Source organism: Poecilia reticulata, linkage group LG20, assembly GCF_000633615.1.
Source record: "Poecilia reticulata strain Guanapo linkage group LG20, Guppy_female_1.0+MT, whole genome shotgun sequence".
Taxonomy (NCBI): Eukaryota; Metazoa; Chordata; class Actinopteri; order Cyprinodontiformes; family Poeciliidae; genus Poecilia; species Poecilia reticulata.
Window position 1 is genome coordinate 7,536,234 of NC_024350.1, and position 117,063 is coordinate 7,653,296.

At 41.0% G+C, this 117,063-nt stretch overlaps 1 protein-coding gene and 2 non-coding genes across 5 annotated transcripts; 2 read left to right on the forward strand and 1 right to left on the reverse strand.

The window, feature by feature from the left end:
• The first annotated feature begins 57,777 nt into the window (after positions 1 to 57,777).
• Positions 57,778 to 57,859, forward strand: trnas-aga (transfer RNA serine (anticodon AGA)). The gene has a single exon. It is a non-coding gene; the product is annotated as a tRNA-Ser (tRNA).
• Positions 57,860 to 62,294: 4,435 nt separating this feature from the next.
• Positions 62,295 to 62,366, forward strand: trnag-ucc (transfer RNA glycine (anticodon UCC)). Its single transcript has one exon. It is a non-coding gene; the product is annotated as a tRNA-Gly (tRNA).
• A 9,621-nt stretch (positions 62,367 to 71,987) lies between these two features.
• Positions 71,988 to 102,096, reverse strand: jcada (junctional cadherin 5 associated a). Of its 3 annotated transcripts, none has more exons than XM_008438516.2 (5): positions 101,982 to 102,096; positions 84,997 to 85,503; positions 78,902 to 79,831; positions 74,221 to 77,708; positions 71,988 to 72,587 (listed from the first exon to the last, which is right to left on the reverse strand). In XM_008438516.2, the coding sequence occupies exons 2-5, from the start codon at positions 85,359 to 85,361 to the stop codon at positions 72,553 to 72,555; spliced, it is 4,818 nt and encodes a 1,605-aa protein (XP_008436738.1). In that variant the 5' UTR covers positions 85,362 to 85,503; positions 101,982 to 102,096; the 3' UTR covers positions 71,988 to 72,552. The 3 variants fall into 3 exon arrangements, with proteins under 3 accessions (XP_008436738.1, XP_017157448.1, XP_008436739.1); XM_017301959.1 differs by lacking the exon at positions 101,982 to 102,096 and adding an exon at positions 100,995 to 101,489; XM_008438517.2 differs by lacking the exon at positions 101,982 to 102,096 and adding an exon at positions 93,075 to 93,184.
• Between the last annotated feature and the right edge of the window lie 14,967 nt (positions 102,097 to 117,063).

Sequence of the window (117,063 nt, forward strand, 5' to 3'; positions counted from 1 at the left end):
TATATATATATATACATCTTTTTAACTTAACACCTTTAAATTGAGCCAGCCTCTGACTCTTTAAAAATTCCTGCTCCTTCTGGAACTCTCCCTTCAAGAAGTCGTCACAGCAGCACTTTTACCACCGTTTCACTAAGAAGTAGCTCCTATAATGCTCCTATAATGAGCTCAGCAGATACACAGATACAACGTTCTGTTAGAACCAACCCATCACTGGCTTGGTTCCAACTACTCAGTGGTAGGTGTTTGCCAATTGCTGCTGGCTAGTTTGAAGGAGCTGAGGGGGGAAGTGACAGAGGAGGGCTGCTCTGTGAGCCAGAAGCCTGAAAACTGCATCTCAGAGGAGGAGCTTTGTGGAAACAGGTGGGGCTTGGTCCAATCAGGCATTCTGGAACAGCTGAAAGGTTGCCCCGGGAGATTAAAAGATCTCTCAAACATGCATAAAAGAATCAAAGCAACACTCCAGGTATGTTTTTGAAAAGGGCATAACATGAGATACATAATGTAGAGTTTAAAAAAAAGTCTGTTACATAACACTGACTCTTTAAGAACTCTCCCCATCACTGGCTTGGTTCTATTGCCTTTGCTTGGACTGTAAGCACGGTATTCTTTTAGCCCCAGAATTATTTTTTAGATTTTTAAGTTAAGTTGTGTGTGATTGAAAGTCTTGACAGATTTAATCAACTGATGCCATAGAAGTTGAGCTGACGAGCTGTAATTGTCAGTTCCTCCACCATCTTCTCCAGCTCATATGTTAGACATTATCTTCACCCTTATAAACAGAGCGGCCCAGACTGACAAGACAGGCAATTTACTCATTTTACAAATTGGCAGGGACCGCTGTGATCTTGCAGCTACTGTGTCCAATTAATGTTCTGAAGCAGACGAGGACTCGACTAATGGCCCTGAGGTACACCTCGCCTTTACGTCTTCTGCCCCCCTTCCCATCACACACACACGCACACACACACCCACACACACAGGCGCGCAGACACATGGTCTCTCACCAACGGGGCCAGGCAGTTTGGCACCGGTGTCCACTGGGGGAGTGAGGGAGCTCAGCATAAGTGCAGTTGTTGTAACACAGTATCCCCCCGCCCACTCTCTCTCTGTCTCTCTTTGACGTTCTTGATCTCTTTTCTCATTAAAGGGGAAGCGCAGCAGTTGCTGAGTGCTACTTATAGACTCAGTCCATCGGTGATGGGGGGGGGTGAGTTTGCGGTGGTAAACATCGGTCATTACGCATCTTGCTGCAGCCTAAGCGACGTCAGTGTGGCCTGGAAAGCCTCTCTGAAATGCCGGGCTCTTCCTGTCACCCGCTGTACTGGATGGAGGACTCGGCGTTGTCCCTGTTGAACTTTTTTTTTCTTAAACCGGTTTTGTATGCATTGGTTGGGTTGATTTAACCGACTTAATTTCATGTGAACTCGTCTAACGGGGAATGCGTTTCTTCACCGCTGCGTGCATTGCTTTTCCCATATGTGTTTACTGTTTGTGGTCAAGCAAGCACTTAGACAAAATATGAGTGTGTGTGTTTAAGTCCGTGTGAGTTTTGGTTCAGGAGCCGTACTAAAGAGCTTCTGTTTTATGTTTGAGTTTCCATTCGCTATTTCCCGATCTCGTAAAAGAGGTTTATTCATGCAAAAAAAAGGGCATCATTAAGGCACATCCTATTTTCCCTCGCAAACTTTTAAAGAGGCAAATCCACCCCCAACAACATAGACAGCTTCTGTTATGGTGATAGATGTTCATCCGACCAGAAACAAGGAGCTGGCTGACATCTGTGATTCTTTTAACGGGGGCCCCATTGAGCGGGAGAACGGCAGATTTACCAATTGATTGTAGCATTTAATGACACGGCTCGCCATCTGTGTGTACATTGTTCTAGAGCTTTTAAACTTTTGTGCCTGCAGGAATAGAAGCCAAAGCAAACACTGGAGTTTGACAACGTCTATTGTAGTTGTTCATCACCAAGGTTCAAAACCGACGACTTCCTCGACCGCTAATTAAACACGGTCAAGAACATTCCTGAATCTGTGGGTAAAACTGGGGAATAAGAAGAGGATGCAACGTGCATTGCATTTTTGGGAAAGCCAACAGGATGTGAGGTCACAGCCTAAATAAAGGTTATCAGTTTTTGTGGGAGGAGGGGGGTTATTGAGGTTTTATTTTATTTCATTGTGACTTTTTCTTGGTCTAATTGAGGTGGTTTAAGAGCGTGTTTACTTTAATCAGTTATTATTAGTAAAATATTGATTAGATTTAGTTTATATTTTACTAGTTATAATAGTAGTTTTATATTTTTTCATATGTTGTTTTTAAGGTGCTGAATTACAAAAAGCCAAAGTATTGTGATTATGTGTTCATTGATTACTCAACAGAAGGCAACATTTTCAAAAAAAATATTCAATTATTGTTGAAAAGCCGTTGTTTTTTTCCTAAATATTGCCGTCACCATTTTGCGGACTAGCATAAGCGGAGAAATATGGAGCACAGTAATTTGTTAACAACTGATGTAAACTGCTTGTGTGGAACAAAAAAGTCTATTTCACATCAGTTCAAGATTCATAAGCACAAATAGGTATTTCAACTCTAATTTCAGTAAGCTTTACTTAGTTTTATAGACGCACAATACAGATTTAGTTAGTTACAGTTTTTCCTCATTAATTACTGTTTTCATTCATTTCAGTTAATGATTGTATTGTTGTATTGTATCAGTGAAGCGATACAAGCCTAAAATAACATGTCAATGCAAAACATGTAGCAGCAGCAGACGTCCCTAATACTAATGTCAGTGTCTGCAGTCCCACATTTCTGCAGAAGATCCATGAATGATCAGGAGTTCCCAAAACACCTGACACATGAATGGGTATAACAGTACTTTGCACCAATATTATGACTGAAGAACACAGATTAAATAAAATAAATATATTTGGAGTTGAGCCCATGGGTCAATTTATTCAATAATTTAGCAGCAAAGAGAGTTTTTAAATTGAAAGTGTTCTTTATTTTGTTGATACATTGTGTTTGATTAAAATGCAATGAATTAATTACAGACCCTGCAGTTAGCCTGCTTTACTTGAGCTCCAGCCCCTTGGGTCAGCTGTACAACAGCTACTGGAAAAGACAAATGTTTTGTTGTTGACTTAACATCCAGAAACCACTTGCTGCATTCTTGCTGGTTGTGCAGGAGGCTCCACTTTTGCTTTTCAAAGATGGATGGGTGTATAATTGCACATGTGTTGGAAGACATCTTCATATGTGAGTGTAAACATTGAGCTGGGGGAGGGGAGCATGGCCAGCAGCAGCTTATTTGAATTTAAAGTGACAAGATGCCCTAAAACAGCTGAAATGTTATTGAAGAATGATTTTGTGCAAAAAAAAAAGTAATAAACGTGTTTTGAATCCTAACATGTTCAAGGAAGGATGTCCTCATAAAGACCTCCTTCTTCACCTCTTCTCTCCTCCTGGCTTGTTCATTTGTCAGTGCATTACTTTCTCATAGTGTGACCATGTACTTTTCCCAGTTTTGACTGTTTGCCTTTCAAAACAACAGCTCAAGCCCTCATTAATGATGTTTGACGCTCTGGTTGCAATCTCACCGGCACAGGATGGCGGGGATTATCTGGAAGGACAGAGCGGAGCGATAAGGCCATGTCCTCAATGCCAAAACAAAAGGCTTTGGCCAAACGCAATATTTCACTTCCTAAGAGCGGCCTTGTGGTCACGATAACCGACCGTCTCTTTTAGGTGACGCCTTGCTCTGTTAAAAGGGTTGTCCTGTTGCCAGGATGTGAACGCCTTTCCTCAAACTGGAGGGACAGACAGACAGACAGAGGCTTGTGTTGGAAGTGTAAAACATCAGCAATATCCTGAGTCAACAGTCAGCCTTGCTCTGTTTGTTTGGATATCACTTTTCCCCGGCAACTGGATATATTGTGGAGGGTACACATCATCCAGACGGAAGGCGAAAGGAGCACGCTTCATCGCAAATTGGTCAATGCAAAAGAGGCAAGCGGCAGAGCCTTAAAAGTTAATTTGACACATAGATAAACAGAAGGACAGGGGGGAGGTGAAGACGGGCCACGCTTTTATTGTTTGCACAGTGGGCTTGGAGACAGCGTCACGAGGGAGAAAAGCACCCATCAGGCAAACGTAAATTGCTACCACCGAACTCTAAAAAACCCATTTTATCATCGCAAATTGCTCAGACAAAAGAGCTAGATGACTAATTTAAAGCAATGTTTTACCAGGGATGGAACGGGAGCCAAGAACTTCACTGGGCAGGAATGCAGCATACGATGTTGTCACCGAGTTTCCATGGAGCGAAGAGGGCAGCGACGGATCGGGATGTTTTCATTAGTGTCGAGGCTTTAGGGATGGAGGGAAAACCAGAGTGGCTCTTGGCTTACAAGCTCCATTGATTTATCCAACCGTTTTTTTTTCTCATGCCATCATTCATGTGCTTGGGAAGTTCTTACATTTTGTGTGAAGAATTTGGAAAGCGTATCCCAAACGTATTGACGGTAATCAGAAGCTCTTACTCAAGACGCGCTGGCCTGATCCAAGAAAATCAACATGAGCCATTTACTTTTGGATTAAACGCTGTGTAGCTCCACATTTGAAATCAAGGCCAAGCATGCTCAGCCCCTCTGCACTAATAGAAGGTAAACATTCGAGTTCCACTCCGCTGAACACATACCGTGGTCTGGAACACACACTGAACTGCTGCTGCTGCTGGTTCACACTTTAATTCATGCTGAGTGTTGTAGTAGCGGGCTACACGGTCAGCGGAGCTGGCTCACAGCAAGGAGGTTCCTGAGTTCAAAACCCAGCTGAGACCTTTCCTTCAATTTTCTCTTACACGAGCCTGATTATGTAAAGAGGCTTAGAGATAAACCACCCGTCCAGGTTCGACACGTACAAAGTCCTGCTCAGGGTCGCAAAGGCGCTCCAGAGGTGAAGTAAAGTTCATCACTGCCTCACCCCGCAGTTCATCTAGCAACTAGCAAACACCTGGTGGAAGCTTTCATCTGCTGAGCTCAGCATAGGAACTATGCTGAGCTAGGGGCCAGTTTTGTTCCAACTTTATTTCTGTTAAAGATGTTTTGTAACTTCATAGCTGGTCTGTTCCTGGGCAAAACCTTCGAAATGCAGAAACACCTGGTCACACTTTATATGGGAATAAATGTTGGCATTTCTTAAGTTTTATATATTTATTGAAACTACTCCCCTGTCATCTCCCAGTGCTAACTACAAATAACCAATCAGAGTCAGAAGGCGGGTTTTAGAGCTGTCAATAATGCCAATTTGCTAGTTAGCATGGCCACCAATATGGCGGATAAACAGTTTTCTTGAAATGCTCAGTTGTTTCTCCACCATTAGCACATTTAGCAGCATGTTGACAAGGTTGATTGACAGTGCTAAGGCCCTCTTCCTGGATCTGTTTGGTTGTTTTTGATTGGGAGTGTTGACTTTCTTCTGACAGCAATAATTCAGGGAAGAGATCAATCTTTTCACATATTACCTCGGGCCAAACTGTCACAATATGGTGACAGTTTTAACAAATATGTAAAAAAAAAAATATATTTTTAATTGCTGCAGCTTATAGACAAATATAGCACTTGTATTTATTTGTTGTTATTTTAGGTAAACCTAATAGTCTTTTATGTCCCAAAAACATTTATGTGCATCAGATTTCTATTTACTTTCATTTTAATCACACATGTATATTATCACGCATTTATTAGATTTAACAAATGGCTCCTTTCTTTTGTAAATTCTTGTTTGATTTTTTTTATGTTCCCGTCGTTATTAAAGCAGTACCATCAGAACGAAAGGTCAGCTATGAAGGAGAATTGTAGCGATGGAATAAAGACTGCAGACAACGACGACGATTATGGAGCACGTCAAGCTGTGCTGAGTGCCTTAATGCTGTCTCAGTTCCTTCAGATTGCATCCATAAATGCAGTCTTTGCCGCCATGAATGCGCTGCGTGACTGCCTCCACTCAGCGCTGACACAGCATCCGAGTGATGGAAGAGACAAGAGGACGGGCGCCATAAACAACGGAAAGCAGAGGCCTCAATCAGAAGCCACTCAGTTTCCACCACTGACTGACTTGCATTTATTTCATTTCCTGTCTTACTTTGTCTTCGCGGAGGGAATAATGGGCTGGGTAATAGGAAGGGACTGGGATAATTGGACATTCTGGCCCCCTGCCTCTGGAATGATAGTGTGGGAGCGACGCTGCAGGGGGAACTACACAAGTTCTGGGAAAAGAATAACAAAGAGATGGCGTGACGTTTGCCTTCTTGTTTTTACACTAATGAGGTTCTAAAGGTGCTTATGTATGGAGCTAAATTGGGGCCATAAAGTTTGATCAAAAGGGGGAAAAAAAGAAATTGAGAAAAACTATTTGAAACTTATTTTAAAACTGAAAAATGTAAAACTAAAACATTGTTTCTGAAACTGAAAAAAATGCAACTTAAAAAAGATTTGAAACTGGGAAAAAAGTCATGTGACTGAAGATAAATATGTGAAACTGAAAAAAATTTTCAAAACTACATTTTAGATTCAACATTTTTTTTTCAGTTTCAAACTTTTCTTTCTGTTATAATTTTTTTCTTTTAACCAAACTTTATGGCCCCAATTTAGCTCCATCCTCATATATTCACCTACCTAAAATAACAACTTAAATATTTTTTTGCAAAAAGTGACTTTTGAAAAAGAAAAAAGAAAAGAAATCACCACCTCTTATTTCGGCTAAATATTATTTAGGCAAGAAAACACATTTGGTAAAAAATGATAGGCCATTATTTTAAGGAAGGTGACAATATTGTGGAAAATTTATGAACTTTGTGACATTATAAATACCAACTTCATATTTGACAGATGGTGTGTGGAGCAGGAGAATCAGAACAGAGAGAAAAAAAGTTGCTTATCTGAACCAAACCCGTACATTTGACCTCTTGATCAATTGCTTGTCATAGCAAAAGAGCGCCTCCCTTAATAAAGCGAAACACACACACAGGCAGGAACATTTTATCTTCAAGAAAAATAACTAACTAGAAGAATGGATGATAACCATTTGACAGCTAATAATTTAATTGAACATTTAACGGTTTCAAATCTCTAACTGTGGAGGAAAAAGGAGCTATTGGCGTCTTATTCCCACAGAAAAAAGAAACTGAAGAGAAGCAGACTCTCCTCCTACCTTAAGCCATCCCACCCTTGTAGTAAAGCTCCCAGTACGCCCCAATGATTTGACTCCAACATGTTAAATTAACCGTTCGCCGAGAGAGGACTGGCAGTCTGGCAGTAATGTATCTGATTTCACTGCTTGTTATTGTACAGACGACCATTTTTTTAAGCATGAAAGCATTTATTCAGACCAAACCACATACATGGAGCTCAGGAGGTTCAAATACATTATAAATATGACTGTTAGCACTTCCTGTGCAACTTCAGTTGTATGATCTTACTGGGATCTATAGTTTTTGGGGAACTGTCCTTCGTTAGGTTTGTATTTGTGAATGTAGATGAGCTATTGCAATGTCCCTTCAGCTTTAACTGATGCCAGCAACAGAGTAAGAGCAAAGACCCAATGTCCTGTAGGAAGTGCTCCAGAGTTGGTCTCTGTCTGGACAGCAAAGGTGTCAATTTGCTAGCAACTTACAAGATGGCCCCTTAGCCAGGATGGAGATAGTTAGCGACTGAATTTTTTTCCTTCTTGACATTTGTTCTGACTCAGTGACATAACAAAAACCTTAGCTGCTAAGACCTACTAAATTTTAATCTTAAAATTAAAGTTTTCAGTTAAAAGCGGAGAGATTCTAGAAAGTCCAGGTCATATGGAAGCCAAAGTTAAAGCCATTATGTTTTGTGTCAATCAAGTTTATTTGTATAGACCATTTCAGCAACAAGGTAGTTCAAAATGCTTTGCATAAAAACATCAAAAACACATCATCCAGTCAACATTTGTGAAAACCAGTGACAAGAACATTTTGTCAAGCGTCATCGATAATATCGTCAACACACGTCAAACATGTCGGTCAAGGAATAAAAAGTTTCAAATCAAGCTTTCAGGATTTGGTCATGAAGAACAAGACGTCAGACAGAAGCAGATGAATTTAGCTTCTGCAGGGTGGCAGGCCTCACCCTTAAGGCTCTAACAAACTCGGCATGCATTATGTATTCAGTGAGTGGCATGGACTCCACGCACATTGTCCACAGATAGTTGAGATTTCACAGTAAAATGTGCCAATTTTCTACACTTCTTGTCAACTCTGTGTCACATGCAAAACAGTTCAATATGAACAACGTTTCCCACCAAGCAGTTTACTGTGCAACACCAAATACACATAAGCAGCCGTACAAATGTGCCTTTGCATGGACTTGTTTGATGAACGTCCACTTTGAGTCCACAAGACTGAAATATGCCTCGTGCCTTTAGAAACGAGGCTCCTGTAATCAGGATGCCTCCTTGGTGTTTCCCTTTGGAAGGAGACTTTGGAGCAGACCAGGAACCTGGTTGAGGAACGCTATCTTGGCTTTGGAATGCCTTGGGATTGTCCAAAATGAGTGTTACAGGGGAAAGGGATTATTTGGTTCCCTTTCCAGAACAGATGGGGAATTGGTGTTGACCTAAATTTCAAACTTGACATTTGAACTATTTACCTTGACCTTCTCCTACTATTATCACAGTACACTATTCGGCTGTCTATCATTATTTATTATTTTTTTATGAACAAAATAAGACATTTTGCATACAAAGGGTAATTTGCAGGGTACTCCAAATTACTAAAATCTCAGCATATGATAATCTTCTGGCTGACTAATTCTTTGGAACAAGCCCAGGAGAAGCATGTAACCTTTACTTCAGACATGAAGATATGCTCATATCTTTGTCTTCCTTTTCTCTGTTCCTTTTTTCTTCTTGAACATGCAACCGTTTTCAAAGCAAAGGTCAGAAACATTTTGTTCTTTATATTTTATCTCAACTCATAGATATCAAGCAAAGGGATCTGACAGATAAAAAAAAGTTTCTGTCTGTCACAGCATGTTCCATGTTGGCTACCTTGTAATTCAGTAAAGGGAAGTGTAAGTAGAGACCCAGAAGTGGAAGGGGGCAGGAAAGTGACGTGAAGAAGAAGAAGATAGAAAAAGAGGGAAAAAAGAATGTGCAAAAGGCAGAATGTTTTGACAAATATTGCGTGCTGGTGTGTGTTGCAGCAGATACAATCAGGGGAGCTGACTGTCTGCCAAGTCGCTGTATCTCAGAGATAGTTAATCAGTGCCGTATGAGACTCGCAAGATTAGAAGAGGAAAGACGTGCAAAAAAAGAAGAAAAATTTCATAAATTCCACTACAAGACAACACAATGAGGAGAACGTAGGTTATGGATGGTCCGTCATATTTTATTCTTTATTCCTACAGCTTTCTTGTATTTGTAATCCAGAAACCGGAAGTTAGCAAGAATTGGAAAATCAACAAGCAAGAACTGCGGTGAGAAACGAAAATGGCACAGGAGGAGGAATTTAAAAGTGGGGGGGGGTGGGAGACCCTCCAACTTACAACGTTGTGTGAGTGGTGGCTAGAGGTGGTTTCCAGGGAAATGAGGCCATATCTGATTCTCTCTGCTGACACACACGCTGCCAGGTCGAGGCCTGTTCTTAGGCGAGAGCCGCAGGAGCCACATCTCTCTCCCTCTCTTTCCCGTTGTTATTTGAGGGTTTTCTTGGCAGTGTTCAGACACAGGATGGAGGCCATTTGCAGCAGGAAAGTATAACCGCATTGTCTGAGCTCGGACGGTCTAATTGCCCCACAACAAACAAAGTGTAAACTGAGGCTGATTATAATTTAAGCCCTCAGCCTCAAGTCTACTGATTGTTGAGGTGAGGGAGAGGGGGGCTTCTCCAGCATCTATTTCATTAAGTCCCTGGGGCCAGCAGACTATAGGGTGGAAGTTCTTATCGACATATACTTACCCACATTTCTTGTGGTGTGTGGTCATGTGAGGTTAGCTCCAAAATGAAGGTCTCTTTTATTTCTTGCAGACCAGCCGTAAATAAGTATATAACGTAAGCATGGGCTCACACACTGTAATAAAGCAGCCGCAGTGAGCTAAGCATCGCTCTGCAAAGGTAAGAAGTGGCACAGAGGAAAAGTGAGGTCAGATTTAAGCTCGTGTTACAGATTACAGTGTGGGGACTGGCCGGGTACCGCATTCAAGGTACAACATAGTTTGGAACGGCTACATTTTCAAAATCGGTCAAAGTCGGTTGCCAGAGAGACAGTCCTTACAATGTGTGTGTAGCAAAGAGGAAAGACGTACTTCTCCCTGGAGGTTCGCATATACTTGAAACGGATTCAATAGATGTGTTTCCATTGAACATAAAATTGCGCAAATTGAAATTGCGAAAATAAATTCGCCGAATGGAAACGCACCAATTTTGAAAGGAAAAAAAAAGTTTTTTTGTTAAAACAGTTTTGCCTCTAAGATGAGGTGGTTTTCACAAAACTGCAATGAAAACACTTTGAATCACACAAGTCACATGATCAACAGTTTGATGTTACTACTGGCAAAAACGACAAAGAAGACGACAGGAAGTAGTATGAGGATAATGGTTTCTTTGATGTTTTTTTGAGACAATGTTTTGCTGGCTCCACCAGCGCTCTCACAGCCTCACATAGCTTTTAAAAAGTTGTGTATCATTCAAATGTGTTGAATCCACAACTCTTCTGTAAAAATCACAAACTACAATTTCCCAAAAACGTTGCATACATAGCCGCTACCATGTAGGAGGGGCTTGTCACTCCAATGCCTGAATAAGACACCCGACGTCTCCTCTGATTGGCTGATAGATGATGAGCTGCAGAGGAAGTTTGTTCCAGATTTGTGGTGAATTGAGAATGCTGCTTCTCTGTGTTTGGTTCTGGATCTGGGAATGCAGAGTAGACCAGAACCAGAAGACCTGAGAGGCCTGAAAGTTTACTACAACAACAACATGTCTTTACTGTATTTTGGTGCTAAGCCAATCAGTGAATTATACACTAACAGAAGCAGCAGAAGTCTGTCTGATTGATTTTTTTAGACAGACGGCCTCAAACAACTCATCACAGTTAACGTGGTTTAAACCTGAGAACCTGAGAACCACGGCTCTGGTGTGAATGAACAACATCCAAAACACAGGAATCAGCATATTTTCTAACTTCCAAATGTAATGTTCTTTTAAAATGTTTGCACGGTGTTCTGAAAAAGGTGGGCATGTTTTCATTTCCTAGCGCCTGACGGATATCCATGTTTGAGCCTCAAACTGCAGCACTGGCTGTGAAAATAAACACAAAGGTCAAGAAACATAACAGGCTTTCTGTGAATGAATGAGTCAGTGTGGATTCAACCAAGCTAACAGTTAACTCCTAAAAAGGGCATGCTTGAATTTCTTTTCCTTTCTTAGAATAAACTCGATTTTTATCAGTTGTATTCTAATGTATATAAACTGAAAAACTACTTGCATGGTGATGTAAATTGTGTTTTCAGTGCACTTTTAAGTCTTGCCATTTTGTGTATGGGGTAACATTGTAGAATGCTAAATGTACTGATTGACATCATTATTTAAACAAATCCAGCTGATATAAACATTGCAACTCTACTACGAGAATTTTTTAAATTAGTAGTTTTGATTAGCTATAGTAGTAGTTTTAGTTCTTTTGTACTTTGGTTAACTTTAAGGTTCAGAATTCAAAAGGTATTGCATTGTGGTTATGTATACATGATTGGGTAAACTTCTTCAGCAGAAGATATATTATTTATAAAAAATTGATTCAGTTATTGCTGAACAACCAAGTGACTCTTATGTTTTACTCCAACGTTAAAAAGTTTGCCATTTTGCAGGTTAGCGTTAGTGCCGCCAGGAGGAGTATGGAGTGCCGTAATTTGGCAACAGCTGACGTAAACTGCTTGTGTGGGAGGGGAAAGCTTTTTTTTTCTTTTTACATCAGCTCGAAAGTACACAGATACACAGTACAGAAATACACAGATACATAAACATGAAAACGAAGAATATATTTATCATTTCTGTTTTAGTTTTATAAACGCACAATATAATTCCAGTTAGTCATAGTTTCCCCCCGTTAATGACCAATTTTTTATTTCATTTGTTTCCTCAATTTTCTGTTTTCGTTATGTTGTTTGTTTTACTTAACTATAATAACCCTGACTCACAGACATGATGACAGATCGCTGCGTAGTAACACGGCCTGCACTCTTGACCTGTGACAGAGCTGTACCAGTTGGCGAGTTCCTCTTCAGTCTGGGAGGGAAGATGTTTGCGCAGCATGTCACACAAACTGTCACATCAAGATGAAATGGAGGGGTAAGCGGGGGGAATGTTAAGTGTGTTGTTGGGAGAAGAAAAAAAAAAAAAGAAAAACAGAGAACTTCCAGAATGGAAAGCACAGTAGCAAAAAGTTGGAAGGTTTCTCCCGCTCTCCTGGGGGGTTATTATTGTTAATCATCTCATTACCGGAGCCGGAATGAATCCCAGGTTCGGGGCCAGATGAAAGGTCGACCGCTGAAATCCACAGACACCAAGCCATCAACAGATCAAAGCCGAAGCTGTCTGATGATCCCACGCCATGTCGCTTTGATACTGTAGCGCACAAAGAAGCGCAGGTCTTGGCCGGATGACAAAAGTTTGATCGTACTTTTCAACCGATACCTCTACCCCCCCCGTTTTTCCTTTCAAAGCCACGCAGCGCACCGCTTCCATAATGCGCACCTTTATGAGGGGATGTTTTGTGGTACGTGGGCAGGTCGATGCACCTCACTCACCTTGTTGTCATGACACAGATCCTGGAATACACAATTCTGAAAGAGCCGGATTGTAAAGCTCCCTGTGTATGAAGCTTTTGAAGTCAGTGCGGTTATTATAGGTGGATTAGGCCAATTCTTTCTGAAACAAGATGTTTTGTAGTTGGGTACACAGAAGGCATCTACTGTACATCCATTCATCTTGATGTTACTGTCCAAACTGGGAGAGAATAAATCGATAAGATTCCTTATTTAGTGTGAAATAAACATGTCTATTTTCTAGATAAATTGCAAGTTACGGTATGTAAATTTCAAACAGAAGTACATAAATCCTGGGCAACGTTTGAAAAATCTAGACTTTCAGGCTGCTGAAATCTGTTATGTTCATAAAAAACTGAGGGTTAAAACTACAAATATGCAAAGCTTCCTACTGGAAGAATGGAAATGTATACAAAATGTATTTGTTAAAAATAATAAGTCCCACTTTGAACATTTATCCGTATTCCCACTAAATTTTCCTTTAGATAATCAGTTTTCTAGTAACAAATTAACTTTAAATCAAGATCCAATTTTTTTTAACCAACTTCAACTGGACTTTTAGGTTGTAACTGCTCAAAAAATAACTGTACAACCAAACAAGCTTATTTAAAAAATGTATATTTTGATTCTCACTTATCTTTAACATTGCTGCTTTAATAATTTATGCATGAATGAAATATTAGTGCATAAAAGCAGAAATTCATGAAACACTGTTCAAATACGTACAATCATGTCAAAATATTAAAACATCCAATTAAGCATTAAATTTTTTATATATATAATTATCTCATATTGGTGTCTTCTGGCTGTAATTTATTTTGATTTCTGAAAAAAGAAAAGATTTATTTGATCATTAAAAAAATGTCTTACATTTTTGAACAACTATAGCAGTCTCCTAAACTTTTGCAAATCATGACATTTCACAGAATTTATTTCTCTGATTAAATGTAAATGCTGATAGTTGCCTCGTACCTCTTGAGAGAAAAAAAAGATGAGCTGTGTTTTTGTTAATCACAGAATGGCACAAATTGAAATTACAAAAATAAATCTGCTTAATGGAGACACGGCAATTTAGAAAAAAATTCAAAGTTTTTCGATTCAAAGTTTTTGCACCAGGATGAATGAGGTGGCTTTTAAACCGTGTTGAAATGGATTTATTTTGCAGAACTGAAATGCAAACACTTTTGCCGCATCGTACAAGTCACATGATCAACAGCCGGATGTTCTCAGACGAAAAAGACGACAGGAAGTCTGTGTGCTTCTTACAGCATCGCACAGTGTGCAAAAGGAAATACATCAGAGTAATATTTTACAAAAAACTCGATAAAATATTTGTTACTTTTAAAGAAAATTATTCTCTAAGCTCCAGTGCTTAAGCCCTTTCAACAACAGTCAAGAGCTCGATCTATGTTGATAACACATCAACATAGATCGAGTTCTCCACATACTTCAGCGTCTAGACTCCTGACAAACTCGATATCTGCAGTGACGCGGCTGCTGGTCGGACTCTGGTTCCTCATACGGTGGCTGAGTGAGTGTAGCCCAACAGAGGCAGTAGCTGTCTTCCTCCACCCCCCCCACCACGCTTCCTTTGAGGTGTGAATGAGTTTCTGTTGCGACCCCTGACCCCTTCTTGTCTCGGGACTGCAGTCAGCGCAAGGTCAGAGGGCATCTCTTCCCTGATAAATCCCCCCCTCTTCCCTCCCTGTTCCACGCCGGCGCAGGATGGACACGCAGGGAGGATTAGCAAGCCTTTGATCGATTAGGCAGGAAGAGGGGAATGTGGACCTGCTGCTGATTGGATGAATCGTGCTGCGACTCGCTTTTTCACTGCTGTTTACATTCCCAGCATCGACACACAGATAAAAAGCCATTACTGGTTTCAGTTTGTGCTGATTTTAAACCGTGATGGAAGACAGTTTAACCGGGGAAATGTTGAGCCCCCTCCCCAAACCCATCGCCGCCCTCAGCCTCAGTTTCCTCAAAGATCAAACCGCCGCAGATTCCACCCGACGTCGGTCCTGTCAAATCAAATGCTCATGCTGCCGCCGCTCTGTTTTCTGCTCATTCTGTAAAAGTGATACTGAAGCTGAGAGGAGCTGAGGAAAGATCCACTGCTTTCCTCCAGCCTGGGCAAAATGCTATCTACTGATGAGTGACACCTACAGGACACAGAGGGGAACTGCAGGTTTGATCAAGAGAACTCCTTTGGCGAGTGCGTGGAAACCATGAGTCTGGTTGTAATTATGCTTCACTGGTATGAAACCTTAATACGCTTATGATGTTTGGGTGAGCAGGTTTATTTGGTCACAGTCAGATGGTGGCAACAGTAATCGCTCCTTCAGTAGAAGTAGAACATGACATGGTTAGCTTTACAAAATATCTGTTGGGAACATGAGTCCTTCAGTTTGAAGATATTAGCAAATAGTTTTTTTATCCTCTGGCTGTCTGCATCATCTGAATCTTAAAGCTGGAAAAAGTCTCACATGCTACAACAAACACTATTCAGATTTGGGCTTCTGCAACACACTCTGAATTATTGCTTTACACAGATTTATTTTACTTACTTGATTTATTATTATTTTAGTTTTTTTTTTTACCACTACCTAGAGATGGTTTTGAGCATACAAAATCATATATTCATCAGATTTTTTTTTAGGGATAGTTCACAATTTCTGTGGTGAGGTTTTGTTAAAAGATTCTGAGAAGATAAACTATAGTCTCACCAGCTGTTACTAACTCTAACATCTTCATTATGAAAAAAGCAATAAAGTTGTTCCTGAGGTTGAAGCTAGTCTGATGTGGGCAAGAATTATATGGTCCAATATTAGGGCCAAAATTAAGACTATTACACACCTAGCGGTGGCTAGCAGGAGGCTATATCCTTTCTGAAGACAGTTACAGTCAGCATCGGTAACTGATGCCGCCAAGGCTAGTGAACAAGAAGGAGTCTAGTAAATTGTGTTACTAGCTACTAGCATGTGCTACTCTCTCACTGGATTGCCTACTTTCTCTGCTGACCATTAGCACACAGAAGCTAGCATTAGCTTTGGAGAGGCTAATAATTAGCATGCTCATTTTGGTCACCCACTTGATTAGAAATGTACTTTTCATTAAAAACTAACTTTGTCAAGAAAAATGATTGACATACTATATATGTGAGCAGTAGATATGCATGTGAGTAGTCTGCTTCTCATTCGACAGAGCCGGTCTTTCATTAAATCAGTCGCTACCTGTGGAATGGATGCATCCTCCTAGGAGAAAGACGCAGCCATCGCTAGGTGCACATTAGCTTTAATTTTGGCCATAAATTTGTCGTTTTAGACCAAAAATTGAGTATTACCGTCTTAAAACAACTTCAGTCTTTAAAATATCAGAATCACATAACAGCCCTCATGTTTACATTACATTTCTCTACCTCTCTTCTCCGAGGTTCATTACAAATAGCAAAACGTGAAAACACACTGCTGTGATTAATACTCACAAGTGGGAAGGCCTGGTTCCATTGGTTAACTTTTATTTACAAGGCACTACTTGGACTCCTGCCAATTCCATATTTGTTCTGAAATCGCACTGAGAAATGTTGACTCTTGGAGTTTTTGCTCATACAGTTTGCTGTTTCTTTCTGTCCCGGTTGCTCAGACTGAATGGGGGTAAGAGTGCTTTCGTTCACTCCGCTCCCTCTTCTTGGAATTGGCTACAAGAAACTTTGAGACCAACTGAAACTCATCTCATTTGGTGCTTTTACATCCAAATTCAAAGTTCTTGAGGCCAATTCAATGACATGTACCTTTGTGTATCTCTGTGATAGAAAAATGACATGAAGGAAAAACAAGACAAAACTTGTTAACTTGTTAGGAAGTTCACGAAAATTAGACAAAAGTAGAGATACTTCGTCTAAGAAATGCACACTAAAATAGCTAAACTAAAATTCCTCCTGTTGATTAGACTTGAGTTTTTATTCAGTTGGACTTAACCTCTTGCTATCTGTGCAATAACAAAAAAAAACTCACATAGGGAGTAGAATGCAAACAACGGAGATAAAATACTATCTGGTCTCATGACGGACAATAGGAAATTTCTTAGTGAATTTCCACAACGCTTAAGCAACGTTACAGAGGAAAAACCATTGGCTTTGAGGGACCTCAAGTTAAAAAAAAAAAAAATCCTTCACATGCGCTCAAGAGCTAAGTATTGAAATCTCAGAGATTTTCTTCATTGGGATTGTTTCTGTGTGGTGAGATCAGGTTTGATTAAGAGTGACATCTATCTGGGAACAAAAGCAAACAGCCCACAAGCTAGGAGATTCATGGTTTCCTTTTTTTTTCCTGTATGTGAGAAAAGCCCAGAGAAGAGCTAAACGTGCTTTATATAAAGATGTCAGCAGAAAACTTGAGTGTAGATTATACTGGGGAAAATCCAAAAACCTCTTCCTGAAAAAAATTTTGGCAAAAGCAGCCTTCCTGTCTTTACTGTTCGACAAAATGACTCAAATAGTTCCTAATCTGTTTTAATTTTTGATTCAGTTTTACTGTGATTATCGCATTTTACGATGTCATTAAATATTATTCCAACTGAAAGTATAAAGGAAGCCAATAGTTCGGCCAAAAATGAGAAAATTGCCTTTGTATTGGCTTTTCTCCCAGATTAGTCTCCCCGCACTTCTGTTCGGGAAGAAAAGAAAACCACTTTTCCACTCGTATATCTTGCAAGCAGGAAATATGGGAGGTCGAAACAAGTCTAATATAACATAGATTTTTATTAAATCTTCACAGGGTTCCTACAAATTTTTATGTCATAAGTGCATACTTTCCCAGGCTCCAATTTTTTTAGAGGTTTCAATCACGTAAAATAAAACAAAATTCACCGCTTATATACTGTAGATATTTCTCCAGAGGTCAGGCTCTTAATATGGAATCTGCAAAAATATGTACCAGGGAGGAGAGATGGATGGATGGATGGATGGATGGATGGATGGATGGATGGATGGATGGATGGATGGATGGATGGATGGATGGATGGATGGATGGTTAGATGGATGGATGGATGGATGGATGGATGGATGGATGGATGGATGGATGGATGGATGGATGGATGGATGGATGGATGGATGGATGGATGGATGGATGGATGGATGGATGGATGGAATGAAATATTGGATTGGTAAATGGCTGGATGGATGGATGGATGATGGAGAGTACCTCAGTCAAAGCCCATACTTTTTGTTTGTCTGATTTAAAACTCAGAATTCTATTTTTCAGAATTCTATTTTTCTAGCTGAAGAAAAGAATATCCTACTTTATGCAGTAGGTAAATGAAAGGGGAAGGATAAGCTTTTCATATGATCCCACCCTGGAAGCCCAGGAGTAGCCCGGCCTCCATATCAGCAGTTAAACTCCCTGGATCTCTCCGTCCTCTCACAGCCGGACCCGTGCCCGACCACCCTTGGACTCCCCTCCAGCTCCATCCTTCCAGGAAAAGACAAGAGAGGCTTTTAGCAGATAGATACAAGGCATTTATCTGCGACCTCGTGGCTAACACAGAGCCTTCAGTCTCATCAAAGACCGCTAATGTCCCCACTAGACGTAATGGTCAAACCTCGTGCCTGTGGACATGTAAACACTCCTTTCAAGCACACTTTGGCTATTTACTGTCCTGTCATGTTAAATGTCTCTGTCTGACCACAGACTCCAGAAGGGTTTTGAAGAGTCTCAGCTTTAACTGCTCCTCACATTTTTGCCTTGCTCTGATTAATGCATTGTTCCCTTACCACCCTTTCTTTTTCATCTTTCTTCATCCTTCTCAGCAACACAGCAGCTGCAGACATGACGGTATCCCATGCCATATCACCATGACGCCTGACCTTCTGCCTCTCCTCTCCACCTGCTGGCCCTAGGACATGACGTTACTATAGCAGCAGCAACAGCACATCTTATCTCCTAATGGTCAAGGATGACACATTCCGCCCTGTCTTTGTCTAAGTCACATTTGGGGCCCATGTGTAGCATTTCTAAAAAACTCTAGCATTAAATGGATGTTCAGAGTCCTAGTTTAGAAATTCTTATATGTTCTTGTTATGTTGGTGCCTTAAAAGTGAAATATCAAAGGTGCATTTCCCTTATATTACTCTACGTTTATTATGAAAAACAGCAAGATCCAAAAACATAAATTTTTTGGATATATCCGCAAACTGACTTTCCCGGTAACTGATGTCAAGTACTGACAGTCAATGGTAAGAATATCAGTAAACAATAAGGAATGACAGTGAGGATAGAGTTTCAAGGTTGCTTTGGTAGATGGACGATTCTGAAGCAACTCCCTTCAGTCTGACTGATGTTTTGGAGTAAGATACTACAAGTTTGATTTGCCTTTGGGATTTACAAGCTACTTATAAATCAAATTGAATGAAATTCAAAAATCTAACTATGATTAGACTTGATAGCACGTTTCAGTAATATTTTTGGGACAGAATGCCTCCAGTGGCCCAAAAACCAGGATGCATGCTGATGAAGATACCAGAACTGAAGCGAAACAGAACTTCAACTCTTATTGTTAATCTGTTTGTGTGAAGAGTTTTGTTTTAATAACTAGGTAGTTACACTGGGGAGCGGGATGTGACGTCAGGTTGCAACGTGTCTATAGAGAACGATAGCAGTGGAGGACTCCATGTGTATCAGAAAAGAGCCATACAAGACGCCGTGTGTGGCGAAGCTGAAAAACAGGCATGGATAGAAAATAGGAAAACTCAGGTGGCCACAGAGCAATTTATTTACACTGACAGGCGCAACTGCACCATCATCCAAGCATTAAACACACAGGAGACTCAATGGTGTTGGGTGCACAGGTTGAGGCGCCTCAGCTGCTAAGGCCCCCGCTGGGGTGAGGAGGTCAGGAACATTACCCACCATTTGTGAAAGAGAGAGTAGGCATGTCCAACAAGTTCCACCTGCCACTATATTTATGAAATTAGTCATTGCGGTGTTTGGATTCCATCAGGCTTGACAGTAGAAACCCCCAACCGCCTGTTAGTTTGGGGCCTCGTCTACAATGAGGCATTGTGGCTGCTAAGAGACTGCAGAAGTCTAACCCCTCATCACCTATCAGCACTAGAACAGACATGCTGTGGTATCAACAAGAAAATCACACCTACAGAGGGAGGGTTACCAAAACCTTCCACCCATAAACCGCCTGCTTCCTATAGCAGTTGAGAAAATTTGAGGAAATGCGTAAAAATTTCTTGTGAAAGCTTGAATCATTGAGGTTGTTTGTCTGTACGAGCTTTTCTTTCACAATGTAAGTAAAGACTCAAAGCTATTTAAAAAAAAAAAGCATAAATCTCAGATTGGATTTGTACTTGTGTGTTCAGGAAGAGTGCATAAAAAAATGGCACCAAAACCTAGGTTGACGTTTTTATGCTAACTGGGTGGTTTTTATCAGATAACCCAGTAGTAACAAAATAACGATATCCCTGGATCGGGGCAGCAGCCTTAAGACACCAACAATTTTGAAACTCGATTACCTCTTAGTGCAGGTAGGACACTCTGCTGTGACGTACTTGTCTGGTCATGTAGGAACAGAAACAGGAGGAAGTGAGAAGGAAAGAAGTCTTCCACAGATTATTAGCACTCACCATGATGGGTAAAAAATACCCCTCTAAAAATAAAGCCCTCTTTTATCACACAAAAAACTACTGCAGTTTCATCTCCTTGAGATTTGAAATGATCTTTCATTCTCTCTTATTGCAACATAATGATACATCCAGGTCAAGAAAATTAGTGCACAGGAACAAAATGAGTTTTGAGCTGATATTACATTAGACCAGGGGTGGGCAATCCTGGTCCTGCAACTCTTTAGATGTCTTCTTCTTCTTCTTTTCTATTATGGCGGATTGCAAGCAACTTTAAGGTGCATACCGCCACCTACTGTGCATGAGTGTGTAGCAGCATTTCTCTACATCTTTTAAATTCTATTTATTAATCTTGTGTTTCTCTTTAGATGTCTCCCTGGTCCAACATACTTGAATCCAACAGCTGAATCACCTCATGAGTGCAGTCAGGTTCTCCAGAGTCCTGCTAACGACCTCATTATTTGACTCAGGTGTGTTGAAGTAGAGACACATCTAAAAGTTGCAGGAGACGGGCCCTCGAGGCCTGGAATTGCCCACCCCTGCATTAGGCCAATAAAAACATCTATATTAGTTCAAAACCTGCTTAAATGTTATTTTTGAAAGATAATTTTAAACTGACTATTTTTTGCGTTCTCTCTTAGTAGCCTTTCAGCCCATGTTGGTACAGAACTTAAGTGTAAATAATGAATATTTAAATGCAATTATTGTCTTTGTTATGTAATAACTGAATATTTTGATCCACAAGGGACCTGGACAAAACCTGAGAATAATACTTCCAGTTAGAAGCTAGCTTGTTGTTCATTCTTTCAGAAGACACCATTAGTTAATCCTTGCCTTTTCCACCACAACTACAAATCACATTTACTGAAAGTGATTTCACATCAATCCTGATCATTTTCTTCCAGCATCCTGCCAATAACTTTGGTCCACATTGTCCAAACAGCCCGGGCTCGCTTTAATAAAGTAGAACATGTACTCTCAAGACAAAAATGCAAACAAGACATTCGTTAGCTGTCGGAGGAAATGTTTTCGCTCTACACTTTCTGGACCTGTGTACGCACCGATGAAGCCGATTATAATCCACTCATCTCCCCGTCGGTGAGAAAACAAACAAAGCCCAAGACCTTTTGAAATATTACCTTCCTCCAGACAGATTTGTAAAGTGTATTCTTAGCCGTCAGAAAACAATGGGATCGGCTAAAGTCAGCGGCACCCAGTGCGAGGTTGGCCTCTGAAAACATGCTGATCTTGTTTGACTGGGGTTAATTTAACAGAATCACTAAACGCCTCTCACCGGCGTTCAGAGACACACAGCGTCATACACACTCCAGCAGCAAGTGGCTCGTCCCACGCCGTATATTTGGATATGTAATCCTTGGGGAAAGCTCATGGTGAGCGGCTGGGCTCAAAGACCCCTGTCTGTGTGTACAATAAGGAAGACTTATCGAAACAAGGCTGGCACTGAGAAACCAGCAGTGGGGGAGATGGAGGGGTATGTGAAAAACAGCGGGGCTCTAGCAGAACTTTGATCATTGCTCGTGCTCCGGCCTTTGTCTCTTTCTCCCAACCATAGACTGGTTACTGAACGGTGTCGCCCACAGGAGGGGGACTTTGGTAACCTGGTAACAGGGACAAGCCTGACTCCATCACAGAGCTGCATGCTGGCAGAAAGGGGCCCTTTCTCTCATAACTCTTGCATTGTGTTATCCACCATGAAATACCTGCACAGGAACACTTTCTATAGCCCTGTGAGGGGCAAACTGAAGCAAAACACCTATGACTATTATTATTATTATTATTATTATTATTATTATTATTGTAAGTTGAAGACTAGTTTGCTTTGTAACTCTCTGGGTGGACATAAATTCTTAGCTTCAACTTCATTTAAGACTTTGATTATACTAGTCTTAAATGAAGACTAGTAGCTACACCTAGTAGCTACTAGTAGACCACACAGCTACACCTAATAGCTGTGTGTCCTATTAGGTGTAGGACACACAGCTAATAGGACACCCAGCTTCCTACTGTGTTTCCTAGTAGGAAGCTTAGGACCTGTCTCATAGTTCAATATCTTTAAAAGGGAAGGTGTCATGTAAAATTAAGCTTTACATCATATTATAATGTTATTCCCTAATCAAAAATGTACCCAGAGTGTTGCTTTGTGCTCTTCATCTGTCAGTCATCAGAGGAGACAACGGCGTCTTATTCAAGCGTTGGAGCGACAAACTCATAATACTTGGTAGCAGCTATGTATGCTGCATTTTTACAGAAGAGTTATGGATTCAACACGTTGGAATGACGCACAACTTTTCACGAACTGTGTGATGCTGTTAGAGCTCCGGTAGAGCCAGTAATCCAAAATAAACAAGAGCATCTTCCTGCTACTTCCTGTCTTTTTCCTTTTTTCCGCCAGTAGTAACATCCAGCTGTTGATCCTGTGACTCAGGTGATGCAAAAAGTGTTTCAATTCCAGTTTTGTGAAATACTTTAGTTCCAATACGACTGAAAAAGCCACCTCATCCTCATTCTACTTCAAAAACTTTCTACTAAAAAATGTGAGTTTTTTTTTTTTTAATTGGTATGTTTCCATTAAGCATTTTCTTTTTTCATAATTTCAATTTGCATAAGTTTATGGTTAATGGAAACGCAGCAAGTGCTACCAACTCCACCACTGTGGACCCCTACAACCTTCCTTTGTGGCTGAACTAAAACAGTTGAACATAGAAAAGTAATTCCTCCACAGGAATGCAAAAGACTCTTTCCAAGTTATTGCAAAGTCTTGATTAGAGATGTTGCCAGAATGAGTGTTATGAATTATTAGGTCAGGGTTATCTGGATAGCTTTCTGAACATTTATGCAATGTTTGTATTTGAAACATCTAGGCATGACAAAAAACAAAAAACAGATAAATCCTAAAAGGGCAAACACTTTTCCACAGCACTAAGTTGACCTGGACATGGTGTAATCACCAACAATAATATTCCTCAGTCAGACACATATCCAGCTCATGAGAAGCTCCTCTTAACCTAGCTGAATTGGCCCATTGTGCAAACTTGACCTTGTTGGTTCTTACTGAGGTAATGACACCTCATCTCTTTGGCTGGAAGGTAAAAACCCAGACAGACGAACTTTAGCCCAAAAGATACTTACGAGTCACATCTCCTCCCAACGTCTTCCTTCTAAAGAAAGGAACCAATAGAGGCAAAGGTCAGGGGGTCAGAACACTCAGCAAAATCCTACAACCCTAGCAACGGAGATGAAAGTTAGCCCAAATAATCCGGTAAAGTGCCCAAATGGAGCAGAAATTCCCCTGAGGGAGAGAAGGAGGGGGGTCTCCAGTCTGACCTCAACCCTTTTTTTTGTCATCTCTCTCTTTTTGGCCACTCCAAACCCAAACCACTACAAGCACTTGAGTTCACATCCATTAGGCAAATAAGCAAATTAGGAGACGAGTAAATGTAACCAGCCAGTGTAGGGCTGGATCGGGTGGAGGTGGGTGAGGGTGTTTGAGCCTGAAGGCCTCTGTTGATATTTCCAAGCTGGATGTCCCACATGAGGGTGTTGAGTGACTAGTTCTGGCATGCAGCTTTTCATTTGCCCCCCCTCCGCCGCTTGCTCTTCCCACCGTCCCAGTCAACAGTTAGATAAACACTCTCAGACATAAAAAGGGGGCAACTTAAAAGACTAATGGAGCTAAAAGCCCCAAATGAAAAGAAACACCAGGCTAATAAATGTCATGTTTTTAACAAGCTGAACAAACAAAGGTTTTGAGAGCGACTTGGTTATGTTTACTTACTTGTACTTACAGGACATCGGAATCCGTCGTGCAACATGGAGCCCCTTGAAAGTCCCATAAAATTTCCTTAGACATTCAATCAGAAAGTTTTTTTTTTCTTTTTGAATGTTGGTTTTCCCATGTAGGATATTCTGTCCCATGTGTTCTGTTCAGCTAAAGTCGATTCCCAGGAGAGAAGATTTAAAATGATTCATCAGTTCTTCTATTCTACTGTATGTCAAGGCCGATACATTTATATATAATGTTGGAAACAATATATGTCACGAAACAAGGCTCAAATATATCTTCTTATTCATCAGATGCTGGTCCTGGTCACAAACCTTCATCATTTGTAAAAAGCAGCATCCACAGAAAAAGATTCTTCAGTTTAAAGTAAACTGTTGATACAATCAACATGTTGCAGTCAGATCAGTCTGCTACGCTCTGAATATTTGCACTGCCACTTGAAACCGCTTTCTTTCTTTTTATAAAATAAACTACAAATACATATACATGTTCTCGTATAAGCCAAATTTATTTTCATTAATTTAAAAATATATATTTTACTTTAAAAAAAATGTTACTTTTTTGCTTCTTTGTTGTTCAAAGTTCTGTTCAAAGTCAATACAAATTCATTCAATAATTGACTTTACCTATTAGTATATTTATTTATATTTATATGTACATTGTGGGTGTTTGAAAAATACAAAGTCAGATTTCTTGGTTGTACACAACAATCTTGGCCAATAATTTTGATTCTCACCATGACATTTTAGGTGACAAAAATGTCACCTAAAACGAGTTTGTCATGTTTTTTATTTCTGCGGAATTTAAAAAGATGCCCCGTTTTCTGAAATTTCCTTTTATAAAATTTTTTTGCGTGTAGTATGATGGATTTTAAATAAACAGATACTTTTATTTTGACACTGCTAAGTGAAATCTAGGTGTGTAATTTTTTCTCAGTACACATAAAACTTTTTTTGTGAAGGCCAGACCAAAACCCTCAGTTTTAACCAATTTAACAATTTTGTGATTTTTTTTATCTTTAGCAATAAAAAAAATCATTGTTTTGTGCAGCTAATTTAGAAATTTTGTGATATTTGCACTTACATATGATATTTTGTTACTCCGCATATTGAATCATGGACTATAACTTGACATCAAGTAAGGCTGAGTCAGAAGTGTAGGAGAAGTAAGGCAGGGGTCACCAACTCCAGTCCTCGAGGGCTACCGTCCAGCAACTTTTAGATGTGTCTCTGCTCAAACACACCTGGATCAAATAAACTGCTCATTTCCAGCCTATTGCAGAGAGGAATGAATGCTGGTGAGGAAATTCAGACATTTTGGAGCAGAGGTGAATCTAAAAGTTGCAGGACGGTAGCCCTTGAGGACTGGAGTTGGTGACCCCTGAAGTAAAAAATACTTCTACCTGCAGGTGGGAGTTAGCATCACTGAAACCCAATGTCATTTTTGTGGAAAAATGGAGAATAAACTCAGTTATGCATCAGCATAAGAAAGGGTGGGGATCTTGTTGATTTGCGCAAATTTCAATGGAATTGCAAAAAACTGGATCAATTGATGTAATTTGTGGGAAAACATTCAATAAACTCCCAAATGCATTAGCACAAAAAATGACAGGGAAGCGTTTGCTTGCCTTTTACTAAGCACGTCTGCAATTTTGTTCAAATTCAATTAATTTTGTTAATAAAACCAAGAAGAAAAAAAGGATTAAGACATCTCCGCTGTGGAGGATAAGCTTAAATCAATCATCAGCCTCCTCTTCACTTCTCACAAACTTGCCTCCCATTCATTAGGAGAATCTACTTTCCCACAAAAGAAGGTTGAAACCTGACATGCCCTTTGACCTCTGCAGCACATCTGCGGCCCAAACAGCTCACCTCTGCTGCAGTCTGCCTGGTTTTGATTACAGACTCACAGACACTTCAGGTCTGATGTGAATGGGTACAGAGGGAGAGAGAGAGAGACAAGGCCCCAGATGGACGGCGCTGGAACCGGGTAGCCCGTGTGTTTGATGTCTGTCGGACGGCCAGGCGGGTGGGCAAGAGGCCGGGTTCTGTCACTCAGGCCGAGCTGGGCCTCCGTTCAGACGCGCTGAACTTCAAAGAGAGGAACTCATCTCTCTGCCCGCAGCAGTCCGATCCCAACTAAGACCACCGGGGAGAAAATCCAGAGTGAGGAAAGGCGAGAAGATGGCAACCCAGATTGGATGACGTGGGACAAGAAATGGACTGTACTCCAAAATGATCAAGAGAGAGAAAAAAAATGCAGGAGTAAAACTGGGGTAGTGTTGCGTAAATCTGGCAACATCTGGCAAAAATGGGACCTGATAGGAACTGATCTGTTCTGTTTTAGTGTGAAGTCTTAGGGTTTTGAAGAAAAATGTGAAAACACACACCACACTGGCTATTATCATGACTTTCCATTTACAATCTGCAGTGTGGAAGGTCTCTGTATTCCAGTCTCCTGTGGATCTCTTCCATTTCAGGATGAAGAGCGTCTTTGTTTGTCTTGCAGCTGATTTTCCACAGGAAAAAGGAAAAGCAGAAAATGAAAACGACTCTTGCGGTGATGAACTGACTCTTGAATGGAGCTGGCTTTGGATGCACTTTTCCGAAGAGTAGGTCAAATTCATCGTTGTGTTCAGTTCATAACTAACTTTAATTGTAATTATTAATATGTATTGCTGCTTTACTGCTGCGTCTCCTTTGGCATCTTCCTGACCTCATCCACCACCATATAAATAACTAACACTACGTTAGTATTTTGGACTCTTTTGGCAGGAGCGATAAGACAAGTGTTGAATTTTTGTTCTGAATAAAATCAGTTAGCAAAGGAAAAAGAAAAGATCTAAAAAGTTAGCAAAGGCCCTGAAATTCCTGCGGACACCTCAGGCATTGCGGTATATCTAAGGAAGCAATGGTGAACAATCAATGCAGTAAAATAGTGGATTAGGAAACTGTAATTCAAAACTCAAGAATATTGACGGTCGCCTAATCATATTGAGAAGCCATGACGGCTGTCAGAAGTGTTGGACGGTACTGCAGCTCGATTGTTTTCTGGAGTTGCCTTTGTCACCATAGCCATGGGTTTCACTTGGTCTAATTTGACTGTGGAAGTATCACACCCAGTATTTACAAAATGTAGCTAGATTAGAAACAGAACACATCTTCTCCCTCCTGACATGTTTGTTGGTTTGATAATTGCGGACTTTATCTGAATGTGACAAGAGTTATGCCACTGTGCCATAAGCAGCGTTTCAGTCCTTACGATTGACAGCTGCCATCATTCGCCATGATTTTTCGTCTTCAAAAGGTTTGCACTATACTGACAAGGCTAGTTTGCATCCTTGTGCCTACGACCATTTTTTATAGTGAAATCAACTAAATAAAAGTTGATTAATTCCACCATAATGCCACCAAATGTCTTGTTTCTTTAGACAAGATATACAGGACTTTAGGTTATTTGATGTCCATCATGGCAGAGTGGGCTGCTTTCTGAGGAGCGTGATGTGCAAAGAGTCAGTTCTGGAGGCCTCTGCTGATGCAGATTGAGGAAACCGGAGCAGCATACTAACAACTTAATCCTCATTATAGTTGGTCATGGTTGTTGTTTTTCTTCCCGCTTGCGCGTATCAGGATGCAGAATAGTGAGATTTGTCCAGTATCAGTGACATTCAGGTCGGATGAACACGACTTGGACGTTAGGTCACATTTGAATCGGATACATATCGGATACCCAAGTGGCCTGGAACACATTCAAAAAGAATCCTGTGCTGTTCAGACTGTCATGAAAAGATCAGATACAGGTCTCACCACATCAAAAACATCCAGAATTGGGTCACTTTAGGCTGCAGTGTGAATGCAGCCCAATTCACAGAGCGGGTACGGATAAGTGAGAAACCTAGGAGGAGAACCAGAGGAGATCTACCGGAATGCATGGCTGAACACGAACTAAAACACACAAGCTCAGAAACAGGAGCGATGGAGAATAGGACGCAAAGACTATAGAGAACAACAAAGACCAGGCTAAACTAAATAAAACAAAACTAACAGTCGAAATACATCAGGAGTCTGAGTGAATAACAGAATAACCACGAAAATCAACACATCCAGTATTCCCCTAGTGAATAATTAAATAATCTATTCTGTCTCCATGGTGACCAGGTCTTTCTCTGTCACCAGTTTGAATTGAGCATCTGGGATATGTGGTGGAGATTCAAGCTTATTGTGTACCAAAACTAAACCACAGAAATAATAAACCACAAACAAAATGGATTAAATGCTACTAAAAAATGACAATGATGAGTTCATAAAACTAGTTACGAAAAACATGTTTCGTGTTGAAAGTAGAAGAATTTGTAACACATGTTTAAATTGAAAGTAGATGTGTTTTCACTGACTATAATTGTGCAAATTGGAATTACAAAAGTAAATTTGCTTCCCAGAAACACGGCAATTTAAAAATCAGACAAACAAAAAAAAACAGGTTTTTCAATAAAAAGATTTTGCACTACGATGAGATGTTTTGTTGGCTAAATCAAAATTGGTTTATTTCGCAAAACTACAATGGAAACACTTTTCTTTTACATCACAGGAGTCACATGATCTACTGGACGAAGAAGACGACAGGAAGACGATGGCGCAGAAGGTTTTTTAACAACTTAGTCACATGTGGCTTTAGTTGCATTTATTTAATGGAAAAATCACAATTCCAAAATTGTGCTTTGGAATAATGACAAAGAAAACACAGCTACTGATAGTTGGCTTCATCCTTGAGGTTGGTTCTGAAGTGGCTGAAGTCACAACAAGGTAGTGATTCCTGCTCCTTTGAGACGGAAACTCGGCACCCTCCGGCCCGGGCACAGCGACACCCCACTGCCATAACAAGCAGGATGCACAATGGGCCGCTTTCTTCCAACCTGTCAGGACCGGCGGGGTTGGGCGCGGGTTTTAAGGGTTACGGCTGAGAGTGGGACAAGGGGATGACAGTGCTGCTCTCAGTGTCTGTCGCTGTTTGGAGTGGAGCAGAAGGGCAGCGCTGTGGGACAGAGCAGGCCTCTGTATGTTCCATACTTTGAATCCAGATTATGTTGCACTGTACATGGCTCCCCGGGAGCGTCTTGTTTATTTAGGAGGAAATTATGAATGATGTGTTTGTGTTTGGGGGTCGTACAGAAGCGGATGTTTTTGCTCATATCTCCTAAAGCGGCAGAGGGAGAGGGACGGAACATTATTTTCGCTTGTGTGGAGAACACAGGATCAATCGGACCACAGAGCGGGTGATTAGACGTTTTGTGTGAAAAACTGATTGACCTTCTTGAAGTACAGTGCTGAGAAAAAAAAATGTGTTACTCAATTAAAAGTTTCAGATTATCAAAGAAATGTTAATATCAGTCAATGATAAGTTGAGTGAAAACAAGAAGCTTTCAACTTATGTAAGTTTTTAAAAGAGAAAGGCCTGGCATTATGTGAAAAGGCCTCTGCCCAGCTTGTTAAATCATGATTTTTAATTTCACTTCACCCAAATACTACTTATTAATGTCTGACATATAAAATCAAAAAAGGTGAAAAAATGGAGCTCCTGTACCTTCTCCCAGTGCTAAATGGGAACAACCAATCAGAGCCAAGAGGAGGGACTTAGCGCCGTCAATCAACCGATGACGGTGGATAAACAGTTTTTCTGGAACTGTAAGTTGTTTCTCTGTCATTAGTACATTTAGTAACTCATACACAAGGGTGACTGACAGCACTAAGACCCTCCTCCTGGCTCTTATGTACTAAAAAACAAACTAACAACAAACAAAAGAACAAGTTATATATTGCAGCTTTAGGACGTTCTTGGCAACATTCTAGTAGTAACTGTCATACTGTATATGCCAGAGGTATTATAAAGCTTTGCATCAAAGCATATTTTAAAAGACAGCTTTGAAGTAAGCTTCCTGTAAAATTTTTAAAAATAGTAATAGTAAACTAATACTATGAATTTTTTTTTTTTTTTAACACCAACTACTGAAAAAGTCACAATGTGCTTATCTCAAGTGAGATGTGGTGCATGTAATTACCAGAATAGAAATTCAAATGAATACCTTAAATACACAACTTTTTACATTACAAATGGTACCGGGGTTCCCACCATTCTGTGCTCCCAACTCTATCACTGTGAGTGATATCTTCTCAGCCATGACAGTCCTGATCATCAGAATCTAAATCTGAAATGTTATCCCTCAATTCTGGACATTCTGCTGTTTGTTCAGATTCATACTGGTTGGTTTGGATATCATTCACTCCCTCCCATAAAGAATTCCGGCATTTCTTCACACACAAAAACTTCTTCTGGATGAAGACAAGCCGTAGCGTCGCTTCAGTGGCTGGCCGAGGCGTACTGCACATCATGAACCAAGGACTGTAGCGGACCGGGACTCCGCCCCCCAAAATCACCACACTTTGACATTTTTTGTCAAAACTGCTAAAAACAAATTATTTACGTTATAAGTTAGAGAAATTGGTTCATGGAATGTTCTGTAGAAGTGTTTCACGAAATTATACTTGTGCAATGTCACTATTTTGAGATTAGATTCCAGTTCTCCTTTAAACCCAAGCGGACTAGGATTATGTAGCAGCACAATGATCCAAATAATACCAGTAAGTAAATCTTTGAATGCCTCAAACAAAAAATGTTTTGTAGTGGCCTAGCTAAAGTCTAGACTTAAACTTGCCCAAGATATTGTGGTTTGACCTTGAATTTTCCAGTTCAGCTGGATTATAACAATTTTGCATATCAGAGTGAGTCAGTTTCTCTTGTAGACTGTAATGTTACACACTCATCACCAGTTAACCCAAACTGGGACTAGGCGGCAAAATCAGTTACAATTTTTAGATTCTCTTTTTTTTTCCCCTTTAGTAAATAAATCATTTGAAAATTGAGTTTTGGATTCACTCAGGTCACATTTGCCAGATTATTGAATTAGCTTAACTTGCAACATGAGGACAAAAAGAAGAAATGTTTCTCATAGCAAAGTTAAACCCAGCATCAACTAGTCTTTGTGCACAGTCACATCATGATGGAAATTACTGAAGGGTTAAATGCTTTTTATCTCTGCTGGCAAAGAGGAGCAGCAGGTCAGCAGTAATAACCCAAAGCAGACTTTCCCCGATGAGAGAAGATAAAGCCTCACATGGAAAAAGTAAGACCTGGACCAGCACAACGGCAACATTATTGGCCCCTTTCTTCCTCCGTGCACCCCCCAAACCAGCTTAACAATGTCTGTATTCATTTTCGTTTTTTTTTTTTTTTAAGCAATATCAGTCACATATGAGCGAAGCAAACACTGAGAGAAGGGGAACTTTCTGCTCAAAAGGCATCACCAGAAAAAAAAAAAAAAATCAAAAGTGGGGATTTATCATGCAGATATGGTCACATTCCACATGTCTGAGTGTGTTGTTTTAAAGCGCCGCCAGTGAGAGAGGCGGAGAGGCAACTTGTTGCTTTTTGTGCCTTTGCTGTATATTGAATATTTTTAGAGTGGCTGAAAGAATTTAAGAGGGGCCCCTGACCGCGTTTTAGCGCTGCGGCTATTTTAGCAGGGCGAGAAAAACGTGGCCTTCTTGTGGAAATGCTGAAGCTATGAAAACGGTTAATGGGGCACCAATATTATGTCCTTTCCAGGCACAAAATGCCATTTTATAGCACAATCAAGTAACTGTGTCAACTTCAGTTGTTAAAAGATGCTGTGTATCAAATTTTACCTTGTATTTTAACACCTTGAAATCGGGCCTCTGTCTCTTTAAGAAACTCTGCCTTCAGGAAGTCATCACAACATGGTTCCTTGTCGCAGCGTTTTTACCAAGGGGGTGCTAGATCCACCCACAGCATGGGAATGGGAAATTAAAGGATTTCTCAAACATGTATAAAAGAATCAAGGCAACACTCCAAGTATGTTTCTGATGAGGGAATAATATTAAAACATGATGCGAAGCTCAAGATTTTAAATAACACTGCCTCTTTAATAAAAGCAAGCCGTTTGGGTGTGAATGTTTCTGTGAGAAAGTCATATCTATAAAAAAGGCACACTTTGTGTTTAGCCCTAATTCATAACATTTGCTTATGCTGCCATTTTTTTTGCACTTTTTATAATTATAATCCTATTTTCCAGCTCAGCGTGACTTCCTCTCTCTTCTTAATTAAACCGCTCTGAGTCGGAGGAATTAGAAACATATCATTTTTAAAAGCCATCGGCAGAACGAATGGCCGCGGTTAACCTCTTCTCTGCGCCTCAACACGTTCCCTCTTGCTCCTCGGGTCGCCATTTTCGCTTTTCAGCATGCTAATAACTCCCGGCGGCTCGCGGCCCTGACGACTGTTTCTGCTGTTTAATCACAGGTAGGAATTTGAAAAGGTCACCGCTTCCCCCGTGAACGTGATGGATGTGTTACGACTAATAAAACAGCGCGGGTTCAGAAAGCGCCCCCGGAGGTCCCGTATGGGTCGGAGGGAGCCGCCTCTGGGTTTGCATGTAAAGACAAGCAGCGGCGCAGTGGAGGTTGTGTTTTAGTTTCAGGTCACTTCCAGCTCGTATGATTCATCACAGGTGGACTTCATGAGCTTAAGAGCTGAACTGTCCAAATACTCTTAGCACTTTGTATTGTTTTTGATCCTCGTCTCCACTAAGGGGCCCCTGCTGCCCCGTCTCTTTTTGACACTTAGAGACAGAAGTTATTAAAGAACCGGGAGGGCTGACAGAGAAGAAGGGGAACCCACCTCCACCTCCCCATACCACGCCACCCCAGCAGTCAGCCTGGGAAGGTGTTTTTTCCTCGTGAAACCAGACCAGCTGACCGCATCACTCAGAAGCATGACTTATGAAGGAGCTGTACGTGTTTGCGTGTGTGAGGGGGGAAAGCGACAGAGATGGAGTGTAAGCTGTCCACAATGAGACTCAGAGCACTTTTGCAGAGACTAGATGGTTAGGAATCATCAGGACCTCCAAGCTGTGGCTACCAAAAAAATGTAATATTCGTTTGATTAGACTCCAGAAATAATTATATTACTACCCTCAACTAAATCAGTAATTAATAGTGCTGTCGATTGATTAAACGTTTTTTTATCAAATCAATCACACTCTGCCACTGTGATTAATCATGAATAATCAATAATCACGAATAATCACAATGCCTAACATTGCAAGTTTGATAAATAAATAAATAAATAAATAAATAAATAAATAAATAAATAAATAAATATGCATGCAGTTGTGGTTGTTGCCCTGTAAAAGCCCCTTCTTCTGCCGCATTTCAACCAATCAAAATGAAAGCAATGGTGAATTTGTTCAGCGAGCCACTGAAAATATGTTATTTTCTAGTTCTTGAATGCCCCACCACTTTCTGATGATGCTCTGGGCTTCTGCCCATATCAACAACTATATGCACATTTTAAAAATGTATTTTATTGTCTCAAACCAGACATATCGAAATATTCGCAGGTTTTTACATTCAGAACTTAAATGACATTTGCATAAATCACTTAAAGGAAGCCATTTCGTTTTAAGTGTTAATTTAGAAACATCCCTCTCCATTTATGTCTTATGGAAGTCGTCTGATGAGGCAACAGTCGCTCCTCCTCATCCAGCCAAGTTCGTCACTGAAGCCACAAAAAATAATAAATAAAACGAATAAAAGTACAGTAGTTAAAATGCCGCCATACACTCAAATGATCAGAATAAAAAGAAATCAATTTTCACAATCCTGCACCTTTCTTTTCAATCATTAGCATTTGTTTAAAATAATGAGTGCGTAATCTAACTGCGCCCATAGGATTTGATATTGTAAGAACAGGTTTTGAGTGTCTGCAGACTGTGCAGCAGCTGAGGACAGAGTGTAAGTCCCTGAGCAGACCCACATGACCCTCCTCAACAAGCGGAAAATCGGCTCTGATCTGCGTTCACCGGTGAGACACTGATTCTCATTGTGCTTCTCTCCGTAACTGAGAGGTTTCACTGGCGCAGCCCGCATAAATCTTCCCTTTGCCCGTGTCTTATGTGCAAACAGGTCAATCAATTATGGGAGCAGAGATTTATCAGCTGTCACTCGACAACAACTGGAGGTGTCAAAACTCCAGGACTGTTGATGTGTCTTATTCATCAAAGGGAAGCTTACCTGTGTTAAAGCGGCACTTATGCAGATTCGACAGCTTTACCCAACTAACAGCTCAAAGAGAACAACTCAAAACCACTCGTATTCTTTTTTTTTATTTTTTGCTCTGTGTTGGCAACTCATTGCCATAGCAACTGACTGACAACAGCTCCTCTATTGTATTAGGATCCACCGAAAACACGCAAAACATGCAAACATTTCCCAAAGAAGAGGACAGTTCTATGTTTTTCAGGCTTGATGTTTATTTTGCAATTATTAAGTGATCGTCTGAACACAGAGGAGGTTGATTAGCTAACTTAAAACCCTGTTCTACTGATGATCTGACAGAGTTGGCATGTGGGTTGACTTTTTTTAACGAACCGACACCAAATTGTGCACCACGCCTACATGTTAATTTTGTCAAAGTCAAGCTAGCATAACTGACCTAACTTCTCTCTCCTTTGCCATTTTGTTTGATTAAAACGTTTTTCCTAACCTTGTTATTTAGATGTCATAGTGTTGGCAATTAAAAGCAAAGCACTAAGTCCGTTTTTCTATTGTATTTCACACAAATATTTAAGATTTAGCACGCTACGTTGACAACTTGACAGCTAAAACCAATGGTAGTCATCATTGCTAAGCTGTTTTTTTGTCCTTCAGCAGAAAGCTTGGTGGTGGGATTTTTGCAAGTGTTATGTCACGTGGAAATATGTAACCAAATCATCTGAATTAAATGGAGGCAAAATATGGTAGTGTTGGATTAAATTTAATTATGCTAACCAAAAAAAAAGTTGGTTAGCATCAGTAACCAATTCCGTGATGCTAACCAAATGTTGGTCTTAATTTGATGACAACATTTACTGCTGTTTTATAACCTTCACCAACTCAGTTATTGTGCAACAGCCTCACTTCGGGACTTTAAGCGTCTTTGCTTCCACATTACTAAATAAGCAGTGTTTATGATGGCTTCCAGAAAAAGAGATTTTATCTTGGAATACTGATGCAGCCCACTCTTTTGGATTTAAGCAAGTTTCCCCAGAGCCCTAAGTCGTTTCCTTCCTAGCGTTAATAAAGTCCGATACTTTGCCAAAGTTCCTCCACAAATCACAAACCCACGCCCAAATCACACACAGACCTGGGCTTCAATGCTCTTTGGTTGAGACAAAACAGGAAGGAAGGAGATGCAGGGAAGGGATGGGACTTCTCCCTTGTCTCTTGACCATGTTTTGATTGGATCCGTGTTAAGACCTGGCCTCTCTAAAATGGAGTTACTCTCACTTTCCTAAACAGATTAACTGAAGCCCTATTCTTCAAATGATTACCAGAATGAAGAAATTACAAAAACACAATGCAGTGATTCAGCCGTTGGGATAGGAGTGAGTGAGTCAGTGTGGAGCCTGGCTGCTGTCCGGTTGTAATCTTCCTCCGTCTTTTACGACGCACGATAAAAGGCTCGACCTGATTGTATGCATCCCCAAGGCTTTTTGAACTGGGCTTGTCAAAAATAATAATTAATTTATAACGCACTTTGCATTTATATAATTCTTAAAGTTCTACAGCCAAACAGCAACAACCAAATCTACAATCTTCACAGCAGCTGGCTGAAATATTTGATGTTAAGAACAAGGCCTTATTGTACTGCAGATATCTATGAATTTTCTCCATAAGGCAGCCATATTGGACTTTGAGGACAGGCTTGGTGAGAATGCTCCAAGACTTTCAGGAATTTTCATTTCAGCTCGACTGTTATTCTAAGTTCTCAAACTCTGAATTTCTGTATAAAACTGAAACACCTGATGAAGCTGCAACATACTGATGCTTGGAAAACCTGTCTGCACTGTAAACAACCATCCTCCACTGCGTAGAGAGAACATCTACGCAGGTGGCTGTTAATGTTAATCCATGATTTGGAATCGTGGCTAATGCGGACTGAACGGCTTCGTTCACTTCCTCTGCTCTGCCATTGATAAAACTACAGGCAGATTGCTATTCTAAAGAAACGCAGAAAATTGACAACATCATTCACGACTTCTTCTTCTGTTCGCTGACTGGCCCAGTTGAAAATCGACCGAAGAGAAACCAAGTGAGACAGAGTTGGAAGTGAGATATGAATCGAGCGGAATTGCGTAGGATGGCAGCAGCCAGGTTAACATTTTACATAACAACATAAAAACAAGTGATGCTTCTGTTTTTTGTTGGGGAAACACACACTATAAATTCCATGTGATAAAGAAGGATGAGCCTCCCCACAGAGACCCCAGTTGTTTGCAGGTTAAAAGGAGACAAACGGCTCTGTGTGTGTTTTGACGTGCGTGTGTGCACGTTGTGTCTCCGAAGAGCCTGAATGGAAGACAGCCGTCCCTGTCAGAGCGTCATCGCCCTCCTCGCGCCCAAAGAAAAGGCAGAGCATCGCATTGTTGGGAAAGGTCAGGACCCCGGTGAGGAGAAAAAGCAGAGAACTGAATGCGCCTCACTGTTAGCTAAAGCCTGAGTGTGTAAAGACCCTGAAAGAAAGGGAGGGGGGCAGAGGGGATGCTGACGAAGTGAGGGAGAATGGAGGAAACGGAGGACCAGGGAATATCTGTGGTCTCATTGAGCCGCATGCCAAGCCTTACTCCGGATACCAACCCGCTCTGGGATGCTGAGTTTTGCCTGCTATTTTTTTTCTCCCCCCCCCAGAGTAAATAGACCTATGGAAAACAACATGAATTAATTAAAAACGTCTACAAGCAGGTGGGCGAGAGGTCAGCCAAAGTTTCCCCCGATTCCAAAAGAGCTGGATTAGAAGCCAGTTACTTAATGAACTCTGGCTTTCATGTTGTGTGGTTTGGGGGCTGCAGCAGAAGAAAAACAAAGATGGATTAAAAAGAAACAGAGGAGAGTTAGAAGAATAACTGTCCTTAATATTTCGCTTTCAGTCCTTTCAGTCAAACTGAAAATGACAGCTCCGGTCCGCAGACGTGAACTTAAATAGCAGCGAGTCTGATTTACGCTGGATTTGTCATGTGTTGCATGTGTTTGTCATTTCCTTTTGAAATGTCATTATTCAGCAGCGATGACAAAGGTTGGAAAAGTCACCAGTTTCTTCCTCCGTCTGCTGAAGTTATTGTTTCTGTTTCCAGGAGCCGCCTGGCCGTTTTCTGTGGCGGGTAAACAGCCTCGCCCATCCCCGAGCGAGACGCAGGCGAAGCTTTGTGAAGGTTCAGTTTACCAAAGAGAATGGTTCTGTGTCAGGTCTAAGGTTTTATAAGTGAGGCAACTTTTACTGGGGGATAATTTACAACTTCTCCTTCAACCTTAAAAGATAAATTACTTTATAAAAATAGGACAGTTTAATGAAAGAGCACCCACAATGCATCCCAGGAGGCCATTTGTGACCCCTGAACTGATTTTCTGTGATAGACTAGAACAATTTTGGCCCCCAAGCAAAGGCTTAGATGGTAATTATTTTTCTAGGAAAAAATTATAAGCAACAAAAAAAAAAAAGTTAGACAACACATTTTTATTACCAAGCCTTTTAGAACTTTTTGATTGCGCAATAAATCTGACTATATTTATCTGGTGACTTTTACTATAAGGCAGACTTGAAGGCACCCAAAACCGAGTTCAATTACGTTATTAAAGTTGACCAAATACAGCAGGTGTTTTCAGAGAGAGTAACCCAAATCCAGTTCTTGCACTCAGAATGAATACAATTTGCAACAGGATACCTTCCTTTTAAAGGGGCGGTAGTATTTTCCAGGCACATAATGCCATTTTATAGCACTATCAAGTAACTATGTTACTAGTTGATATAGATAACAACTATATATTAAGTACGACTTACAAAGAATTTGACTTTGTAATTTAATTCTTTGAAATTGGGCCTTTTTCACTTTAAAAACTTCTGCTCTTTCTAAAACTCTGCCTTCAGGAAGTCATCACAACATGGCTCCTCTATTAACCCTTTAACAAAGTTTTTACCAACGATTCCCTGAGAAGTAGCTCGCATAGTGAGATCAGAAGATGCATAGTTGCATCAGGTGTTTTGCACATCTGAATGGTTGCCATGGAGATTAAATGATTTCTCAACAATGCATTAGAGAATCAAGGCAACACTTCAGGTATGTTTTTGATGAGAGAATGCTATTATAGTATGATGTAAAGAGTAGATTTTATAAAAAGCTCAAATCTGACGACTGTCTTTGGTAAAAGATCATCAGTCATTTCTACAGCTATCGCTAGACTACCCAGAATGCCCTTTGCTATAATCCACTTCCTGCTTTCGGAGCGCTCTCCCGTCCACTTGCTGTTCACATCAGCATTTGTGCCACACCAAAGTTCACTTCAATCCAACAAAGTCCTGTAGCCGGACCAGAGTTTGATTACACATTCACACCTCTGCAAACAAACCAGACTGTCTAGAGCAGGGGTGCTCAATACGTCGATCGCGGAAAGGTTTTGAGTCGATCTCGGCAGGTGACAAACTGAACGCCGCAAGGACGCTGAGGCCAGCACTTCCTCTTCTGATAGGCTTATCAAAAATATTCACAAAGATCCTAAACGTTTGTAGCTTCATTAAAAAAGAATACTTATAAAAAGTCAACGAAACATGTTAAAATTAATAACCTCAGTAATTATTCTTTCAACAAGGTGTTGCGCAATTCTGTGCGTTTTGGTTCCATTAACAAAAAAAAAAAAAAAGCGACTCAAAGACCGACTGACGAGCAGAGCAGGAGTTTAAATTAGCTACTCAACCACCGCTGTGTTCATGAGAGGCTTATTAATAATCGAGAAATAAATATCAAGCCTGGAAACCTGATATGTAACGGACTGAATGTTGTGTTTTTAATGTAATCTTTGCTCGGCTTGCGGGGTGCAGGCGGTTGCCATGGCAACGGGTGTGCTTAAATGACAAAGAGACCAAGAGTAAAAAGGTAGGAGATGTTTTCAGTTGACAGTCTGTTTGGGTTGTTTTACCTTTGTTTACCTTTGCTGTGGCTCATTACACCTGCTGTAGTTTCTGAACATTCAATAAACGACTAACTTGGACTAATTACCTCGTTCATTCGTGACTATACATCACAACAAACATCAAATAGGACAAATATATTTCATTAAGTTTTAACAAATTCTACTGCGATAATTATGTAAAATTAAATTAATTATATCCTGACTTCATAAGATTTGCCTTTACCTTTATTGGGCTCTTTGGTTCCTCCTATCAGTCTGTATTTTCTCATACTGAGGTCATCAAATCAAATTTCAGATCTACCATGACTGACTGACACCTGCTGGCCTCAGGTTTGCAACCAGCTTCTGACTGAGAAACCAGTAACCAGCTCCCAGTGTCAGAATCTCACTGAGGAAGAAACTGGATTAGGTTTTCTGTCACTTTATTATGTCTGCTATAACTGATGTATATTCGCATATAAAATAAGTCAATAGAGTTTAATTTGCTATTTTTATGTCTTTGTGTCATGAGGTAGATCTTCGGCGGCTGGTGAGAGAAAAAGCAGATCTTGCTCTCAAAAAGTTTGGGCAAAAAGTTTTGTTTTAGAGAAACAAACTAGTTAGATTAACACAGACTAAACAGAGCTGGTGTGAAGAGAACCTTAGATGCACATTTTTATTTTACTTAGGTCTTGTGATATTTATATCATGTTCATCCCTTTTGACTGTGTGGAAAGCACTTTATAAATAAATTCATCTTTTAATCATTCAGAACTTTTCCATTACACCATCAAGTCTGAGGAAGTTTTGTAAATAACGTGCTAAATTTTAGTGGAAAAATAAGAGAGGGTGACGCTTCATCAGTGGTAACATCATTGGTCACCCAGTGAAAACTCTGCATCTGTGATTTAGAACATACTTTCCTCAGCACAACTGAGTAAATTACACATTTCTTGTGTACTTAAAGTAAGGCCCAATCCTTCAAAAAGATGTATTAATTTCTAACAGCAGGGTTGTGGAAAAGCATCAGCCGTGTTTATACGTTTCAGCTAAAGGAATAACATAAATCCTTAAGTAAACCCAATCTGTCAGTGATTGTAAACAGTCTGTCACAGTAATGGCCTCTGGAACAAATGAGGACCTCATGGCGGGGGCCTTCAACGAGAAGCCCCCACACGGCGAGCTTCTCTCTGTCTTCTATCCCCCTTTTCCCAGTAAAATCCTTCATACGTCCCCAGTGGGGTCCCGAGACAGGAAGGAGCTGGTAGGAACTTCCTGCCTTGCTCTAAACTCTCAGGGAGCTGAAAAAGAAAAAAGAGAAGGGGGGGGGCAACGCCAAACACTCCTCCCCACCTATCCGCTTAGAACTATCTCCACAGTGGGGTGCAGGCTGAGGCCTGACACCAAAGCAGGTCAAGATGGGATCTGTGGGCGAGATAAGACAGGCAACAGGATGGAGACTACCCAGAAACCCCTAACTCCCCAACGTGACAGACCCGCTATTCATTTTGCAGGAAGAAAGAAAGAAAGAAAAACATCAACAATATCAGATGCAGCATGGAAGATGGAGAAGAAGGGGGCACCAAAAGGAGAGCAGGCAGTGGAGCAACTTAACTTCATTACAGGACAGTGCCTGTCCTTTTCTAATAGTTAGCTAAAAACTGCAAAAAATTACTAATTTGCTTAAAATGGGCAGTATTATGTGTTTTTCCGGCAAATAGTGCCATTGTATAGCACAATGAAGTAACTACGTTACCGTCAGTTGTTACAAAAATATTGTACATTTCAAATATGACTTAAAAGACATTTGATTTCCTAATTTAATGCTTTGAAATTGGGTCTTTGTCTCTGTTCTTTCTGAAACTCCACAATCAGGAACATCACTTCTCTATTAAACCTTTAATAATGTCTTCACCATTGTTGTAATGAGAAGTAGCTGCTGTAATGAGCTCCGTGTATGCACGGTTGTTTGCTAATTGCTGCTGGCTAGTCTGAAGGAGCTGAGCGGAGGAGTCAATGGGGAGAGTGGTGCTCTGTAAGGCAGAAACTTTGAAACTGCAGATTCAAGGAGGAGCTTCATCCTTGAAGGCGGGGCTAGGTCCTCCCAGGCGTTTTTCACAGCTGAATGGTTGCAATGGAAGAATAAAGGATTTCGGAAACATGCATGAAAGAATCAAGGCAACATTCCAGATATGTTGTCAATGAGGGAATAACATTATAACATTATGTAAAGCTTAAAAAAGTCGATTTTACATAACACTTCCCCTTAAAGGGGCCTTTGTGCATGTAATTAAATGATCCTACAACAAGTCTTGCATAAAGTGTGTCTTAGATATTCACTCAGCCATTTCTGGTAAGAGTTTCCACACAGAAACAGAACCCTCTGGGCTTCAGACGATTCCACGGGACAAAGAAGAGCATCGGCGCCACCACAGCAAAAAACACTTGTCGTTGTCACTGCACACATAAATCACTCCTTTCTCTTCATCTCCACGCCAAAGCTGAAGAACAATGGCAGGTAAACAGAGGTGACGCTGGAAGAAGAGCCAGTTGGCCCAGCGCTGTCCGCTCTCACACGTTCCCAGCAGCCCGTGTGTCTGGGGAGAGTGCAGATAAACGGCGGTGGCACCATGTGTCACGGGCAAAGCAAACACACCGGACAGACGAGAGCAGGGGAGGCGATTACAATCACTCGCATGCAAATGCATTGTTATGAGCAAACTCACTGGAAAAAAACAAAAACAAAGAAAAAAAAACAAGAATTTCCCAGCAGCTTCATTTCAATATTGACTCTGAGTCAGGCTTAAAAAAAGATAAACAGATGAGAAAGTATCACATTATAACATGTTTTACAGGAAACCGTTTTCCCAACATTTATAAGACTTGGAATATTTGATCCATCAGAGCGCTGAGCAGATTCATAGAGCAAATCAATATGTGGGTGTGCTATGACTTTCTTCATCTGAACAGAAACAAAACTGGAGAAACTATTTTTAAAGAGAAATGTTCAAGAGACAACGCACATCTTCAACTGGAGTTTGAAACTACAGTTACAGTTTCAAACTCCACGAGAAATCAGACCTGAACCTTACAACACTTAAAGACAGTTACCAAGTCGACCTTCTGTCACCTGAAGAACAATTCCAGGATTGAAGCACGAATGTTCCAGAAAGATCTAGAGAATTAGACTTTAAAATACTGTTATTTCTTATGCTCTTCTAATCTGGAAATTTCCAGAAATTAAGATGAAAAACCCAAAGCTGTCTTTGATTAATTACAACAGCAGCATCGTAAACCGTGTCTGTTTTTCAAACCACCGTCGCTTCTCTTTACTTTACTGGCAGCCTTGTCATGTTTTTGCCTGTTTGTTGTTTTATTTTTCTTCTAATCATGTAAAGCACTTTGAATTGCCTTGTCACTGAAAATTTGTTATTCAAATAAAATTGCCTTAACTTGCCTAAACCAACTTAGTCATATGTTAAAAATCTGTTGTTCTTGGAGCTTTTAGCAGCAGCAGCTCTCATCAGTCATTTGCAATAACTGATAATGAGTCTTTTACATTACTGTGAACACACACAGTGGTGGTTTAAATCTTGACTGGTCAAGTCCAAAACTGTTATTGCTTTGTCTTTTTTGGAACCATTCAGAGGAAAACTGGATGGTGTTCTTCAGATCATTTTCCAGTCTCAGATTAAGACCACAAACTGGTTGAACAGTCATTTAAAGGATTTTTTTAATGGAGTGTAGAATTCATAATTCTGTCAGTGTTTTTGTATGGCATTAAAAGGACCTGGAATTTTTGTTTTTCCACTGAAAAACAAAAGTGGGGGGCGGTGAGGGACCTGGATAAAGGCTAGGGGGGCGTTGGCCCCAAAAAAGTTGAGAAACACTGTTTTAGATGCACCGCTAGTTGTATGTAATGTTGTTAAGTTGGATACGAGATGTAACAGAACACACAATTTACTTTTGTCTCGACAGTTCACAGAATATTTTCCCCAAACTCTCAAGAAAATGTCTTTGGAAAATGTTGAAAAGCTCTCTATATTCTGTGCTGTCTGTAGTCAGCTGAGGGGTTTTGCATCTGAAGTGTCTAATGAATGCACTTTTTGCCCAGTGTCAGTGGCATTCACTATGGTCTGATGGAGTCCCAAAGCCCTAAAAAAGGTGTTGTATCCACTTGCAGACAGGTGGATGTCAGTTCATTTGTTTCTTACCTGTTCTTCATTTTCTTTAGCTTAGGGCATGGTGTGTTGCTTTTGGAGCTCTTTAAGAATTTCCAAGGAAAGTACTCAAAGTAGCAGAGGCCTGCTAACCATGTGAGTCTTGCCAACCATGTGTTCATCGGCATGTCCCACCTACCTAAGAATTGTTGGGAGCCATGTTAACACTTTCACAAGAATAGCATTCCCTGGCTTCTGTGGCCTCTTTCAGGAGGATCGTACCAAAAAAAGGCTCAAGAATGGTTTGAGGTGGGGAATTTGCATCAAAACTCTCTAGATCTCAATCAGATGGTTTGTGAAATGTCCTGGACAAACAAGTCCAAGTATTGGAGGCACCACTATGTAATTTACAAGATTTTAATGATTAGTTGAAACAAACTTAGGACCATAGAGACCCAAATTCAGGGTCTAGTGGAGTCCAAGCCTCAAAGGGTCAGGGGCCTTTTTGGCAGTAAATAAGACATCTAAGTGCTATTAGGCAGGTAGTGTGTCAGTGTTTTTTTATGTAAGCAGTGCTTCTGGCAAAAACAATTCTAACTATGATACAATAACATAGATCAGATAAGGATTAAGCAATTTTGTTGTTGAGGATAGATATTTTAGCAGAGAAAGGTTGTTTTCTATAATATTTTGTAAGAATTCACAAAACAATGTTTGCTGTAATTGGTTACCTTCAGAATGTACAGTAGACGATTGTCATATGTAGTGCATCAAAAGCTTTGGATTAAAATGTGGCATTGTGAAAGCTATCCCTGATATCAAAGCAATGATTCTAGGATTTAAAGTAATTATATTCCTAAAATGTAAATTTGTTGGCAATCAAAAAATAATAATCTCAGTTACCAAACTCAGCACTGTTTGAATGATTTATTGATTCTTGGCATGATGCTCAGGAGAAGCACGGCAGATGTCAAGGTCAGACAGTAGGAAAGCAGGGATAGTATCCCATCAGACCGTCAGTTCCCGATACCACACACACACACACAAAAACCTTGTAAGAAAGCACGCAGGCTCAATGCGACCCAACAGGGTAAAAAGCTTTCAGGTCCAACTGACTCCGTCTCTTAAGACAGTGGAAAGGTTTAAGCCACAACTTTTTTATTTCCTTTAGTCTTTCATTCATAGTTGTTTTGATTAGTCACAGTATTAGAATCAAAGACAAATATCCCCCCCCAAAAAAAGTCTTCCGTGAGACCAGGCTATTACTGTCTGTGCCGCACATTGCATTACTAACACACTACAGTTTGTCACTTCATTTACTTGACAGAAGAATGTCATTTTATATTGAATTTTTTTAAGTCCACCACCGTCACCATCACCTCAGCCTGAACGTCTTTTACTACTGGGTTTTTGAGGCAGAAATAAATGAAAACCAGATTTTTGTTGACCCAAAAAAACACACCCAGGGAAATGATCCCAAGCTAGCAACTTTTGAAGTCATGCTTGGCCGGCGCATACTGTCCGGGTGGTGGCCCCTGGAGGAGAAAGCCTCTGGCTCATGCAGCCCTCACACAGGGAACAGAGGATGGCAGGAAGGCACACAGCAAGACAGAGAGCCACAGTTTGAACCAAGTCTGAGGAGGAGGTTTGGATGGGGCTGGCAGCAGCGGGGTGCCCGTAGAACAATGAGGGCTCCGTAAGGCTTCAATTCTCTTGAGTCAGTGGAGAATGGAAAGAAACGTTCTTGCGGGGAGGTCAGAGGTCAGTGTTGGCCTGAGCGCTCCTATATCTCAAATAAGGAAGTGGCAAAGGTGAAAAACCCTTCTGTCATAGAAATGTAACCCAAAAGTTGACAGGTGGTACACCAGATTAAAATGAGAACAAAAGTAACTGGATGTGTGAGTAACTTAACTCCCAACGTAGCAATGCAAGTTGATCACAAAATATTTATCTAATTTATATACTCAAAAATTTCAGTAACATTTCTAATTTTTTGGACCATGTGTACGATTAATTTTATTTATTCCTTGCACCAGCTATATTAGGTAAGCAAGAAAAGTTGGAAAAGTGATTTCAGACTGGCATGTTATTTGATTCACCAAACAGGAAATTTACCATGACTTTTGATTGAGGCATCAGCAAACAATTTATTAAAAACCACTATTATTTATATAGATATTTTAGAAAAACAGCACCTAAAGTGCAGTGGTATTAAATAAACCCACACCAAGAGGTCTTTTTGTAATTTTGTCGCCTGTACCAGCCCACTAGGGACTCCTAAGTCTCTCCACATGCACCACAGATTTGTGACAGTAAACTCACAATACTTGCCGACAGGGATGCAAAAACTGTTACTCACATGGCGGCAGCGTTCCTACATCAGATAAAGTCAAACCACAAGTAGAAGAAGAAGAAAAAATAACAACAATGTTGTGGTTCTCTTAAATGCGTTGTGGAGTGGTTAACTGTTGTCTTCCGGATATGTTAAATGTTAGGGACAACATTAGACACCAAATGATTTGATTTTATGGTGAGAAGTCTACAGCAGATTTCCAAACTACTTTTTATAGCTTTGACCTTCCAGAATGACTTGTCTTTAACATGCTACATGAGACAACAGTGCAGTTAGCTTTGCTAACTGTAAGCTAGCTCTTTGCAAATTTAAAGTTCAAGAGGATAAAACAGAGGAACTTTGTAGTACACTGTCCACCAGCCTTCCTATAGCCTCTCTCTCTCTCTCTCTCTCTCTCTCTCTCTCTCTCTCTCTCTCTCTCTCTCTCTCTCTTACTTTTTCACAGTTTGGTTAAACAGCAGGAAACACTCAATATGTAGAAAATACAGTTTCCTTGTAAATAACGTTTTCCATTTTGGAGCTTCTTCTCACTTCCATTTGATAGCATCATTTTGCACATCACACGTTGTGATGAATGACAACAACAGGCAGGTTTCTACCACCTAGGTTAAAATTCAACACTTGCTATCTTGGACTTCATAGCAACGGAAGCAACACATTTGAATATTTTTCAACTTTGTTGTCGTAAGTACCAAGCTTAATTGTGTAGAACACAAGAACACACGTTCTACGCAAGTTTTGTAATAAATACAAATATTGTATTTATTGACAATATTTATGCAGTTAAGTCATTTTAACCTTGTTTGTAGAGCCTTTGTTTATTTTTAGCAAGACAAATTTGTCTGGAGACAACAGAAAAAAAAAGTCTTTAGGCTAGTCTTTAGGCACATTTACAGAAATGTTAATTAATGTGTGTTGTCCCTACCAAATCAATTAAACTACAAACTTAAATGAGTATAGGGAGTGATGTTTCCTCCTGCCTATCCAGAAATTTATGCTTAAATGGCTACCCAATTTTTTTGTGCACTTCTAGAAGAATCAGTTCATTTGTTTTAAATGTCCTTTCTTCTTCTTCTTCTTCTCTTTTGTAAAAGGAGTTGTTAGAGCAGCACATTAATACCCCCATGAGGCCGGAGTGAAAATTGCTTTCATGAGGTGCAGCCGGAATGTGTTTGTGAACACGAAGAGGTAAGATAAATCATAGGATTTTTGTATGTGTGCATTCCATGCTTAAGTGTGTTAAAGTAGAAATCTTCCATAATCAGTCTCTCCTGATTACCACAAGGAAAATCTTCCTGTCCTTCCATGACTCTAATTAAGATTTAGTGCTTAAATTAACATCATTTGTGAAACGTTCGACAGCAGATGTGTGCCAAGTCATCTTGAGTCAGGATTAGAGTGAATGAGATGGTAAAATAGCTACAGTATGACCTGTTGAGTCCAAATTACACCCCTCAGTCCCTGGGCCATATCTCTTGTTTCTCTTGTATTTACACAGACAAGCTTCACACACCGTTTCAAATATTAGAGAATAAATAGTGAGCTGGCTTCTTGAGTAGATTTTCATGGGAGAGGAAAAGTAGGAGGAGGGTGTGGAGGTTTTTATTTCAGAGAAGGACACAGAGGAAGTCATAAACTTAACTTGCTTCAATGTGAGATGGTGGAGGATTAAAGCTAAATAAACCGTGTTTTCCAAAGTTACAGGAGAAGCGCAGTTGGATGTTTGGTAAAAGTGAAACAGCTGTCTGTTTACGCACGCATTAACATTTCTTTAAGCCACCTAAGTGAAGCACAGAGTCGTCTTTTAGTTTCACTTGAGCCATAACAGCTGAATTTAAAGAGGTCACAAAGCATCATCTTCTGTCCAGCTCTGAAGATTTTTTTCTTGAATATACTCCATTGATCTCATTTTGAAAGGGAGACCTCAGACGGCTTTCATTAACCAGGCTGTCGCCTTCCTATGCAATTCTGCTCGATTCTCATCTCCCGCCTGGGGTTTCTACCACAGAGCTAAATTTCTCTGGATGAATTTCAACAGGGCCAATCAGCGAACAGAAACAGAAGCTAGCAACGGTGATAATTTGATCATTTTATTTGCGTTGTTTTAGAATTGCAGTTTGCTTATGGGTGGTAATGGCAGCAGAGGAAGTGAACAAAGCGGAGGAAGTGAACAAAGCGGAGGAAGTGAACAAAGTCATTCGCTTCCTGTTGGCCACGCTTCCAAATATTGAGCAATAAAAGACAGAGCAAGAGGATTGTTAAGATGGCCATGACATCTTTACTACTGGCAAAGATGTCATGACCATACTTACCAGCATAAGTCCCATTTTCCAGTTGGCTCTGTTAATAGCAAAGGATGTGGGTGAGCTAAATGCTAGAAGCTAAACACTAGAAGGTAAACATGAAAGGCTAGGGGCTAAATATTAGATATTAAACACTAGAGCAGGGGTCACCAACTCCAGTCCTCAAGGGCTACCATCCTGCAACTTTTAGATTCACCTCTGCTCCAAAATGTCTGAATTTCCTCACCAGCATTCATTCCTCTCTGCAATAGGCTGGAAATTAGCAGTTTATTTGATCCAGGTGTGTTTGAGCAGAGACACATCTAAAAGTTGCAGGACGGTAGCCCTCAAGGACTGGAGTTGGTGACCCCTGCACTAGAGGCTCAACATTAGAAGCTAAGTGCTAGAAGCTAATCACTAGAAGCTAAGCATCAGAGAATAAATGTTAAGGGCTCATCGCCGCCAGAGCCTAAATACCAGAGTCTAAACGCTAGAAGCTAGCAGCTAGAACCTAAGCACTAAAGGCTAAATGTTAGGGTTGCCACCCCTCCCGTAATTGGCTGTTAAATTCAGCGTCCTGTATTGAACCGACAAGGGACGTGATTTGTTCCGTATTCTACAAATGTGTATGTGTAATAATAAAGAAGTGGTCCCCGCGTACTTTATATAGTAGTGTTGTGATATTGTGCCCAACTGCTTTCTGGGTAACACACACTAACTGACACCCTGCCGCCGCAGCCCCCCCACTTTACATATATGTTGACTGGTCCCTTATTTAAATTTCTGAAGGTGGCAACCCTACTAAATGTTAAAGGCTAATCCATCAATCTAATCGCCAGACCCTAAATGCTAGAGGCTAAACGCTAGATGCTAAATGCTAGAGGCTAAATGCTAGAGGCTAAACATTAGAAGCTAAATGTTAGAGAAGCAAGCAAATAATCGAGCAGACGCATTACGGCGAAACTTTAGCGATTGGGTGAAATCATATTCAATCGTTTTAAACTTCAAGAATTCATGCCTCCAGCTAGCAATCGTTTCTCGATAGTCGAGGGTCCAGACCCTTTGGGAGAAGCAAAGTGTATAACAAGGAACTGTTTTTTCTCAGGCTATCCTTTAAAAGAAAAGGGTACAAACTACTTTATCAAGATCAAACCCTGTGGTCTTCAAGGAACATAGTGTCACAAGGCTCTGGAACAGTTTACAATGAACGGCTCATGGATGGATAAATGTTTAGCAGCAAATTGATGGAACTTCAAGATTAAACAGAGAATAAAGTCTGTAAACACAAGAAGTTACACTAATTTTTCTCTGGACACAGCAAATAGTCATAGCGAATCAAATTCAATAACGTATATCCTACAGCATCATCTGGAGAAGTTGGGTATTTGCCAATATCAAACATGTATGTGGTATACAGTATGTATGGTATGTAAACGTTTACCGGACTCGCTTGGTGTCAGGAACCTCAATCATTTAGCTCTTTTCAAACTCACAGAGGAACCTCTGTCAGCCTCGTGTCAGGATTTCAGCTACTGGGGCCCTACAGTAGCCAGCTGTGGCAGTTCTCCTGCTTTGTGTCTGCAGCTAATGTCAGGTGTTATCCATCTTAAAGGGGCTTCCTCTAGGATCAGCAGAAGGGCTGGGGATTTCCATGCTTACAGCTCTTGCATCTACAGGAACATGAAGGTGCCCAGATTACAGAGCTGTGAGGGGCAAACTGTGTGAATGATGCTAATGTTGCTAAAATCTAGACTGCAAGAAAATATATGATAATTTTAAGATCTTTGTCAACGGAATTGTGTTGTTTTTAGGAAAGGTTTCAAGGTGGTCTGTGTGACAAAGTGATTAAGTTTGTTTATTTACCACTTGTCTCTTAAATGTATTTCTGATTTGTTTCATCTTTGCTTCACTCACTATCCCAGGTTTGTTTATGGTAGCATTATGTTGCAGTTTACATCCATGCATTTGTTCTTTTTTGCTAACACTACCACACCATTAGATAAATGTGAATGTTTCCTTTGTTACAAGGTACATTTTTGGTAAATTACTTACTTTTGTTTCTCACCATTGATTGTCCCTTTAGCTCCTGCTGATGCTGCTTTTTGACCCTCTGAAAACAGTCTGGTTGAAGTGTTTGAAAAAGGGTGTTTTTGAGTGAGTGGGTGCAGTAGGTATGAATTAAAATGTCACAGTTTCAAGATATAAGGGTGTTTACACAAAAATGTATCTACTTCCAAAAAGCCAAACTTAACTTTCTTTTGCACACCAGGAAATCGTATTAGTAGCCGTTCATCAGCCAGCTGACCAGCAGTAGCCAGCCACAAATTGGGAAGGGATGGGTAGGTACTGTGTGCTACATCAGGCCTATCAGCTCATCCAGGTTGCAATGAACCCTAGGTATATTTTTGATGAGGAAGTAACATAACAACACGAAATAAAGCTCATAAAAGCAGACACTCTTGAACATCCTGATACCAGTGACTGGACCATGTCGGTATCTGGAGAAGTGCAAGGCAGCAAAAACCACCTGAGGAGTGTAATCTGGGTAATACTGAGCAATAAATACAACTTGAAACCCAGAAAGAACTCATTTTCTGATGTTTATTGACAATGAAAAGAATCCAGTTTATTGGTTTGTAAATGTAATAGTTACCCTGGCGTGACTGGATCATACTGCCAGTGATAATATACAAGCTTCAACACTGTGGCCTTCAGAGCTGGGAAAGTCCTCAGAAATGTTTAGCATCAGAGCTGTTTGCGTGACAAAAAAATGGTGGTCAAGTTAGTTTTTCTTTGATTTAAAAGTTGGTCCTGTGCCTCTAATGAGTTTCTCAATGTGAAAGGGCAGACGGAGAGTGCGGGGGGGATGAGGGGATAGTTTGTGTCATGATCCGTGTTTCTATGTGTTTATTTTCTAGTTTCTGTGTGATTCTGTTCCCTGTTAGTCCTGTCTCTGCGTCTTTCCCCGTTGATTGTCTCCCAGGTGTGTCTCGTTCCCGTGATTGCCCCGTGTGTATTTAGTCTCCCCTGTTGTCTGTATTCTTCGTCGGGTCCTTGTCAACTGTATGTCAACTGAATGTCAATTGATGTCACCTGTCTCCGTGTTGCCAGTCTCCTCGTGCTGTTTTCCCCGCTGTTCCTTGTTAGTTTTTGTCATTAAATTCATCATTTTCGCTACATCCTGGTTCCTGCCTGCGTTCCTACTCACCACAAACCACCGCCTCATGACAGTTTGAAGTTTCCCTGGGTGAGCAGTCGCACCAGCATTGCTTCACATGAAAACAAGCAGCATTTCTGCGGTAAGGGGTTGTTTCACCTTTTCTGCATGTTTTCCATCGCCTTCTTAAAGGGCCAATATTACATGAAATCTGCATTTTTGAGCTTTACATCATGTTATAATATTATTCCCTCATCAACAACATACCTGGAGTGTTGCCTCAATTCTTTCATGCATGGATGAGAAATCCTTTACTCTCCCGTGGCCACCATTAAGCCGAGCAAAACGCCTGGAGAGAACTAGCCCCGCCTTCGAGGCCCAGCTCCTCCTCTGAGCTGCAGTTTCTAAGCTTCAGAGGTTCTGCCTTCACAGAGCAGCCCTCCCCTGTGACTCCCACACTCAGCTCCTTCAGACTAGCCAATAGCAATTAGCAAACACCTGGTGGAGCTGCACATCTGCTGAGCTCATTATATCAGATACTTCTCAGCGTAACACTTGTAAAAACTTTGTAAAAGAGTTAATAAAGGAACAATGTTGTGATGACTTCCTGAGGCGGAGTTTATCAAGAGAAGAAATTTGTAAAGAGACAGAAACCCAATTTCAAAGCTTTAGATTACAAAGTCAATTTTTTTTATGTCATATTTCATTTCTATCGCATTTTTATAAAAAATTATGGTAAGAGTTACCTGATTGTAGAGGTGTGCCGATCGATCGGCCACCGATCATAATTGGCCGGTTTCCATGAAAAAGTGTATGATTGGTGATCGCCGATCACGGCCTCTTGTTGCCGATCACACAAACCGATCACCTGCTTCTCATTTCGCAGCCTGCCTGTGCAGCTGGTCTCCTCTTTCCTTCACTCTGCGCAAGCGCGAAGCAACAAATCCTAAGCGATGAGGAACTATAACGCACTGAGTGAATGGGGAAGTTTTCGTGTTGCGGCGGAAAATTGAAGCACGTGGGGTGAAGCAGGTCAAAATGCATCAACACGACGAATCTAATATGGCATAAAAACAATGCCATACTTGACGGAGTTTAGCTACAAAGAGGCTCACTGCAGTTAAAAAGACATATGAAGCGATCAGACGGCAGGTAAAGTAACGCACAGCTACAAACACTCACCCGGATTAGCATGACGGTCAGAAAGCTAAACAAATAACCCGCAAAATTATTTAAGTCTTCGAGCTGCGATGTAAGACGCTGGTTCTGATCTCGCTATTGAACCGCTGCTATGCGCTACAGGCTAGCGCGTAGCAGCTAGCCTGTATTTGACGAAGCGCCGCTTCTGCTCCACCTGGTAGTGACTCTCACACCGAACCTCTGCTTAAAGCTGTAGCATCTAACTTAAAAAAATACATTTTACATACGTATTAAAACTTTCGCAGTCCTAACATGAGACAGATAATCTCTAAAAAAATAATCTCCTCCCTGCTCTGCATAATTACTCCGCTCAGTCAGAAACARCCACTCAGAACTAGCAGTAATCAGCTAGCCGCCATGCTAACAGGAAGTTTTCATTCAGTAACTCGGGATTGTTTATTGTAATGGAACCTGTATTTGCCTTTGTTAAGTTTTATACTTGAATTTTTTTGGCGATGTTGAGAGGTTTTATTTTGGCTCTTTGCATTATTTAGCCTCTTCAGAGCCTTCATATGTTATCAGTCTGTTAAAGATAGTATTACCGATATTAGTACAATTTAATGAATGCCTGTTTTGTTTTGTTTTCTTCTTGGAAAAAGTTATTAAAAACAAGTTTTTGTCTAAATTAAGGTGAATTCATGGTTCCTTTTTCCACATAATGTAACCGGTAGTGCTTATGATTAAAAAAATAATAATTAAGTGATCGGTATCGGTGATCAGCCCTTGATGGGTGATTGGAATTGGAATCGGCAGAAAAAAACCTGATCGGCACATCTCTATCAATTGTGCTATAAAGTTGCACTATGTGACTGGATCACTCCTTTAAATCTTAAATGATTAAAAGATAGCTGCTAAGAAAAGCCTGAAAAATAATTTAAAATGTTTATGCGTTGTGTGAATTTTTGTGAAAGACTTCAGACTTGACTTAGACATGGAAAAAATGACGTGAAAAGAATATCTCTGGTACAGTAGTTGGTAGGACCCCAAAAGACTTTATGGTTCTAAGAATTGTCTAAAATTCTTATTCTCATTTTCCTTCTACTTCACAAATATATGCTCCTTTATGTCGGTCAACCACATAAAAATTGTAACATAGTTTGTTGCTCTGACACAACATTTGAAAGAGTTCAATAGGTACAAATACGTTTGCAAGGCATTTAACGGGGAGGAGTGAACCTGGATCTCCATCCAGCTGCCTGAACTTCCTGCCAGGCTTCCAATCCTGCTCCCGACGCGTCAGGGAAAGTCACCTCAGAGAATATGTGTCACGTCCCCCTGAGTCACTCTTGCTGCGCCGCAGCGTCGGAGACAGAGGGTAACACAAACAGGCGAGCTGCAGCCAAGTCAAACAAAACTCGCAGCATTCGTGCATGCTGGTCCTGCGTACGCATACGAATGCGAAAGGCCGGCGCTGCCTGCGCACACCTCGGTCCAAAGCACACAGCTTTCAGTGTACACAAGCAATTATCCGTCAAACACGTTTCATAGTCAAAGCAAACAGTGCAAACCATTTTAGGTGGGAGCAAATAAACAAGCACATGCAGGCAGGTTTGCCAGTGGAACCGCTGATAAAACCCAACTGATTTCTTGATGGTCTTTTTAAAGGAGGCCACAGGCAGGAAAATGAGCCACTTAAAAGAGCGCCAGATCCCCTGCGGCCATCGGGGCCGCTGTAAGCACAGGCAGCTGTTCGCTTCATTGATGGAAAAGTGTCTTTATGGCGGCTGTTGAAATGTTGGTGGCTGAATGCAGCGCTCTCATGCCAAGGCTGTCGTGTTTCACAGGCGCAGCTTTGTACGGCAGCAGAGGAGACCTGGCCCTGCTCCTCCATCTGGATTTGGACGTGATGACGGAGGGTCCGAGAAATGCCCCGAAACAACGGGACATTTTTCTGTGGGTTAGGTTTATTTCAGTTTATTTCAAGATTTTAATTATCACCATTTCGCTCTGATCCATTTCCAATTATTTAAAGGGGCAGTATTATGTAGTATCAACTTTTTGAGCTTCACGTCAAAAATATAACTGGAGCGTTGCTTTCATTCTTTCATGCATGTTTGAGAAATCCTTTAATCTCCCATGGCAATCATTCAGCTGTGGACCCAGCTCCACCTACGGGGCGCAGCTCCTCCTCAGAGCCTCAGGTTCTAAGCTTCCACCTCACAGAGCAGCCCTTCCCCACAGCACCCCCACTCAGCTCCTTCAGACTAGTCAGTAGCAAGTAGCACACACCTGGTAGAACTGCACATCTGTGGTGGCGCAGGGGTTAAGCTCAACTCACATAAGGATGCTGACATCGCAGGTTCAATTCCTGGCCTGGAGACCTTTGCCACACGTCTTCCCTCTCTCTCTGCCTACTTTCCTGTCTTAGTACTTTCAAATAAAGGTCACTAGAGCCAAAAAAACCTTTAAACAAGCGACTTCTCAGTGAAATGCTGGTAAAAACATAGTTAAAGGGTTAAAAGAGGGGCAATGCCGTTATGACTTCCTGTAGTCAGAGTTTCAGAAAAGGCAGGAATTACTTAGAGAGACAAAGGCAAAATTTGAAGGTGCTGAATCAGAAAATACATTTTATTTTACATCATATATGATATATATATGCAGCATTTTTATAGCTGAAGCTAACATAGTTACTTGACTGTGCTGTAAAATCCCTTTTAAGGATGTGAGTGCTAAAACGCTATTATTTCCTGTCTACTTAAAGAAAGGTTGGTTAGTAATAAGCAGAGTGATAATTGAATCTTGAGGTATTTCATGTGTTAGTTATTAGTTTTGAGACTCGGTTTTGTAAAAATGTGAAAAAATAATTAAAAATGGGTTTTTTCTAACCTTTTATATATAGTTCTTATTTGTTGTTTTTGTATTTCTTATTTATATGAATGAAATTGAATGAATGTTTGTATCTTGTGTTGGTTTCACAGAACTACGGATGGAAAATAGCATTTTGCTAAATCCGGTATATTTACGCCAACATACATTCATTAATACGCACTGTCCCATCTAACTGATTGAGTTTATAAAATCTATCAACGAGTGAATCGATCTGACAAGAAGAAAACGTGTTATTTCTCTCAAGCCGAAGCAGCTGCGGTTCATTTCAGGCGCAGCGATCCAAGACGAGTTTAAAGATCTATTAATCCTGTAAGATCCAAACATCGCTAAGCTTTGCTTTGTGTGCGCTCTCCTGTGCAAATAAGCTCAATGCGCCGTCAGATACACAGCCACTGGAGCGTGTAGCGCTCCGTGTCGAGTTTGGACATAAATCTGTGCAGATAAGCCAATGGTTTGCACACTGTCCCACCTTTACATCACATGCTTTCTCTGAGGTCAGAGGCTGAGCTTTCACCTGCCGGCTGTGGCTCCACACAAAGCCCTCATTGTGGCCAGCTGGATTCCACCGGCTGAGATTAATACTCACACAGGCACAATGTCACAGATATACACAACCACTCCGCTTCGACTTAGCCTGCTAACAGGCTGTCACCCCAATAGTGTCAGTTTAAGCTGCTTAACCTGATGCCATGTTGTTGTTGTTCCAAGTTATTCATTTTTTGGTTATTAGTTAATTAAATGGCTGAAAGACTGTGAATATCTGTAGTAATAAAAGTACAGAAGTAAAAATTAAAATAATAGCCACCTTATTAAAATGTAAATTAAAGAAGGCACATTTGAAAATTCGACTGTCTACAAATTATGGGCAAATGCCGCCGTCTGCTGGAGAAAGGTAACATCAGCAATACTTAGAGGCGCTATTGTGTTGAGAGTTGTTTGGTCATTTGAACGCTTCGTAAAATATTATATCCACAATATGAAATATAATTTTAAAAAACCTCATGTAGTAAATTTAAAGAAACTGACTTAAAACATGTGTTGTCTCTCTGCTGAAAAATGTAATTTAAATAGTCAGAAACTTGTAAAAAACTATTCTTAACAAGTTTAACTTTATCTCATAAGCAGACACCTGTGCTATATTATTTACTTTTTTCAGTTGTTTTAACATCCATCCATTTTCTTTACACTCTTGTCCCTTAGAGGGGTCAGGAGGGCTGTTGGTGCCTATCTCCAGTTCCGGGTGAGAGGCGGGGTCACCCTGGACAGGTTGCCAGTCTGTCGCAGGGCAACACAGAGACACACAGGACAAACAACCATGCACACACACACTCACACATAGGGGCAATTTGGAGAGGCCAATTAACCTGACAGTCATGTTTTTGAACTGTGGGAGGAAACCGGAGTACCCGGAGAGAACCCACGCATGCACAAGGAGAACATGCAAACTCCATGCAGAAAGACCGGGGCCGGGAATTGAACCCAGAACCTTCTTGCTGCAAGGCAACAGCTCTACCAACTGCGCCACTGTGCAGCCAGATAATTAAATATATACTTGAATGTACTTTTGCACATTTGTTAAGAAATAATATTTTCTGTATAAAATAAAAGGTAAACATGAATGTATTGTACCCATTTATGTGTAATTTTATTTCACTTGCTTTTACTTTATTTTACACCATATATTTTAGGATCTTTGAGTAACTGCAATAATATCGCTGTTTGTGGTTATTTCACATTACTTAGGTACCATTAATCCTGTTTATTACTTTTTGCTTAATGTAACCTGATATTTCTTATTATGTTGAAGATATTTCTTTATGATGTTATTTGTTCAAAATAATGTTTTGGAAAAAGAAAAACTGAACGCTTCATGGCAGCAAACCAGTGCATCTCTTGTTTTCTTGTCAGTCATCTCAGAAAGCGAATGGTTCGTTTTATTGAACGCCATTACACTCAGAGTAAAATATTTCAAGCTTTTACTTTTTGCAGTTTTAATGATTGTGGGTTACTGGTAAAAAGAAAACAAATTCAGTGTCTAAAAAAATAAAATATCACATTAGACCAATCTAAGCACAAATGTCAGGCTTCTGAAATGTCTGCGCACTCAATATTTAGTTGGGCTCCTTTTACATGGATTACAGCATCAATCCTCCGTGCTACTGCAGCATCTGGCCTTTGGGGGTTTTGGATTAATTAGATGATTAGGGCGTGGCACAATGAATTTCCAATAATGACCTTTTTCACAGTATTCAAATTTTCTGTCACTCCATTTTGGGTTTTCATAATAATCATCAAATAAAAGAAGCAAAGACTTATCTTCTATCACTTTACATGATTAATATATATATATATTATATGAGCTTCACGTTTTGAGATGACTGGCAAGAAATATTGCACTTTTACTGAAAGTGACACACTACCTGGTATATAAGACGAGACCGATGACATCATTGACACCTTGTGTTGTCGTGGCCGAGTGGTTAAGGCGATGGACTAGAAATCCATTGGGGTCTCCCCGCGCAGGTTCGAATCCTGCCGACAACGGAATTCATTTTACTTTTTTTTTTTTTTTTTAATACCAATCGTGTTAAACTTACACATTTGTATGACACCATTTCCTCTGTTTTTTGATTTTAATCAATCAACAAATTTATTTTTCATGATAAAATTGACAAACAATCTTAATATTTCAAAAACTAAAAAACATTTATGTCTAACTTAAATACACCACCCTCTCTTCAGTCAACATGAGGGAAAATATGGCCACCCGAAAACGAGTATGAATAAAATAACTCCTAATACCTAAGGTTATGGGTTTCTTAGAGCTAACTAGCATATTTATTAAATTTCCAAATGAATAGTTTTGTCTCTACTTTGGTAGAGACTTGTTGCATGGCAGCACTTTTCACTTTCGACAAAACAAAGAAGCTGTGTTTTTCCGGCTTTCCTTAAGAAAAAAAAGAATCAGATATTAGAATGTGATTACTTTTATACATCATACCAACCAGGCATCATTAAGAGATGTTTACAGCCAGGCTCCACTAGATGGAGCTGTAGCAGTAGTAATTACTGCCAACTTTTGCAAGTACTTTAGGACCAATGTGTCATATGGCAAAGTGAAGCAAACCAAAAACACATAAATTAAACCACATACTGCTTTATATTAAAAATTTAAAACTTTATATAAATTTTTAGCTTTGTCTTTTTTTTTCTTTGTTTTTTTAAATGAGACACCAAAGATATTGTAGTGGTCTAATCATGTCTTTAAGTAAACAGGAGCCAGCCCATACACTGGTTTGTGAGCATTCAATAAAATCCTACAAATCCAAAGACCAATTCTTAGCAGGTGTGTTTAGGAAACTGGTGTTCATGTTTTCACACTCCTGTTATCAGGTGGCCATGATTAGTGTTTTATGCCAACTTCAATAGCAAAAGCCCAAAAATGAATCTGTCGTTTCTCAGTCAACTTGACTAAAATTCTTTTAAGCTAAGTTACAAGTTCCATCTTAATCCATAACAGCTGCAATGAAATATTCAACAAAAATACCATATTTTTAATGAAAAATACTTTCGATATCACCTAAATAGCAATGAAAAATAAATCTTGGATAGAAAATGCAAAAGAATTCCAAAAAGAAATGATAAAATTATGTTTTTTTTTTGTAGTGTCACAAACTGGGCTGCTGTTAATGATGCCGTGCCGTGACCTTAAACTAGCAGTTTGTGCTTGAAAACCTTCCAATTTATCCAAAATAAAACGATTCAGAAGCGGTTGTACTACTTCTTAGTGTGCTTCGTGTTCTGGATTATGAATACAAGGCAAAAGAATTATGAACCGGATTATGAATCCGGTTCAAGTGTTTCATAAAAATGTGCTGCATGTGGTTTTGGAACTATCACACCATTAATGCCTCTTGTCATCTCTAAAAATCTCTATCTTTCTACTTTAGTTTACAAAACACAATATTAATACCACGGCTTCCATTTGTGAGAAACACAAACATTGACTTTCCGGAAAGCCACCATGTAGGATTATCCTAAAATCCACAATCTGATGGATTAGGAATTAGTAGAAGTATATGAGATTACACATTCAGCATATTTAATTTTTTAACCCTTCACCTGATGTGTTGTCCATTTTTCTTTCTCAACTTCTTAACAGCAGGATACTTTGTATATGCAAATAAAAGCTGCAGATATTATACAGCCATTACTCAGGGTTTAGCTCCGGGTTTAATCTGCCATTACAGATAACCTTCATTCCCTGTTATATAATGTAAAATGTCACTTTGCCATATGCCTAAATATTACTCTATCATAGAGATTTGATTGCGCTTAAATTGATATAAATATTTATAGGTGTGGGTCATACTGCCAAAAATTATATCACTATGTATATTTTTAGATACCACGATAACGATATCACAGAAGATACTCCGTATTTTCTGACTTAAAAAAACAACAACAGATTTAGTCAAAAAAAGTGTAACATCGTAGCCGTTTTTTGTTTGTTGTTTTGTTTGCTTTGTTTTTTTCCCGTTCCTTTGCAAACAGTCCCCAGAATAAAAAAAAAATATATTTATATGAAGCAGAAGGGACCAATACAGCGCGCAGAAGCAACTTAAAATAAAAACGGGGTTCTTTATTATCCAAAAGAAATGTTTTCTTTTGCACAAATAATTTAAAAAATAAATTTCATGAGCAAAAATACAGTCTTTTGTTACGTTAACAGTCCGTAAGATACTAGTTTAAAGCTCCTAACCAACAACAGCTTCAACAAAATGGCGCATTAACAGCGTTGCTACAATACAGCTTCGCGGAAACCTGAAAGAAGTCCGTGTGAAAACGGCTGTGGCACCTCGACAGACAGAGCGACATTACATCAACGTCATTACTTACATTAATTACCGAAAATCCTTAACCTTACCTTTAGCGGCCGTAAACGTCGTCTTTCCCAACCAGTCTCGGTTCAAAACGGTCCTTCTCTTCCGTTTTCCCAGGTCAGAGTGTGCTAAACAAGACAGTTTTTTTCAACTTTCCGTATTTTCAGACGTCTCTCTGTTGGCAAAAACAAGGACTACAAAGAGTAGGTGACATAAAAGCAAAATAAGGTTTACAAAATAAATTTTACAGCTACCAATTTTTCACCTGGTTATATATAGATATTGACAAAATGGCACAATACGTTAAAGAAGTTATCCATCCATCCATCCATCCATTTTCTGCCGCTTATCCGGGTTCGGGTCGCGGGGGCAGCAGCTTCAGAGGGGAGGCCCAGACTTCCCTCTCCCCAGCCACCTCTTCCAGCTCCTCCGGGGGAACCAGCCGAGAGGCATAGTCCCTCCAGCGTGTCCTGGGTCTTCCCCGAGGCCTCCTCCCGGTCGGACGTGCCCGGAGCACCTCACCAGGGAGGCGTCCAGGAGGCACCCTGACCAGATGCGGAGCCACCTCAACTGTCTCCTCTCGAAATTATAAAGAAATTAAAGAAACTATAGAATAAATAAACATAAATATTAACCAATTGTGGCCCAATTTTTTTTAAAGTCTGAAATAAACTACTAAATGTAAATATAAATAGCCTACATACACAAATGAAACAAACTGCTGTGGTTGAAAAGAACATAAGTTTTACATGTTAAAAAGTGTTTCTCCCTCATGTTTTTTTTAAGAACTCAAACCTTTTGTGCAAAATTAAAAATGTTTATTTTTAGAATGGACGTATTACTTCTAAAAATTCTCAACACCAAAATATATGTCATAAAAGCAACTTGAAAAAGGTACAAGCCTGTGCTCACTTCATAATGATCAGGAACTTTGTACATTTTAATTTCTTCAATCTTTCTACGTTTTGATTTGTAGGTTTCTCGTTCCGGCAGCAGCATAACCTGCAGTTTGAAAGAAATCCGCTGCAAATGGCTTCCCATCGTTAAAAATGTCGAGTCTCCGTGTCAAACCCGCCAGTCCCCTTAAACAAGATTCAGCTTTCATGAAAACACCGCTGTGCTGACAGGAGCCGGTCTGCACAGCGGGAGTGACATTGTCAGGAAATCTGATGTTTTCTGGAGCCGCGAACGCATCATGATGAGATCAAGCGCTGCTGCGGGCTTTACGCGGCGTGAGAAGTTGGAACCACAGCAGGGATGTTGTTGGCTACAGGAGAACAGCTGACAGACACCGCAGGAGAAAAATCTAGACAACATTTGCCTCTTCTGTAGGTTCTCCTCTTTAGCATATATTTTTGCAATATATAAGTCTCTAACAACAACAAACACAGTGTCTTGGGTGTCCAAGAGTGCGGCACGTGGGGCCATTTGAGGGCTATGAATGATACAAATTTGTCTGATGCAGATGAAGACTTTTTTATTACTTAATTAGGACAAAACCTTTTCAAATAAGGAGAGACCTCAGTCACGTTTGTATTGCTGAGAATCGGCCAATTTTTCCCCAGTTTTCTTCAAAAATAAATGAGTAAATGAGTTGCCTTTCTTTCAATAAATAAATAATGCGAAACCCTTTTGACATTTAGGATCTACAATAATTCACACACACACACAAAAATCTTGACTATTTTCTTTGTTTAATTCAGATATTGCATGCTTGTTGTTATTTTTGAGTAGGAAACGAAATTACCAATAAAAGTTTTAATGTTTAAAAATTTTTTTGTTGATTTTGGCCCAGGTAATATAAAATTCTTTATTGTCTTCCTTAAAAAAACACGTAAGCAAAAAAGCAAAAAGATACAGTACGTCTGAACAGCTAAACAGAACTGCTCAGTAATTTCAATAAAGAAACATTTTACTTGAAATGTTTACGAGTCTAATTTTGCTACAAATTGAAACTTTGTTGTCACAAGTAAACTATCGGAGTTCATGACTTCCTTCAGACGCACATTCCATCTCATCCTGCACCCTCCCTTTTTTTCCCCTCTGCCGAAAAAAAGGCCTGTTCCATCTTACTGTCGGAGAGTGTAGCTTTTCATGCGATGGTGGTATAGTGGTGAGCATAGCTGCCTTCCAAGCAGTTGACCCGGGTTCGATTCCCGGCCATCGCAATTTGCTTTTTGTATCATTTTGTCCATTTCTCCCCGGCTTCTTCTTTAATATAATTACTGATGCGTCATAGCCGTTTTTACCTGCGACTTAGACCAATGGCGTCACACGACTAGATGGCGCTTGAGGGACACGTTGAGGCGCTCCTCATCACCATTACCCTCCCCATTAGCCAGACTTTGACATGGCTTTTGTCGTGGCATTAGAAAACGTTATTTTTCAAGCGATGAGCTCTTCTAAGCAAAGTTGAAATACTCGCTGTCTCCAGGAGATGGCGCAACCCAACAGAAAATATCAGCAGTTATCGTCAAATAAACTGCAATGACTTAACATAGTACTTGGCGTTATTCTAGCCTGATGCAAGCTAGTGTATGAGCAATAAAACACACGTTTGGTTTCAGACAACAGCACATTTTTAAAAATATTTTTTGAAAACATACCTATTTAAAACTTACAAAGATCAGCATAGTGAGCTCCAGAATGTGATTAACCTGATAATTACAAAAGAAAATCAAATGGCAGCACTAATTTAAGACAGAAATGATAGATACAGCTAAGTGAGTGCACATATCTCACTTATTCTGTAAGGGAAAACACTTTTTTTTAAAATTGCCTCTTCTGATCCACAACCGGCATTTACTTCTGGCGGAAAGGAGAAGACTACAGGAAGTGGTAGAAGGATGACGACGACTTGTCGCGTGAACAAACTTATTCACGTGTGATTTTAACTCGTATTTAATAAAAACATGGCAATTGTGAAATTGGGTATTTTCAATATTAGTGGAACATAGACAAAGTTTTGCGCACAATTGTTTTGGAAATGGAGCTAATGCGGCCAAGACTGAAAGGGAGAGGAAGGAGACTTTTAAACAATAAATACATTTGGAACGACTCCTATAATATTGAATAGTGAATATGGACCTTACCAAGCTCTGCCCAGAAACGCCCCTCGACAGTCCCACTGCATTGCTCACAAACAAAGCCTCGCGGGACTTAGTTTCTATGTCTAAACATGGCATATTTCGTTTCAACTGACTCTCTACAGAGTATTTCTGAATCGATTAGTGTTGGATTTCTGCCAGATTTTCAAAAAATATCAGCCATGACAATGGACAGAGGAACCAACAAGTTCATATCATCTATTTTGGACGACATCAAGGTGTTTGAGCCATTGTGAGAGTCACAGCTAAATGCTACCGATCGATGAGGAAAACCGCAGATCCTCACACCCTCAGCATAAATATAGCTGTGGACAAGATCACTGATGCCTACTGTTCTTGTAAGGTAAGTCAGGCATTCATGGTTTTTTGAAATGACTGATTTCTGTTATTTGCAAATGTTTCAGTGTGCCTACGCCGGATACTCGGTACTCGGTGCTAGCGTGGCTAACACGATTACAGTTTAGTAAAAAGCCTTTTCAGGTGAAATAAAATCTTTAATGTATGTCAGATACGGTACACATTGCATATTGATCTGTTCAGCTAACGTAAGGCTGTAACAGACAAGCTTCAGGATGTAGAAGTTGTATCGGTACTGCCATTATGCTGTACTTGGCTAAAAGGTTTTCATAATGGATGTGTTTATTATTGACTTTATTTTTTTCATTCACTAAACGCAAAGAAAGCAAAGCAATAATACTTACGCCAGCATTCAATCCTTTGTTCTTATTGATCACACGACGGTTGAGCTGCGGTTGAGCTGCAAATGCGGTCATGCACAAGCTTTAATCCAAGCAAGGCTTTCCATTTCAGATTTTGGAAATCTGTGAATTTTAGTTCCACAAACACGATCAGGATACCTGACATCGCCTGTACAGATACCCCACTGACGAAGAACCATTTTTTTCCGAGTCCTGACGCAAAAACTTTCTGTCGGTCTGGTAGTCCACAATGTACATTAGCATGAGTTTGTGAGACGGTAAGGCACGTGATAGCTGAGCTGTGACGTAAAATGGGCATTAGCCAATGAAACGCAGACCCTGTGGTAAGGTCCATTGGATCACACTCCTGCTTGATCTACTCTGCTTTATATTACCATGTAAGATTTAATCCCTCATGTATGATGCAGAATGCTGCTTATAGGACGTATGATTGGCAGTGGAGTCATGTTGAAACATTTCTCTGTTGCTTCAATCATGTGAAATAAAAGACAACAAAGTTTTAACCTCCAAATTAAAGAATAAAACTAGACTACACTGTAATATTTAGATATGCTGGAAAAAAACATCACAAAAAGCTGAAAAGTCAAATGTCATTTTTAAAAGTTGCTGTATTCAGTTTACTTGCCTCATGTATAAAAGTGCATAAAAGATGTAGCATTTAAAGGCTTCTCCTTCCACATTAACAGCTTCATCAGAAATAATAAGTCATGTTGCATATAGGCTGCAACGCTTTGATGTAAACGGAGAGCAATCAAAGCTCCACCTACATGTTTTCTGAAAGTGTTCAAAGCAATGATTCAGCTTTTTGATGCTCTTTTAAATACGGAGCTGCAGCCAGTGGGGGAGGAGCGGCGCTGTCAGCCGTATTCTTAATTGGAATTTTATCATGTTTATGCTTCTTTTATCTCGTTTTTGATTGAAACCAAACACACTCCAGGCTTCTGTGACGTGCAGCATTCAAAGCTCGCTCTCTTTGTAATGCTCATATTTAGACAGTGGTGCTGTCAGTCCAGGTTTGTCTTATCTAACAGGCATTTAGACTGAATTTATTAAGAAGACATCTCACATTGCAGCAGTTTTCGCTTCTCTGCACGGACGGAAGTGCATTTATTGGACATCAAAACATGTTATGTTAGAAATGTAGTCGGAGAGGTCAGGTTTCTAACATGGCGACATTGTTCTCAATACTTCTTGCAACCATTATTTTAAGCTTTACTTCTCATAAACAAACACCACTTTGAATCACTCTGAGTCTCAAAGAGAAGGGTCCCTACAAACAGAGGAGACCAAGGAAAGACAGACCTTGAATCAACCAGAGAGGTCTGAGGAAAGATGGACCTCCAATCAACCAGGGAGGTCCGAGGAAAGATGGACCTCCAATCAACCAGGGAGGTCCGAGGAAAGATGGACCTCCAATCAACCAGGGAGGTCTGAAGAAAGACGGACCTCATATCAACCAGGGAGGTCCGAGGAAAGATGGACCTCCAATCAACCAGGGAGGTCTGAGGAAAGACATACCTTCAATCAACGAGGGGTCTCCATGCATAGCCTGGCTCAACCTTTGCGCTGACCCACACTCAGGTTGCAAACAGAGGAGTCCACGCAAAGCCAAACCTCCACACAAACATGGAGGTCCAAGGAAATACAGACATCCATGCAATCAACCTCCACTGGTTGCATGGAGAGTCTTCATGTTGGCGTTGGCACGAAGGCCAAGCTAAGCCCGGCTCGGCCTTTAAAGCGACCCACACCCAGGTGGCACTAACCTAGGTCACTATCCAAGACCAGGTTTTGCTAACACTTTGCATTATGAAAATTTGAGGCTTTGCAATATTTGGCAAAGCCTCAAACACTTTATATTATATAATATTCATCATCTAACATACGTATGTATGTTAGATGATGGATGAATATTTGTTAAAAAGCTGACAATAGAATACAAAACAGAGAATTTGTGAAAATTCATTTGGCTGTGCTACTGTTCAACCACTACTGAAACAACCAATCAGAACCAAAAAGCAAACTTTAGATTCTGATTGGTTTCTAATGTGTTGAATGTGTCTCAGCACATTCAACACATTAGACTACTAGTGTACTGAAGCTATGCAATTGGCAGAAAAACAAAATTATATCATCATTATTTATAGAATGATTAAGAAAACAAAATTCTATACAGGCTTGTCAAAACTATTTCGACACATATTAGAGCCCAGACATTTTCCATAACCCAAACCAATACTAGTCTATTCCTAACATTAACTAAACCTTAATTCACATCTTACCTCTAAACATTACCCCTGACCAAAAGCAATGAATCCATCATATTAGGACAAGTCTTTGGTCCTAATATGGTGGACCTAATATGACACTGGACATATAATGGTGCGTTCACACCAAACACATTTTGACCGTCTGGTGCATCTGGTTTACATTCAAACTCCATGTGGAGGCGCGTCGAGGGCCGTTGCGGCGCTCTTCGAGCGTCTAGCGTGGCGCCATTTGAACCGTTTGACATGTCCAGCGCATTAAATACTTCACATAGACTTTTAAAATAAAGCAGACTCGACTGATGCTCAAAACGTGTTTGGTGTGAATGCACCATTAGAATGTTTAGTTCCTATGGTAACAATGACATCATCAGTGAGTGTAGCACACAGACTGTTTTTTCAGACCTGGTCCTTATAAGTTAACTTGTAGGTTCCTGCAACTTTTAAGTTATGAATCTTCTACAGGAGCATTGAAATTATTTGAAGGCACAGAATCAGCCTAGTAGGTTCACATTTTCAGGTGAGAGACTCACCTGGTGTAAAGTTAATTTTTCAGTACTGGAATTGCACCGAGGATAAATTACTTTAATCAAAGCATGTCATGAATATATGCAGTGGCGCAACTACACATTATTCAGGTGGATGCGAAAACATAGATCGACGCCCCCCGGAGGGAAGGAACGTGAGGGTGAAGGAGCGACGCTCGTGGCCCGTCGTGTTTTGGGTTAAAAATGTTTAAAGTTGACAGAAAAAGAGCAAAAGTGTGCCCATCATTTCAGACCCAGCGTTCTAGCTTTAGATTGCACAGTTGGACTTGTCCAGGAGCACATGTGCAATACTTAAGTGCTGATATGGTTCATCACAAAAATGCAACAACTGAAGGTTTTACCAGGTCCATCATCATCATCATAGTTTTATGACTGACCCAGTTCACTAGAACAACACAACTACTAAACCTGATACACAACAAAATGCAGACCGAGACTGATGACTATAAGCTTCGCACATGTGGTTCTTACTCACGGTCCGAATAAAAATAAAAAAGTCAGTGGGTAATTGTTTATGTCTCAAAATTTTCCAACCTTCATACTAAGGATTTTAATTCACACTCAAAAATTCAGAGAAAAAATAATTTTATGTAACCAAAATATGAATAGTCACAGGAAATGTGTATTCTTCCCACAATGCATTGTGAGAGCTCTCACTGAGCCTGTTTGTGAGACTACTCACTGCCTCTCTCGGGGACCCGTTGCTATGGTAATTAATTATCTGCACCTGGACTGGCTCTCTCTGTCAGACAGTATGCTGGAGACAGTTTCTATACTTGTGAGACACCGTTGGTCTCAAGGACCCTGACAAAACACCATAAGCCCTAGCAAAATTTTGAAAATATTTTACGGGAGCAGGCATGTGTATTTCTGTCATGACCGACTTTGAGATCAATAAGGTGAGATTTGTGCCTGTGAGGGGGCGTTAAAAAGAGTTTTGGAGTCAGACCTCCACTATGCTGTGTATGTGTTTCAGAGAGAAAGATTACTGATTCTGTGAGACACTCAGCCTCGATTTTTCTCGTTTTTCTCAATTTATGTCATCATTTTTACTCAGAATCCCACTAAAAGTAATAGCTCCCTTCTTGGGATCAAGCTGAACGTTTTGATACCACTTTTGTGGGGGTGCACGCAACGGTTCGGACCGCATTAACGGTGACGTAAGAAAAATAAATAAATAAAGAGTCCTCTTATTATGTGTAGAACAATAGGTTTCTGCCATGCATTGCATAGCAAGCCCCAATAATCATCTCTTTGGACAGTTCAAGTCAATTTTAAAAGACAGAGACATCAGTTCATTTGGCTCCTGTAACTGCCCCAATGTTTAACACTATGTCTCTCGTTTGCGTGATCATGTGCGTTGGTCTGATGCTGCCGTTTGGCCATGCCACTTTTGGAAAAGAGGTTTTAATCTCCATTGTGTTCTGCCTCCACCTAAGTTGTTCGAGGATTTGGCAACCCGCATCCAACTCTGCTGCTCAACTAATAAATACATTTCCCTTACAAATGTAAATAATCAAAAACAGGCTTTTCAACGATGACAGACTTGTTGCCAAGAGACAACAAAGAAATAACCAACTGAAACTATCTACCCTTGCCTTGTTTACTACTTACAGATATATATTTTGGTAGGGTTGCAACATTCTTTCAAAAGTTATTACACTAAATTAAGTTCTTAAAAGTGTGTCATTGTTAAAAAGTGTTTTTGAGAGCTCAAACTCTTTGTAAAAGACACAAAACATTAACACACTGACAAAACATTTCATGCAAAGACTTTTATTTATGAACAGTCTGTAGCACGGGTACAACAGCACAGATTTGTCTCGATTTCTGATCAGCCTCAATAATCATACCAAGTACGGACAAATACTGTGCCTCCAAAAACACCTCCGTCTTCACAATAATCTAAAAATACCTTGTTCTGTTTTAAATATGTAGCTTAACATTTTGTAAAATAAAATATACATTGTATGAAATATAACAGTTGTTTATTGGATAGACTATATTGTACCAAATGCAATTATTATATTCAAATACACCTCCTCTGTGACTTGTTGCGATATTACATGCACCGAAATAAAAAGAGGGGGGAAGGGAGAGATGCGCCACTTACAAAAAAAAAAGCTGTACATACTTCTGTATGAAAATAGAAAATATCAAAGCGGGATGTGCACCAGTTGTCTAGATTATGTTACAAAGACGTCGCGGTACAAAAAGACCTACGGGGATGAACCGGATAACGCCTCACCTGGAGCACGGAGGTGCAGGAATACTGAGCTAGAGACCGGACCGGCACGGAACATGGTCATGAACCATCGACAGAGTTGCTTCCACGCAAAGCCTCACGCCGGTCCAAACAGGTTTTACCACACAGTTTAATACAGCTGGATCACAGAGTGCTATGGTTGCACAAGCAAAGTGGATAATAGCATTTTAGACTTGAACTTTGCTGGTTTAAAAAAAAAAAAAAAAAAATCCAATGCATAGCATAAAGTTTGGTTTGGCATGTTTGTCAAAAAAATTTTTCTATTGCTAACCAACTGCCAGTTCTACCCGCAACTTTTACAATACTGATATGTCAGCATCAACTTATGAAACAAGCTCAGATACCGTGACTATATTCCAACAGCAAGATTCTATACAGCATCGTTACTAAGCGTTAGCTTAATAATATTATTGCCTAAACAGCTTCACATGTCTTATCTGTTGAGATGAGAAGGAGTTGCTGCTGCCCAAACTGGACAGGTTACACACAGACGAACATCTTCACTGAGACAGTGTGTACAAGGCACACTGCGATCTGTAGCGCTACATCTATGTCTTCCCACAAAAAGACAACACAAACGCAACAAACTGACGAGGAAAATCTCAACAGTTCCAGTCGGAAGTTTGCATAAACCCATCGCGGGCTTTGAATATCATAGCACTTTTTGGGCATTTAATGATTTATTGTAGCCAATCTATGGAATATTTATGCAACATACAGATTCAAACATTTTTAAAAATAAGAAAATAAGGTGCATAAGTTCTATGCCGTCTTTGTTTGGCAACACTGAACGGAAAACCAATACTAAGAACAATGGAAACGTCCAAGGGTACAACCAAGTATTGGAAAGTTTTCGGAGTAATTTCTACACAACTAGGGGTGCTGTGGTGCAGGGGTCAAGCATAACCCACATATGGAGGCCTCAGTCCTTGATGTGGCCGTCGCAGGTTCAATTCCCGGCCTGGTGACCTTTGCCGCATAGTCTTCCCTCTTCTCTTGTTACCCACTTTCCTGTCAATTAACTATCAAGTAAAGGCCACTAGAGCAAACACCTTTAAAAAAAGAAATTCCCAACTACACAACTGGACATTGTAAGACCATTTGTTCAAACATATATATTTAATTTGTGTGTAAGTTATTCGGATATGACTCCAAATCAGTTTGCCGTGTCACTGAACCCCTCAGACCAAGGAAAACTGGTCAGGAACAACCCAGACACCAACAAAACTCAAACCTGCCATTAGCTGGATATTGCTGTACTACCGGTGCAACTGTTGATAGTTGAAAGAGTTTTACATTACCACTGATTAAGAGGTTACCAAGCAGTAATTAAATCAGTCTGCATATTCAACACCTTCAAAACATGGCTGTTTGTTGTCCCACTAGTTCCTCACATAAACAAATCAAATAAATTCTGGAGAATTTTAGGGTCAGACGAAAGACGTTTCTATTGCAAATGTGGGCAAAACTTTGTCAATATCGCTAAATGTTGACAAATATTGTGAAATTGTGTTGAAAAGACACAATTTTTGAAACTGAAATGTTTTCATTGACTAAGAAACACAAAATCACACGTTAATGTTTATTCACACAATATTCATAAAACATGTTACCCCATCATCCTCCTACCACTTCCTGTTTTCTTCTTCGTGGTTTGTGCCATGGGCAACATCTGGTTGATGATCATGTGATTCATGATGGGAGAAAAGTATTTCTATTGCAGTTTTGCTACTGCCAAATAAAAACACCTCATCCTAGCACCAAAACCTTTTATCAAAAATGTTTTTGTTTTTTTTAAATTGCAGTGTTTCCATTAAGTGAAAATGTCAAATTGCGCAATTATACGGTCAATGGAAACACAGCTAGTGACAAGCTACTGACAAGGTGAGGCTTTTAAACCTGAATACATTGAAACAGCTACTAAACATAGAAGGGGCAGCAACACGATGCGGCTGCTCTGCTGTCAGTGGTTCTGGTGTGTGGAGAAAGAGAGGAACTTTGAAATTCTACAAATGTACCTCAAACAACTAGACGATTGAAACTTGCTGACAGTAGCTTGACGCACCAACACTGATTCTGGAATGGGAAAACGATGGCTACCAATAAACGTCTGGAATGTCCTAACCTCAATTGGAAAACAACCATTGCTGAGAAGAGGCCAAAGTTATGCCAGAAACGTGGCAAGTTTCTGCTTGAGGTAAATTTAACCAAAAGTTAAATGGTTGTATACGAGCCTGAAAACATATAATTTGACCCTTTTACTCAAACCCAGGCATCTAAATCCCTTTCTATAGTTATTCCCTGCTGGTGGAAAACCTGGTTGAAATAAATCATTAAAAGCCCAAAGTTAACATGACCTGGATGTAAACTTCTCAGTGGAACTGCATGTACAGATCTCTTAATGCCACACATTACGTATGGAATGATTATTTTATTTTATTTTTTGGAACAGTATGCGGTTTAACTAAAGACATTTCTAACACAGTGAGGCTGCTGATGCTGAGAGCGAACAAAGGGGGATCGCTCTGAGCGTAATCTCCGAGTACGTGAGGAGATTACCAGGTGTTTGGGAATAACACGGAGCCAATAATCTCCGCAGTGCAAATCTAACACTTGTACCTAAAGGTAGAGCTTCAAAGCAAATGAGATTAGCTCCTTGAAATAGACTTTACTACTGGTATTATGCCCTGTATATGACGACTATATTGCTCTTGAGTGAAACTATTCAAGGACCACAGTGTTTCTCCTTGCAACCCAAACTCTTTTAGTACATTCTCGATCACACACGTCTAGGAGGGGGTGAAAAACAATTAGGAGTTTCATTACTGCTCATACACGTAAGGATTACACTTTGAAAAACAAATCTAATCTCTCAACATAGATAAGAAAATATACATTTCAATTTATTGTCTTAGATTGATTTTTTTCTTTATAATCTTAATAAAATCTTATAACTCTTTTATTTACATTTGGTGTAGGTTAATACTGATTGTAATGCAATACTGTCACCTTGTGTGTGTGGGTTATTTTTTCTGTTACATTTCTTTTGCTCGCTCGATAAACAGAAGCACTCTTACATTCAGGTTTCGACACGGAAGCTCCCAGGAAGTGCAGACGGGAATCAACGACACACATTCTTCCGAAACGGAAAGATGACTTCTGAGAGGATGAAGTCCGCTTGCTTGAGAACGTGAACTAGTTTTGGAGGCAAAGACGATGGGGTGACAAGTCTGATACGACCTAAGGAACCAGCACCCAGCTGTAGCTTTTATTGGCTGTAAAAATGCTCTGGCAGCACCAGGACGGTCGGTTCTTGGAGATGTTGGAAGGAGGCGGGAGGGAGAGCCGACTGAGCTACGAGGCGAGATGGAAGTCTTTGTCGGTGGTAAAAAAGCTGTTAACACGAGAAAGACAGATTTCCACAGTGGTGAAGGCAGTGGTTGGAGGTCACACCCTTTCTACTCGACTGGGGTCGTATGAGTCTGATGAGAAAAGGAGAGAAAGAAGAGATGAGACGGCGTCCCTGAAAACGAGGGCTGACTTTCAGCAAATGGTTCAACAGTATTTGCTTTGTCACACAGAGAGAAAGAGAGAGACAGAGAGAGAGAGAGAGAGAGAGAGAGAGAGAGAGAGACAGAACTGGAGTCACCACCTGGTCAGATTGGCTCCAAGAGTCATCTAAAAAGATCAGATTTGTTATTATTTCATTTCATCTACAGAAATGTGTGTGTTTCCGTTTCATGCCAAGGCTAACTCGGTAAAACGTTGGAGAAAAAATGAAACAGGCACTGCCAACTATGATTCACTTTTCATGGTAGCAAATATTAGCAGGATTCAGGGCCTGTCCACACTAACCTGAATATTATTACTCCACTTGCTTCTGGGTTTAGGTATACAGATCCAGAGGCTTTCCAAAGTAAAGGTTTGCTATGATGACCTCAATGATGGAATGTCAAAGGGGCCAACATAGAACATGCCCACCGGTTTTTCTGTTTACCTTTCCACATTTCCCTACATTAGCCAAGAAGTGGTTTAGCTAGGCTCAGCATCTTTGTTTGAATTTTAAAACATGGTGGACCTCTGGTATTCGCAATGACTAAGGACTACACCCACCCATGAACTCACAAAATACTTGAGATTACCTCTAGAAACACTCTGAACTGCCTATTTTACAGTCTAGTAGACAGGTGTTGAACCCGGAAGGGAATGCAAGTTTTTGACCGCTGTGGCAGTCATTGGTAATGCTGTTGTCGTGTATCTCAGAGTTACTGGATTTGTGCACAAATGGTTTCATCTGAACAGAATAAATTCTGAATTTGCTTTTCAAAAACAATCCCTGGGATTGACTTTACACACTACAACATTAGCTGCTCAGTGTGTCATAACAAATCAGCAACGGATCAACACTTAACTAGTGCAGTATTAAACTGTCTAGTATACCCCTAATTGTCAAGCCGCCAGGCAGCAGGACAATATTCTGAAGTACACAAGCAAAACCACCTCTAAATAGCTTACCACAATGGGAAGGCTTTCGGACTGGGTCAAAGGTTGGACTTGAATATGACTAAGAAGCTATGGGATAACTTCAATCAAATAAGTTCACGCTTTACATTTTATTGAATAAAAACAATTCTGCAAAGAGGAGTGGGCCAACAATCCTCCACAGTGATATAAAAGGGCCAGGTTGGGTTGGGGTAGAACTTTCCTCTTAACATTTTTGCAGCACTGTATAACAGTGACTGCATGAAAAAACAAGCACATTTCCACAGCCACTAATAATACGAGACTGAATGTCAGGCAAAGGAGTAGGACAGATGGCAGTCACTACTTCTGCAGGAAGGGCATTGAACCTTTGGACACTTTACTAACTCAATTAATCTAAAGTAGGTCTGGTGATGATGAAGCTATTTTTCAGGATGACAGTGCATCCACCCAAGCTGCTAGGCAAAGAGCACTGACGTTTTTCTTGACATATAACTTAAAGAGAATGGGTATTATCTTATACATGTAAAGTAACAAATATGACATGTTTACGTTTTATATAATGGATGACTCACTATGATGGGGACATGTATGTATGAAAAGCGATAATCCTTTAATGATTTTCACACCCACCTGAGACAGAGAGCATTTCCTCCTCCTCCACATCGGAGGTGCCACAGGTTCCGGTACTGAAGCTCAGTGGTAGAGTGATTTCCCTCTTGGGAACACTGCGAGGTTTAGGAAGCAGAGGAGGCTTCTGGAGCTTGGTACGCTGCTTTGGTATTGGTAACTTTCCATCCTCTGCATGTTTGGTAGCCTCAGCTCTACAGACCAATGCTTCTGGTACGTTCTCCGAGGTGTTTTCAACATCTTCTACAATTCTCAATTCCATCATTCTTTCCTCAGCTTCTGGTTTAAAATGCTCTTCACTTATCTCACTGCTTCCCTTTTGTCCAGTTTCACTGGTCATGTCATATACCTCCTCTAAATGTCTTTGCTCTTCCCTACAGAGTTCATCAGCCGCTTCTTTTGGTTCATCACACTTAACTAAATTGACACATTCATCCTCTTGACTTATTTTTCTATTCTCTTCCTGCTCCTCCTTCTCAACACCTTGCTGTGCAACATTCTCCCTTGTCTCGTTACAAACTTTCATTGTTAGATCTTCTACTTCTTTAGATCCTGGTTCCTGTACAGGCTCTGGACTTTTCAGGCTAAGGCGTCTTATTCTAGACACAGAGTCCAGTTCTTTAAGACGGGCCATTCTTTCTGTAGTCGACCCAGTCGAAGCAGCAGCAGATGAAGCTGCAGAACAGTTCAGCTTATCTTGCAGAGATTCAATAAATTTGCATGTTCCACCTCTCCCTTTCTTCTCCCCACTACATATGCTCAGTGATAAGATCTCGTCTGGTGTGACAGGTAGGGACAGAGGAAGCTTACTTGGTGGGAACTCGGGGAGGTCTAGAACTGATGGAGTTTCTGTATCCTGGTTCTGCTGGCCATCATTGTGGTCATTTGTGTGCTTTAGTCTATCTTCGTCCTCTTGCACCACATTAGACCCTGTCTCCTTGATCACCTCCATATCTGCTCCCTGGACGATCAGGGATTCCTCTTGGACTTGCACAATCGCTCTTGTTACTTGCTGTGTTTCTTCATTTGAACTTAGCTGTTTGTCAACCAAAGCAGTGTCCATTTCAGTCTCGTCGTCATCAGACAGTTTATCTTCAACACATAAAGCCTCAACTGGAACAGCAATACCCAAGATCCTTGCAGCCCTCTCCTCTATAGACTCATTTTCAGGAATTCCTTTTGCAAATTTCACCTCATACAGGTTGCTGAGGTCTTCCACAGGCAAAGCGTTAGCTTTTTCCTGAATAAGTAGGCTCTCTAAGTGCTTATCTGCTATTGTTGAGTCATTCTTATATGTTAGAGGTTCAGAGAGTGCATATCTTTCATCACTATCATCATCTCTAAACGCATAAGACACCTCCATTGTCCGTCTTGTAGTATGTAGCGAGTTGCCTTTTTCAGGCGATATGCAACTTTCCCTCTGTATTCCACAGACCTTTGACTCACTACCGAATGGTGAGAGGTCTGATTTAGAGTGTCCTTTCGAGTTACGGTCAAGTTCTTCTCTTGAATTGTGCTCAAAGCTGCCACTAGTTTTCACAAGAGCTGTCACGGATTGACTATGATTTTTATGACTGAGTGGAGATGGGACTGAAAGAGAGCGCTGCGTTGGCTCTCCAGGACCACCAGGAGTTTCTGTGTAGACAGTAAGTCCCACATCCCTCAACAAGGACTCTTGAGGAACTGGGATGTCCTGCCTGTAGAGATGGTTTGAATCACTGCAAGGGGGGACGAAGGACAAGAGAAAATTGTTGCTACGGGTTGGTTTGGGATGCGGGGATTGCTTACTTGTTAGTGGGATGTTATTGGCCTGTGGCTTGGAGAAAGTTCCACTCATTTCCATTGATTCTAGATCAGCACTAGAGGCAAAAGACTTTGATCGCTTTTTTAAATTATTGGGCCTTTCGATGTGCATTGGTGGGAGACTAATTGCTTCCCGACCTGGTTCTGGACCACCAGCAAAATGTGCTCCTGACTTAAAACAAGCCAGTCTTTCATCCACACAATCATTTTTAAAATGACTCACATTTGGTCTTTTGCTAATTGTATCTTCCATCTCTTTGTTAATAGTCTCCAATTCACCAATTGCGTCACAGGGTCGTCGGTTCACTGGCTTCAAGAGAAATTGCCCAAAGACCAGTTGTTCTTCACTTTCAGGTGGACTGCTCTTCTTAGGAGAAGATAACTGATATTCTCCCTGATTTTGTGTCTTGGTAGGAGAGGATGGGTCCTGTTGTGTGTGCTGAAGTGATTCTGTTTGTGTTTGGCTTAGGCTAAGACGGGAGAAGGCGCTGTTACTGGAAAGATGAAGGTTTTTTTGACCCGTCATTGGGTACCCATAAGAGGAGGCACGATCAGTCCCAATATCAAGATCCACAGTTGTATCTGAGGCTGAATGAAGAGCCTCCCGTTTCTTGGTAGGGCTTTGGTTTTCTGGACTTTTAAAACCTGTCACGGGTGAGCCTGTTTGAGTTTCCTGGTTACGGTATTGGTTTCCAGGCCAAGATCCACCATAGCCTAACTCTTTGTCCTCATTTGCTTGGAGTACCCAGGCGTCTATGACCTCCTTTCTTAAAGGAGCTCTTTTGTAATTCCTCATTGAGGACGTGCTGGTAGTGTGGTAGTGAGAGTAGCGTGACTTGATAGGTATCTCATTCACAGACTTGCTACGAATGTTGGGGCTTTCTTTGAGACCTACAGCAAAAGTGTCAGTGTTCGTAATGGTCAGGTTTGGCATTGCCTCATTATTGTTCTGATCAGCTGCTAAACCTTTGTTAATGTTTGTCGGCGTGTGAACGGGGACGGACACGAGGCAGAAAATGGTTTCACTCACTCTTCTCTTGGTGTTCCTTTGGATTTCTTGTCCTGACTCTGGAACAATTGTCTTTACTTGTGTGATGGTTTCTGCAAAGACCTGGTCCGAACTGGACCCCTGACGAGAAAAGGTCCTTGATAATGGGGGCTGAAAAGCTGAAGAGGGGGACAACGGAGATGGTAGAGTGTTGAGATGTCTGTTGTTGCAGTTTTGGTCAGGTGCTCGGAAGTTACTTATAGTGTCTTTGTGCAAATCACTTCGCCACCTTTTATTTTCATTGTCCACGTTGCTAGAAGACGTCTGGTTATTTTCACCTGCCAGTTTGGCAGAGATGAAAGGCCCCAGTGGCGGGGGCAAAAAGGCACTGTCGTCGGGTGCAGGCTCCGATACGGTGACACTGGGAAGCTCATTACGGATGTGGCGGATTTTGTCAGCGTCCGTCAGGGAGTTACCACCCAGAGCTGAGGAAATGTGACGAATGCGAGGATCATCAAAGGAGATATACTGAACTCCTCCTCCTGAATGCTCCTGGGTTGAATACACAGGGTAAAGCTGCTTCTGGGCGGATGCACTTCTGTCTCTGTGGGGACCAGGCCAGGAACAAGCTGGATGCCTGATGAACCAATGAGATCCATCGGGAGCCACTTGTATCTGTGGATACATATCCCCTCTGTACCTAAAAGTTAAAGGAACAAAGAAAACATGAAAATCAAAACAACGGTTTTATGAATAGATGCACTTAAATAAGTATGTAGCACTATTCTGCTGCATATTTAGACATATAAAGCATCAATAATTAAAGATTATTAATAAAAAAAAATATTTCTAGCTCAAATACCTGATAGGACAGCAGTATTTTTTTTATCTTTATGCAATAAACCCACATTTTGTTACTGCTGACAATGTTTCCATCTGAATTAGTCGATTGAAATGACTGATAATTTGGCTCATAAGATATTTTAATGCAGTTTTCTTCAGTTGGACAAATAGAACAAGTTTCTTGCCTACTTTTTAATCTTAGCAGTTTGACATTTTATTGGCTTATGTTTCAATTGTCTGATGATTCACTTACATCACTTTGATACATGCATGTATTATGAGGAATGCGGCAGGAACTGGTCCAAAATGTTTCAAAAATCAGATGTGGATTTTCGAAATCCATTCGATGCTGCTGCTGCTAATACCACAGTGTTAGCTAGCAGCATCTTTTGCTAACCAACACCATGGGTGCAGCAGATTACAAAATTACTTATAGCAGACTAACAACAGTCATCAGGATTTGCATTTCATGGGGACTCTCAATCTATTAAAAATACCCTGAACTGGACATCTCATCTTAGGTTTACTTCAAGTTTTATATTGAGATCTTTTCTTTTTGTTCTTCTCTGAGAAGGCAATGTAGAAACCACTGCACTGGTGAAACTGTAGAGAAAACATCCTGTCTGTAAGTGAAAGGCAGGAGTTAACACACATGAATGATGTTCATGTTTTCCTGAGACTAAAGGGGCAAAAACAGATGTTTGAAATTATTTCTTGGTTAATTCAAATATCTTGAATGAGAAAGGATTATGCTGAGATGTTATATGATAATACTAAACTATGATCCTTGTTTCTGCTTAATAAATACATTTTCATGAGAATGAGACCAAATTTAAATAAAACAGATGACAGACAATTAAGTCAGCTCCTAAAGTTTTAACCAAAAACCTGACAAAAAATATCATTTTAAACAGTGTCTGATGTTATTTTTGTGATAATTTTCAGACATCTAAATCCAACAGTTGCTCTTTTAAACTTGGCTCTATATGTTTAAGTTTAATAAGAGAATGCAAATGTCTTGAATTAATTTATGAAAAAGGCGATAATAACCTGTACTCAAAAGGAACATCTCCATATCCTCGGAACGCCCCTCCCATTATTGGAGCTCTTTTATAAGATGGAGGAGGGATATACCCCGGAGGCCCAGAATCCTGTGCAAAATAGTCCAACTGAGGGTCTTTACTTCTCGATGTGGGGATGGGAGTCCTGTCCCTTGCCATGGGGGTCACTGACTCTCTGCCGGACAGAACCTCGCAGCTTCCCCTGATCTGCTGGTGCATCTCGTAAGAAGGGGGTCTGGGGGGTCGGGTGAAGCGGGCCTTTGGTGTGATTGAGAGTTGGTTGGCACTGGCCGGCCTCCCGTTTTCTGGCCAGCGAGGTGCTCGGTAAAAGTCTTGGTGGGTCAGCGGGTGGCCGTTGACCCGCCTGAACATTTCCTTACCAGACAATGCTATGTCCACGTATTGCAGGCTCTCGGGTTGCAACACCCTGGGCAGAGACTGGGACTTAGCTTTGGTCCTGGGGTGGACTACCATGCCCTCCGGCGTTCTGGCATGGAGTCGCTGCTGCTCCTGTCCCCAACGCTCCGCCTCGCTCTGAGACATCTGGCGGCTGAAGCTCACAGCTGGGTGCCACTCCTCCGTCCCCAGGCTCTGGCATTTCCTCTCGGTTGCCATCCTCCATTGCTGGAGGGCGGCCTCCCTTTCTCTAGAGCGACCCTGTGCCTGGGCCAGGGCTTGAGCTTGGGCGTGGGCTGCCCAGCGCTGCCTTTCCTGAGCTGCTCTCTGACGGTCCTCCACAGAGAGCTCTTGACCTCTGGCCTGCTGAGGCCCTTCTGGCCTGCTGAACCCTCCCTGTCCCTTTCCATGGGGTTCCCTGATGTCAGCGTAGTCCAGCAGCACGCTGAAATCCTGGCCTCTCCTCCTCCAGTATGAAACATCCTTGGATTGTGGCTGTTGGCCTCTGTTGCCATCACAAAACCTTGAAGGAAAGCCAAATAAATGAAAAGGTCAGAGTGCCTTCTGTGAACTGAACAAAAAGTGGACAAGATGTGAGAGGTTTTATATGCCAGTTATAGACACTCTATAAGATTTTTTGGTGAGAATCTTAAGTCAGTGCTGATGGTAGTCATTATGAAATTAAGACCTAAAAAACAACAATAATGCAAAAGAAAAAAAGAAATATTAAAGCTATACTTAGGTTGGACAATAAATCAATAACAATATATATTGCAATAGATCAGCATCAATAGTCTGATAGAATATGAATTGATTTCACTGAACTCTGAACCAGAACCACACAGAATTCTGGTAGATGTAGGCTTAGGAAAGGCTTAAACCGCTCAACCTTCAATTCAATTCAAAAATAAAGTATTTTTCATTTAAACTTAATTTGATCCTCTCACAGCCAACTAAGCAAGCTAATTCATTCACTCTTTGGTTACTTAGCAACAACCTGTTGAGTTACTTGCACAGCAGCAGATCCGGGTTTCACCACCGTGCCTCATAACTGCTTAAAAGTAAAAAACAACAGTGTGGAGAGAGAACTGCGGCTAAAATAGGAAAGGTAAAATCAGTTTGGCAATTCAGATATTTAAAAAAAAAAAGTATAAATAATTACTGATATTGACTGATATGAAATGCTAGTATCGTGGTAAGCTTTTTCAGCCATATCTTCCAGCCCTAAATTATACTGAATAATAGTATATAATATAAAATAATAATGATAACTATCATGCAGTCACAGTCATACAGTGACCTAAAAAAGAAGTAATAGTTCTTATCATCACTTTTGTCATTTTAACAATAGAATCACAAAATATCTTGATAGAACTTTAAATCCAAATCGCCCACTCCTATTTGGACAGCTAATTTCCTTTAAAGGAGCAGTATTATGTATTTTCTAGGCACATAGTGCCATTTTATAACACAATTGCATTCAATTGTTAAACAAATGCTGTATATACCAAATATGATTTTTGTATTTACTCAAGTTGACTGATATTAGATTTGTTTTGATGATCTGAAACATTTAAATGTGACAAAAAAAAGGAAAGTCCATAAGAGAACAACAAATGTTCACAGCAATCCAGGTACCATCATAATGACAAAATACTCAGAAACATAAACAGATGGGAAAATAATAATAATAATAATAATAATAATAATAATAATAATAATAATAATAATAAAAAAAGAGAAATCCTGTCCCACTAGATGGAGACAGATGCCTATAAATAGGCGTGTAATGTTAGGTAATTGAGCTTTCCTACGGGGCACAGTGAACACATTACACAATGACACACTGTGTCTGTTATTCCTACACCGCCGTCCTGAACACATCAGGGCTTCAGACGCCGTTTCACTGACGGCCTTTCTGTCGCGATTTCATTTTTTCAGACAGCGAGCCAGATTTCACTCCGGTGACGCTCGACCGCGGGCCGCATGGGCAACAATGAGACACAGTCGTTTCAGACCGTTCCTGGTGATGCAGACTGACTGGAAATGTAAACAAGACGCAAGCGCACATGTGCACATCCTCCAGAGGCCTCGGCTGCCGAGCGTCCTTGACATTTCCATCCACGATCATTACCGGCCAATGAATGTTTACTGGAAGAGATTGGGGAGGGAAGAGGAGGATGGAGGGGGTTGGGGTGAGGGGAGTGGGGAGTGGGGAGTGGGGCCACAACAGTCTGGTAAATCTGAGGACATTTAACGATGAGTTGCCATCATCATCAGTCTAATTGGGTTAAACAGGACTGGTCTGGAGGGAGTGTAAAGATAGGTCTGGTCCTTATCTAAACCAAAGCTGCCAGGCTAAACGCGTTGGGGCCGAAGATGGATGAACAAACAATAGATTGAAATTGCGGAACATATGTCTGTAATTCCCACATTCCCAACAGCAACGGCATCCCAGCTACATGATACAACAAAACAGCTGAGAAAACGCACAACCACCGAGGCTAATTATGGGTTACGTGACACATTTCAGGAGTCTGCCTCAGTAGCTAAAACAGTTTGGAGAGGAAAAACTCAAATTTGCCCTAACAAAATATTTTTTTGGGGGGGGATAAATCCAGCGGCCCGGACTAATTATGTAGACAAGAAAACAGCTGTATTGACTTTAGTCTTATTTACAGTGAACTGATGCAAATACACAAAATCAACAGCTCTGCTATAAAAGTCCCAGACTGGCTAAAGTGGGGCAACATCCCTGGAAAATATCCCACACTCCAGCGTCTCCCTATCTGAGAGGCTAAATATAGCCAATCCTCCATCTGCATGTTTAAATATTCCCTATATAACTGCTGTTTAATTCATGATGTATCCATTATGGAGGCAGATGTATTACGTGTGAAACACTGGGAGCCAGTTAGGCATATTGGTTTATGTGAGTGGAAAACACGGAAGCGGGGAGGTATCCCAACAAACCTGGCAACCTGTGTAAACGTGGGGCGTGCTGAAATGGGGGGCTGAGAGGAGCTGCATGGGTTTGCCCAAAAGCTGTGTTGATTACAATTCCAAAAGGTCCCATGAGGGAGATTAACACACGGGCATACATTATCCCTCTCCTACTTAAAAAAAAAGGAGGGATGAGAAGAGAGAAGTAGTGAGAGGAGCTTACACACAAGGGCGAATTTTAGAAGGGAGCGACGGCTCAAGCTGCGGTATTAAGAAGTTTCGCGTCATGATGTGAAGTTACCACACACCTCTATTTCCTGAGACCTAACATTACAACCACCAGACCAAACAGAAGGAATATTATAAATAATCAAAGTTTTTAAAAACATGTCCTCTTTACTCCGATACTCCTAAATGCAATTCCATCCAATGAATTGCCATAAGAAGCCACCTAATTAGTAAATGTCTTCCACGTGCGTTGCGCAACACAAATAATCGTCCGGTCATAGCGCACATACTTTAACAAAGCTTCGAGGCTGACGATTTGCCTGGAGGAATGTTAATAATCGAGGCTCTCGAATCATTCAATGAATCGCTGCAGAACTGGTCTGATTAGTTGCAGTGGGGTGGCTGTGAAGAAGTGGTGGATGGGTCTGTCAGTCAAATCTTTGTCACGGCAGAGCAACAGAGGATGGTGAGTGCTGCCATTATTACTTCATGTTCTGTCTCAGATTTGTTTCTCTTTTAGAAGTGTAGCTGAGGCACAGTTAAAGACAAGGCCAAAGGCTGAGCTATTGCTGCCAATCACTTTATGCTCTCTTAGAAGTCTGAGGAACTCATCAATCAGGTCAGATACAGTTGTGGTGAAGTTTAAAAGCATGATTAGGTTATAAAACTATTTTCCAAGGTTTTAACATCCAACAGAGCCCTGCTCAGTCCATCACTCAAAAATGGGAAAACCACAGTACATCTGCACTTGGCCTTCCACTGGCTGGCCAGGCAAAAACAGAACTAATTAGAGAAGTAGCCAAGGGGTCCAGGTTATTCTGGAGGAGCAGCAGCTATCCACAGCTCTGCTGGGGCAATCTGTAATTATTAGATGTGCACTCTGCTAATTTGGTTTTTATGTAAAAATTGGTGAGATGAAAGCATTTGTGGAAAGAAAGCCATTACATTTTTTTGCCACAAGCAATGGAAGAAAGCGTTATGGTTAAATGAGACCGAAATTAAACTTTCTGGCTACGTATGGAGGGAAGCTGACAAAGCACATCACCTGAAACACAGCATCCCTAATGTGAAATCATCACCATGGGGTGGAGATGTGTTTTTTTTATAACAGATCAAAGTTATAAAGAACTCTGATCCTTAAACATGGGGCTAAAGTTAATCCTGTGGTGGAGGTTTACCTTCCACCAGGAGAGCAACCCAGAACATACAGAGCTACAGTGGAAATGTTTAGATCAAAATGTATGCATGAGTAAATCTAAATCCACTTAAGAATCAGTACAAAGCTTTTAAATTGATATTCTGGCGCTCTGCATCCTGTTGGACCAAGCTTGACCTATTTAGGAGGATGGATGGGTAAAAAGTCTTCAGACGTGTGAAGCAAATACAGACTGCAGCGAAAGTGGTTCTAGAAAACAGAGTGGGTCAATAAATGAAAGCCACAATTGTTAACTTTTAATAAAAAAAAGTTAAATACTTTTGCAAAAGTTAAATAAAAGTTATGCACTACTTTGTGTTGGTCTGTCCTACAAAATTAGTGTTCAGTCTCATTGCAGAATGAGACTGAACTATACATGTATTTTTTATAAACATATTTTTTTCTACATATTTATAAAAACTGTCACTATGTCAAGACAAATAATCTGAAAAACATCAAGCTCCGCCTCCTTCCTGTGGTCCTACAGCCATCTGCAGAAATACACAGCCAATCAGAGCTGGTTGGCTCTGAAACAACCAATCGGAGTCGGTCATCATCCTTACACTTGAGCCTGTCACAACAATAGATTCTACAATGTATTGTTATTGTCCCAATAACTATTGCAATAAATGTTATTTGGAGATCATTTTCAAGTAACATGTCGACAGACCTTATAGCTAATGACGACATTTCTTCAAGATCAATAATAAATTCTGTAACAAAAACTCCACACTGGACCTGGAACGTTTTTTAAACATCCAAAATAAAACACACACACACACAACCAAAACCATGAATAAAATAGATTAATTGTGTCTCCGTAAACATAATTACCTTTCATAAAATATTAATCATCAGTATAGAAGTTATCAAGCTCATTTAAATTTATTATGTGATTAATTGAATAATTGCTTATTACGAAACTCAGATCATAATCTCCGCCTTGCTCTCTGCTACGCTACAGTTCCCCATAACAAAGGAATGCTAAAGCTAGTTAGCTTGGCTGATGATGACGATGGTAAAAACAGTTTTCTTGAAACAGTACGTTGTTTTTCCACCATAAGCATACTGAGCAAGACCTTCCTCTTGGCTATGATTGGCTGTTTCTAACCGAGTGGTGCATTCCTGCAGATGGCAATAGGATCACAGGGAGGAGGCAGAGGAGCTCTAATTTTTCACAGATATCTGCATCTTGTTATACTGTCAGGATACGGTGGACAGTTTTAACAAATATGTAAATAAAAAATCCTCATTGTTTATGAAAATCACATGCAGAAATACGTTTTTACAGTACAGGAACCCATCGCAGCATCAGATCTTACCCGCTGTCCGACGTCAGTGACTCCCCCAAGGAGTGGGTGTCGGTTTGGCCCCGGTTCTCACCGTCTCGTTTCGGCTGGCTCCCCTCCCTGGGTTCATTGTTGTTGTTGGGGCAGCCGCCGACGTACACCTGGGGCTGCCTTGTTCCACCGCTGTTCCCCATGGCCGACGCGGGCCCCCGCTCGTAGCCATTCACTGTCCTGGGGCCGGACCTGTTCTCCAGGATTTCGTGGTGTTTGCTGTAGGACGGCGGCGAGGACGAGGGTGGTTGACGGGCGGATGACGATGCGGGGACTGGGGTGGAGGAGGCGGCATGTCTGGGCAGTTTGTATCCATGAGAGATGAGGAGGTCCTCCACGCTGTACATGGTGGCATTTGTTTCTGCTGGTGCTGGTGTTTCCCCCCACCCCCTCTCTGCCTTTAGGAAGGTCGCTTTTTAAGGCGTCTCCGCTTCTTCCCTTACACACACCGGCAGGATTACCGGCACAGCTGCACAGCGGAGGCCATCACTGGGAGAGAGACAGACAGAAAAGAGGTTAGTGTGAACACACTTGAAGAGAGACAGAAGGGGAAAAAAAGGTGAGGGTAAAACTATTATCCTCGCTATCCGTGTCCGAATGTTGTCAAGACCTTTATGGAAATTTGAGACAATTGGGGGGAAAAAAGAAGGCACCACAACATAAGTGAACCCCCGCCAGTCCCCCAACTGTCCCCCCGTCTCCTCTCCTGCGCGACATCATCAACGGCTGCAAGAGGAGTTTCAGAGCCTGTGCTGCTGCGTTAAAAAGCAGGGCCACTGTTTGCGTTTGGATTGCCACAGACTTCCAGCTGGTAGCAGCATTCCCAAGCTCATGTTTTGCATCACCAAAACTGCTGGAGGACAGTGTGCCTCTTGTGTTCACCTCAGCATCACTAAAGTGTGTCCGCAAGCAAGAGCCTGTGCCCAACTCCCGGGACAAAGTGGAGCTTGTTCAAAGTGCTGGTTGGACTCCGTCAGGGCTGCCCCCTTGTCCCTGATCCTGTTTGTGAGGTTCACGGGTGGAAAATTAAGGTGTAGTCACAGAGAGGACGGGGGTCTGGTTTGAGACTTAAGGGGTTTCATTTTTGTCCTTTGCAGATGATATGGTTCTCTTGGTGCCTTCCAGCTATGACCCTCAGCACCCTTCCACTGAAGCTGAATGTGAAGGGTTGAGGTAGAGTAAAATCATGGTTTTCAACCAGAAAAAAGAAAGGTTAACTGCTCCATCCAGGTCAACCTTTTCCTCCACTGGAAGATTTCATGTTATGTTGTTGTCTAGAATGGAGCAAAAAAAATTCAAAGGCAGGTTTTGATGTCTCATCAGGATGCTTCCTGGTTGCCTCTCTCCTCTGGTTAGTGAATGCCTTACGATGTGGAAGTCATTGGGGGAGAGGGATGTCAGTGTTTCCCCAACTGGAACTTTTAACACCCATGAACCAAATCTCAGATAAGTAGAAGAAAATAAATAGATGGAGGATTTTCCAGACATGCACTCAACCAATGGGTTTCCCAGCAGGATAAGTGTTTGTCTGGACAAAAATTGAGAACTATTACAATAAGGGGTTCACACATTTGATAGTCTGGTAGACTCGGTTCGATTGGGAACCCAAATTGCAACATTTGTTACATTTTCAGCTGGTGTGGTTCGCTTTCACACTGCACTACGTCGAACCAATCAAACCCTTTGAACCTCCTCGCAGGTGACGCAGCACCAAGAACTGCTAAAAGACAACACAAATACAACAATCATATCGCCAACTCCAAAGTTTTGGTGCCTGACTTTCTGACCATACACACACTGAGATTAGATGGAAACTGAGATGTTAGCATGTCAGCATGTCATGAGACCATCATACAGTAAGAGAGGCTGGCTACTGCATCACTATCCAGTGGATAGTGTATCCACCTGGATGATACAAGTTACGACTACGTTGAATTTCTCTTTGGGATTGATTCAGTGAATTGAATTAAATTGAACTGAAATGAATTGAATGACTTTCAGTCTCACATCACTGGAGACATCTCTTAGATCGGGTCCAGACTTTGACAGGGACGTTGCACCCAGTGATTGTTTATCAGTCTTTCCATTGTAGCTTTGCTGCTGTGCTTGGGATCATCCATGTGAAGGTTGCTGCTCTGGTAGAAATTTCTTCACATGCTTGGTGATGATCACTTAAGTGAATAAATTAGCAGCAATTAACTACTAGTTTCCCTTTCAAATTCTACAGAAAGAGCTGAGGACTATTTCGTATTTCCACAAATATCTTTTTCCATTTTGGGGTTCCATTTTTGGTCAGGGAATAATAACTGTGCGGAATCTGGTGTGTCAGGCTATGACCAGATCCTTTTTTTATTATTATTATTATTATTATTAAATACATCCACATATGTAAAACTGAAGGGTGTGTTAGAAGAACATCTACTGGAACATTTTCTTTTTCAATTCTAATTCATCTGCTAACAGCAAATACTAAAACAATCGCCTTATTAAACAGGAGAAAGTTGAAAAGGATTCAACAAAAAAAATCTCTTCCTACCCATTAAATAAAGCCAAACAGTAAATGTTTTACAAAGTCATAAATTATACATACTCCCCTATGTACCCTCCCAAAAAATGACAATGACTATCATCTTGAAGGACTAATGAATGATTGCATTAGGGATACCCAGTATGCATCCTCTCATGATGTAATGCCCTTGATGAAGTCATGCTTGATGCCTTGTCAGAGGCAGAGATGCTGCTGCAGCCCACTCATTCATGCAAACAACCTGGCTGTCCTCAATAAGAAACGGCATAAAAGAAAAGCGGCGTGTGACTCGCTGCCAGAATCAAACGCCGCGCAGACGGTTTTAAAGCCAATCACACTGGGATTGTTAAAAGGCAGAGCCAAATCGCTTGTTCCCCCCACCCCTCCATCCCCCATCTTTTGAAAAAACAGACGGCTGACGCAGCCTCGACAAAATGTATTCAGCTGCAAACTGATTAGCATTTGTTTTGCTCATCTGTGTTTGTTTAGCCATCATAGTCCGATACAGGCAGAATGAAACGGAGCTATAAAAAGCCATCTGAGAGGGCAGCATGGCTCCCTCGTACCTGAACCCCGGGACAGCCCGCTAGGTGATTAGGTGATTAACGGGATCCGGCACCGTGAAAACGCCGCTCCCTTTGTGCGTCTGGCTCTCTAATACGATTATCCCTTCTTTTTTTTTTCATTTAAAACCTTAAACCTGTTAGTTTTGGAGGATTGACTCTTGGCGCTTAGCCAGTTAATACTTTTGTTGAGTTTAACTCTTCCCGTTTGTGATTTGAGTAATCCCCTCAAGAAGAGCCCAGTTCAGAGTTTCCAAGGACCTTCCTGTTGAAGCAATGTCAATGCTAAAGAAAAAAAAAGGGGAGGAGCTGCAATTAATTTGCTTATGGATGAGTGCGCAGACATAGGATGCGCAGCGTTTTACTCATCATTATTTCCTGAACTTCAGCAGAACTTGTGTTGGGTAAAAGAAATAAAAAAATAAAAAATAAAACACGGTCATGATGCCTTTGATCTGACATTATCTCATGGAAACACTACAAATGGCAGTAAAAGATCATGAAAGATAATAATAGTGGAAAAAATAAACACTGAACTTGACACTTTCTCCTTGTCTATAGAAATGAAATTCAATACTAACTGATGGCCTATAATCAAAGATATTCCAAAAGAAGCACCTCACGACAAGTAAAAGCAAAAACCTCTCTAGACCTTTGCAACCTTGTTATTGTAAAGGCGTTTTAATTGGTTCTAAAAATATTTCTAAACTTCTGAATGCTCCAGAGACTGGAAGGATCATGATCACACCTTAACAGGTCATGACCAGGTTCTTCTCGCAAGAATTTTGACAGAGGAGCCAAAAGAATGATCAGAAAAGCCAAGGACAACTTCCAGTGAGCTTTAAAAACATCTGAAACTAGCAGGGACAGTTTCTCAACTCAATCCCTGCACAAAACTCCACTGCTGAAGGAAAACTGAGTAGAACTTGGTTTCAAGATTGCTTTAGAACGTGTGAATAAGCAAATGAGATACTAAAACTAGTTATGTCCCAATGAGACAAATTTGAACTCTTTTGGACATGTTTGGAGGATGAAGCATCACCCCCAAAAACACCATAGCAACAGTTAAGGTTGGAAGTGGAGAAAAATATCACGGTGTGGACTGTTTGTCCAACATGGAAAGTAGAAGAAACCGAATCTGGTTTGGTGAAAGGAAATAAAGCTAATGGCCCAGTCAATTTCCCGACTAAATCACAACTGAAAATGTTCAAAACACCTGAAGGTCAGCATCAGAGTGCATATACAGGAGCACCAGAACCATTTAGATTTAAATGACTGTTTGTGTGGAAGAAAGGGTCAAAATGACACAGTAGCATTTCATCCAATGAATCTCTCCGAACAGGAAATGTCATGACGATGCAAAAAAAATAAAAATAAAAAAATACTGGCAAAAACACACGCCCGAACCACGCACAGGGTTAAAAAAAAAAAAAAAGAAAAAAAAAAATCTCACAGAGTTCAATTGTTCGGATTGGATCAGACAGATCCAACTGTCGATGAACCAGCGCAGATTTCTCTGCAGATGCGATCAGGAAGAATTTGTGAATCTGTGCATTCAGACCGCAGCGGGTGAAGTGCTGGTAATTTAAGTGGAGTCGCTTAATTTCATTTGTTATAAGTTATTGGAGCCTCAGTCAGTGGTTTGTGTCACTACGGAGAAAAAGTTGGATGCATTTATCTGCTTTATGTGTGATGGGATCTAGATTCAATTAGGTGAATATTAACTAAACCGCATAAAAATGCAGCTAAATAGTCTATGTTAATATGTTTTGACAGGTAAAATTTGTTCTGGTCAGACCAGAATTATTTGCCTGATGGTGGCTCGGGCTTCTAATTAGTTTACATTTAATGAGTTTGCAGCACACAGAGAAAACCTAAAGAGAATGTGATCTACTTATTGTAGTTTATGTAGAGGAATAGCAGCTGACTGTTGAGGGAGGAAAAAAATTTAAGTGCAGATCCGTTAGACAGAAACAAGCGCAGTGCGCTGGGCAATAAATGGGCATAAATGCTCCACCGTTACGCTCCAAGTAATCACACAAGAGACAAATGCCAAATATACAATTTATAGTTACACTGCTTACGTTAATGGTGTTTTAAAAACAAAACCAGTAAAAACTTAACTGAGTTAATATGTCAGATTCCCTCCTCACCCTCATCTTGATAAGAACAGAGAGCAGTTCGCTGGTTTCTGTCCAGACTGTGACACTTGGTGCGCAGGCAGTTTCAACTTTACGCACAGAGAACATCGCGGAGCTCATTATTAATCATACTAAGAACAATATCTGTCAGAGAATCATCTCTGATCTGGACGCTTTAACGGACCAGAGGCTTTGGAGAGACCAGCGCAGCTGGTCCGCTTCTGCGGGGTTTTTCTTCCGCCGAGAGAAGTGAGTGCGGGATCAGGAAACGATCAGAGTTCTGCCGTCTTCTAATCACGTCATTTTGTGAAATGTTACCCGATTTCAAAAACGTTCTCGCAGAGAAATACTAAATGTTTTGTTTGATGACTACAAATTGGAAATAAAATGATTTTTTCTTTTTGACGGTCAACGAATAAACTCCAGCGCAACCTCTGCTCCAAACTACGAACATTGTCAGCCCCTCTTCGTTTTTTTTTTTTTTTTTTTTGCGGAGGATCAGTAAATAACTTATTGGTGTTTTACCATCACCACCAAGTATTAAGTGCTTTAGCCTTTGAGTTGCACCACAGCGCAGCACAACTGAAACATCCAGGAGATCAATTTCAGCTTGTTGTTATGAGTACAAGTATAAAGGAGGCTGGTAATGCGCCTGATATAAATCTATTTATTTAAGTCATCACATGGACTTATATAAAATTTTATACATTTTTTTTCATATATTTATTATTGTTTTTCTTCTTTAGATATTAGGTTGGCTTAGAATGATTATAAATAATGTACTGGATTGACCTGGTGCTGTTACATGTCAATCATCAGTAGGGGGCCACTGGGGGGGCCAATCAGATGACAGGGGGGCACTAGCCCCCCCTCTGGCTCCGCCTCTGAAGACCGAGACCATCAAAAATGGTCTCGAGACCAGTCTCGAGACCAAGACCGATCTCGAGTACTACAACACTGGTCATGAGGTTCTCATGGCCAAAGAAGCCTTCACCTAAGTACTGAATACATTTCAGTAAGTCTGTTCAATACTTGCACCATTCCATTGCTATTGCATATTGGATTAAATTCAGTTGATTTCTTAAATTATTCATCATTAAAAACACAGTTTGGGTTGTTACTTAAATCTGACGCTACTTTCACGTCAACAGTCCCATTAGGACATATGTGTCAACTCAAGGCCCGTGGGCCACATGTGGCCCGCCATGTCATTTTATGTGTCCCCCCCCAGCGTTTTATAGGCCCATGATTGACTTAAAATAGATTTTGAGCTTGAATTGACTACAAACTACATCTCCCATAATGCATTCCGATTGCTACCAGCCAACATTATGGCTTCTCGCCACTAGAGAGCAGCAGAGTCACCTCAAGGTGCTTATTGATTTTCCCAGCGAATAAAACTGAGACACCGACAAACTAGCATCAAAATGTCCAAGAAAAATCGATTTACAAGTAAGACTGTGAATGAAGATGTGTGAGCTGGTGTGAGGGCGGCAGGTCGCGCTAGACTTTTTTTGTTATCCGTCATCTTGACCGACAACAAAAAAGAAAAATCGTTCATCTACTATTTTTATCCGTGAAATTACAATCATATTAACATCATAAATCTGGGCTAATGCATCAGTCAGTTGGATCTGTCTGATCCAAACAGATCAATTGAACTCTGTGAGTGTTTTACCCTGCGTGCGCTTTTACCAGAATTCTTTTTTTTTTTTTTTTTTTTTTTTTTTTTTTTTTTGCGTGGTTTCACCACGCTTCTGCAGCGCTCCTCCAGAACACCGCTCTCCTGGGTAACGTGCACCAAGAAGGCTCCATTTGTTAAATCTTCTGGATGAGTTACTTCCAGCGGTTTTTAATTCTTCGCAGCGGCGTAGCCGCGTCCGCAGTGGTTGAGTAGCGGACTGCGCCGCAGTGGTTGAGTAGCGGACTGCGCCGCAGTGGTTGAGTAGCGGACTGCGCCGCAGTGGTTGAGTAGCGGACTGCACATGTTAGTCTAATTAACTTCTGCGTCGTCATTTATTTCCTAAAGATAAACTGCCGGCTCTTCAAATGGATTAACACAACGTTGCATTCTCTTCAGTTTTATCTGGTCTGTAATGGAGACTTGAATACGCTTCCTAACCAGACGCTCCAAAGCGTTATTTAACAATATGAGGTTTTGTTTAATTTATTTTTAACATTGTATTTTCATACATTTACGCTAAGGCTGCCCAAGTCTAGTTTTCCAGAGCTACCATCTGCAACTTTAGATGTGTTCCTTCTCTAACACACCTGGATCATTGACTCATTATAAGCCTCTACAGAACTGAGTTGCTGCTAATGAAGGAAGTCAACCTTTTGTCTGGGTGTGTTTTAGAAAGGATGCATCTAAAAGTTGCAGTCTGAAGGACTGGACCTGGGCACTCCTGATTTGTACCGTCAATGTGGCCCGTTGAGGGCGGTCAATATGCTGAAGTGGCCCTTGGTGAAATTGAGTTTGACACCCCTGCATTAGGATCATATTTCCTGAAAAAAGTTGACGTATTCAATATGTATTTTCCTATCCCTGTCTGTTGAAAACTTTCTTCAGTTGAAATTTAATTTCAGAATGATCCGCAGGTTTGCTAGCAGTAGATGAGGACTATCGTTCCAAACAGGGAAAGGCTTAAATAAAGAGAGCTGTAGGTCACCTGTCCTTAATGTTATCAGATATCAACCTGCTATAACCAGGGGCAAACAAAAGGTCACAACAAAATAAATCTAATCTACAATGAAAACTATTATAACCCTGGTTCTAGCTCATCGCTGCTGGGTTTCCCTCTAGCCGAAACCCAAATCTGAGTCACTTACCCCAGGAGTCATCACTAAATGAGGATTATCTCCAATATTGGTGAAAGGTTGAGTATGTCTTCCTCTAAAAGTTGAGCTGTTGTCGTACGTCCCGTCCACCTTCCCTTCTCCCCTCTCTGCCAGAATACCGATAATGCCGTTACACAATGGAATTACCCGTTTTATATCAAATAAAAACCATGATTCATGAAACAGTCTGCAACAATGGCCAGCTTTCATTCCCCAAAACACAACAACATTGTGTTCCTCTACAATGCCCGCTTGTGTGAAAAAACACCACAGCCATCCGGATTTGGCATCGGGGAGACAAAAAAAAAAGGGGGGAGAGACGGATCGGCTGTGTTTTTAATGATACGGCTCAGTCAAAGACAGACTGATATAAGCATATGGATAACACATGCCGCTACGTAAACTAAAAATACATCTAACCATATGTGGGGCAGCAGCGTCCTTACAGGATTCAGTAGGAATGGGTCAAACGAAGGGTTGTCAGGGGTTGTTAGGTTGATAAAAAACCAGGGAAGCGGCGAGGTTTTGGCTGAACGTTTGAAATGTTTTGCCCAGGCTGCAGGGGTATGACAGGTTGCAGGTTGACAGTTTGGTGTCAGCTCCTTATTCCTGGCCCCGGCAGAGACGAGGGGCATGGTGAGGAGCCCGAGGGGTGCGGGGGGCAGCTTGGGTAGGACAATGCAGCGCAGATGCCTAAATCAGGCCCTCGGGGGAGGAGCCAACTACACAGCAGAGTTGGAGTGTGTGAGCGAACATCCGAGAATAGACTGAAAACGCGTATAATGTGGCGAAGGATGGCTGAATGATTTAACTCAGTGACGCTTATGTTGTCATATTGCATAAACTACATGAAAAGAGTCAAGAAATCCTGACTGAAGCTGAACGAGGCCGAACAATGGATCTCAAAGGAATCTCATGTGATAGACCAACACACAGTTAAGTGAGAAGGCAAAACTCTCGACAGTCAACAGGATAACTTTTGATTGTACATATCTGTCCTTTATAGGAAAATGGCAAGAACAGAAGCAATGTTTGAAGAAAGTATCTCTGAAACAATTAATTGGATTGATCATGATGAATCATGATGAATCAATAGTTGAAATAATCATCAACTAATTTAATAATAATAACTAGAGTATACAGACTAAAAAATAATTTCTAAAAGAATAACATTGTAATTAATGTTGTAATTAAGTCAAAACTCTCCAAAATATATTTTTTATAGAAAAGAATTCTTTTATTTTTCTTTTTGTAAATAAGGTCTACCCAGAACTCAAGTGGCACAGATTTAGTTTCAAAATTTTTGGTTCAAATTCTGAAAAAAAAAAAAAAAACAATCTATTAAGCACCTTTTTGCTGTCCAGTTATTACTCATTTAGTAATAACAGATCAGCCCTGCGCTGTACTGACGTTCAGTAAAGCAGATAGGGCCGAGCTTTTCACATGTTGATGTTAGAGGTATTTTTATTGGCAGAAGAATTCAATGTTATTGCATATTAGGAAATTTTATTTTAATGAACTGTTTTCTCACTTTCTTTTCTTAAAAGGACATACTTTAACACATTTCTAATATTGCGTAAAATAAGCTTAAGTGGTTAAATGAAACATCTGCAATTTCTTGATAGAATAATCAGTAAAATAATAATAATAGTAATTATTATTATTTAAAAAGTCATTGATTGAAACTGAGGGTGTCGCAGTACAACTTTTTCACTTCTGATATGATACCGATATTGCAATTTTGAGCAATGGCCCATATGCAATATCAATGCAAATCATACATACTTTTGTCACTTATTTTGTACTGTGGAATGTCACAAAAGTCTTGGTCTAGTGATATTCAAAGTGAGAATAGTCAACAATAACAGATAATTTTTTTGTCATAAGTGTTTTATCATTGACACGCTAATTTTCAAATAATGCTTCAAACCTCCCAAAACTGTCTATATTGTTAGTTTTGCTATTTCCCCCACTGTTTGTTCAACAAATGCGAAAATATTAATTACAGTTATTGTGAGCAGTTTATATGACTGGTGACCTAATTACAAATGTTTTTCAAGAGCAGCATTTGTGTTTGTGTGGCTACTATTGTTGTGTCATGCAGTCACAGCCATACAGTTGCCTAAAAACCAAGTAGTAAATAGTTCTTATCACTTTTATCATTTTCACAATAGTGTCACAAAGCATTGTGATAAGAAAATACTGCTTTACCAAAAATTAAATCTTCAAAATCAGGAAATTCAATGAATCGAGAAAAGGCTGAACTATAATAGACAGAAACATCTCAATATCTACCTGTGTAAAACTGGTAACATCAAAACCCAGAGAGTCTTACACCGTTGTAATGTGATAAAATGTGAAAAACTAACTTTTGCAAGAAACTGTAAATCTATGCCCCGTTTTTTTAAAAAAAACAAACAAAACAACTATGTGCTTAAACACTGTCGCCTGGAACCAAAAACAGAGACAACAAGCCCTCGTTCTAAAATAACCTCAGAGAGCCGCGCCTCTTCAGCACATTGTTCCAGGTCTCCTTGGATCTCTAAGCGACCCGAATGGGTGTGCACTTGGCAGGACTCTCGCGCTGCATCTGCTCAGAGTGTGCAGGCGTTTCTGAGGCATGACAAGCCCATCGCACTCTGCGAGCAGTGCAGCTTGGAAGACTGTTTATCTACGTGACATCACCGTGTCCAGCGGATGGGCCGCCTCGCTTCCTGAGGAAGTGCGTCTGTTTTCAACTGGAGGGTTGTCGCAAGTGTTTCCAATCAGGGACTTGTTTGTCCCAAGGGTAAGAGGTCGGAGGCATGTTTTCTTATCTGTTTTCTGAGGAATAAAGCGCCTGAAGTGGTTCGAGTCACATTTTACTCAGAGTGACCCTGCATTTTTGTTCCCCCTCTACAGGTATGGCAGTGACTCAGCAGCAAAATGTGTGGTTTACCCAAAGATTCATGCGCCCTCTGGACACTTGCCATCCATCAAGAGAGTCCTATTGATCTCGGCAGACATTACAGTTTGGCACAGATACAGCATGACCTACTGAAGCAATGAAAATTTACCATCACATCAATCCAAGAGAAGTTAAATATAAAGCAGAGCTCACCACCACGTTGCAACCCCATGTGCTTTCTCAATAAGGCACGCCCTCCTAGACAGAGCAGCACTAAAGGCACCATGAGCTAATGAACAAAGGTTTAGCCAAAAAAAAAAAAAACACACCCACCGGCATAATTTTGCTAAACATACTCCGTGGCACCAGTTGTTTTGCTTTCATGAACGGCAGACAATAGTGTGTGGGCCGCTGAGATATTCCCTCTGCATCGCTTCGGTCCAAAACTTATTACAGTCAGACTCTACTGGCACAGAAATCAAAGGCAAGATGGGTTAGAGAAGAAAAAAAAGGGGGTTGGAGTCGGAGTGTGTTTTAGCGAGGCGGTGGGTGGGGTAGATTTATCCCACCGTATTCCAAAAGATCACAAGTCTGCAAGATTCATTTTAGGCTTTGGAGAAGCAGCCCAGTCTTGGATTTGTCTTCCAGGCTCAAGGCAGAGTAAAAAACAGAAGGATACTGATGATGTGACGGGAATTGTGTCAGTGGAATTCTCTTCCATTGTGCAACGAGGCTTAGCTCGGTCCAGCTCTTACGCAGCGATTTGACGTCAAGAGATTTTCTCCATCTGTGCGCATCCTAAAGGGGTGTGAAAGGCATACTGCATCTTAAAAATGTGCAGTCTGTGGTATGAAATTCACTTTTTTCTTATTCTTACTGTGAAATCTAGTTTGCATAAAAATAACAGAAAAAAAAAACAAATCTAAGGGAAAAGTAACAGAACAAAAAAGCTGCCATAACCTAGCTCAATTAGTATGTACACCCTTAAACTAACTCTTTGTTCATGCACCTCTTCAGGTGATCTTCTTAAGCACAAAATTATCAGCATACATAGTTGCTAATAAAGGTTCTCCAAGTCAAATAGATTTTGAGGACATCTCTTGTCCACAGCTAACCCCACAGACTTTCTGAAAGATTTAGCTCTGGACTCAACTAAAACATTCCAAAACTTTAAACTTTTTCTTACATTGTATTTTTTTTTTTTATTTGGTTGTATGATTCAACTCAAACTGTTGCTAAAGAATCCTTCATCTTTGGCTTTCTGGTAGACACCTGAAGGTTTTGTATCTAAAGTGACTGATATTAATTATATTATTATAACTGCTCATAATTCGATTGAGCTATAAAAATATTAAAGGTTGGGGAATTACATATTTTCCAGTCACACAGTGCCATTTTATACTATAATCAAGTAGTGTGAATATTACCTTCAGTTATGAAAATACTATCAAAAGAAACTCAAAAGAAATTTCACTTTGCATCTGATGCCTTAAAATTGACTTCTGTCTCTTTAAGAACCTTCCAACACTCCTGCATTTAGAACACAATCACAATAACGCTTCTCCATGCCATCCAATGATGTTTTCAACTGCTTTTAGGAGCGTGGTAGTTTGCATAAGCTCAGTTCCTCCAGGTGTTTGCCGATGGCTGCTGCTAGTTTAGAGGAGCTATATGAGAGAGGCCTGACAAAGGGGTGCATTGTGGGGCAGGAGTTTGGCTGCTTTGCGGAAATAGGCTAAGGCACCCCATAATGGCTGCCACGGAAGATTCAAGAATTCCTCAAACATAAATCAGTGAAAGTGGTACTCTGATTATGTGTTTGATTCTGTACACACCCATGATTTACAGTGGGCATTGAATGTCTTTAATGAAGTCCAGTGGTATTTTGGTCCAGAAATTTCAAAATGGCAAAGAACAAAAGATTGCCGTCACCTGTAGAACACAACCAGCGCTTGGCTCATTCAGTTTTGATGTGTTGGATGATCAGGAAAACCGGTCAAAGTTCTAAAATGATTTAGGGTTAAATAAGAAAAACATGTTGTTTTTTTTCAGCATAAACTTTTTGAGAGCTGCTTTAAGTACTCTTAAGTACTGATTATTAAGCATGCTAATCTCCACCACCACACATGGCCCATAGGCTCCACCTGCCCTGAACCACTCCGAGCCCTGCGCCTGTTCCAGAGCCTGCCAAATGGGCTTCATGGTAATTAGTGTCTGTCAAGGTCTGGGGCTTTGCTAGAGATGACAGTGGCATGGTTTATCAGCCAGAAACAGTGTGATCAAAGGGGCAGCATGCTCTGCCTTTCTGCTAATCAGATGTGGACTCGGCATGCCTCCTGCTCAGCACCACGAAGGGGAAGGCAGCAAACAATCCGGCAAAATATGTCCTCATCAAACACAGAACCGCACTCATGCCTCATCAGCAGCAACTTTCACAAATCGGGAGCCGACATGCTGCAAAAACAAGCATGTTACACCTGAGGAGGAAACGAGAAAAAAAGGCCACAAACAGGTTGGACCATGTCGTGGAACACTGTTCCAACGTTGGAACGGCACGGACGAGCAGGAATCAAAAACAAACACCGCCTTGGGTTCCCCCCCTTCAACCAGCAGCCAGGATCCAACAGAATTTACGCCGAGCGGTAATTTCATGCCACTGATTCCACCTCCTCCCACAGCCGAACGTCAGGAGCTTTCACACGTTTCTGGCTGGCTTCATCCGCCAGCGTCCTCCTTCCCGGCTGCGTCACCTCTGCTCTGACATCACCATGTGACATCAGGCAAGACCTCGGAGGGGGGATTCCTGTAGCCGGGCAAAACATTGCATGACTTTCAAAGGCTACGGCAACCCGGTGGCAGACACACTTGTTCTACCGTTGTGACACTAGCGATTGGAAAAGAAAGGACAACGCTGTTTGTCGCTGTAGAAACCATGCACACTTATCATTAAAGAACTTATCTGGCTACTAGGAGCATTAGAGAAAACTGAACCCATGCCATTCCTTTCATAGTCATGGAGGGCCCCTCCAGTTTTTGCTGACCAGGCCTTTTCCTCTCACTGCTGGAAGGAATTAATGAGCTTCTTCCCCTCCTAATACGCTCCCCATCCCAGCAGGCTACACACCCTCCTTCCTCAGGGCAACTCGCAGGGTCTCTTGTTCCCACCAGATCCCAGGTTTAAAAGATGTGCAAAACATCCCTCCAACAGCACCTCTGAACAAGCCCATATTTCAATCACAATTTAATATTCAAGATGCCAACCCAGGAGTGCTGACGTGGGCTACATTTCTGTACCGGTTTGGCTGTTTTACTCCCCACCTTCTACAGCGCACTCTGGAGATCAGAAAATAATGTCTGTGCCGACATTTCTTAACAGCTTTTGATGTTGGCTCACTGAGCTGTGAAAAGTCCCATTGAGCAGGAACGGATCACTTCTGGCCGATGTTAAGAGTCATACTGTAAATACAGAACGAAAAAGCCTCCTGTAAGTATCGGCTCTTTTATGAAAGCACATGTACGAGGGATCAAGTGAGAGGATGTGAAGAAGGTTCCCAGTTACAGGAGCAGTACTGGAATAACCAAGTCATGGAACAGACTAAAATTATGAAAATATGGCCTCTAGAGGTCCCCAAGGTTCCTACACACCTTCCATTTAAAAATGTCACACTTTTTCAGATTTAAATTGACAAGACGCCGCAATCACCTTTATGTCCACTTAAAGAGTGTACGCTAAAAATAAAACAAAAAAAAGGTTTGTTAACACTTTTAGTTGATCAGGCTTTGATTGTGAAACCACAGACTAAGGATGGATGGACGGATAGATAGACAGACAGCTATAAACAGTTAAATGGACAGACGAATGAAAGGATGGAAAGACGGATGGATGAAATAATCAGTTTGTTGATAGATGGACAGATGGATGGATGGATAAACAGACGACTGGATGTTGGAAGAATGGAAGGACTGATGGATGAATGGATGGTTGGATGTACAGATGGATATAAACAGTTTGATGGATGGACAGAGAGAAGGACGGATGAACGGATGTAGAAATGAGCTGACACTTGAATGGATGGACAGACGCATCGATAGATAAATCGATGAACAGATATAAGGAAACATACAGATGGCTGAACTGATGGATATATGAACAGATGGAGAGATGCAGATGGATGAGTGGATGGGTGTATAGAAGGAGAAACAAAGGTCACATTGACAGATGCACATATGGAGAGATATGACACTTCCAAGAATCCATGCGTTTTCTCTAAAAATGAACGCCTGTTATCAACTGTTCTTCTAACCTTCAGGTGTTTGAGTGCATAAAGGTGAGTTTTCAGTAACAACCTTAGAAACTCAAGATGCTTTCCTCAAGTCCTACTGTTGTAGATATAGATAGAAGCTAACATTATACTCAATGATGACAATACAAGGATCAAAGTCTAAAAATAGATACTTTTCCTCACTCCATTTTTCTTATTCTACCCTTATCCTCACCTAAAAATATCTGAATAACACTCTCAACTTTTAATTGACTTCTTTAGCGCCTGGCTCCTGAGTTACTGAGCCATTGTAAACACAGATAGCCACTGAAGGAAGATCAGAGCCAAGTGTTTTAGGTCATCCACCCTTGAGTGATATTTAAATCAGCAGCTAAATTCAGGGCCGAATTCCGGAGAACCAATCACATCTTTTAGCCGTTTCTCCACACTTGACAGCAGGATGGCTGCTTTAACTCAGCCCGCATGCAAGCGAGTGCATGTGGAGGAAGGAGAGGAGAGGTCAAGCATCATTATCACGCAAACATGCTGCAGGTGTGACAAAGTGACAACATGCAAACATCAAAGCAGCCTAAACTTGGCACACCGTTTGCCAGAGGCGGCTATTCAGCAGCTCATTTCCATCGCCATTTGGTCGCTCCCCCGCATCCGGCCAGAACCGCACGCGCAGCCGGGGCCGAAGGGGGTTGTCGCCGCGTCATTACGGGAATGATTGATGGGTTCGAGAGAGGGAGAGATGCTAACCTCGCTCTCTGGTTCCGTGGCAGGTCGGTATCTGACTGCGCCCCCCCCCCGAAGAAGAGCGCTGTGAGCAGATGTGGAGAGATGGCGAAAGTCCCTCTGAATATCCGTCTGAATAAGGTTTCACCGAGTAAACGACATCCCGATCAGATCGACCAAAGTCATGAGTGCATCAGCGTATCGGAGAGGGTCCCTGGTTGAATTCGGCGTGTTGGTCCTCCAGCACACATGCTGTGTTAGGATGACAGCGGTGTTTTTTTTAGAACTCTGCCTCCATCACAGAAACACTGATGAGAGAGCAGGATACACGGCAGAGCTGTTCCACAAGTTAAACCTGGATATCACTAACTGTTGTTCGGAGTAATTAAACATTAAACCCAATGAAGTGGTGTTTTAATTCCACTCTCCAATCAGTGTTCAGTTTGATTTAAGTCTTTAAGCGTGAGCAAGGGGAAATAAAACCGCGTAATTTTTGAAGAAATTAAGTGTTTCTTCGACATATTCGGGCTAAGGCTAGCCCGGTTAGCTCCATCGGCAATCTTTAACCTTCAGCTGATGGGAGCGCGTCCGCAAACAGCAGCTGCAAGTTTCAGCTGAGAGAGAAACAGAGCGAGAGAGAGAGACGCGGGGGAAGAGACCGCCATCCTCTCCAGCTGGCGTCGCCTCCTGACGCCGCGTGTGTCCGGGGAAGAGACACGGTTTCATTCTCCGGAGGACTAGGAAAGGACAGCGAGTCGGGGCACGCGCTCAGTCCGAGGAGCTGGCTTTAACTTGTGGGGAAACCTCTGGAAGATTGTTGAAAGCAGAGCGAGTATCTGCTTCCACACAGCAGCAGCAGCAGCAGCAGCAGCTTCCCTCTTCAGTCGCTGCATGTGTCGTGACACGAGGAGAAAAAAAAAAACCATAACACACATACACGCGCGCGCGCAACCCCCCACCAGAAATAAATGTCAGAATATAGAGCGTAGCTCGACTTGGAGCTACTTTTACCTGTGAAATGCGTCGCTGCGTCGCCGCCTAGTCCCCAGCTTTCAACCCAGCCGCTGGTCTGGACGGACTGAGCTGAGCTGGGATCTGCTGAGGGAACAGCCCCTCTTTACTACAGCACAGCTCTGTGGAAACATCCCTCTTCTCTAAACCGGTAGGCAGCTGGATTCTGCCCAGCAATAAGGTCACTTTACTTCCCGCACTTCAGGACAAAACCTTAAGTGTATTTCAACGCACGCACAGCGTGGAAAATCAAATCTTGCACAATTTGCATACCTGACATGACATTGATTGATGTTGGCCCATACTGAGGTCGGAATTGCTTGATATAAAAAAATAAAAATAAAAAAAGTCACCTTCACTGAATGTTTATCAGCAGGGGCGATCTAAGATTGTGTGGGACCTGGGAGAATTTTACTATAGGCCACCTTTAGTTAAAGGTGCGTTTTGTTTCACCGTGGCATTTCCTGAAGTCAGAATTAGAAAGGTAAAAATAAACAGGTAGGTTGTAACATGTTACATGAGAAGGTTTTTGGCATGTTGGTACTTGAAAGCATGAATTTAGATACTTTGAAAATGTTTTAATATGTTTTTAAAAATCCTAAGAAGGGTCCTAAATTTCAACTTCTGTCATGGCAACAAACCAAATAAATAAAAACCTGATATTCTGTTGTCAGTTTTGGTTGTGTTGTGGCACCACAAGAGTATTAGTGGGACCCCACCTGGCCCACTCTTGCAATGATTATCTAACTAAAAAACCTCAAGTCAGTGTATGATTACAAGCAAATCATTTGTCATATCTTTAACTATTTAAATAAATGTTTAGTTGTCTGTTGGAGACTTGGCATTGATTGGGCCAGAGTTCTAAAGAAACATCCTACTTGGCGAACTATGTGCCTTTGTGGTACGGAATATGCACAGACCAAAGTTACATGACTTATTGCTGTCATAGGAAACATTACATCGTGTGGAACGTTCATTTAATCAAATTATGTTGAGTCTTGAAACCTTAATTTATGTTTCTGGTTGATTATTTGATGTTTTTTTATGCTTCTTTTGACAATAGCTACATATTTCTCTCCTTACAGATTTCTTCTATAGTTTTTTTTTTGTCACACTTAAATGTTTCACATAATCAAACAAATTTCATTATTAAACAAATTATAGTCGGTGTGATTGCAAAAACACCCCTCTCCAAATAATTATTTTGTTAGGGAAAATCTTATCTAAATCTTATTTAAACTAATCGTTTTCCTCTTCTTTGGAGGAAAACGTACACTTAAATACGTCCAATTTAAGTGTAGAATAGATCACTTAAATTGGACGTATCTGACAACTTGAAGCAGTCTAGTATATCTCAGAGTGAAAGACATTCAAAAACCAATTTAGAAACAAAGTCATTAACATCTATCAGTCTGGAAACAGTTGCAAAGATAGTTGGAAAGTTTTGGGATTCCAGCAAACCGCAATAAAAACCATTATCCACAACAGAAATGTTCACGCTGTAGATTAAAACTCACCTTGGATAATGATTGCAGAGGAAGCTGGTACCACTGAGCGAGCCGTCAGTCTATCTGCTGATCATTCATGGATAATGCAGTTTTTCTACAGCTGCCTGGAAGGGAAATATTTGGTACTTGAACTTAAAGTTAGCCAATTTCAGTGGGGCCCTCAACGTGAAACTACAAACAGTTGTGGTTTCAGTGCTTTGGCCATAATTAACCATGCAATGGCTAATATGACGTATCAAGCTAACATGCATAAAACTGATTTGTTATAAAAGTAAATGTGATCACTTTAACTCTTCATTTAGAACAGAATAGCAGAATAAACAGAAAACAAAAAAAAGATAGACATGACAGCTGCTGTTTAATGTAATAATGCAATGACTGATTTTCACTCCTATGCTAGCTTACTTAAGCTAGCACAGGAATGCTTAAACAATTAGTTAATGCTAATTAGCTAATTGCTAAATTGTTTAAGCACTTTAGCAATGTAGATAAAGAGCTAAAGCACTCCATAGTTAAAACTAGCATAGTTTAAGCACTGTTTGAGCATAGCTTAGCTAATAAGCTAATTAGCTTACATAGCATTAGCTTAATTTATGAGAAAAACAGCAACAATCTGGGGGTTTTCATTTTTCAGTGGGGTTTTTCATTTTTCAAATCTCATTACTACTGATTATCATCTGTTTTATTGATTTTAAAAAAAATCACGAGTTCTAACATTACCTTGTGTCCTTTTCATATTAAGCAAGAAGTGTTCTTGTGCTCCACTGTTATTACAAAAAGTTATTTGCAGTTAATCAAATCTTGATTAACTGCAAGGTTAATCAAGGAGAAAGGAAAAAGTTTGGTTCTCCGCACAACTTTGCCAAAACCTACTTCACGCCCATCTGGCCCCGAGCTCTTCAGAGCTGGAGACCCAGAGGACCTGTAACCACCCCTCACCCCCCTATAATATTGACACAGGTGCTCCATATCACTGAATTCCTCCAAATGTAGGAGGGTGGGCTTCAGTCGTCCCCGGCTGACCGCCGGGGTTTGCTTTGACCTCCCGTTTGGACTGATCGCAGCTGTTACTGGGCTTGTTCTTAACAATAAGAGTCGTGTTTACATAAGCGGTGGTTCGCTTTGAATCGCCTGCTACTTGATTATATCGCTTCCTCTAAAGCGATCCATTGTTGCCGTTGCTGGCTTTTACATGTCCTGTAATAGAGGAAGAAAAACATCCATAATTACCTCATAGAAATAAAGAGCAGCACATTGGTAATTTCTTAAAATAGAAGCTCTAATTGCTTTATTAGCTCTGTTTTGGAAAGGGGGTTTTATTGGAGTCAGTCGCAGGGGTGTGGCTCTCTGCACTCGTTCGTACAGTAGAGGCCTTTCCCGCCCGGCACCCGACGCCCCAACACCACAAGCCATGTCTGTTTTCTATTGTGCCACACATATGCAGCTCATGTGCAGCGCAGAGAGACGCTGATGTCATCGCTCTTTTAGCCAACTGTGGCTTTTGAGGTTGAGCATTTCTGGGCTCTGGGAGCAACTTTGCCCACAGCAGGCTGTTGCCTCTCCCCAGGTCCCTGGAACTCCCGGTCTAACATCTTGACTCCATGTTATGTGGGAGGAGGGGCTTAAATAGATATCACCCTACTCCTCCGGTCATCCAGCAGCGCTTTAAATGAATTTATGAAGCTAAACAGTAGCTGCGTTTACATTCCTAATGTGCGCAAATCTTTGTAAATGTACTGCTGATGTTGAAAAGACACAATTTCATAATTGTGGTATTTCCATTGAATAAGAAATAAAATGAAAATCACACGTCAACAAGCTTGTTCACACTATAAGTCATTAAAAATCATGGTGGTGATGGATGTGAATAGAGATATATTCATAATTCATGCAATGCGCTAGCGCTATTCATCTATCAGCCATGTAAGAAAATGTTGCCGTGTTATTGACCAAATATTATTCAAGCGTTGGAGCAACAAGCCCCGCCTAGTTGGCAGTGGGTTGTGGGGGGCATATGTATGCAGCGTATTGTGGAAATTGCAGTTGGTGATTTTACAGAAGGGTTATGCATCCAACACCTTCAAATAACACGCAACTTTTTATGAACTATGTTATGATGTGAGAGCTCTGGTGGAACCAGCTACACATTGCCCATAAAAAGCAAAAACAAACCATCATCCTCCTACTACTTCCTGTCGTCATCTTCTTTGTCGTTTTCGCCAGTAGTAACATCCGACTGTTTCCATTGCAGTTTTGCAAAATGTACCCATTTCAATAAGACCGAAGAACCACCTCATTCTAGCGCCAAAGCTTTTTATTAAAATAATTAGATTTTTTTTTTTTTTAATTGACATGTTTTCATTAAGCAAATTTATTTTTGAGATGTCAAATTGTGCAGTTATACAGTCAATGGAGAAGCAGCTACTGTTGCAGTAAGAAAACTTAACAAAAATAAGTATTGAGTCCTTTCCCAGGTATCATCTCAAGTCCTCGAGGATTTACAACTTTAGATTTTTCTCTGCTCCAACAAATCTGAATCATTTCATTAGATCCTTAGACTCTGAAGAGCTTGACTACATGCTGAATCCATTTGATCCAGAGGTGTTGGTCCCTGGACACCCTCTAGAAGTTGCAGGACGTCCGCCTAGGAGCACTGCGGTTTGACACCCGACACCAATCTCTTTTACAGCAGAGATGGAAAGGCCGAACTTATTGAAGAATAGCTGTATGGCCGACTGCATCTGTCGTTTGTTTACGAATCAGAGGTCTTCAGACTTCTTCTCTTTGGGCATAACCGACCTCTAAATCAAAGGAAGCATTTCACGGAGCTGCGGCTGGAGAGCTGATGCTGCTGCTTCACAGTCGGCTGCAAATCACAGCGAGGCACGCTGCGCCGCTTTGTCCTTTCTGCTTTTTATTGTCCATGTTGCACAAGGGAGATGCTAGTGCAAACATATTCACATTCCTTGAACTTTAGTACAGTTTATCACATTACATCCACAAGCTTCAATATATTTTAATCTGTTTGTATGCGATAGACCAACTCAAATTGTGAAGTGGAAGGAAAAGGATAGTTGGTTTTCCTGGAGTTGTACAAATTAAAATCTGGCGAGGTTGGTATGTATTTGTAAGTCACCGAACTTGCAAACGTCTTCACGTGTACATGAACATGAACAGCATAAGGCCAGCTGCTCTGGGAAGGTCTCTGAGTTTTGTTGGAGAACATTGTTGAGTAAACAGCGTCAAGAACACCAAGGAAAACATCAAACAGGTCAGGGAGAAACTTGTGGAGGAGTTTGAAGTAGGGTTGGGCTATTGAACAACATGTCAAGTTTTGAATTTCTCCTAGTTTAAGTCATCATGTCAAAACGAGAAAAGCATGGTAAAACTTTACACCTGAATGAAAGACGTTACAGACATGTCAGTAGGTGATAATCCAGGGCCCAAACTTGCATCGCAGATATACTTGATTTACAAACCATTTATTACAGCATTTTGACCACAGATGGATTTTTGTCAGACATTGACAAACATTTATCTACCTTTAAAACCAGAAACATACAAACACATGGTTTATGACTTATGATCTCCTTGTCCAGTCAGTCACAAAGATGAAGAAAAGAGGTCCACGGTAATATAGGGAGGAGCTGCAGAGTTCACCAATCTGATGGTTGAATAACCTAAATAACAGATTAAAAACCAATAAATATATTTATTTTGAGCTCATATGTTTATTTATTCAGTGAGTTAGTTGCAAAAAGGGTTTCTAAATTGATAATGTTGCTTATTTTGTTCATACAGACTTTGATGATGATGATGATTTGAATCAAGCTAACTTGATTAAAAATCATCTCCTACCACACTTTAAAAGCATGCTCATGTTTTAGAATGGCACACAGTCCAGATCCAAATGTAATTGACAATAAGTGCTGCCACCTGAAAAGTTGACCCTGATTATCAAACATTATGAATGAAGGGTCAAAATGTCAGTTCCTCCACGTGCAATAATATTGCCTGAATACAAATACATGCTACTTTTCAGGTTTTTGTTGGTTTGTCATATTAAAGGAACAGTATGTACAGTCTACTTTATTTTAGCTTCGCGTTATGTTATAATGTTATTCCCTTATCAAAAACATGCCCTAAAGTGTTGCCTTCATTCTTTCATGCATGTTTGAGAAATACTTTAATCTCCATGGCAACCATTCAGGTGTGCAAAACATCTGGGTAGACTCAGTACCGCCTTCAAGATGCCGCTCCTCTTTGGATCCTTGAAAACTACCATCTCACAGAGCATCCCTTCCCAGCAGCCCCCCCACTCAGCTCCTTCAGACTAGCCAGCAGCAATTAACAAACACCCAGAGGAACCGCGCATCTGCTGAGCTCATTATAGAAGCTACTCCTCAGTGAAAAGCTGGTAAAAACGTTAACGGGTTAACAGAGGAACCATGTTGTGATGACTTCCTGAAGGTGGAGTTTCAAAATGAGCAGGAGTTTCTAAAGAGAAAAAGGCCCAATTTGAAGGTGTTAAGTTACAAAGTCAGATTTCTTCTAAGTAATATTTGATTTATAGCACATTTTTATAACAACTTAAGATAACACAATTTCTTGACCCTATATGCCTGGAAAACACATAATACTGTCCCTTTAAATCCCACTGAAATACTTTTGCAGTACATACTGTAGATTTGGGTACGTAGAACATCTGACACTATCAAATTTAGTTGAGGAACATCGCATGTCATGCCCATAATTTCAGTCTGAATGTCCCTGTTATTATCTCCAATCAGTGAGCGGGGGTCACTGTGTTAGTCAGCTGCGCTCATATCAAAGGCAGCATGTGGAGCAAGGCTTGCTACAGTGGCTTTAAATAGCTCTGCAGGTAATTAGCTTTAGAAAGCTGCAACAGTAGCAGTCCCAAAGTCAGGAGTCCAGCCACCTTTAAAAAGCTCGATGCAAGCCAGACTGATTACTGTCAAAGGGGCTACTGTGCCACCTGGCAAACACCCACACTCTCTGTGATCGGCTTAATTTACGACCAGAGCTAGTGTTTGTCTCTCCATTTGCTCTGAGTCCTGTCAAATACCTGATGCTTCTCAGACCTGCTTACCGGCGGCACCAAAATAGCTCTTCTTGGCATCCGAAAGCAGCAGGGCAAGCACAACTTTCTTTGTAACCTCATCTTGATGGTTCTCTATCAACGTGAAGGCCAAAGAATGAGTTCCCGCCGCTGCAGGCCTGCGCAGAATTTATAAGCCGGACATTTTTCATGCAGAAAGAATGAGCTAAACTTGGCCGAGCCATAATAACTGCGCTTTTGTGAGGGCCTCTTGGACCAAAATTGTCCATTTCCCATCAGAATCCGTCAGCAGACCTATAATTAGGATTATTTTAGGAACGTCAGCATACGGAGCGGTCACTGTGCCCACTGAATGGATCTGGCACAACCACAGGAGCTGACCTGTGAACCCAAACAATTCTGCCACAAACACAAAACTGATTCCGTGTTACATTCCTCGATCCGTCCACTGCCAACAAGGATGAATCATGAGCACACAAAAAAAAAGTTTGCAAAGTTTTGGGCTGTGGCTGTTGATTATGAGCATGTGTTCCACGTTTGCGTCCCTGTAACACTGTTGCCCTTTGTCTGCTGGGAGAACGTCTAAATCCAAACGCGCCAGTGACCCGTCATAAGATGCGACTTTGTGTTGGGCGGAATGGCAACAAGTGAGCTCACTGCGTTTGCAACCCCTAAGCTGGTTATCTAATCTATTCAGCGTCTTCCTCCGGAGAGCTTCTATTTTTCTGGGCTACCAGCCCACAGTCCGCAACTGTTCAGCTACTAGCTAAAATTGTTGAAAGCTGTTCGGGGATAAAACAGTGTTATCCAAGGAGGAGCAACCACGGATACACACAGAATCCGAACCCGGAGGCCTCCACCTGCTGAACATGGCGGCTAGCAAAGCAAATCCCCCAAACAGCTGGGCTCTGACGGGGTCAAGTGCCTACCGTAACTGGGGCCAGATGTGAGGAGGACCTCGCCGTATGAGGTCTGAACCCTGGTACCGCACCGCCCAGAGGGGGTTCTGCTGAGCAGATCTGAGGAGACTTGTGTGCATAATGTGTGTCTCGGTCCGGCGGTGGGTTCTGGTTATTGTTGTAAGGTAGGAGATCAGCAGGCGAGAGGGCACTCTGGCCACTTTCAACACATGAGGATCATGTAAATCCCCCCTCACCTCTGAACCACCGGTGTGAACAGCTGGACGGTGTTGATGCAGAGATTCACTTTGATCCACCTGGATCCGGATCCGGGCAGACATCTGAGCCCGTACGGTGCAGGAGAGCCGCTCTGGGAGAAGGACAAGCTGTTCGCCAAACCTGTTTTTATTACCTTCAAGTGGATGTGAAGTACTCTCCCACCAGGACTGGCTTAACCTGCTGACAGGCCCACAGAACAAGAAGTTAACAAAGGGGCCACCTCCATATCTCACTGGCTGCCATTGGCCACAAGCTTTATTAAATAATCTTTAAGGAGTCTGGATTTTATCCCGTATACATGTCTTCAGATGTGGGAACAAGTAGCTTCCAGAGCACTGTACTGCATGATACATTACAGTCCTGAAGCACTTTATGAAAGACAGATTAGGTCTATCAAAATCAAGTTATTACGGCGAAGGGAGAAAATGACAACAGATTGACTCACAATCATCTCAACATCAGGATGTGCACCATTGCAGTTGCAAAGGACCACTTGGACTCAATTATTAAATGTATATCATATTTCAAGTATTGACATTCATACCCTGTCTGTAAATCATATTATTTGGCGTTTTGGACTCGCCCTAACTGCCCTGGATGCACACACCTTTAAGAGGTTTATTTAATTTTTTTTTAAACTCAAAACCATGGCAGGCCGCTGCCCGAGCATCCCTACCACCAAACATATAACATTTTCTAGTGGAAACCCTGGACTCAAATGCATACAGTGGTAATTGTCATTTAAGCTAAATGACAATTTAGCTTAAATTGTCATTTGTCATTCACAGTAAGCTTCAATTGCTGTGAAGCTTCCTGACACTTGACCTTTTTTTAGTGGATCAGTTGTCAGTTATTGCTGGGAAAAAGTGGGATGTCGAGTTTCAGCTGCAGTGAAGTCGTGTCTATGGGGTTTTTTGTGCCTGGAATGTGTTACATGACGGATGTAATGTTAGATTGCGTTGCCAGTCTCGGTTCACTTCCTGTTGACGAAAATGTGGTGTTTTGTGAAACACTTCCGTCCATCAGCTCTCAGTCGACAAGGACATTAAAGCGCTGTGGGGGGAGAAAAAAAAGGCTGCAGCGCACTGGAGAAGGAGTCTGCATCAATAAAATCCTTGTAGTTAATTGCTTCTTTCAGTGGATCTCAGATATTTAGCCAAGGACTGCAAAACAGTGAGCCATCTGGCTGTGGACCTCATCAGCTTTTCTCCCTTGCTTTTGCTAAGATTTCATTTAATCTGCTTTAATCTGCTTGTTTAAAACTGGTCGCAATAATTGGTGGAAGTGGAGCCAATGGAGTAATGATACAACAAATCTGCTCTTCCGTCAGGCTAGCAGGAGATCTTCTTAAGGAGGCTGTGAGGTCAGAGGACACTCTTGGTTAAAACTTCTCATTATTATGTCACCATCGACACAATCCAGAACTCCTGGACTCCTCACCAACTCGGAGTCTTTGCTCTGAGGATCTGACACATCGGATGAGCCTCGCAACACTCAGTGAACTGATAAAGCAAAGGGTAATCGCCCGCTGTTCTCTCCGGCCTCCTATACGTTGGGGGAAGAGACGCTCGACGAACGCGGGACCGAAGACCCCGCGGGCGAGATGTGTGACCTCTGTTTGCTCGTGAGTCACGCTGATAAGTGCTTTCATGCAGAGATTGTGGCTAATTTAGTATGTCCACACTGAGACTCCTCATACCAGAAGTGACATTGTGACATTTCACCAGGGGTTGGTCGTCCAGCTGAGCGAATGAAACCGGCCTTATCTTAGTCAAAAAAAATAGAAAAAGGATCACGAGGGTGAAAAAGTGACATGCATTTTGTTTTTCATCTGCATATTTTAGTTGTTTTATGTTTGGGACATTTGAATGAGTAGTAAAAACAGTGTTGTTAAAGCTGCAGTATTTAACTTTACTAAAAAAATGGTTTTGACATATTTGTTAAAACTGTTTGTTATGAGACAGGTAATCTGTGAAAAATCAATCTCCTAATCCCTAAAATACTATTACCATCTGAAGAAATGCTCTGCTCCCAACCAAAAATAGCCAATCAGAGTGAGGAGGTGGGTCTTGGCACTGTCAATCAACTCATGTAATTGCTGCTAAATAAACAACATAACATTACAGGAAAACTGTTTATCTGCTGTCATCAGTGGCTATGCTAACTAGCCTGAGCATTCACAGGCTCTGCTAGCTGCAGCATAGCAGAGAGCAAGGGGAGGATGAAGGGTGATTGACAGCACTAAGACCCTCCTCTTGGCTCTGATTGGTTTTTGCTAGTTAGCACTGGGAGCACTGGGAGAAGGCGGAGTAGTTAAATTTGTTCACAGATGATCTGTCTCATGCCAAACTGTCAGGGCATGGTGGCAGTTTTAACAAATATGAAAAAAAAGACTCAAAAGTTACATATTGCAGCTTTAATAATGGCCTTTTTCACCACACACATACAGTCATATTTCATTACATTAGCATATGTGATGCATCGAGGCTCGTTTGATGTGATGAAGTCTTATTTATTTAATGGCTGTTGCATTTTGTGCTTTAACAGATTAAAGAATTTACTCTGCCGGTTGAAAAACAAACCACCCAGCAATTCCTAACTTGGATGACAGATCAGATCGAAGCTGGTGACTCCAAGAACTCCCTCACTGGGAAAATGATTGAACAGGCTTGATAGAAAACTCAATGAAATTTTGTGTGTTTTGCATCCCAGTGTCTTGTTTGTCTTTTCAGTGTTGGTAGACTGTTAAACAGCGAAACATGCAGTCCCAGAAACTCAAACACGTGGTCAGGGTAATATAGCCTGTCTCCTTTCACTCATGGGACCAGACTGGAGCACAGACAGCTCCAGACAGGCAGAGTAGAGAGGAAAGGAGGATAGTAATAAGCCCGAGGAAAAATACAGTCCTATTGTTTAGACAGGTCAGGGTTTCCAGTCAGCAGGAAGTTTTATACATTTGCAGTAATGTGTAATTACACCACAGCAAGCCTAATTACCAGGGTGATTATGTAGAGAAAGTGCCTTATTGCGGGGCCACGTTGTGGAGGTTGTGAGGGTAACAAGCAGAGAGCTGCAGAGAGGAGAGTTTCTTCATTTAGGAAAACGTGCATGTGTTTAATGATGAATCAGATCCAGACAAACGTAAAATGATGTAACTATATTAGGGAAACTGAATTGTAAGAAACAGTCATTTAAATGCAAGTTCATAAGTGGTCCGCAAACCATAAAAAACAATTCCAAGATTGTGGATGATTAACCAGTAGAGTGTTTTTGTAAGATGATTTTTTTGGGGGGGCTTCGGTTTCCTTTATTAATCTATGGACCCAGATAGAAAACACAGGCAGAGAAGACATGTAGTAAAAACCCAACTGGGGTTCAAAACCAACTCGAATGAATATCTTTAAACCACAGAACCCTTCGTCAATCAACAAGACATATTGTACCTAATGGCATAATCACTAATTATTACATAGTGTCATGTGGCAAGAATTTAGCCAAAGTTGGCCAAAAGTATTGCAAAAACAATAGGACTTCACAAAATATTGTAATTGAGTGTTAAGGCCCGCAGTGTGAATGTAGCCTTAGACCCAATCACTTGAATGAGTGTTGCATGACACATATTCCTTTTCAGCAAACACTTTCAGTCTTTTTGCCATCTATGCATGTTTTCTGAAAGGCAAGGTGGGTTGAAGTCAACCTTCTTTTCTCTTCCGTTAGCCACCAAGCAAGGAGCAACAGCCCTGTGACTGTGACTGATGAGCATGTTGTGCAAACTGATGATAACACATCTGGAGCCGCATCTCTACATGTGACAAAGCTGCTAATCAAGACAACACTTCTCAACTTCAATCGAACGTAGAACGCCTTTTGATTAAACCTCAGTTATGTGAGAGTTTTTTTTCCTCCTTTCCAGTAAGAAAGCCGTGCTTTATTTAACCAAGAGACGAGAATTGAACACTAACATTAAACCAACAATTGGAGGACAATGAAATGTTTGTGTATTTCCTACCAAAACCAGCGGAACAATTCAAAATAGCCGAAAGGTGACGATGGTGTGTTTGTCAAACAAAAAACTGGCAATCACGAGGGTATCCGAGGCGTTTTCACAGATGGTTTAGACATCCAAAAGTTAGGATTCACTCTCCTGTGCATTCTTTACAGTCTCCATTATCGCTCAGAGAAACTACACAAAAGCACAAGCACACATAATGACATCCATCCTTCCCTGAGGAGGCTTTAGGGATATGATTTGCTCTGGAGGGGCCAACAGGCATGAAAGATGAATGAGCGACAGGGCTTGATGGAGAGTGCATGCACGCAGGTACACCCACGCATACACACGCATACACACACGCACACACACACACTCATTCACTTACAGAAACACAAGATGAGCAGAGATGGTTGAGATTCCTCAGCAGGTGCTCTCCCTTCGTGACATGTTTGTTCTTTCCCCCAGCCTGAGCGCTTACAAAAAAGTATTCTGCACATTACAAATTTCTTGTGTTTTTTTTTTTAAGCTTTACACAAATCAACAGACTTTAAAACCAGGCAAAGATACCAAGTTGTAGTTTTTAAGTAATTGTTTCATTTTTCAAGGGACAAACAGCCAAACCAGCCTGGTCCAATGTAAAAACAGAACAAAAAACTAGGTTGTTGGAGAATTAACTTTGGCTCACTTTTCTTTGTAGAGTGCCTTCATTTCAGACACTTTTGAGACTTTTCAGGCATGATTGGTATGGTTAATATTAAGCCACAGCATTTCAATCAGCTTCTCATGTTCAAACTTTGACTAGGCCACTCCTAGTAGGACATTTGCCTGATGTCTTCTTAGCTTTTGAGAGGTGGACTTGATCGTAGTTGTGTTGCACAAAACGTGTGTGAATTTAAGATCAATAACCTGACAACATTCTCCCTTGGGGTTTTCTGGCAGTTAGCAGAATTTATGGTTTTGTCAATTGCGACCAATCGTTCAGGTCCTGAAGCAGCAAAACAGCCCCAGGTCATCCCACCACCACAACCACCACTAGACAGTAAATACAGGAAAGCTGTATTGGTTTAACGGTAGATGAAGCCAGATGTACACCTTTCATGAAAAGCCGCCTTTGTCTCTTCAGTTTGCAGAACATTTTCCTTAAAGTCTCAGGGATCTTGACGGGTCTTTGTTTTCTTATTTGGGGGATGATTTTGTCCTTGAAATTCTCCTGTGTGTCTTTGATTGTGTTATTAAGAGTTTTACTGTAAAAAAGTAGCTTTATCACAAAGGACTTCTTTGGTAAACGTCTATTTCAAGACATGGAAAACAAGGCCTTTTTTCCACGCTATGAGTAAAATAATATGTGTTTTTAATTTACTTAAAACAAGCTCCTATATCTTGCTGAAAAGATATACTGACTTACAAAACTTGTATCGTATTTTCCGCACTATAAGGCGAACCTAAAAACCTTCAATTTCCTCAAAAGACGACAGTGCGCCTTATAATCTAGTGCGCCTTATATATGGACAAATATTGAGCCAAAACAGGTCTAGCAACTACGGTAAGCAGCCGCCGACTTCATTTTCGCCCGTAGAAGAAGAAGCGCGAGGTGCATGCTGGGATAGTTCTCAGAACACTGATTTGTTAATAAAGTTTGACTGACCTATCTACCTACCGACCATCTATGATCAGGTCGTTGCAGGTCATTTAGCACCACTTTCTCCACGAACATGCTGTGCGCGAACAGAGAAGGGTGACTAGGGGGTGGCGGGGGGCGGGGGAAGAGAGACAGAGACTGCAGCGGCAGCGTGTCGGTTGGTCTGTGTTACCCAGAAAGCAGTTGGGCACAATATCACAACATCAACACCATGAGTGAAAAAAATGACTGGGGCAGCCTACTATATAAAGTACTCGGGGACCACTTCTTTATTATTACACGTCCACATTTGTAGAGTACGGAACAAATCGCGTCCCGTATAGGTTCAATACAGGACGGGTGGCAACGCTAACTGTAGCGTCTATTTTATGTGCCTTATATATGAAAAAAGTTTTAAAATATGCCATTCATTGAAGGTGCGCCTTATAATCCGGTGCGCACTTATAGTGCGGAAAATACGGTAAGTCAATTTTGTCTCATTTCCAAGTGTAACAAGATATTTCCCCTAAAAACTATGAAAAAATACTTTTTTTTTTTTTTTTTGCAGAGTATCAGAGCTACGCTCTCAAATGTTCCACAGGCGCCCCATCCTTCCCATCCAAGGAGCAATTCAAACCCCCTTTCATTTCAACATTAGCAGCAGAATCAGACCTGGCAGCATGAAAAGCACTTCCCATAATGCAACACAAGGCCCACTCCTCCTAAAGTCTACCTTTCATGTTTGTCTTCCTCTAAGGAGAGAGGAAACGACCACAAAGCAAGGAAGAGAACGACAAGTGCCAGCAAAAAAAGAAACACCAAAAGCCAGAGATTTTTGAGCACATATCTCTCTGGAGTAAGAGAAATATATTGTGATGTATTCCTGAAGAGCTCCAGAGAACCCCGGGGAGGTAAAAACGAATAGAAGAAGCCAAGTGGAGAGGACTTAAAAGCATTTGTTGGGTTATAGGATGTGATCCTGAGAGGAATTTAACCTCTGGGTGCCGTCGATGCAGCACAGCACCAGAGCATTAAATATTAAGCAAAAGGTTAAGTTTGCAACCTAGCCCATTTCTGAATCATTGTTGGCTCTCTAACCCTGAAGCAGGAGAGGCTATCGTCTGAGTCAGACTGTACAGTCTCTCTGTCTGCCTGCTAGCGCCTAGCGGGGTTTGTGTACTTGTAAACAGGCCGATGCAGATGGGACGGCACAGCGGGGAGCTCCGCTGCTGTATCTGGATGCTCCATTTTTGGGTTGTTTTTTTTTTTGCGCCGAGCCTAACCTGGTTTAGTCTGTTTTCAAATCCTCAGCGTGTCTGCGGTTCTTCCACAACGGCACTCAACGCATTCGCAGCCATTCGTCCGTTAGAGTCGTCAGCCGTCGCCTGGGTCGGTGAGGGTCAGGAGGCGGCCTGCAGGGTCAGACACGGCGCATCACCGCTGAATCATCCATTCAGCCATTACTCAGAGAGAGGCGACCAAGGCTGTGGAATACAGGCCAAAGGGTTGGAACAATGCAGCATGTCTGCTCTTAACCCCAGTAGTAATCCCTTACAGTACTCGACCACTAAAGTGTTCACACATCTTAAACTTTTGCACATTTGATCACTTGGCAACCATGAACTTTGATGAGCCTAAACCAACACCAAATACTCCGTTTTGAGTAAATACAAATGTCACACTTTTCACATTTTTACATATGTA

Excerpts from the sequence above, each read along its gene's own strand:
- jcada (XM_008438516.2), bottom strand. The coding sequence starts at position 85,361 with ATGTACAGCGTGGAGGACCTCCTCATCTCTCATGGATACAAACTGCCC. Across the intron at positions 77,709-78,901 it reads GATGTTCCTTTTGAGTACAG|GTACAGAGGGGATATGTATC; the intron begins GTTATTATCGCC and ends TTTAACTTTTAG. Across the intron at positions 72,588-74,220 it reads GGAAATGCTCTCTGTCTCAG|ACTCATACGACCCCAGTCGA; the intron begins GTGGGTGTGAAA and ends TTTTCTCATCAG.